Genomic DNA, 144,179 nt, shown 5'->3' on the forward strand with positions numbered 1-144,179 from the left:
CTCTACCCTTGAATATCCAAAGAGCGCATCATTTTGGTTGTGTCCCACAAAATGTTTCCTCATCATCTAGACCAAAGAAGCGTTATTTTGTACTTTTTTTAATATACTGACTTACTTAAAGTTTTACAGGCAGCCAAAATTAAAGGAAAACTTTCTTGGTAAGAGTCTAATCTGTTTTTTTGCGCAAGAATATGCAAAAGTGGCAGCAGATTGTCAGAAGCAGTTTCTGGACATGAAGCCTGCACTTCGAAATTTGAATGCCAGAAATGGTTTGTTTCATCCTTGCCTATTTAAGGTGACTTATAGAAACAAAACTATCGACTATGAGGATCCTGCTCTACTAAAACGCTTTTTGGATACCTGCAGAGAAGAAGATATGGACATTCCCCACTCTTCACTGCCTTGAATGTTGTTTGCGTTCATATCATTGTTTTCTTTTCTCTCTCCTAATTTTTAAATCTTGTTAGTCTACTTATTTGTAGTTGATGTCATTCAGCTGTTTTACAAGTTCTTTTTCCTGGGATCGGATTGTTCTGTTTTAACCTGTTGTCATTCGTTTCCTTCTAGTTGTTTATGTTTCGGATTATATGCTTATTATAATGTACTCTTTCTCTTTTCTATTCACCAGGCATGTTCCTCATGGTCCCCTGAATTTGTGACCGTTCTTCAGTCTAGTTATCACCTCCTTTCCCAATCCTCATCCTGGAGTTTTTGGAGTGACTTTGCGGTCTTCCTTATGTGGCTCCACCACCCCCTATTTTTCATTGTATGGTCGTGGTATGTCCTTTTATTTTATTTTTCTTTCTTCTAATCCTCTCTTGGTTTTTCATTCTGACTATATATGTATCTCCTAGTTCTTTTCCTACTATCATGTTCTTCCTTTCTTAATATTTTCCTATTTTCTATTTTCAGCTTTTGTCTCTGTTTCTACATTCTCCCTTTCGTCCATTTCTCTCTCATTGTTTATTTTCATGGTCTTCTTCTCTTCTCATCTGCACTCCTCTCTTGCTTCATTATGATATTGTATTCCTACTTTGTATCTCTACCCTGCATATTACTTTTCTTCTTGATTTTTTTTATTGGGTATGTATTTATGATGTATTAGGTTATGTTACTAGTTGCACTTCATACTCGGTTTTATTTAAGATTTTTGCTTCTATAAATGTCGATAAAAGTAGTATCTTGGAATGTTTAAAGGTTTGGGTTCCCCCATCAAACGGCAACAAGTTTATCACACATTGCTGGTTTAAAAGGTGATATTGTTTTACTTTAAATAAATTCATGCAAAAGACAAAGAAATGTCCAAACTTCAACGTCAATGGGTAGGTCATGTTTCCGCATCTCCAGGTTTAGGCAAACTGAATGGTGTAGCTATCCTTTGTCGCAAACATTTAGATATTCAACTTTTGCATCAAGATGCTGATTCAGAAGGCAGATGGGCTTCAGTTTCTTTACTTGTTAATACAATTCCTCTAACTATTTTTAATATATATGCACCCACCGGCCCAGGTAAACTCTTCTCCCTTTCACTTTATACAAATTGACGTTAACTACTGATGATTACTTAATATTGGGAGGAGATTGTAATATGGTTGTAGACCCTTTTTTAGATGATTTTCCAAATCTAGATTTATTCCCTCCACTACACATACTCAATTTACATCTGCTATATCTCAAAGGTCCTTAGTTGATTCTTGGAGATTATGTCACCCCACTCTCCTCCCGTCCACCACGGTCCCCCCGCCATTGTAATATGGCAGGGGGGAAATAGGTGGCGGACGGGCAAGTATCCTACAAGCGTCAAGAAACCGCGTGGTATATGAGCGCTATACAAATTCCTGTAAATTCAAATTCAAATTCTCCAAGAGTATTAATTTTTTTCACCCGTTCCTTCCTCACAATCCCGTATAGATCAAATTTTTATCTCAAAAGCTCTTACTCAACATATTACACATTCTGACATAGGATCTACAGTAAGGGGTCGATTAGGATGGCGGACGGACAAAGTCCATCAGCCATCCTGTCTGGGCCAGGGACCGTCCGTCACAAGGGAGGAGGTATCGTGCCCCGAATTGGGATGCACCTGCCAAAGTGGCGGGTGCATTCCGCATGTTTAAAATTGCGGCCGACGGTGCTGAACCGTCCGCCGCAATGTCAAAAATACTTGTTGTGCGTTTCGCAGCACAACATGACAGGCACCGCGCGGTGCCTGCCATGTTGTACTGTGAAATGCAGGGGTATACCATAGGTACCCCCCATGTGCACCCCCCACCCCCCCTTCACCCTGGGGGCCCGCAACGGGTCCCCAAAGCAAGGACTGTATGCCTTTTCGTGGCGGGAAAGGCATTTCCCTCAAACCATCCTAATATGGCTGGCTGTGTCTGATAGACACCACCATCATATTAGACCTTTTCCACCACGGTCGCAAGGCGACTGCGGCGGAAAAGAGGCGGACGGTCTTCCCGTCGACCACAGTCCCCCCGCCATTGTAATATGGCAGGGGGGAAATAGGTGGCGGACGGGCAAGGATGGTGGACGGGTCGCCACCGCCTGCATGGCGGTGGCGATCCATCCGCCATCCTAATCGGCCCCTTTGTTCAGATCATGCTCCTATAACCTTAGCTTCATACTTACTCCTTCCCATTAAACCTTCAAAGACACCTTCTTTTTGGAAAATGAATCTCCTCTTGCCTCCCCCCTCTCATTTGGGACACATTCAAAGCTGCTCCTAGAGACTTCATTATTTCATATGTAGCCCAAAAGAGGAAAGTTTCTGCCCAAGTCAGAAATTCACTTACTTCCCGTATTAAACAACAAAATAATTCTTACTATTCCACAAAAGCCCCCCTCTGACTTAACTGAACTTATTAAAGCTAAGTTCACTTTTAATAAACTTTCTACTGAATCTGCCAATTTATATTTACTTAAGTCTAGCGCTAAATATTACAGCGCGCAAAATAAAGCAGGAAATCTTCTTGCCAATTATCTCAAAATCAAAAAAGAACGCACTAAGATTGAATCTATTTCCACTTCATCTAATACTATAGTTCATAAAAATGAAGAAAATCTTTTAGAATTTTCCAATTTTTACCAACAACTGTATAGCCCTGAAGCTCCTTCCCTTGACAGTTATTTATCCTCTATTCCTTCACCCTCATCCCTTAATGTAGACTTTTCCGCTTTGGAAAGGGATATTCAGCCCACTGATATTCTTTATGCTATACAAGCTATTAAAAAAGGCAAAGCTCCCGGCCCAGATGGATTCAACATTGAATTTGATTCACATTTTGTCTCCTTTCTTCACCCCAACTACACCAAAAATGTTGACACTTTATTTCTGCTTAAAAGTCGGAAGGATCCTTTCAAGAAGCATTGATGTGCTTGCTCCCAAAAGAAAACAAAGATCACACTTTCTGCAAAAACAACAGACCTATTTCTTTAATTCATTTGGATTACAAAATCTTTGCACAAATTCTTGCACTTCTTTTAGATTCCTTTCTACCTCAACTAATTGGCAAAGAACAATGTGGTTTCACTAAAGGTCATCATTTATCGGATAATACTAGATCAATTTTTAACGTTCTAAGTAAATCAACATCTTATAAAAATCATTAGCAGCAATCTCATTAGATGCTGAAAAAGCTTTTGGTAGGGTTAGTTGGTCATTTATATTTTTCTACACTTTCTTGGTTTGGTTTCAGTCCTAAATTCATTAATTATGTCTCTTTACTTCATTCCTCTCCCATGCCCTTTATTTTAGCTAATGGCCTTGTTTATCCTTGTTTCCCTCTCCTTTGAGGAGTTCGACAAGGTTGACCTTTATCTCCCCTTTTATTTGTTCTATCCTTTGAACCTTTTTTAACAAAAATTAGATCGAATGTAAACATTACTGGTTTTTCACATGCAGCCAATCAGTTAAAAATCTCTGTATATGCAGATATTTTATTATTCATATCAAACCCACAATCCTCTTTACCAGCATTCTTATCAGAGGTTACTGGTTTTGCCCGGGTTTCAGGCTACAAACTCAATGCTGACAAATGTGAGATCCTCCCTTTGAATAAACTATGTTTTCACGTTGATTTTTTTTATCTTCTTTGCATTGGAATCCAGCAAAAATAAAATATCTTGGAATTTGGTTTACCCCCACTATTAAAGATACTGTTGCTATAAACCTGAAAGAATTACAAACCACTTTGTGTTCTTCTACTTCTCGCTGGCACACCTTATTTTTATCCTGGTGGGGTAGACTAGATTCTGTAAAAAAATATGCTTGTTCCAGTAATGTTGTTCTACCTATCAAATATACCCATTAATATTCCTAAACCTTTTTACAAAACTATATAAAGCATCCTTTCAAAATTTCTATGGCATAATAAGCCTCCTAGAATACCTCTTAGTAAACTTAAAAGCCTAAACACATAGGTGAGGTTAACTATCCGGATTTTTACTCTTATCACTCCTCATTTTGTCTTAGAAATTCCTCTTTCTTATTGTCTGATTGTGAAATAGATTCTCATCTTTTTCCATTGTGAGTAGACATTGAGAGAACCTTTTTTCATCCTTTCTCTTTCGAAGAATTCATTTCCCTTTCTCATATACCTTTGTCATTTTCTTTACCCATTCTTAAAAATGCTCGGAAACTGTTACAGCCACTTTTGTCATCTACTTTAGACGAACATGCATTATTTCTGAACTCCTCCATCTGGTACAATAAACATTTTAAACTCCATGCTAAATATATTTTTTGGAAAGACTGGCTACCATGTGGTTTCAAATGGACTTATCAACTTTTTCAAGATGGCGTTTGTGTACCTTTTTCGGTATTGCAATCTCGCTTTTCTCTTCCCTCCTCATTTCATTTACGATATCTATATTTAACAGCAGCTGCTCAATCCTCTTATAATTCTCTCTTCACTTCTTCCACTTCTACTCCTCTATCCCCTATCACTACATCATTTCTAAGTAATTCCCCTTCTTCGACTTCCCAAATATATAAAAAATTAATGGATATCCCAATTTCTCGTAATAATTCTTAGGTTGAAGGTAGCAGGAAATCTCATTTGGGTACATCTTTCTCTATCCCACTGTGGAACAAAATATGGACTACGGTGAGGAGGTCTTCTAGAGCAGCTAATACTACTCAAACTTTATTTATTATTTACAATAGATCACTCATCACCCCAGCTAAATTACATAAGATTGATCCCACCATACCTTCTTCTTGTTAGTCATATTCTGCTGTATCAGCGGATCTTAAATATATGCTTTTTGATTGTCCGAAAATTCATAGTTTTTGAGCTCAAGTAAGGCATCAGATTAACATTATCTGTCATTCCCAAATCTTTTTTTCTTTTTCACACATTTTTCTAGGTAGTGAATCTGAAGTTTGGTCTACATCTTTTCACATTATTAATCTCCTTACAGCGGGTGCCTTTCAGCAAATCACTAGATCATGGAAAGTAAGCATGGGCAAATTTTGCGAATTTGCGATCCGCTAATTTGTGGATTTGCGAATTCGCAATCCGCAAAATTCGCGAATTTGTGCGAATTTGTGGATGTTTGTTTTTTTGCGTGTTCGCAGGGTTTTTTGCGTGTTCGTGGGGCTTTTTGCGTCTTCGCGAGCTGCTTGCATAGCGAAGTTACCCATGCAGTTGTTTATGGGAGAGGAAGAGAGAGATAGATAGATAGATAGATAGATAGATAGATAGATAGATAGATAGATAGATAGATAGATAGATAGATAGATAGACAGAGGAAGAGAGGGAAAGAGAGAGGGAGAGAGAGAACGAGAGAAAGAAAGAGAGGCCAGATCTCTGAAGGGCCAGATTCCTGAGTTGCCCCTACAGAACATACAGCTTTTTATTTTTAGCAAAATGCATATGAAAATTGTGCTGTAAAGGTCTCTTTTAGTTTAGCCCCTCCTTACAACTCAAAATGGGTGTATTTGCCATCCTCTCCCTTCTTCCTGTTTTTTATATCTGTAAGTGCTTCCTGATGAGGTTTAATTCCTTGGACAGGTGCCTTGTTGCCTACTTGTAACTATTCTATGACCCTGCTTCAAGGGTCAGAGCAGGGTCAGAGAATAGTTGCAAGTAGGCAACGAGGCACCAGGAAGCAATTAGCAGCAGGTGTCCAAGTTGAAGTTAATTTGTTTCTAACCCTTTTGTAAAAGGTTACAAAGAAATTAGGTTCAACTTTTGCACCTGCTGCTGTAACCCTTGCTTGGCTGAAAATTCGTCCCCGCTGATTCGCGGATTTTACCGCGATTTCGCGAGATTCACAGATCGCGAAATCGCGGAAAATCCGCAAATTCGCCCGCGAAACGGATTTTACACCCACCCTTAATGGAAAGACACTTCAACAGTATCTTTTCAAGCATGGTAGTATGGTGTTTGTTATAACCATAGACTTGACTGTGCTTATGTACATCCAGTCTCGCTTGCTATTAAAAGAGAAACTTTGTGGATACCTGTTACTGAATTCTTAAATAAGTCTGCTAAAAAAGGGCCTGTATCTAACCCCGGCACTGAAGAGGTTCCCAAACCCCCTTGAGGATATACCTATTGTTGTTTTACCTACAAACTATCTTCTGGTTTTACATTGTTTCTAGGATTTTTTTATGCATAAGTGTTACTTTTTTCTCAAATTACGCAAAAAATGGATGTTCCCCTCCCCCTTTTCTTTTTTTCTATCTTTTTCTCTCTCTATTTTTCCAATCTCATTCTTCTCTCTTTTTTCTTCCCATTTTTTATAATGATGAATTACAAATATATGTAATTTTTTGTTTACTGTATTTCATCTTATGTTTATACCAAATAAACCTCTTTTAAACTAATGATGGTTGAGCGAACTTTGGAGACGTTGCCTTTTCCAGGTGAAGGTGGGTGAAATTATCCAACTTTCTTCCGACTTTATCCGACCTTATCCGAGCAAAGTTTAAACTTCCCAGCACACCTGCTCCATGACTCCCTGCTACTCGAAGTTCTTCAGCAGAAAACTAGGATGAAGAGGGGAGCAGGGGCCAAGGATCGTGCTCAACTAGGGCAGAAAGGCTTGGGTTCTGGCTGGGGCCGGTGCAGGCAGGGCTTCGAGCAGGGGAAATTCATGGGGAAATGGGAAGGGAGAGGAGGAAGATGAGCAGGGGATAGAGCAGGGTGCGGGGGAAGCAGGGCTTGGGCTCTCTTGCACTAGGGAGGGGGCCTGAATTATGTACTCCTGATAGGGATGATACTAGGAATGGTATGCTATTTTATGTTGTTTTGCTTTATGTTATGTTGTGTTGGCTGTGTTATGCTATGCTATGCTATGCTGTATATTGTTTTGTGTTATGCCATGCTATGTTATGTTATGTTATGCTGTTAGGAAATCTTAATTAAGGACGCCCTCACCACAGGTCTCTTGGTGCTAAGTAACTGGAGAAAAGGAGAGGGTCCTAGCGGAACAAGCACCTGCAGTGATAGCCTGTGTGAATAGCCAGGTCTTTAAATGCTTCCTGAACTGTATGAAAGTATCTTCAAATTCGAGATGAGCCGGTAGGGATGGGGGCTTCGAACAGAGAAGGGAGGTGGCAGAATATGATGAGGGCCCCCTGAGTCTCTTACATATCACAGTCATTGGCTTCGGACTGATTTGAAGTCCAACAAAGTGCCTGGAGTCCCCCGAAGGTGTGCCCCCTCCCCCTCCGCAGCAGGGCCCTGTGTTATACCCATGTATACCACTTGCTGCAAGCAGGTGCGAAATGGGTGTTCATTGGGGCCCATATCACCTCTGGAAGAGGGGGGGTTCGACCTGGTATTCCTGGGTCTGAGTGGCATGTCTCATGCTGATGGAAATTGCTCAGAATGAAGATTCCGCCCCAACAGTGTTCCTGCAACTACATTTGGGGAACTCGTAATGCTAGCTGTATCTGTAATCATACGTGCACTGTTCCATGAAGTGCAAAGTTTTGTTGCAGTAAAATATATCAAACAAATACAAGAGTGCCACTATAGGAACATATAGAAAGGATTAACTCATTTTGCTCAACATTATTTGTAATTTAGCAGCAAAGACAGTACACAGTGCTGCCTTAATAAGAAAATTGCAAACCTGCAAGGAAATATAGGTAATTTATATTTTTAAAAGTACAGCATGCTCGTGCTAAAAAATCCTTGATTCTACCTATTAACTTAAAAGATTGAGAACAGCCCTTGATGAGCACATCCGTGTAATATGCCGCTGGCGCCAGTCTGTTGAATGAAACTCTAAAGGACACTTTGATATAAATGATTAAAGTCTGCTCTGCCCCCACTCATCCTTCGACAAAATTTGCATCTCCCTCAGAATAAAATATTAGGAAGATATTTTGGTATGCCACAAGATGGCTCAGTGATTGTGTGCCTCTGAGATTTGTGAATAGCCTAAGGGTTTTATTTCAGAATTTTTATGGCTCCTCAGTATTTAATCTTTTCATCCTTCAGGGGATGATAATGTAAGAGCCATCAAGTTGGATTTTGGGTAACAGTAACATCTGTTCTTTGCAATGACAAAAAATGTGATTGCAAGTTTTAATCAAAGTGTTTGTTAAATTAAATGGAGTATCCATGGAAATATACCTGGTGTCATATTTTTGCCCTGCTCGGCAAATGTAGGCCCTTTTGTGAGATTATTCATGATGTTTGTGGCCGTGTTCAAACCTCCACAAAGCGGCTATAAAATAAAAGATGTTATATTATGTTATAAGATTTGTATTGAATGATAAGTGTAGTCAGGTTGTTTAAGAGCTTGAGTAGAGGAGGTTCAATAAGACCTGTGGACAAGGCTAAAGCAAGATGCCAGCATCAAGAATGCTTAAAAATGTAAATGACTAGCTCCTCGTAACTCCTACAGTGGTTCTTCTCCCCTTGCAAGCCATGGGAAGGTCTTTCCAAAGGGTAGGGCTCTGCACAGCTGTCCTTCAAATGCATATTTCAGTGTCTGCACAGTGGCAATTCGCCGAGGTATTTGAGTGCCATCTGTTACCTATTGTAAATCTGGTGGTTGCTTGGAACATATGGGTCGAGCTGCTTTGTTTTGAGTAAGTTGAAGCTGCTTCGTTAAGTACAGTGACAAGGCCTCTGCCATGCCCAAGTTCTAGCTGAGGCAAATCAACCACACTAATTAAGGAAGGCCTCCTTTGATTAGGAGAAAGGGCACATAAACTGAGACTGGGAAGTGTTGATATAATGCATAATCTTTACCAGACTTAGGACTGATTCATGTTTTAAATAGTTGAAAATATGGAGCAGCTGTATATTACCAACTCGGAGAGTGGAAAATGATTGAATGTGCTGCTTTTTGTGGCACATGGTGGCACCTCAGAAGTATGTACAGAGCATAACCTGACAAAACTCAATGATTTAACACAAAGCAAAATAACAACATAATAAAAACACAACAGGGCAAAACATAACAGAAGTAACAAAATGGAACACAACACTGCAAATGCGGCACAACAGAACAGTACAGTGCAATAAAGCAACACAAAAGAACAGCAGCACATAAAGCAGCACATTACCATCAAAACCCAATGCAACATAATAGGACAAAACAAAAATATACAACTATACAAGACAGCAACATGAATAACACAAAAAAGACCTTAGTGCCAGATGTAGGAAGCCTATTACCGGTCGGTAACGGCCGAAATCGGCCGTTACCGACCGGTAATAGGCTTTTCCTATGTAGGTGGTAAATTTACCGATTTGGTAAAGAACGAATCGTTATTTACCAATTCGGTATTTACCTAATCATCATTTACCGATTCGGTATTACCAGATAAGTATATGACATGTAGGAAGCACTTTAAAGAGTGCTTCTGTGCTTTAAGGATTCGTTATTTACCACCACTATTAGTTGGTGGTAAATATAGAATATCTCTGTAAATGCAAATCTGAGCATTTACACCTGTGCAATGTGACAGACATACATGCCCTTAGGGCATGTATGTGTGCCACATTTGCACACAAGCACTATTCAGGGATGCAACAGGGTGTCAAAGTGACACCCTGCCACCCTTGGCTCTTTCCCTATTTTACCAAATCGGTAATTACCGATTCGGTAATGAAATTCATTCCTATGGGCCTCCAGGCCCATAGGAATGAATGGCAAATACCAAATCGGTAATTACCGATTCGGTAAATACCGAATCTTAACAATTCGGTAATTTTTACCGAATTATTACCTACATAGGATTTACCGAATCTAAAATACCGAATCAGTAAAATTCGGTATTTTAGATTCGGTAAATCCTATTTACTTACATCTAGCCCCTAATTAGGCGAAGCAACAGAAAACGAAGAAAATTGTGCCACAAAAAGTATCACTATAACTCACTAAACCAACAGGACAACCATACAACAGGCCACAGCAACATGACAAGTACAATACAATACAATATTGTAAGAAATTGGATTATTTGTTGAAGGGGGTGAGGACCCACTTCAATTAATATTCACCATCCTTATCAGGATGAACTACAAAAGTCATTAAATAAATATGTGCTTAACTCCCTGGTCATTTGGCGCAAAAGAAGTCAGGCTTAACTTGGAGGCAATGTGTAAAGTATTTCTGTAGCACGCCAACAGTAACAAAGTGTAAACACAACACAAGAACAATCCCAAACAAATTTAGAAAAAGAGGGGTAACTGCGAATATCTGGTCACGCTGGACTGGGGTAAAGTCACATGTTCAGGATGACTGTGATGGAGTGCAGGCTGGGTATATGCAGTGACCTGGCCCATAAAAGTGATTTTAATATGCACCTCATGAAGTTCTCTTAAGAATCTGATATTAAGGTATTACAGGCTCACCAATGGAACATTGTGGTACAAGGATTCCAAATGTGGCTTATGGCAAAGTTGCATGATATCTTCATCTCATTACTCCACTCACCGAGATTCAGATTCACTTAATGGTCCTCTTCCAGCAGGAAAATCAGCTGCACCAACTCCTCACATTTTAAACATTGCCAACTCAATTCAGGACAATAGGTCAACAAACTTGTTCTTTTTCAAATTAAGCAATAGTATATGATAATTACGAGCTTTGAAAGTGATCACTTTCCACAAGATATATGCTTGGAATGGCCAAGTAAATAGGCAAGAAAGATCATTGCCTAGGAACCCAGCCAGACTCCTCAAGCATCTAAAATGGAACACAGCAAATAGCAAACTAATTATCATCTATGTGAAAATATTCATAGAGACAGGCAACTTCACAGACAATATTTGTCATCATGGACAGAAGTTGTTCCTTAGTCAGAAATGGCAAAATTCAATAGACCAGATAACAAAAGACTTTCCAGCCTTACCTAACTCAAAAGCCTAGCAGTTGTGTGATGTTCTACCTGGAAGTGAGTCCAATAGCACACTAAAATTCCAAAAAAAGGAAGATTAAACAGAGACATGAGACGCCTAAAAAACTTAGCAACAGTAGGTACAGAATAATCAAAAGTTTTTATAGCAAACAAACAATGCACACGTGCTGTAAAGACTACCAAACAAATCCATGAAACCCCAATTATGGACAAAGCTAAACGAAATTTATAGTAATAACTTAAAGACCTTTTGGGAATCCATTAGTAACCTAACATATGGGAGGCATAGGGCCTACAACCTCAATTTAAATGAACAGTCATGGATTAGACATATCACAGCCCTCTATGGAATTCACACGCTGAACCAGAATATTTTCCCAGGAAACAAAACGGAGATCTTTGACCATTTAAGCATTCAAAAAGTAAATACGAATGGCACCCCAGACCCTAATGCACTATTCCAATGAGAACCTGATATCTGACCCAAAATGTTGACACCTTTAATTATTAAATGCTTAATAACTTGCCAAATTTCAGATTCATGGAGAGGTGGCATATTGCATCCAACATACAAGAACGGTAGACAAGGGGGAACATGTGAATTATAGACTTATAGCACTACTCGATGTAGAGTGGGATTCTTTACAAGCAGACTTTTGGAGGATCTAGATAAATGGGCTGAGAGGTTGAACCTTATTCCATTGAGCCAGATAGGGTTTAAACAAGGCAACAGTATAATGTTAAACCTTTTTGCCTTGTCAATGATTACTGAAAGAAGTAAAAGGAATTAAACAACTTTGCACGTGTCTTTTATAGATCTACTGTCATCATTTGACAAAGAACCCAGGCAGAAGTAATTGTTAAAATTAGTTTTGAGGGGCCTTCCAAAAAATCTCCTGCACAGGATTAAATCGTTATACTTTAGTACCAAAGGATGGCCTATAACAGGGCTGTGTATCAGTGTCTGCACTATTCAACCTATACATGACGGATCCGCACTATGCCTTAAATAAGGTAGTCTCCACTCCCCCGGGGTTGGAAATCAAATATTAACCAAACTACAATACAGCAATGACATTGTCTTAATGAGTCACACTGTAATAGGTTACAGAGGCAAATCACTGCGTTGGGTAACTTAATTACAGAAAATAATAATCCTTTAAAAATAGTTTAAACATTGCACAAAGAAAATGGGCTGCCGGCACATAGAGGGGGAAAGGATTTTAAAGACATACAATTACCTTCGACTTACTTTAGATAGTAACTTTAATTTAAATCTCCATTTTGAACAAGTAGAAGAAAGGACAAGAGTGAGAAGCTTTATTTTTGCATTCAGTTCCCAGCTTAACAAATAAAATAACCCATCACTAGAACCCATTCTAAGTGTAATAGCAAATGTCTACCTTCGTAAATATATGGCTTTAAAATCCTGCCTGGAAGCGATGCCAAACTATTATATATGCTGCGAGGTAACTTATATAGATCATTGTTTCGCCTGCAGAAAAGACTACACAGGCCCAGATATACTTCGAATTTCGCCTACCTACGATGGAGCTCGCAATAAAAAGGAGCAAATATTACATCATCCAGAAAAATGAAATGACATGCTAAACAGTCTCTTTGGGTGGAAATACAACGTGCGAAAGCTGTAAACTATTGGGGAAATTACCTAAGATCAGCCTTGTAATCTATGCAACTTCAGGGAAGTTGAGAGGCTACAATGACCAATGCCATCTTCAAAAGAAATAGTGAATACATCTGTCAAATTGCTTTCATTCTCCCAAGATAGAATCTCCTTGTGGAAAGGAGTCATGCCTGTTCAGTGATTGAGACGTATGACACATTAACACCATAAAAACATTTAAGTGTTTATTTTTGTTTATATTTAAAGTTGGCACTGATGGCATACAGACTATGTATTTTTCCGATGAATTACTTAATACTGAAATGGAAAAATGCATTGACTACTGCAACAGTTGACTTGATGGTTACAACACTGAGACAATTTTGCAAACCCTTTTTTGTACCTGCTCCTTACTGACTTATGTGAGAAAGCATTATTTGGGATGGATGGTAGTTCACCACAGATAATAAGGGCACTATTCTTGTTGGATCCAGTAATAGGAGTCAAAAATACTTTATTCGATTAATTAAAATCATAAAAGTATACTACATACATTCACAATTGATACTTTCCAATTTACATGCAATTATTAAAAACGATAAAAAGGATAAAAACGGTTAAAACAGTTTGTGTGGGCAATACTCTGAGACGATTTAAACATTTGGCAAAATACATAATACCCAGTAAATCATTAGTTTGAATGTATAGTAATTTCATTATCTTATCACTTCTTAAAGAAAAATGAACAGCTCATGATGGTATGAATTAAATCAATCCAGTTTCTGTTAATCCAAAACACTTTCCGTCATTGTAGAATTCAATATTCTTTTCCGTTTAGCACGCATTGCCGCTACCAGAAAGCTGGCAACCCCAAACATAACAATAGGGGTCTCCATAAGTTGTAAAAACAACAGCGCGGGTTTTACTTGCTTGAATCCCTTATCCCTCAGAAGTGGTAAAATATATTTTTTCCTCCCCTCAACAAAAAAGGGGCAAAAAAATACAAAATGCATCAGATCTTGGTCATTAAAGCTGTCACAATTACATGGGGCATTATCCCTTGGCTTATTCCATTTCAGATATTCACCTAAAAGAAGATGCATCTGATTAAAACGGAATTTCGTCAATAACCAGCGGTGATATGGCCTAGTAACTACCGTTAAATATGGCTGGATTGTCATAGTAGAAATTACCGTATAATGTGCCCTTACTGTAGATTTTTCAATTTCTATGGCTTCCCGCTGCGTATTTCTAAAGCTCAAAAATTGGACTTTAATCCATTTAAGGTCATCTTTACTAAGCCTTTCCGGGTGATTGTACAGTTCTGGGCGGCCCAATAGTATGGCTAGGGATTTAATATGTTTCAGCCATTTAATATCCTTGACTCTGTCTCTCCCCATGCAGTCAGTGAGAATTTTTCGATTTAAGGACAGGCTAGGGTTCAGCCATACTTTCACCCAGAGGAGTAGTGGCGCCAAGTTAAGGGCATCCTCAATATGACCTAGCCCCAATTCCGTAAGGACAGAAAATGAGGGGGTGGACTGTGGTAGGCCCAGTAGAGAACGCATAGACCTATTCTCCTCTTTTTGGACTGGGTCTAGATCCTTATGACCCCAAATCCCGGCCCCATATCTGGCCAGGGCCAGGGTTTTAGCTCTGTACAGGGAGAGAATAGCTTCGATTGGTTTCCCTCCCAGCCTCTTAGCGAAGCTCAGTATAGCTGCAAAAGATCTTCGTATGGCCAACGCTTTGTTAGTAATCTGGGGGGTCCAGGAGCCTAAATTGTCAAAAATTACACCAAGGTATGTAAATGTTTTTACTTTAGTCAGTGTCGCACCGTTACATCTCAGGGTTTTTGTGTTGTCTTTTCCTTTCCCCATTGACATTACATGAGACTTTTCCATATTAACGACCAAATCCAAATTCTGCATAAAGGACCCGAAACTGTCAAGGAGCAACTGTAGCCCATTAGGGGTTCTAGCAATGAGAACCGTATCATCGGCATACATCAGTACGGGCAGGGGGGACCCACCCATACTAGGGATATCAGATGTAGCCGAGGATAAAACTGAGTACAGTGAGTTTATATACAGTGAAAATAACATGGGCGCTAAAATGCACCCCTGTCTTACCCCTCTGGCTGATCTAAAGCCAGCGGTGCATTTACCATCTATTGACATACGCACAGATGCGGTCAAATCACTATGCAAATAGGCTAGGAAATTTACCAAAGCAGGGTCCATACCCATCTCTAAAAGCAATGTCCACAGTTTCGACCTATTAACTAGATCGAACGCTGTGGACAAGTCCATAAACGCTAGATGGATTGACCCCCTAGCAGCAATCGTGTATTTGCAGATAGTCATATACAAATTAAGGCACTGTTCTTCAGTACCCCTCCCCACCCTGAAACCATATTGGGTATTACATAAAATTTCATTTTCTTTTTCCCACATATTAATCTTGTTTAAAATGACTTTGCCTAGAATTTTAAATGACGAGTCGAGCAGCGATATCGGCCTATAACACCTTGGGTCACCCCTTTGGCCCTTCTTAAAGATTGGTATAATAATAGAGTGTGACCAAGAGGTAGGAATGTTAGATTTATCCATACAGGCTAAGTTAAAAACATTTGCAAGGACCACGGCCCACACATGAGAATGTGTCTTGAACATATCGGCGGGGACCCCGTCCGGGCCAGGGGCCTTACCGCCAGCCGTATTTTCTATGGCGTTTTGTACTTCTTTCACCGTTATTTTTAATGGAATATCTGAATTTAACAGTTCAGTAGGAGTGAAAGGAGTTATAAGAATCTTGCTGCCATAGATGGTTTCAAAATGGTCCAGCCATTGTTTCTCGGTAATGTTAACCTCCTGTATATCATTGTCACGACCATTAAACAGAGGACAATTCACTATAGCCCAAAACTTAGCACTGTCCCTCAGTGTTAATTTATCATATAGTGATTCCCAGGCCTTTTCTTTAATTTCTCTTTTGCGTGCCTCAGTCGTTATTTTGTATACCTTCCTGAGCTTTGACACCTCTATTATGTTACGCGGTGTAGATTTCAAGGCTTCTAGTAAGTTTTTATGTGCCTTGGAACAATCGGCGTTAAACCACCCTTGTGCTTTATGTGTCTTATTATTGGAATTGCACGTAAGAGCCTGTGCAACATATGTGCAAATTACTTCAAAGGCTTTAATAACATTCCCTCCGGATGTCAATGGGTCTCTGCAGATGTTCAGGATCCAGTAATAGTTTCAGGAAGGTAAAGGTATCTATGGCACGGAGCAGACAAGCTTAACTTGAGAAAATGTGTAAAGCATCAAGTAACAAAACAGTAAAGAAGTGATCAACACAATAGGAAAAAATACACACACCAACTTCTAAGAATAGAGAATAGATTAATGAATACAATTATATCAAAATGACAAAAATCAAATTGGGGTAACGGAGATATGAAATTTTAACGTTTTTAATTGAAATAGCATCAAAAATCACAAAGCAACAACCAAGGGCAAATGATCATGCTTGAACGAGACAAAGGCAACATTTAAGACCAACCGCGAAGGAGCGTGGGTCAGATAGAATGATCTGGATGGTCTCAGTCAAAGAGTTACCTTTAGACTTGGAAACTTTTACAAGTAAAAGTTGTTGTTGACAATTTGTCGTCTGGGCAAGCTGGATCCAAAGCTTGGCTTGACATTAGTGGGTTGCTGAATCACAGGGTCCTGGTGCAGTCATCGAAGGAGGAAACACTCCAAATAGATGAAGTTCATAGTGCATGCACAGGAAGGCTGCTCAGCTTCAATCCTGGTGAAGCCCTCTGCGCTCAGATTTAAAGACCGTTCTGGAAGTCAGATTTCTTTCAGCAGAGCAAACCAGCAAGCTGAGGCCGAATGGGGATTAAATGTCAACTGTCCAGGCAGAAAGTTTGCAAAAAAAATTATATTCTTAGCTTTTGCAGTTTGAGTACACTCTAACATCAGCCAAGGTTTCCAGGACCTCAGAAACAGCTCTCGGTGGTCAAGATTCACTCCAACAAAAGCCACCAGCAGAGCCCAGGGCAGGCCCAGTTGAAAATGGTCAGCTGGGCTCTCTCATGGGAGTGGGCTTCTTGCAACATTTGTGTCCCTTTAGCTTAACAGGATGTAATCTGAATGAACCTCACAGGCCTCAACAGCAGGTGAAGTCCCTCTTCTGTGTTTCACAGGTCCAGCAGTGTTCTGAAGTTAGAGCATTCCATTAACACCAGTCTATGTTTGGTGGTGACTCCAAGTCCCTCCCTGACCAATAGGGAAAACGTTTTCAGGGGTAACCAAACCCACACTTTCAGCGGTTCCTGTGTGTCCTACTGAAAACGAACCCACAGTGCACATCTCTATACCTAAATCCAAAATAGAGGAAAAGTTCTTCTCTTGTGCAGAGCTCATGCGACCACTCTAGATGTGTGGTGAGCGAAATGAATAAACCCTCCTTTGTAGTCGCTCAAAACTAATTCTGGGGTGGCTGTTTTCCATCTGGGATTGGTACCTGGCTGACTATAAGTACAATTGAGGGGATAGGCCCGGGTCTGAGCTACATCTGCCTGTGACAAGAAGAAGAAAATTAAGTTCATGGGCACAGAACAGGACACCTTCCCACCACCAAGCCCTTTGTCTCAGCTCTGAGAGCCAATTCACACCTAAACAAAGAGCTATTCATCTCCTGAGTGACATGGGAAGCTCAGACATATGAGCTTCTGGAGGCTCCAGGAGGTTTTATGCAGGGTAAAGGTAACATTTTAAAAATACCCTTATTAAAATATATGTGTTACAAATCCAACCAATGAATGAGCTTTGTAATAAGTATTTTAAGAAGCCAGAGAATTACCTTTTTATCCTTTCCCTTGGTGAAGATAACATTATCAGTTTTATTAAAGTATCCCAATGCTATCCTATGGAACAGTTAGCCTTGCCAAAGTGAAAATAGCTTTTTAGGCATTTTCCCTGTAAGGATGTTTAACATTAAACATTTACATGTCATACATTTAAATACCATGCACAATGGGCATGAACTTGCCACCAAGAGCTAATATTTTGTTTGCCTGGTGAAAACATGAAATTGAATTGCAAATTTGTTAAGTTCAAGGCTCTTGACAACCGTATGCTAACAAAATATAATACTGTAACATAATGGGAGATAATTAATGAAATTGTTTGATGTACCACCTGAAATGATTTCTAAAAAGGTAATAAAAGTATAGCTTTCTAATTGCACAAAGAAACAGAGATTGATGCATGTATTCTGGTGATTTTTATTCTCACATTAGGATACTCATTTTTTGTAATGGTTTTAATTAACTGTGCAATAAAGTACCTAGCAATCTATATCTAAATAAATAACATAACTATTTTGAGAAGGGGAAGGTTCAGAAAAATATAATCATTATAACATTTACCTACAAATACATTTTTCCACCAAGTAAACCGCCCAGAAGATGAGTGACTTGGCGTCACTGTTGTGCTCTTTTTGAAGGTGTCTCATCATTGGATAGCTTGTGTCATGGTTGGTTATGGCCCAAATGCGTTCAAGAATCTGCTTCAGGATTTGATAGATCGTGTTTTCCTACATCATTTATGGTAGATGGTTCTTTCAGAACATACATGGCAAATGTGATCTTGCATATAATATGTTTCCCAGTTGCATATTGTATACCATTATTTCATATAGATGTATATTCATGCAGTGCTTACAGGCCTTGCACATGTGACATTTACAAAAGCCATTTTTATTTTCATCAGCCTTGTTGCTGTATTTGTTGAAATTAATTCTTAGTAAGTATCTTGGGGGCATATTAACAAGGAACAGGAAAAATTAACGCTAAGGGTGCTTAGCGTTAATTTTTTTAGCGCCCGCTATCGCTGGATAATATCACCTGGTTATCGCGTTATTAACAACGCTAACTGCCTAGGCGATAAAAAATACAGCAATAGCTGCATTTTGGGAGGATATCGCTGGTATTGTAGTGATAAAACTCCAAGGATAAGGATATCCTTGTTGATAGCCCATGGTGGACTTAACCATGCAATCCACCTCCTGTTGTATTATATGGCTAAGTCTGAAAATTAGCAGACGTAAAAAAGCAGCGTTAACCGCGGTTAGCGCTGCTTTTTTTTGTCTCTATCTGGGTTAGCGTGAAGCTTGATAATAGGAGAAATGTCGCTTAGCTATTTTGCTCTGGAACACCCACTTTGCATCTCATTAGAGATGCAAAGGAAAGCGTTATGAAAAAGGGTGCTAACTTGCGATTTTGCTGTTGTTGATAGAGCGATATTTTTATCTTTATTTTAAAGCCAAAAAAGCTGAGATAAAGCCCTTGTTAATATGCCCCCATGATAGTGATGGTGCTTTCCTAAATGTCATCAGAGGGCAATCACCTATAGCATGTTCATATGTTCCAACTTACGGTTGTTTCCTTTTCAAAAATATATTTGCATGCTTCTAAGCCTACCTCATGGTTTATACTTGTATATAGGGAGAGAGCATCTATCGTTTCCTTGTTATAATTTAGTTCCAAGGAATATATAATAGGTGACAGATGAAATCCATAGTGTATCGTAAATATGAGCTCAATCGTTTCACTTTTGATGACAAAATTATATCTTATAATTTGATTTAATTTCAGATAAAGAACTAATATTGGAGACTATCAGTCTGCCATGGGAATTCTTTGCATTTATATGCAATTTGGGCAAAAAGTAGATAGTAGGCATAATAGGATTTTCCACCATTAAAAAACAGACTTCTTTTTTCACTAAAGATGCCTATTTTTTTCAGATCGTGTGTTTTTCTTAGTTTTCTTTAACCTGTCCAATTGGGTTTTCTTTAACCTTCTTGTAGCGTGTTTTATCACTTAATTGCTTATATGCTTCATGCATGTATTGTTCTTTAGAGAGGGTATTCCCAATTTTAACAGTTGGTTTTATCATTATACTATCACCATTTTTCATTTGGTCCAATACCTTTATTTCATCCTTGCTAAAGTTATTTGGTTTCCTATTATATTCTCGATATCTTTCATCACACACTGAGAGAACAAATGCACTTTATTCCCAGGTGGAAGGGCCAGACAAAATTATGACTTTTCTCTCAGGCTACTTCATCCTGCTGTCACTTGGTCAACGTTTATTTCTTGGAGTAGTGTACATTCACTTTTGTCTATGTCTTCTTCATGTTAGTTATTCTCGATATTATCCAGAATAGTTATTAACCTAATTAGTGGCCCCACGTCTTGTGTATCAGATTACATTTTTCACTAGTCTGATTTACATTCCAAATCAATTGTTTCTCATCTTTTTTTTGCATAGTATTTTAAAAACTTATATTTACTTATCAATTTTGCTTTCAACCAAGTTAAAAAGTAGCTCAGAGCAGAAATGCAATCCTTTTGTTAGCACTTTCTTTGAGAGGTTGCCTTTTGACAGATTTATTATGGCCATTTCTGATTCCTCTTTTTGTGGTAAATTTGTTTATCATCTAAGTTATTCTCTCCATTCTACTTTTTCACTTTCTTTGCCTTGTTTTCCTTTTTGGCATTTTCCTCTGGGTTGTATTTGGCCTCCACCTTGTTTGGTTTCTTATAATAATAATAATAAAGGAGCTTGTAAAGCGCCTGGTGACGCCATCCCGGCGTGTCCCCACGCTGTGGAGAAGAGAGTCAAGGCCAGGAGAGGGAGTTAGAGGGAAAACAGATGGGTCTTCAGAAGTTTTCTGAACAAGGTCTCTGAGTCCGCTATTCTGATATTTATGGGGAGGGAGTTCCATTCCTTGGCAGCCATTACACGAAAGGAGCAGCCTCCCATTCTGGCTTTCTTGGTGCGGGGAATTTTAAGCAATCCAGTTCCCCCAGAGCGAAGAGTTCTGTTAGGCTCGTAGGGGAGAGCCAGATCAGTCATGTAGGAGGGAGCCTTGTTAGAGATGATCCTGTGACACATAAGGAGTGCCTTAAATAGGACTCTCTGTTTTATTGGGAGCCAGTGCAGAGTGGCTAGGGCAGGTTTGGAGGCTGCTCTTTTAGGGAGTCTAAGGACTAGGCGTGCTGCCGAGTTTTGGAGTACTTGGAGTCTCCTGATGTTTTTTTGTGTTGTTCCGAGCAGAAGCACATTTCCATAGTCAATCCTCGAGGTCACCAGGGCTTGGGTCATAGTGCGCCTGGCTTCAAGAGGGAGGAGGTCTAGGGTACGGTTCAAGGTCTTCATCACCCCGAAGCACTTCCCAACCACTTTGTGCACATGGCTGTCATAGGAGAGCCTGGGATCAACCCAGATCCCGAGGTTCTTAGCTGCTATACAGGGAGTGGGTAACGGTCCCAGACAAGATGGCCACCACTCCTTGGTCCAACTAGTATCTCTGCCTCCAATTACCAGAACCTCCGTTTTTGAACCGTTTAACTTCACATCATAGTACATGAGGCACATTTCTTCTAAAAAGTGAATTTATGGCCGTTCATGCTTTTTCCAGTTTATGTTTCCTCTTCATCTGAGTCAATTTCAGAACTTTTACTTATTTCATTTATCCTGCAGAAGGCTACTCTTTTGCATAACGGCTCATATCAATTTAACACATGAATTTCCTTTTCTCAATGTAACTGATTCTTCATGCTTTTTCAGATGTTCGTCATTTGATTCAATAACTTTGTTCCCTCATCGTGTTTGTTCATATGTTTTATATATTTTCTTAGTTCCAAAATTTCTTTTAACGTATTTTCCTGTTCAAGTTTGCCATATTTTCTAAATATTTACATTTTCTAAGTGGAGCCGACCATATTGACTTCTCCCCATTTTGGGGGCATTTTGGAGCTCAAATCACGATGGATTGGCATGAAAAACAATTCTCTGCTCTTTTGAGACTCAATTTACTTCAACAAGGTGTTCTTCCACACTTTTTTTACATCTTTGTTACTGCTTATGTTTAGTTTCACTTTGCTCACTCCTCTGTTTATTTATTTATAACATAATATATACCACTTTATGAGTGATACGAAATAAGTCACAGAAAGAAACAGGAGAACGGCCACATACATCAGAGAGCAAAACTATGTAAATTCCAATTTGAGGAAGCAACCTCCATACAGTAATTCAATAGGTAAAATATACATGATTCAGCAGACAAATAATAGACATGACAGAAGCTCAATAGTAAAAATAGTGTATCTAGCACAGAAATGTTATCATAAGTAAAGATTTCGCTTCTTTTTTGAAGGATGCAGTTGAAGGGATCAGTCCGATTTCCGGAGGCAAGGAGTTCCAGATTTTCAGGACAATACCCAAGAAAGCTCTGTTGCACTCTTTCTTTTTATAGATTATCTGTGGTTTTAGCAAAAGGATGCTGTTACTTCTAGAGGATCTGCATTTGCCTGAGAATTCTCATTTTGTTGCCAAGTTTCTTGGTGTGTTGTAGTATAAGGCTTTGTGAGTCATGCAAGCAATATTTGGTTGGATGAGAAACAGGACGCCAGTAATGACAAAGATGATGCCAAACACGACACAGATCTTGCCCTTATCAAGCTCTTCGTCCATGCAGTTTGTGCACTTGGCACCAATGATGCTGTGAGTAGGGCTAGTATGGTGACAAGAATGGCAATTACGGTGACAGCATGTGTCGCCTGAGGGTCCTGGAGCAAGGCCAGATAAAGTTGTAGATCTTGCACTGCATTTGGCCGGTGCTCTGCATAATGCAGTTCATCCACTGGCCCTCCCAGATGATCTGAGCTGCCACAATGCTGTTTCTGATGAAGTGTGTGACCTTCCACATGTGCAGAGTGCCGGTGACGATAGCACCGATCCAGCCAATAAGGGCCAGGGACATGCAAGGATCTGGAGCCCAGTGGAAGCCATCTTGTTTTGCAGTAAATTATGTATTGACCTGTGCCAGGTTCCACCAGGAGCCTCCTACTACAGTTCAGCCCGAGTTTGACACTCATTGATTAGTTTATGTGAATATTCAGGTCTGAAGTGCAACTGATTCTGATAGTACTAAAATAATGGATCAGTTTTATTAACTATATATACACATAGAAAGAGAAATTAATTGATTCATGCCCACAATCAAAAGATAATAAAAAGTTATGATAAAAATAGCAATTTCTGATTTGATCAAACTCAATCAATAACACACAGCAATGTACAATCAAAGAGAAGGGTGCTCCATGATGAGTGCAGAAATTGCTCATGCAGTGCATCAACAGGTGTATGATTCAAAAAGTATAAAGAAGAATTTTATATGCAAAAGTAGATAACATATTTAAGCAATAATGTAGCACTCTTTTGGCAACAAAACCTGGTCCAAAACAAAATTCATTAAAGTCTCTACATTTGGAACTTCATACTGCATACATCACATCTCGACTGGCCACCAGGATGGTCCAGAGGGCGCTAGCGAGTGGAGAGAGAGCGGAGCAGTAGCAGTAGCAGTGGCAGAGTTGTAGCAGCTGAGGCTGAGGCTAGAGCTGCGAACAAGACGCATCGCATCGCATTCGGATCACCGTCGCCATTTTAGCGGTGCCTGCCGGTCCCAAGCTGCTTGCCGCCGGTAAAGGAGCGGCCTCCTTTGGTGCGAGCGGCGCTAAGCCAGTGGCTGCGGGGGATCATCAGACAAGCTGCGGGACAAGGCGGTGAGGCGGCGAAGCGGCGAGACGAGGTGAGGCTAATAGCTCATAGCACCTGCGTTTTCAGGAAGCCCATAGCTCTGCCCCCGGCTCTGCCTCTGTGTAAGGTCATATTTTGGACATAATCCCCCCGCCTGCAAACGCCTGCAAGCAAATGAGGAAGGGGGGGTGAGGGAGCATCTGATGTATCACGGATCTCACGGATATTCGCAAGCTGACTGGGGTGCGAGTTGATTCTCACCCCACTTGTTCAAAACAATCCTCCGCTTGGCGCTTGGAGCTCGGACTTCTGGCCATTTCATTTCATGGAATCCACCAACCTATAGATCTAGATCTTTCGGACTTGATGAGTATTGCTGCCTGTGGCCAGCAAAGTGCAGCAGAGAGCTAAAAAAAAAGTGAAAATAGTAACAGAGTCAGTAGCCGAGCAAAAAGCCATCAGCAAAAACGAAAGACTCAGTAGACCAGGCTATTGATTACAGCTACAGCTGCAGCAGGCCCTCACGGGTGGGAGGTTCCCGCACTGGCTGTATTACTGCAAACATCCTAAACGCATTTTTCGTGTCAACAAGCTTTTTATGACCTTTACTTTACGCATTTTATTTACTATTATAAGCATTATTAAACCGCCCTTTTGGACAAACACGTAACCAATGGAAATATCCTCCTGACGCTACTTAACAGTCGCGGCAGACTCTTGGTAGACTATTGGCAGACTAACAGCTGACTAACTGTAGGTCAAATAGCTCATACAAGGGCTCCACCTGGCTCTACCAGATACCTGGTAAAACTGACTTCCAAAAGTGACTTTGCAAAGCCAGTAGTTACCCACCTCATACACTACACCTCGCCAGACCTCGTAAACCACATCTCGCTATCCTCCCTGACGGCAGCTATTCCTATTTAGAGGGACAGACAGGCTTGGGAGAGGGAGTGGAGATGGAGTGGGATTTGGAAGAGAAGTGGTAGAGGTGGTACAACGGGCAGAGATACCAGGACACCAGGTGGCAGGTTCCACGCAGGTTGCAAGCAGGTGTGAGCGCAGAGGTCCGCGCTGTGATAACAATGCCGCTGCAATCCAACAAGTACTCTATGAACAAGGCAACTGGGGATGCGTTCTGGGAAGGAAAGATCAACAGGTCCCCTGACAAAGATGGTGCGGAAGAACCAAGCACCTAAGGTACAAAAAAAGATAAAAACGCAGGTAAGAGTATTAAATCAGACCCTAATCTAACCAATTGCTCGGATGTTCGAAAAGTCAACTAAAATACCGCAGAAATTCGACTTCTTGGCAGACCCAACCGGGGTACTTATGTCAATGGAATCAGACACATCCAAAAACCAATTACAAACCCCAATTGAACCGTTAAACATATTTAAGGTAAAAAACAGTGATACAGTAGATCCAGCCGAGGGAAAAAATCCAATAAACGAAATTAAACAAAAGGATTTATCATGCAAAAACTTGGACCTAAGACGGGATCTAATACATCACACTCCACTGCAGCCAAAAGACGCTGAGGTAACAAATAAGGACAAAAGAGAGATTGAAGAGTCAATACAAATTACTCTTCTGCAGCAACAATCTAAAGTACTGAAAATGCCAATACCTTTAGAGATCAAAGTGGACATAACAAACAAGAGGAAATTGAAAGAAATAAGTAATAATGACATTGACACTAGGAAATCACATGTAGCAGAATCTACATCATTAAAAAAGTTTGCGAATAATACCACAAACATGGAGCGGGAAACGCCACTACCATTACCATTAGAGGTCGAAGTGGCCATAGCAAAAAAGCGGAAAATGCAAGAATCAACTAACATCAACATGGACACATCGAAATCACACGTGGCAGAATCTACTCCAATAAAAAGACTTGCGAATAATACTACAAATCTTACAGGAAAAAAACAAGTTGGTGTTATCCCAATAAATGGTGATGTGAGTCATGCAAACACAGAATATAGCTTCTTAAGGGAGATAAGTGTAGAAAGTGGAAGCCAAGGATCACAGACACCGAATGCGTATGGTATAGGTAACGGGGATCACGCAGCAAAAAAGAAAAAATTGGAAGGAGAACATCATATAGATGAAGTAGTCAACAAAAGCCAGCCTACCAAAACAGATTTGGATCAAAAAACAAAAAACATAATAAGTCAAGACCCAGGAGCTATATGGGATATATTCTACCAAACTTCTACTCTAATATTAGAAGCATTGACATATCAGTCAAATAAAATGGACACTCAAATTAAAATACTGGGAGTCATGGCTAATGCAGTCACTGGAATAGACCGAAAATTGTCAGAACTAAATCGTTTAATAACTAAAGCTCAAAATCATGCAGCAATTAACAACCTTGAATGCACTTGTGAACCAATCATAAATAAACTTTCAACTATCCCTGAAGTAGTTAACACCATACTAGAGGATGTGAAAGACCTAGTTCACAAAAAATATAACAACAAAAAAGAGGAAACAGGTCTAGCCCGCAGCCCATTTACGATCATACTAATACTCCAGTAAGAAAGCAATGGGAGCTGGTGGAAGTCAACAAATCAAATCAAACGGAAAATATAATAGGTCAGAATAGGGTAACTGATTTGTTACCATCATCATGCAAAAAGCTTACGGAAAAAAAATTATAGAAAAGGATAAGGAAAATGGTCAAGGATATAAAATTTCAAAGAGACAAAGGAAAAAAATTTGTAAAGCAAGAAATAAGGTAAGAAATCTCTAGAAATGAACCAGGAAGACTCAATACAAGAAGAAATAGATCTAGGAAAAAGCGAGGGTGAGATGATCCAGTCTGAAACGGTGGAAAAGAATGAAAAAGGAAAAACATACTAAGACATCTTTAACAAATCATCTAAAGACCAAATGGATACCAAGCCACATGTACTCAATGAAATTAAAGTAGAAGATATTATGGACCAAAAACAACTGACGCAAAGGCAAACCAGGAAATAAAAAAACAGTATCAAGCCGAGCAAAACAAAACTCAGGATTGTAAAGTAACACGCTCTCAAAAAGGAAATGGATGTATTTCCTGGTGCCACCTACGTGATATACAAAGTAACCTGAATGAAACAAAGATAGTATTTTCTGAAGTAGAGTCTATCACACTGTTAAATGGTGAAAAAAATTACTTAGATTTAAGGGTACAGAGAACAATTCGTCAAGTTAAAAACAACTCACTGAATGAACCCACAAATCCCTTGCAACAAAAAAAGTACTCATTCCCGATAGAAAAGCAGTCAGATGAGACTGCGAATAACTCAGAACCAGCAAATAAAAAGATGGGTATTGGGGACTACAAATGTAATAATGAAGAACTAACTATTACAAAGATTGGACAAGACAACTAATCATCTGTAAATACCATCAAAAAGTAACTGAAAACAAAACGGACTCATTACTTTCAAAGACGTTGTCACAAATAATATTGACACCATTGTACGACTCTAGAGGCAACAGGGACATCCTGAATAGAGGTAATATCTTACAACTAATGAAATCAATACCTTTATTAGAAAAAGTAACTACAAAAGACATTGAATCTGTGGGCTTTATACAAAATCTGGATGGTACTCAACCACTCACTGTCGTTAAATACAGCCTGTTTAGTGGATCAAATCATGCAGGAGCAAGAAGTTTTCCAAAGTTGGGGGATAAAAATGAGTCAACCTCTTCCAAAACCTTATCCGACCCCGTTTCAAAAGGAAGAATTCCCAAGAAAAGCTCCTAAAGATTCAGAGAACAATCCGGTATACTCAATACTAAAAAACCCCCAGGGTAGTACACATCAGGCTAAAGAAGAGAGCATGGAAGAAATAAAAGTTGTAGAATCTAAGCAAATAAACGAAAGTTGGATACGGAATGCACTACATGACCACTGACAGAAAAATGACCAAAACAAATTCAAGGAAAGGAGGTATCCTCGACACATAGTTTGCATATGCTCTTGGAACATAAACAGAATGGGTAAAAAAATGATTAACGCTGGAGTAGATTCCTTGTCAAATCTTTACCAAATCATGGGGCCCATTAGGATGGCGGACGGAAATGGGTACTGTCCGCCATGGTGGGGGAAATTTTACTCCCGGCTGCGCCGCGGAGATACCGCGTTTGGGATTAGGATATTCATGTGACGAAACTCCGACCGCGGCGGACGGTTCACAACCAACACCGTCCGCGGTGGACGGAACACAACCAAGTCCGTCCGCGGCGGACGGAGTTCAATGAACAACCACTGCCGCGGACGGAAATGACCGCGGAAAATAAAACATGTACCGCCATACCTGAGAATACTCCGTGGCCGCAATTAGGATAAATCCGCCCGTACCACGGAACGCACAGCCATCCACGTCCGCGGCGGAAACAATGCTACGAGAACCACAGCATCACCGCGGAAGGCCAACACGCACAACATCCCTAGCGCCGAACAAATGTCAGAAACTGCACCGCAAGTCCTAAGCAAACATACGAACATTGACAAGCCCCCCCCCCCAACACCAATCACAAGCCACCATGATACGTCCCAATCATCCAATAATGCACACACGTCAACACGCCCACCTACCACCTGACTCGCAACAACCATTGAGACACGACTACAAAATGACACCCACACACAACCACAATCCTTTGCACCACAGCATTGCTGCCAGCAAGAGGGCAAATCGAGAAACTGCTAACTCACATAAAATCACATAGAAGACACCCACCCACCACCCTACCACACCCACCACACAAACACCCACCACACAAATCCGACACATCACACACCACACACCTGCACCTCCCAACTCACTCAACTCACACACTGAGCACCACACACCATGGCACCCAAAAAAAACCCGAAATTCTCAGAGACAGAGTTGAGGGTAATGGTAGATGAAATAATCCGTGTTGAGCCCCACATCTTCGGGGCCCTCGTCCAGCAGACGACCGTGGCGCAAAAGAACCACATGTGGGACAGGATCGTCACTCGGGTGAATGCGTCGGGGACTGTGCCGAGGACGAAGCAAGACATTCAGAGGCGGTGGCATGACCTGAAGACCAGGATCAAGGGCATCCGAGCGAAAAACGTCGCTAGAGCCAATCATACTGGCGGTGGCACACCCCCGGAGCCATTACCCTACACCGATTGGGAGGAGAAGGTGCTGGGGATACTACACCGAGAGAGCCTAGACGGACTTGACGAAGGAGAAGAGACTGGTGAGTACAAACCAAGCACCACGATCAGCACGACATGGTCAGGCTCACACAACTGAGAAGAAACATCCCCTACGCCCCAAACCATGCACGTTCGACACCAACTCACTAACATGTCCATGGCTCCCAACAGGCCCCCATGTTCACGGGGAGGGTGGTGGTGGTGGTGGTGGAGGGTGGGGTGTGTGAGAGGCCCAAACTACAACTCCCAACAGGCCCCCATGTTCACGGGGAGGGTGGTGGTGGTGGTGGTGGAGGGCGGGGTGTGTGAGAGGCCCAAACTACAACTCCCAACTGGCCCCCATGTTCACGGGGAGGGTGGTGGTGGTGGTGGAGGGTGGGGTGTGTGAGAGGCCCAAACTACAACTCCCAACTGGCCCCCATGTTCACGGGGAGGGTGGTGGTGGTGGTGGAGGGTGGGGTGTGTGAGAGGCCCAAACTACAACTCCCAACTGGCCCCCATGTTCACGGGGAGGGTGGTGGTGGTGGTGGAGGGTGGGGTGTGTGAGAGGCCCAAACTACAACTCCCAACTGGCCCCCATGTTCACGGGGAGGGTGGTGGTGGTGGTGGAGGGTGGGGTGTGTGAGAGGCCCAAACTACAACTCCCAACAGGCCCCCATGTTCACGAGGAGGGTGGTGGTGGTGGTGGTGGAGGGTGGGGTGTGTGCGACAGGAAACAGAAATGGCTACAAATCCATATAACCATGTAATGTCCAAATTACTGACCAGCTCGATCTTGTCCCTCAGGTGATCGTCAACTGACTGCGGAAACCAGTACCCGGCCGCCAGCCTCGCCTCTCACATCTACAGGACTCTCTGGTGACGAGGACACAGTCAGCTCCGGGGCGGAGGATGGAGCGGGACCAAGCACGCAGCCAGGGCCATCTGGCTCACAGGGACTCCCGGGACCGACCAACGTCGCATGTGTGACTCCAGCGGCACCTGTCTCTGTGATCTGCACAGTCCCCACCACCACCAGTACCACCAGTACCACCAGTACCACCACTACCACCAGCACCAAGACTCCTGCCGCTGCCACCCAGCATAACCCACCGCGCAACGCTGGTCCAACGGCCCCACACACAAGCAGGGTGAGTGGGCCACAAACACAGGCAACGGGACAACATCCAATCAGGCGAGCCACACACCGCCGTGCAGAGGAGGAACAGCTACCCCAGCCAGTGGCACAGTCCCTACAAGCTCTTGCCAGGTGCCAGGCGTCATACGACCGGTCCCAGGCAAACGCTGATCGTGCACACCAGGACTCAGTGGACAACACCAACACCCAGCGCCAAATTGCTGGCATCCTTGGCCAGATGTTGCTGATCATGGGGCAGCAGGCAACGATGTGGAGTGAATGGGTTGGCCGGAACAACCCCCCCCCCCCTCCACCAAGTGTGGTAGCACCACCGTCACCTCCGCCTCCCCCGCCACCTCCGCCTCCCCCGCCACCTCCGCCTCCGCCGCCACCTCCGCCTCCGCCTCCACCGCCGCCACCACCACCTGAGCCCCTGGCGACGGATGTGGCCCATCAACAACCTGCCCTCCCAGCCGACTCTGTTCCAGGTCAGAGACGGAGGGGCCGTCCGAGTAAGAAAGAGGCTGAGAGCAGTGTTGGAGCGCCAGGCACACGCTCCAAGAGGGGACGACCATGACAATGTCACTGCCTGTGCCAGACATTCACCCAGCTAAGTAGCCTGTCCCACAGACAATCATTCCCACTGGTCTGCTGGACTACCCTGACACCCCCCAATGTGGCGTCAGCACGGACATTTCATCAGCCAATACCTTCAACTCCAACACCCTCCACCCCACTGACTTGTAAATATTCACCAGCACAGAAGCACAACCTGTAAATAAATAGCATTAACTCACACAATGATGTTTTGCCTCCATGTTTATTCACATGATTGCCATCAGATACAGACGTAAACAGGTACAGGGATCATAGTCGTACATGATCATGGCGCTGCGGGAGTGACCTAGAGAAAACCAGAGACAGCAAACACACGTCAGTAAAGAGATTCACACACATCACAACACAATGCACAGCTACATTACACAAACGACAACCATCACACAAGCATGGGATGAGAGCACACACATCATGGACACTTCCATGTCCAAAGACATGAAGACACACATGTGCAACCATCACAAACAACACCCAGCTGATTAACCCCATATCCACACAACACCAGCAAACATACATGAGGCATTGTCAACCGCCACTAGAGGTAGATACTCACATTCAAGGGAAGTAGCGATCTATGAGCTGGCGCCTCTGGTCCACACCTTCCTCCTCACCACTATCCTCATCAGTCGACATGGGTGGGATGGGAGGCCGAGGCACTCCTTCGTCTTCAGGGTCCAACAGCAGTTCAATGCCATTGCGTACTGCCAGGTTGTGGAGCATGCAGCAGGCTATCACGATCTTGCATACTTTTCCTGGTGTGTAAGGCAGGGCCCCTCCGGTCTTATCGAGGCACCGAAACCTAGACTTTAGCAGTCCAAAGGTACGTTCGATGACTCTCCGTGTCCTTCCATGTGCCTCATTGTACCGCATGTCACCCGCCGTCCTCGGATTACGTAGGGGACTGAGGAGCCAGGGCCGGTTTGGGTAAGCCGAGTCGCCTATGTAGGGGGATGACAGAGACAAACATCAGAAAAATATATGGTGGGTACCCCATGCAACACAGAGATCACAAGAGTACCCACTGCACACTCACCAACAAGCCACGCTTGACCGGGTCGCAGATTTGCCATGAGTCATGGGACATTGCTGCTCCGCATGATGTGGGCGTCATGTGCGGATCCAGGAAATCTGGCACACACATGGGAGATGATGTTGTTCGCCAGGCACACCACCTGCACGTTCAGCGAATGAAAGTGTTTGCGATTCCTGAACACTTGTTCGCGTGCCCGTGGTGGAATGAGAGCGATGTGTGTGCCATCAATTGAGCCCACAACGTGAGGCATGTGGCCCAGTGCATAGAAAGCAGCTTTGACAGCTGGCAACTCTTCCGGCCGTGGAAAATGTATGTACTCATCCTTGTAGTGCATCATAGCTGTTAACACATCCCGAAGAACCGTGCTGAACATGGCCTGTGACATCCCCCCGGCAACTGCAACAGTGAACTGAAAAGTGCCAGTAGCGAAGAAATGTAGTACCGCCATGACCTTTGCAGTGGGTGTAATCGACCCAGGATACGTTCTACGTGGCTGCAGATGAGGAGACAATAGTGCCACAAGCTCCAGCAACCGACGTCGATCCAGCCGGAATTTCCGAATCACCTCCTCGTCTACCATATCCTCCAGCACAGTGTATGGCCGATGCACATTTGGAGCCCTCCTGTGTGGGACAGAGATGTAACTTTGGTCAACTTACAAACGACGCATACGTGTAGAACTCCATCACATGTGTACCTTACTGACAAAACTTCAGTCTTCACCCTAATGTTTCGTAGACACATCACAGACACTCATGCTACTGCATGCACACAAACGATAAGTGTACACACGCCATGTCATCAAGCACAAATGCCACCACCAATAATGATGTGCATACGGAAATGACATGCATGGTGACACAACGTACAAAACACATACACGGAATGCATGTGTACCACCACCACTGTAGTCACCTCGACACAACAAGAAACTGACAACAGATGCATTAATTGGCCACACAGCCGTGATGTACTGTGTAGTTGTGAAGATGTAACAACGTCTGTAGGGTCACACCCGACGTCAACAAGTACAAATGCACATCTGTTGCCCATTATGTGCTGACCGATTGCCATTGTATGGACACACATGCTATATTGTATGACATATGACCTTTCCCAATCACGCTCACATCCCTCATGACACAACTGCACACAACACATCACGGTGCAGCGTCTGACAAGATCACATAATTGGCGCCGCCATGACGGTGCTCAACTTCCGCTACTTCCCAAAGGCCATATGCGGCCAGCGTCCCTCTCCCCATTGGCTGCATGTGCATGGACCGTCACGGGCAGACATCGGCGACCGCACGTGCAAGCCTCAGGCACGGATGCTTCAGTTGCAACAATGTACTATCACTGGCGCCTCCATGGCGGTGCACGTACTCAGCGGGGGAGGTGCAGGCCTATACACCCTGTAGATGTAGTCAATGGACATGCCATTTCATGACCCCCCTTACAGTCACCTTGCATCATCCACCGTACACCGGCCGGAGCGGCCGGGCCTAGGACGACCGCCGTGCCCGGCTATGATCAACCGCCGTGGCCGGCCATGATCAACCGCCGTGGCCGGCCATGATCAACCGCCGTGCCCGGCCATGATCAACCGCCGTGGCCGGCCATGATCAACCGCCGTGGCCGGCCATGATCAACCGCCGTGCCCGGCCATGATCAACCGCCGTGCCCGGCCATGAACAACCGCCGTGCCCGGCCATGATCAACCGCCGTGGCCGGCCATGATCAACCGCCGTGCCCGGCCATGATCAACCGCCGTGGCCGGCCATGATCAACCGCCGTGGCCGGCCATGAACAACCGCCGTGCCCGGCCATGGCGGTTGTGTTCATGGCCGGGCACGGCGGTCGTCCTAGGCCCGGCCCCTTCGGCCGGTGTACGGTGGATGATGCAAGGTGACTGTAAGGGGGGTCATGAAATGGCATGTCCATTGACTACATCTACAGGGTGTATAGGCCTGCACCTCCCCCGCTGAGTACGTGCACCACCATGGAGGCGCCAGTGATAGTACATTGTTGCAACTGAAGCATCCGTGCCTGAGGCTTGCACGTGCGGTCGCCGATGTCTGCCCGTGACGGTCCATGCACATGCAGCCAATGGGGAGAGGGACGCTGGCCGCATATGGCCAATCGCAAGTAGCGGAAGCTGTGCACCGCAACTATGGGCCACTCATTGGCCCATTTCACGATCACGCTTCCAGGGCTGACCAATTGCTGGCGACGTATGCCACTGACAAGTGCTGAGGGCCCTATATATGTGTGTTGGTCAAAACGACGCTTCCTACCCTGGGGACCAGTGCTGCCTGTGACCATCACCTCGACCTGCTGCTGCTGCTGAGCTGACCACCGACTGCTGCCTGTGACCATCACCTCGACCTGCTGCTGCTGCTGAGCTGACCACCGACTGCTGCTCTAGTGCCATACTCCGTGATCTTGCCATGTCGAGAGGCAATGAGATCCGGTCTCGACCCTTCACCGCCGCAGAGCTTGATGTCCTCGTGGACGGTGTACTCCGCAACTATGGACGCCTCTACGGCGCACCAGGACGGGTGGTAAGTGCAGTGTGGGACATGTTGGTGTGCATGAGGGGGCAAAATGATCTTGCCAATTTCTATCTTAGCTGTGTAGTGTGGGCTACACATATGTTCCCGATTGTGCATGGCTGCTGACAGTTACGTCTTGCCCCTATGTGTGTCACAGGCCACCTGTCCACTGACTTTAACCCTTTTGTCTTTCATCATGGTAGGTCAAGCTGCACCTTCGCAAGGACCTGTGGAGGAGCATAGCACGGGAAGTACGGGCATTGGGGGTGTGCAACAGACGACATACACACTGCCACAAACGCTGGGACGACATTTCCAGGCTGAGCAAGAATGTAGCTGAAGTAACACTGGGCCTGATTCCAAGGACGCCCCGTCTGGCCCGACGCTCCATGACCCCTCTCATGCACCGTATAATTGCAGTGACGCATCCTGAACTGGCCGAACGTCTGAGTGCCGATCAACAGCAAACTAGCGGTGAGCATACTGTCTGTGTAGGAAACTTGTGAGTGCTATGCATGTATTGGTGCCCAGACACACTATTGAGTTCTGTGTTGCGTACGTATGCCTGTGCTGCCATTTTGGTCCCATTGGGTGGTACTCATTTGACAGCCAGGTCCGCCATGTTGACACGCCACTTGCTTAGTACTTGAGTGTTAATGCACATCCCCTAGTGGTCCATGGCCCCATGCCAGGAAATGTGAGGATGACTGGTAGGGGTGGGCCATGTGCAGGATGTGGGCTCCTAAACCTTTGTCTGCTATGTAATTTGGCTATCCTGTTCCTTCTGTACGTCAGTCTGCCCATGACTCACACATCTTTTCTGTGCATTTCAGCTTTGACAGAGGACACTCTGCCACAGACGGTGGAGAGTAGCCGAGGAAATGAGTCCGGCTCAGACTTCGCACACACGCAGACTGACACGGAGGAGGCCAGCGCCGGAGAGGGGGACAGGACCGTCCCTGAGGACTCGCATGTGGAGACACCATCGTCCTCCTTGTCGGACACTCTTGGTGAGCCTGCACTGTTGTCACAGACTGGGAGTGGGCACTCATCACCTTCTGTCGGAAGACAGCACACAGGGCCCACACTTCCACCAACTGCACCATGTACTGTTCGTGGCCGGAGGAGTAGGGGGAGCAGAGTGGCGTTCGGTGCAGGCACCGCTGCCCCTGCCACGGTGAGCCAAAATGCACTGTGTGCTGAGGCAGTTGATCTGCTGCGACAGCTGTGTGTGGGGCAGACCAATATGACGAATGCTTTCCAGGACCATGATAGGAAGTTGGGGCAGGTAGTGGCATTCATGGAAGGGATGCATGGCGATCTTTCAGGTCTACACAGGACAGTGCAGTCATTGGCAAGCAGTGTGTCGTCTGCAATAGTTCAGTCGAATGAACAGGGTGCTACTTCTGTTTCCCCATCTACACCGCTGGATGTCTCAGGGGGTAGTGATTATTGTGAGCAAGACTCAAATAAAGGTTATTGCACTAGAAGCAGCGTCAGACAGCACGTCAGGGCACGCAGGGCACAGACCACATCCCCTAGATCACCTACATCTGTTCACGTAGACGACGTCAGATGCACTGGAGTACACACACAGGAGCTACACAGGCATTCAACACAAAAGGTACTCCCAAGGCATGGGATACTCACATGTCCATGGACTGTTCCTTGGACAAGGCCAGTCAGAAGACTAAGGCACCTACTAAGAGCAGGGAGACTCCCAAGAGCAGGCCCACAGCAGAGGTAAGGGACACTCCCAAGGACAGTGAGAAGACTAAGGCACCTACTAAGAGCAGGGAGACTCCCAAGAGCAGGCCCACAGCAGAGGTAAGGGACACTCCCAAGGACAGTGAGAAGACTAAGGCACCTACTAAGAGCAGGGAGACTCCCAAGAGCAGGCCCACAGCAGAGGTAAGGGACACTCCCAAGGACAGTGAGAAGACTAAGGCACCTACTAAGAGCAGGGAGACTCCCAAGAGCAGGCCCACAGCAGAGGTAAGGGACACTCCCAAGGACAGTGAGAAGACTAAGGCACCTACTAAGAGCAGGGAGACTCCCAAGAGCAGGCCCACAGTGGTCGATAGGAACACTCCCAAGGACAGTGAGAAGACTAAGGCACCTACTAAGAGCAGGGAGACTCCCAAGAGCAGGCCCACAGCGGTCGATAGGAACACTCCCAAGGACAGTGAGAAGACTAAGGCACCTACTAAGAGCAGGGAGACTCCCAAGAGCAGGCCCACAGCAGAGGTAAGGGACACTCCCAAGGGCATGGACACACACAGAGAGCAGGTGTCTACTGGAGACAGGTGCACCACAGACGACAAGTCTGCTGGCAGGAACAGGGCGGCGAGCAGGGCACAGGCTACATCCAGAGACAACACTCCACGTAAGGATAAGGCACCTCCTACGGACAAGGCATCTAGCATGGACAATGGCGCAATCAAGGACAGGCATACTTCACCCCTGGCTGCACTGAGGCTGATGTTTACTACTGGACACCAAACTAATGTCTCCGCGGCGGAGTCCCCCCATACCTCCACTCCCATCCAGGCCAGTCAGAAGCAGAGGTGGGTGTCCCCTGTTGTAGCATCCCCCATTACACATCATTCCGAGTCCAGGCGGCAGGCACAGAGCAAACGACAAGCAGGCTCCAGCACGTCCCCAGAAACCAGATCCCCGGCAGCAGTTGCTCCACCTATGCTGGGTGGTGATTCTTTGGAGTCCCCGCCACTTGGCAGTCCAGTCCTGTCCAGGGTGCACTCACACCTCCATAAGAAACGCAGACACACACCATTGACACCTGCCAACCCCGATTTGGCTCTAGATGACCTATCACCAGCTCCCAGGCCCACCCTGCCTCCTGGCCCATACAGCCCTGTGGCTCATCATTTCAGTTGTCCCAGTGGCGCTGGTGCAGTTGACTCTCATGTATCAGATGGTGGCACAGTGTCAGTTGTGCCCTCTCCTGTTGCACGTCCTGGCAGTGTATCTGGGTCTATGGCTCACGTGTCAGTTAGGAGATCTGTGGCTGTGTTGCACACTCCTGTTTCTGGTGCTGCCAGTGTGTCTGGGTCAGTGGCTCACGTGTCAGTGACTACATCTGTGGCTGTGTCTCACACTCCTGTTGCTGGTGCTGCCAGTGTGTCTGGGTCCGTGGCCCATGTGTGTGTGACTCGGGCTGTGACTGTGTCTCACACTCCTGTTGCTGGTGCTGCCAGTGTGTCTGGGTCCGTGGCCCATGTGTGTGTGACTCGGGCTGTGACTGTGTCTCACACTCCTGTTGCTGGTGCTGCCAGTGTGTCCGAGGCAGGTAGTTCACGCAGTCCCCCTGAGTCTGTGATGTGAGGTGCTGTACACTTCACTGAAATGTTACTTCACATGGTGTGTCCATTGGGAACTGCGTGGCACTCTTGTGGTTCCTGTGACGGGTTGGTAGGGACACGTAGTTGTGCAGCCTCTGATGTACCTGCTGTGTACTGCACTGTGCCCTGTTGATGCTCTGATACTGCATACTGCCCTCTCGTTACCTGCTATGATGTACCTGCTGTGTACTGCACTGTGCCCTGTTGATGCTCTGATACTGCATACTGCCCTCTCGTTACCTGCTATGATGTACCTGCTGTGTACTGCACTGTGCCCTGTTGATGCTCTGATACTGCATACTGCCCTCTCGTTACCTGCTATGATGTACCTGCTGTGTACTGCACTGTGCCCTGTTGATGCTCTGATACTGCATACTGCCCTCTCGTTACCTGCTATGATGTACCTGCTGTGTACTGCACTGTGCCCTGTTGATGCTCTGATACTGCATACTGCCCTCTCGTTACCTGCTATGATGTACCTGCTGTGTACTGCACTGTGCCCTGTTGATGCTCTGATACTGCATACTGCCCTCTCGTTACCTGCTATGATGTACCTGCTGTGTACTGCACTGTGCCCTGTTGATGCTCTGATACTGCATACTGCCCTCTCGTTACCTGCTATGATGTACCTGCTGTGTACTGCACTGTGCCCTGTTGATGCTCTGATACTGCATACTGCCCTCTCGTTACCTGCTATGATGTACCTGCTGTGTACTGCACTGTGCCCTGTTGATGCTCTGATACTGCATACTGCCCTCTCGTTACCTGCTATGATGTACCTGCTGTGTACTGCACTAAGCCCTGTTGATGCTCTGATACTGCATACTGCCCCTCTCATGTGCTGCCTCTGATGGACCTGTTCTGTGCAATGGACTGTTCATGCACTTGGCCCCTCTCATGTGCTGCCTCTGATGGACCTGTTCTGTGCAATGGACTGTTCATGCACTTGGCCCCTCTCATGTGCTGCCTCTGATGGACCTGTTCTGTGCAATGGACTGTTCATGCACTTGGCCCCTCTCATGTGCTGCCTCTGATGGACCTGTTCTGTGCAATGGACTGTTCATGCACTTGGCTCCTCTCATGTGCTGCCTCTGATGGACCTGTTCTGTGCAATGGACTGTTGATTCTCTGTGCCCCTCTCATGTGCTGCCTCTGATGGACCTGTTCTTTGCAATGGACTGTTGATGCTCTGATACTGCATACTGCCCTCTCGTTACCTGCCTCTATTGTACCTGCTCTGTACTGCACAATGCCCTGTTGATGCTCTGATACTGCATACTGCCCTCTCGTTACCTGCTATGATGTACCTGCTGTGTACTGCACTGTGCCCTGTTGATGCTCTGATACTGCATACTGCCCTCTCGTTACCTGCTATGATGTGCCTGCTCTGGTGCCCACTTTGCCCATGCTCACGCATACACTGTGATTAAACCCCTATTTTGTGAAATAAAGGTGGTCTATCAAATCTCGTGGTTTTTCGTTGTCATTCCTGCTTGCGTACTACAAATGTGTATTCGTATTTGCTTCTCATCAGTGGTTACGGTGACATGACACTCCCCCTCCCTACGTCACGTCCCTTGCTGGTATTCACCTCCAGACAGCCAATGGTTTGTGCCTTACCTGCGTCGTCCATAGTAGGCCATGACTAGGACGTGGTGGATCGCGAAGAGCATCGGGAAAGCGTGTAGCGCAGGGTCCATGGTGGTGGTCAGCTTGCGGTGGGTATCTCGGCTATGTCATCTGTGTTCGCTGTGGGGATTCCGACGTGTTCAGACAGGTTGTTTTTCCGCTGCGGTTTTATGTGTGTTTTCCGCCATCTTGATTGGGGGGACGGTCTTAGTCGTCAGTACGTACGGCGGTGCGTCCGGATCTGTTACGTCCGCCGCGTGGTCGTGTGTAGTTGGCCGGCGGAGCGTGCTTTTCCGTCGCGGACGGAAATTTGACAAGTTTTCCTATCCTGATATGGCGGACGGAGTATCCGCGGCAGGCGGACACGGAAAAGGCTTTTTCCACCTACTCACGGGCCGCGGTGGCTCTTCCGTCCGCCATCCTAATCGACCCCCATATGTTTACAAGAGACATGGGAAACGGAAGCTTTCTTTTTGCAAGGTTATAAAGGGTACTACGTACCAGCCATTAGATATTGCAAATTTGGACGCCCATGTGGGGGACTGGCAATACTCTTTGGGATCGACTTGCAAATCGACCATGAACAGCTGGTCACCAATAACGCAAATATACAAGCAGCTGAGATAACATTTGCATACGGTGAGCAAAAAAATAGGAATACGTTAATAATATTTAACATATATATTCCACCAAACCAGTCATCTCATAAGAACATAAGTGTCGAGCTAGTAACATTTCTGCTGGAACAAATAATACTTGACCCAACCGTTAATATTCTAGCTACAGGGGATTTTAATATAAACTTGCTGATTCAAATGACACGGGACGATTTTATCCACTCTCAAAATTACGAATGGTCAATCCCGGAACAAGCTGTCGACCTTAGCATAATTACCAAACAAAATCCAATTGTAAAAAATCTACTGATGGACTTGGAAGCAATGGGTCTACGAGTATTAAACGGCAGGTTCTCAACCGATCAACCCGCTGGATGGTCTTTTCATAATCATGAATCAAAATCAAGAATAGACTTTACACTATTATTAATAGATATGTTTGATAAAATAGGTTCCTATAGACTTAAAAAGGTAATTGTTAGTGACCACAGCCAGCAAATAGTGGAAATGTATTTCGAACTTCCAAAATACCAAAAGTATTTAACTACACGAGGTCAGATCAGTACGATTAACCATAGGGAACTCATTTGGAAACCGGATAAAAAATATTTTGTGGAAAAAAAGGCCCAAAAACTGGTCCAAGAATGTTTTAATGACCAGTCTATCCAATCTACACTAACACATTGGGAACAGTTCACCCAGAAGGTAGTTGAATTGGATGAAGGTACTCCAATTAGCAGGAAATCCCAACTTCGGACAAAAATAAAAAGAGATATTAGTATTAATCTCCCATACACAATTAATAAAGTAAGGCGGATTCGTAACAAACTGAGAAAACAGCTAACTAGGATGCCGGATAACGAGGAAATTAGAAATCAATTTAGAAGTGCAAATAATAATTTGGGGAAATTATTGTGGTCTGAAAAACAAAGCCCAGCAAGACTTGTGGACAAAAATCTTTCACGCAAGTAACCAACCAAATTCCAGAGAATTTTGGAAAATAATTAATGACATAAACAGACCTAATAAACACATGATAGCCTCGCCAATAATGGAAGAAGACTAGGCAAGATTCCTCAAAAAGACCTTATATGTTGAAGCAGAGTTTTGCTCTCAGGATGACATTCAGACAGAGATCACTGAAATAGAGGAAGAAATTGAGCCGGTGAAAGACTTCTCAGACAACGAGGTAGCCAATTTAATAAAGAGACAAAAGCACCGGGACCCAACGGAATTCCGTTTGCACTTTATAAAGGATACCTATTTAACAAAGGTCTTTAATGCAGTTATCCAAACAGGGCAAATACCTGAATCCTGGAGAGGATCATTAATATCTCCTGTCTACAAAAAGGGTAATTGGCAACTACCCGAGAACTATCGTTTGATCACTCTCCAAGACACAGATGCAAAGCTATTTGCGGGTCTTTTATTAATAATTCTATCAGATTGGGTCAAAGAAAGGCTAATATTAACCCCAAACCAAACAGGGTTCATTAAAGGCTTAGGAACCACAACTAACCTTTCAATATTATCAGTTTTAACAGATAAAGCACTTTTAGCTAAACAATCCCTCTATTTTTGTTTTGTTGATTTCAGATCGGCCTTCGATCTTGTAAATAGGACCCTTCTATGGAAAAAACTTGTAGATTACGGAATCCCTGGCTCACTACTGAACCTTATCAAACTACTGTATTCTGAAAACTGGGTGAAGGTGCGGATAGGAGATGGCCGATCATTATCCAATAAAATACCGGTGGCATGCGGCCTTAAGCAGGGTTGCGTGCTTGCACCATTACTATTTAACTTATTTGTAGCCGACCTCACCAAAGCACTAAACAAAGTTAACTCACACCCGCCTTGGCTAGCCGGAAAACAAATGCCGAATCTGCTATATGCAGATGACGTGGTGTTGCTGAGTTACAAAAAAGTGGGACTACAAAGACTAATCGATCGTACACTTAGATATGCAAAGGATAACCAAATGATAATAAATGAGGCAAAAACAAAAATAATGGTTGTCACAAGGAACAGAAGACAAAAAAATAAATGGATGCTGGGACAAACTCACCTTGAGCAAGTTGATAGCTATCGGTATCTTGGTGTCCTATTTAATGAGCGTGGAAGTTTTCTCCCCCAAAGGAAAGATATCACCAGGAAAGCAAATAGCTTGGTTGCAGCATTTAGAACCATAAAAAAGAATCTAACTGCACTGACATACGGTCCTTTATTAAAAATCATATCTGCTAAACTATTACCAGCTTTAACATACAGTGCCGAAGTCCTAAACGGTAAGGATGCGAAGTTAATTAACAATGCAGTGGCAAAAACCTACAAAATGCTATTCAACCTACCATGTAATGCCTCACAGGCACAAATAAGGCTCGAGTTTGGGATCAATAATCAACAATATGCCCGGCAAGGCCAAATTTTAAAAGTTTGGAACCGTGTAAAAAACAATCACGACAATCAACTGTCTCGAGCATTATGGCAAGAAGTAAGAGTCAATCAGAAACTTCAAGCATGGACATACCTAAATAAAGCAAAAGAATAATTTGGAATAACAGCAATTTGGGAAAACACAATCACCCAGGAAAGCTTTAAAAAAACAATGAATAAACTGGTTATTCATCTATCGCTCCTAAAAGACAAAGAACTATTGGTAAAAAGAAAGCACTCATGGCCAATTGTAAACGACTATAAAAGAAAGCAAGTCCAAAATTACCTTCAAACTCCCTGGTCTGCCCGAAGTAAGAGAACATTTAAAAGAGTACGCTTTGGTCTATGGCCAGGTTTGTGCCATCTCCTACCATGGAAGTCAACTGAAGGCAATATGATATGTAGGCTATGTAAAGGGGGACAAGAGGATATTTTGCACTTGGTATGTCTGTGTCCTGCAATAGAAGCAGAAAGGAAAGTAATCCTCAGGCGGTTATTTAATGCTCGAGATATAAGAACTTGTAGACAAGCAATATTGGCATATCTAAGCCCGAACGATCTACCAATGAATGCTGCTTTTGTAAAATTTTTAACTGTGATTGCGAAAGGCCTTAAGGAAAATTGTATGTAGATTTCCTCTTTTGAAAAGATTAGCATTATTATTTGTACGATGTTCTTAAACTTTTTATTGTTGAAGAAATTTTAATGTGTACTTTTTTGTAAGATTTTAATTAATCAAACAAATAAACTAAACTTGACATCCCTAGTTCCTACCAAATGTCCATAAGGATCTTGGATTCTGTCAATGTTTCGACTGCCAGGAGGTGGTGTCAGTATTGCATCAAAGAAGGGTCTTCATCAGGACTAATAAAAGGAATGCTCCAATCATCATTATGCAAACAGCAAAGATATGTGTGGATGAATGATCTCCTTTTGCCATTAAATAGCAAGAATAATTTTTTAAAAACTGATTTCATTAATATCCAGGGCAGTTCCATGGAAATGCGAAAGCTGGAGTAAGGTTGCAGAAACCGCCCGCATGAAGCCATTTTTTAATCTAGATGTGACGTTCAAGAAGAAATAACTACCTTGCATATCTCTGTGGAGCTTTCCTAGACCTTAATGACACCAGAATTTTTACGGGAAATTCTTACAAAATATAGTCATAAGTACTGTGGATGCACGAAAGTAACAGGACACTGGTCTGCCTAATGCAGGGCATAGGAACCCAAGGGGAATTAGAGTGAATGGTATCAGCGGATTACAGACTACAGTAGAAAACGTCGTGCTCCACAGCCTGAATACCGATGAGGTAAATGCTTGGGAACGTTAGAACCAGTTGGCATGTGTGGAATAACATAAATCAGTCTTTTATTAACTCCCATCCATGGTGCACGTAATAGTAAAATTCAATTTGGCTAAGTGAGTAATGTGCTCACTTTTAAAATCCCTGATAGCGCTAAAGCATGTGTTGTAAAGTGCTGCCAAATAGTAAAGCAAGCCCCCCATAGGCAAAATAGGAGTAGACTGTAACTTTACATAGAGTATTCACCAAGGTACGAGTGGTCGGCGTGCAAAATATTTCAATGGTATTTCTAAGAAATCAAACTGTGGAAAAATAGAGAAGGTAGAAGGAATAAGTCCATATTAAAGATATTGAAAAAGGGGTAAATGTAACTAGCTAGTAGCAAGTCAAGTAAATCCAAACCAGAGGACAGGTAATTTTTATGGAGTGGTATCCAGTATAGTGTGAAGCTAACCATTTGTGTACAATTCTGGGTGCCATACTGCATGTATATATATATAAACAATAGGATTCTATCCTGTGTGTCTTATTTTTACAATGTTTAAATTTCTTTTGTGATAGGTGAAAGGGGCTTGTCTCTAGAGATGTTAGAGAAGCACTATTTGTTTTTAAAAATACCCCTTATACACCCATAGTGTCATGCTTCATCATAGGGGTCTTCCCGTCCATCTACGGGGCGGGGCGTGCTACGACCTAATACTACGCGGGACCACTTGTTAGTGAAAAGACTATGTCTGTGGTGATATTAGGGAGAGTGATAGGGAAAGTGAGGATTGTGCAATTTTTTTTTTAAAAGGAATTAAAAATGTCCTGGCTATTGGAAAAAAAACATTTTATTCAGTTCCCTAGCTGGAAAGCTTTAAAAGGGGAAAATAAGTGGGGGGCAGTATTTACTCCCTACTTGGTTGACATGTTTCGAACGCAGTCCCCACTGCGTTTCTCATCAGGACGTAGATATGATCCCTACTGCACTCTACACGGTTCTAGTGGATTTATGGTATGCCTATTATCGCGCAGAAACTGACCGCAAAAATAGGCTGCCCAATATTATCCGAAAAGGGGTTAAATAGCCCCCAAAAAATTACCAAATTGGTATCTGTAAAGGAAGAAAAGGAAACAAAAAACACATAAATATACAACCTACTGGCTGTTTGCTTCATAACACATCATCATAGTCTCGATATGTTCCAATAGTATTTTTATAAAATGAAATTTTCGCATTATTTTGTGATATATTTTTCCATGATCGTAAATGCTTCCATTTCACAGAAGCACTCCCCTTCGTAAAAACAGACTGAACTACACACCCCAATCACGTTTTGCACAGGCCGACATTCATTCACACACACATTCTCAAAGTTCTGGTACATATTCCGTTTTTGTGACAGAGGTATAGAGGTATGATCAAGATGGATGCATACACGTTGTCTCTGGATGCTAGGCCACATGAGCAAGCTACGGGGAAGAAGGCTTCCTATTTGGAATCAATGTTTTTTCATCCTGCTTAAGATTGTAAATTAATAAACGATAAGGGGTGTAGCAGAAATCATGAATAAATTTGGCCCTGTAAACAGTCACAACTGCTTGTGAAAAAAGTGCTTGTGCGTCTCATTTCATCAGCGGTAACTTGAACCCAGAGATGTCAGCTCCACTTATCGGCCCTTAGTTAAAAGGATCGGGCCGTCATTGAACCTCAGCCAACAGGATAATTTTGTAGGCCAGACTGATGCCCTTCTTAGGTGGACCGTGCTGCAAATTTTCAATGAAGATATTCGGAGAGAGAAGTCAACATCATCCGCCTTCAGAACCCTGAGAAAGTACGAGATTTGTAGATAGCAGAAAAAGCCAGAACAAGGGAGAGAAAATCTCAGAGATAATATCTCAAAAGAAAGAAGGCAATCACCCTCATAAAAAGAGCCCAATGTAAAAAGATGGGATGCCCACCAACAATATATAAAGCTCTCATGTACGTGCTGGGGGAAATTAGGGTATAGCCTAAATAAGAGCATGCCTCAAATAGGGAAATCCCCAAGATTTGCATTTACCGAAAGGCCCAAATAGAATGGAAGATCCATAGCATCTTAAAATGAGTCCTCTTGAAATAGACGGTATTGATGATGCTGCTATGTGGGACGATATCTACCACAAAGGAAGATATTCCAGAAATAGACAGCCTGCCTCCCATGATTCACACCCCAACACCATGAATGCTGCTAGATAGTATGCTTGTAGATCTGGTAGCGAGAAACCTCCTTCCAGCCATTGCCACTGTAGCAATTGCATGCTTGCCCTGCGCTTTTTATACCCCTATATACATTTTTGTCAAGAGTCCTCCATCTGTGTAAAAAAATGTTAGTTAAATGATGGGGGATGCAGTGAAAAAGATATAACTAGCGGGGCTGAATAATAACTTTAATGAGACTACACCTACCTGTTACGCAGATATGTAAGTGCTTCCACTTGCTAAATATCTCTGTGGTTTTTCTAGAGAGTGAGACAAAGGTAGACTTGATTATCTCTTCCATTTTCAAAGAGATTTCAATCCCTAAATAAGTAGCCGAGCTAACACAATGCCTATCATACCAAGAATGAGCGTTATTTGCTACAACCAGAGTATTATAAAGGTTTAGCTTATATCCAGAAATAGCCCCATATTCTCTTGACATTTTTTCAATAGCAGTTAAAGAGCCCTCTGGGGCAGAAGTCAGAATAGCAAGATTGTTTGTATAAGCAAGCACTTGAAGCTCAAGTTGGTGAATCTGCAACTGACCAATGTCCATCAGGGGATGAAGGAATCAATATACTACGCTAAGAGCAGGGGTGAAATTGGACAATCCTGGTCGGTACCAGGATTAACCTTAATTAATTTAGTTGGGGTACCTAGCAGAGAACTCTAGCCATGAGATTCTGATAGAGCTCTTGTACCTGAGTGACATACCTTGATCCGAACCCTGATGTCTCCATAGGTACCCAAAGAAAAAGCCACAAAACCAAGTTGAAAGCCTTTTCAGCATCTACCATTATGACTCCAACCAGATTTCCCAGAAGAAATCCTGCCTCAAGAGTGGTGATGACAGTATTGATGTAAGCAGTAGTATCCCACCCGGGAACAAACACATGCTTGTTCTCGTGAACTAAATAGGAAATCACCGTCAAAAGCCTATAAGCCAAGACCTGGGTATAAATCTTGGAGTCAGCATTGATCAATGATATAGGTTGATATGAACCACAGACAAGGGCAGGTTTTCCTTTATTAGGGAAAATTACAATGTTGGTCTCAGTTTACAACCCAGGGACCTGCCCGAGTAGCTCAAAAGAGTTAAATAGTTCACATAAGACAGACACCAAAACATGGGATAGTCTGACATAAAGCTTGAGTGGGATTTGATCAGGCCACAGGCCTTGCCTCATGCCAGCTGGCCTATTGTGGCCACATCTTCAGAGCTAGGATTAGCCCTTCTGATCTAAGCTGTGAGATAGACAACTTCTGAGGATGATGGGCCAAAGGAACTGATCAGTTCTATCCAGGGAGGGACCACTTTCTCATTATAAAGGTACTGATAAAATCTATGAAACTCTTGATCCCTTGAATAACAGAAGTTTTGGCCCTGTTTTGGACCATAAAAAAAGTAATTATCCCATTTCTTCACCGTTTTCAAAGAAAATGTATTGTTTGGCAATGACCTTCTTGATCGTACCGTCAAGCATGCATTCCTGGAGAGAAGCTTGAACAATTACATATTGATCCATCAAAGAACCAAAAGACCCCCAGTCCAGGGCGATTGTAGTTTGTACCAGAAGAGAGTCTATGTAGATGAGAGTGGACCAGGTACTTACTTAAGCCTGGCCTATCTGTTTCCGGCAGAAGGAGGAATATTGTATAGTGTGCCCCCTCATTAATCTTTAAGAGCATCCCAGACTATAAGAATGGATACTGAACCCAGATTCTGCCCCCCAAAAAAAACCTATCCATAGAGTGAGTAAAAGCTTTATCCAAAAAGAGCTTCCAATCGAAAGTCCAAGTACAAGGCTTCTAGTTAAATAGTGAGCCCTCAACAAAGATAAAAAGACAAAGTAAGTTATGGTCCAAGATAACCCCAGGATTCAAGAGGATACTGAGATTTGACACAAGAGAATAGCTAGAAAGAAACATGTCCATCTGGGAAAGAAATTTATGCGAGGATGAAAAATAAGTAAACCCATATTCTCTTGCCCAAGAGTGCCGTCAAACATCCACCAGACCATGAAATTCCATCATTTGCAACAGGGCAGCCCTGGCAAGTTTTTTGTAACCATAAATGGAAATTGCCCCCTTACTGATATAAGAAGAATCCACTCGTGGGTTAAGGTTAAGATTGAAATCGTCACAAATTTACAAGGGTTCAGCCATTGATGAAGCTCAGACAAAAGACTATTGAAGACCACAGGATTATCGGTATTAGCATCATAACATATGCATAATGTAAAGCAAAGTTATCCCCTCCTGACAGTTGATCCATCAACCACAAGTGTCTATTTAATGATCAGCGAGAACCCTATCCCGAGCCAAGAAGGCAATCACTCTCTGGGAGGAAGTTAAACAGGCCAAGACCAAACCATGATACCCCAAGTCATCCAAGAGAGAAATCTACATATTCAAGAGATGGGTTTCCTGTAAGCCGACTAAATAAGGGTGACAATAATAAACCTCCTCCTTTATTAATTTGAGATGACTTCAGAAGATCATTATCCCGGTAATAAATGTGGATTCACTGCTCTTGATGACCCCCCGGCCTAGACCTTGACATAATCAGTCTGACATCCAGCAAATCCTACACGATAATGAATACACAAAGTCTCACTTGATCCCAACTTTTGCAGCAACAAGTGATGACAAAAGGCCTTATTTTTATTTGTTTGCTCTTTCCTCTCCTCAACTCGCTGTGCAGTGCCCAAGGGATAAACCCTGCCCCACCAAACCAAAACTCCCACCCCTACCTCACCACACCATCTTCAGCAGAACCGACCCCTCAACCAAGACCCAGAAAAAGAACCCCCCACACAAAAGAAGGCCTTCAGGTTTGCAATAGTCATGAGAACACAGCCCCCTGGAGACGCCCCCAACCGAGACTAAACATATACAGTAGAATGAGACCAAAAAACTAACTTAGAAGCCCCAAGGCAATCCAGTATAATTCAAAAGATGAGAAAATATTAGAACCAAAATGATCTGTAATGTCAGGAGAGGTAAAAGCTGGTGCAGCTGCAGAAGAAAATGAAGAAATGTAGCGCAGGAATACACACTCTCAACTGCCATCGCAGAACCAGTCTCATGACAGAAATCTGAGTGACCAAAAATTCCACTCCAGCAGCCTACATTGCGGACCTTGAGCGAGCAGCCCTGTATATCTCTTGTCAGAGCAAGAGGTTTACCACATATATTAGAATGGCCCATGGGTAGTGAGGATGAGCTCCCTCATGAGGAGGCCAAAATGGATAGCGATGGGCTCTCTGAAGCATGCTGTCCATATCCAATCCAATCCAAAAATTCTTTATTTCGGTCATTTAGACCATAAAAGATACAATACATATTCACAGTTACAATTTAACTATTATAAAAACACATTACATACAATTACTTCCCATAATAGTCCATAATCATAATAATCCAGGCATAGATGAAGATTAAAAAACAGTTTATGTCAATGTCCGTACGTTCAATGATTTTTTTCTTATCTGCCACATTACCATTAAGAATTTAGCAACTGCAAAAACTATATGGGGCAGGGTACTAGTTTTCAGTAGTCTGTACGCATACAGGTGACTCCTAAATCCCAGGTTCCTGCACAGCGGCACCAGCCAGTATTTTCTGGGTCTATAGTAAGCTGGGCAGAAAAATAAGAGATGGATATCATCTTCGTCTTGGTTATTACAGCCTGGACAGATTTTGTCATCCCCCTTAAGCCATTTACAAGTAAAGGTTTTAGTAGGCAGAGTGCCTAACTTCCATTGTATAAACAGTTTTCTTGCTAAAATGGGAAAAATAATATCCATAAAATCTTCAAATTGATAGGAATTTTTGGATTCCAGAAATCGATCAGTTAAAGTGCCGTTGTTCGATGCAGATACGAGAAGTGCTAGTCTTTTCTCCTTATAAATTTGCACCAGTCGTTTGCGGGAAACCCTTTGACAGCCTTCTTCAGGTTCCTCCCACAACTCAGACAGATTTATGCGATACAATTCTTTCTTTACAAAAGCCAGCCAGGGGTTCTGTCACGTTGGTTCAGGTTCATAACATGCATAAGGTCTTGCCTATAGTGCGCTAGATCACTGGTAGACCAGAGCCTATGCCAAAACCTTATTGGCTTTGACTCTAGCTCCTCAGCAATAGAGGGGAGACCCATGTCTAGTCTTAGGGGGAACAGCGGTGTGCCTCGAGGGAGAGCCAAAAGGCGTGAGGGAGAGCCACGCCTTTTGGCCCCAAGGTAGGGAAAGCCTCTCTGAACAGATGCACTATAGTCTAAGGGTAGGCGGAGTTGGCGGAGTGCCAGTACGTGAAATTCCATGAGTTGCCTACTAAAAACTCTGTGGAATTTCTCTCCACTCCACCATAAACTGCATGTAGGCAGTAGACCTTGAGGATTCCTGACCCCCAGACTGCCACCTGCTTGGCTCACCTGGATCTGGCATTCTCCACTGTGCCCGGGCTGTCCTCCTCCTTTCTCTTTGTCAGTGCAAACCCCCTACGCTGTCTGTCTTGGGAGGACTGCGCATGTGCGCTCGCACGCGCTTGTGCAGTCTTCCCAAGACGTAGAGCATAGTTTTGCACGGATGAGGAGACAGCCAGGAGGAGGAGGACAGCCCCGGGACGGCGGAGAACAGCAGGACCAAGTAAGCTGTGACGGACTTCCTAGGGGTGGGTGGCAGAGGCAAACTCTGCCACGCCACGGAGTCTGAGTTTTTGCCAAACCCCGCATTCCCACCGGAGCACAGGCAAAACTCTGCAAACTCCACTTGCGGAGCAGATTTCGCCACCCACCTTTACTATACTCCCTCTGGGATAATCCCCCTACACCGCATAAGGGATCCCCAAAACACTGAGGTTATTCAGGTGCCACCAGTTCTTGAGCTCTCTGACCCTTGAAGATAGCATAGTCATCTGGGATTCCTGTTGTGACCACTCTCACAGCAGTTTGAAGGCTTTCCTGCACTATTTTGTCTTTCACCTAGTTGTGAGTATCCATGTTGCTTGAAAGTTTCCTGAGGACAATTTGAGTCTTTAAAAGAGCAGTTTTAAGTGCTTGTGAATCCTTATGATACTCTTCTGTACTTTGCTGAAGAAGATTGTTGATAGCAGATAAGGAAGGGGAGTCTGATGTAGACCTGCAGGTGAAAGAGGTGGCCCCCACCATCCTCCAATATTGGGGCCTGTGCTAGGACAACGCTGCAGTCTGAGATGGGGGAATGGATTTGTTGGAGTAAGTTTAGTGCCATCAGGGTCCCAGAGCAGCTGTTCACTGTCAAATGAAGTCCTTTAACTTAAAAAACACACGTAAGTCTTGGAAAATCATATCTTCAAATTCACAGAGTTGCTGGGGGATCAAAAGGCTCAGACATAATTGCTTTTCTTCAGCTCAATATTGCAAAGATTCTTGGTTTAAAAGATGGTTTATCCCTCAATATACAACTGTATACAACAAGCTCATTAAGTCAGGTCTCAGTCCTTGGTAAATCTCCTTAATCTAAGTTATGAGGGATCATTGCTTATTTTCTGCTAACTGCCAAACAACGGAAACAAATATTATGGTCTGGTCACAAGATATTCTTCTCACAAGATGTGATAAGAACAATGGCTAGCAGACAAAAATAATTTCTGGATCTCCATCTGGCTTTAAGGTCCATAAATGCACGATTTGGGCTTGTACATCCATGACTTTTTAAGGTCACTTTCAAAGACATAACCTCAGTGTTTGACAATCTTGAAGATCTGAAGAAGTTTATTTTCCTCCATTGATGAGAAGGAATGGAAATTTGAAAGACTTAATGTATAGAGGTTTGTTCCTGTTGTCTTTGACTTATAGGCTCTCTAATATTTATACTTGTTATTTCAACACTCTGTTTTGCAGATCTTGTCTCTGTTCAGGCCATTTGGAATAAAGTGTCTTGTGTTCCTGTGTCTTCTCGGTTTCCTACATGTACACTCATCAATCTGTTGTCTTGTTCATGGTACGTGATTTCCTCATTTTCATTATGCTCTTTGTCCACATATTCTGTTAAGCATCTTCTTCAACTCCGCAGATCTCTACCTAACAACCATTGTTTATTCATTTCCTCTCTTCAAGGGGGCTGATTTGTGTCTGGCCTTTGTCTTTCTTTTGCACTACCCTCTCCAGGTTTCATTATCTTCCAATCTTATCCTCTGCTTTCTTTGGCTATAGCCTCTTCGCTTTTATCCCTTTCTATTGAATTAACATGGGGAGTTTTACTGTCTTCCCTCTTATCTTGTTTCCATTTGTCATATTCCTTTCTTTTTCTCTTTCTATCTGTTATCCTCTTGGTTCTTATTTTCTCTTTCCCTTTACTTATCTAGGTGCTGCTTATATGGTTCATACACTGTTCAACTTACTAAACTGTTCATTTTATGTATCTGAAGTAGGTAAATATATTTATTTTTATGATTATATCAATAATCTTTCTTTGGATCCATGGAATGTCAAAGGTCTTCGATATCCTAAAAAAAAGAAGAATTCTCCCTCATTTATCTAGACTAAAATGCCACATTGTTCTCTTACACGAAACTCACCTTTGAAAAAATATAGCCCACATTTTGTGTGTCCCTCCACTAAAATGATTAAGAATGGTGTTGTTATTTAGTTTCATAAATCCCTTACCTTAGATATTGAGAATGTAATCAAAGATGATGGTGGTAGATGACTTTCACCTCTCTATGCTCCAGGTGAAATGTCTGCAGACTTTTAAAACATCTATAAATAGCATGTTAGTAAAGTTTTTGTAGAATAAAATGAGAGTACTTATATCTTTATATAATATTCAACAACCTAAGATTTTCGGTGGAGTCAACTTTTCAAATTTCCATAAATATCATTCAGCAGTTTTTCTCAAACTGATTTGGACCTCGATGTCGGATGACTTTGCTCTATCACACACCATAGCGTTTAGATCAGAAGTATGTATAGTAACCCATTTTTCCATCAGAAGCATAACATTTCTTTCTCAACCCCCTAAACCATTTCCATTGCCCATCATTACATATCCCACCTCTTGAGCTACGTTTTTTCATACCATATCATTTGCACAACTTCAGACCTTTCAGAACTTCCCCATCCGGCATAATAAAAACATTTAATTAAACAATAGTATAATGTTCTGGAGGGAATGGGTACAAAAAGAACTCATTACAATAGATCAACTTTTCTCAGATGACAATTTCCTTTCATGTTCTGATCTCCAACAGAATTTCAATTTATACTCATCAAATTCTTTTAAATGTGCACAACTTAAACACATAGTGACATTATCTATTTCCTAACTACACTCTGGTTCAATCTCATCATGATTCAATATTTACTTTTACTTTCTCTTCAGAAGTCCGAGCCTCTCACATATACATATACAAACACCTGTCTGCATTTTCGGCAGACAGACCAAAAACAAAGGTTGAGATAAAATGGGAAACTGATTTTCAAAAAGACTTGCTACTTTATAAATTAACTTGATATGCTCAAAAATTCAGTCAACATCTCTCTCTGTGAGCAATACTCAAACTATGTTTATTTTTTTCAATAATAGCCTATTTCTCAATCCTACTTCACTTTTTGAGCCAAACATTTACAATAACACTAAATGCTGGTATTGTAGTAATAAGAACAGTGGTCTCTTTCATATATCTTTTGAAAGTCCCAAGGTTTCTCTATTCTGGTTGCAAATTTGGGATAAGATTACGGATATATGTTCTGTTGCATTTCTGTTTGATAAGCAATATATGTTTTTCTGAGAGTATTTTTACATGACGAGACAATGTTATGGTAGGGAAATTTGTTGATTTACTAGTTGCCATAGCATTCCAGATTATTTCTTCCAGCTGTAAAGATACTAGCAACATCACCTTTATGAGATGGTGGAATATGCTTTGCCATACTCATTGCTTAGATATAGTAAATGTACATTCCACTCAACAGTTACTCAAAAGAGATCCATCATGGTTACCATTTTCTTCTTTTTATCTAGACAATCTGTAACTTCTATTAATGTAAATATGATTTTCCAACCTCCATGATGTTACCGGTTTCATTTATGAATCTTAAACACATTATGAATCTTTTGCAATTATTCTCGATTTTCTAATTTGCAAGCTATATCCTTTTTTCTGCCCCCTTTCTCTCTCCTTTACCTGTTTGAAAATGCATAAAATGCTGCTGATCTTCTTTAAAGATTTGATTAGTGTGAGTACAAATTAGTTAGAATACAGTTGAAATTTCTTATGCTATCGTGCTTTAAATGTTTTCCAACTTCATTATATCTTCTTCCTAACGTACTCAAAACTGGATTTGTTTATATTTATTCACATTGTAATGCATTCTGTTATTTTTACAATTCAATGAAGCATTTCTAATAATAAAAACCCTAACAACCGCCCTTCAGTTGCCTATTTATCCCTCGTGTCATGTGTCAGAAATATTTCTATTTACCACAGATTGAAATAGTAAATGTTTTGACAAGGCTTAAGTCCAGAGCTGAAGAACTTTCCTACAGTTTTTAAAGGGGCAAAACAAGCTAATTGTATTTAAAATAACTTTCCTTGAACTACTCCTGAAGTATAATTTTGTGTAGTTTGATTGAACTTGCCTTTCTCCACTTCACAATAATGGAATTCATATGCATATAAGCATCTTTCCAGGCTATGGTATTTTTACTGACTGAATGAGGGAGGCGAAGAAAGTAAACTTGTACTGAGTACCGGCTGCTGCACCTGAAACCAGGAGTTTATCCCATTCCTTTGCAAGATAAGTCCCTGCTCCATGGTATGGCTGAGTATAACAAAGAGTGCCACAGGGATGCTTGGGAGAACCTACTTTAAATATGGGGTGTATATTCAACTGATGGAACATTCACTGATATCCTATAATGTTCTATAGACAGTTACTGATCATTAGCTGGTCTGTTGTGGGGACATTTTCCAGATTTCTGGGATATTCATTCAGTTGTTTCTCCAGTAGAAAGGTGACTTTGGCTATTTTCAAGTGGTCTGAGATGTTGTCATGAATGAATGAATGAATGAATGAATGAATAGTATATAGTAGCTGGTACTTATAAAGTTGCATCCTGGGTTTTTACATTATCAGAAATCTAAAGAGGTTTCTTCTTTACTCACTTGCTTTCTCTGAAAGCCTGTAATTTTGTAGATGCTCTCTGCATATGATGGCTGCAGTTTGGTACAATAGCAGCAATCTGAAGCAATTTTATTTTCTGGCATGTAATGTTATATGATTGTTAAGTGGCACAGGATGGTTGGGATCCTGAACATCAGTTCCATAATAGTGTTTGATCTTAATCTCAAGGACAAAATATTATAAGTGCAATGATATAAAAGAAAGGAATTTCGTAGTAAAGAATTTATGTTTACAATAATGTCAAAGTTTTACATAGAATGTACTAAAATATCATATTTAATATTGTTTATGTATGATCTTTATTCTGGTTTTATGATAAATTTGTAATGATAAATATTTTATATAAATGTAAGTTGGGGCCCGATTTACAGTTTGGCATAGAGGGTACCCTATAACAAACGCGATGAAGTACTGTGTCCCGCAAACCCTTGATCTTCCACCTTATTTAGAGACAGGCAGTGCTAAGGTATTCCGTCAAAGGATCTCTTATGGCTATAACAATGGAAAACATCCTCAGACAACCCAATGGAGTAGGGGCCATCAGAGGAAGGACATTACACATCACATCCTATTTAGGGTGGATATTGTAATGTCTTTTTTTCTGTCCATCACTGCCAGGAAAAAATCGGTGGTGAGGAGCAGAAAAAAACAATAAGCCACACAACCTGGGTGAAAACACTCCTTAACTGTGGTCATTAGTCTTTACCCCTACTTTGTAAATTTGTTCTGAAAATACAAAAACATCTACAAACATTTTCTGAATGGACATCAAAACTGATGGTGCCCATCCACCAAACATTTTGTGAATTGAAAGGACCCAAGATCATGGCAGTTGTTTAAGTGCACAATGACCACTGGGTTGGTGGTCATCTCTAAATTTGATAGATCGTAGTCCATCAGAATGGCAGAAGTGATGTTTTCTGCCATACTGACTGACAGTTTTTAAAAATCGGATCAGGTTCTTAATTTCTATTTCAGATTTGTTGCATTTTATTGGGTTTCTAGGTATGAAATATTGTAATGAAAATGATGTATTCATTTATATTTGATTTTGATATGTAAATTAATTATGTTAATTGTAACTATTTGAATTTTTTAATAATTCATGTATCTTTCACTGACTAACTATATTTATTCATAATGATTTTTTTAATGGGGCTAGGGGTTCTATTGGGAATAGAGTGGATAGTTCTTTAAAATAAAACATTTTAATGATTATATCAAAGTGGGTTATTGTTTGAGGGACTTGGAAGCCCCCACAGGTAAAAACCACAATCCTTGTCAGGGTGAACCACAAAAGTCACTAAATTAATATGTTTTTAAAATTCTGGTACCTTGGCACAAAAGCAGTCAGGCTGAACTCAGAGAAAATGTGTGAAGTATTTATGCAGCACACCAAAAAACTCAAAACAAGAAATATCCCCAAACAATTTGGAAAACTCAAGTAAACTTTATTAAATAAAAATATACCAGAATGACAAAATTCAGCAGAATCTGAGATATTGAATTTTAAAGCTTTATGTGAAAGTAGCACCTAAAACCACTTGCAGTCCTCTGGTCATGCTAGATGGGGGAAAGTCACACATTTAGGCTGAATACAATAGAGCACAAATAGGATACAGGGACCAGGCTAGTCCCACTGAACAATTACCTACTAAGTCTGGCATGAAGAGTTCTGTTTGCGGTGAAGGAGGCCGCGAGGAGCAGACTGAATTTTGTGTATGGCTTTCTCTGTAGAGCAAAAAGCAGAGTGAACATCATGGATGTTGTCACTGAAGCCCGAAGAACTGGTCAGGCATCAAGATCAGTCATTGCTGTAGCTTCATTTTGATGGTTGTCACGGACTGCCATTTCTGTAGAGCTAAGTACAGGTCTTGTGGTGCCATTCATCATGAGCTGTTGACGTCACTGCAAAAAGTTGCTGGTCATTGTGAGCAGCACAGTGGTGGAGCAAACTGGCAATTTCATGGTCTCAAAGAGCCCAGCCTTCAGCTTTCCATGCTTTCCTCAGGAGAAGTACACTCTGATGCTTACCAAGGGTGCAGGGCCTGGGGAGGCACCTCTTGGGGATCAGGGACTCACTCCAGCAGAGGACAGCAGGTCCAGTTGCAGGTCTAGGCAGGTATAGTTGCAGGAGGTCAGTTGCAGCCTCTGAAGCTTTTACAAAGAAATGTTTTAAACATTGTGTGAAATTGGGAAATTGGGTAATTGGTTAGTGGGGATTGAAGCCCCACTCAAGCAACAACCACAATTCTTGTGGTTGGTGACCCACAAATTGGATGAGGCAAGAAAATGCCAACTTTTTAAAAAAAGTTACAGCAAACAAATGATGGATGGAATGCTGACAATGCAAACATTCTTCCCCAGTCAAAATATCTGGGTTAAATCCATCGTTCTTTTACCCACTACCCCACCCCAGTTTGGAACCAGCCATATGCAAATCATTCTTGACCCTGTGCCCCATGGGAACAGTCCAGACCGAACTGCCAGGCCAGGTCCTCCCTGGACTGGAAACAAGCATCCTGGGAACGGTTTCAGGGTATGCCACCCTTCTTCAGCTAGGCTAGCTTGAATCCAGTGTCACAGTGAGCAAGGGACCCACGTCTGGGCATACCCATCCCACTTAGGGCGAAAAGTGTTACAGCAAACAAATGATGGACGGAATGCTGACAATGCAAACATTCTCCCCCAGTCAAAAGATCTGCGTTAAATCCATAATTCTTTTGCCCACTTCGCCACCCCAGTTTGGACCCAGCCATATGCAAATCAGTCTTGACCCTTTGCCCCATGGGAACAGTCCAGACCGAACTGCCAGGCCAGGTCCTCCTTGGACCAGAAACAAGCATCCTGGGATCGGTTTCAGGGTATGTCACCCTTCTTCACCCAGGCTTCCTCGCCCTAAGTGCACCTGGTATGCCCAGACGTGTGTCCCAGGCTCACTGTGGCACTAGAATCAAGCTATCCTGGCTGAAGAGGGGTGAAACCCCGAAACCGTTCCTAGGATGCTTGTTTCCGGTCCAGGGAGGACCTGGCTTGGCAGTCCGTTCTGGACTGTTCTTATGAGGCACAGGGTCAAGACTGATTTGCATATGGCCAGGTCTAAACTGGGGTGGCATGCTGAGCAAAAGAATGATGGATTTAACTCAGATCTATTGACTGGGGGTGAATATTTTTATTTGTTCTGCATTCCGTCTATCAATTGTGTGTCTTTAACTTTCTGAAAATGGCACTTTCAGAATTGTGACTTAAAATCAATGTTTATCATTAAACAGGACTTTAAATTGCAATTCATTTGAGTCTAAACAGCATATCTCTATCTACTCCCAATCCAAAGTTAGCACTTATTAAACGTAGCAAGGTAAACCGTGTTAGTCAATGCAAGAGATAAGCCTTACAAAATTGAAAAATTACTTTAGGGGTTTTTCACTGCTAGGCTAAGTAAAATGTAAGCACACGTATCCTGCATTTAAAACACAATGCACCCTGCCATAGGAGTGTCACTTTAGGGGTAAATTAGAAGTCATAAAAAGTAAGGCTTGGGCCTGGCAAAAGGTTTATTTTGGCAGGTCGAAATAACAATTTAAAAAAGCACTACAGGCTGCAGTGCAGGCCTGAGACATGTTTTAAAAGGGTCATTTGGCAGATGGCACAATGAATGCTGCAGGCCCACGTTAGTATTTAGTTTACAGGCCCTGGTGCATGTAGTACTATCTACTACAGACTTACAAGTGAATTAAGTGTGCCAAATGAGTAAAGATCGTTTTTACCAAATTTTGAAGGAGAGAGCACGAGCACTTTAGCACTGTTGAGCAGTGGCAAAGTGCACAGAGTACTAAAGCTGACATAAACAAATTCAGCAATAGAGGACGAGTGAAAGCAAATAGTTTGGCAAGGTTGTCAGGTCAACAAATATATTAAAATATTAGGTTTTGAATTAAGATGAAACATGTACTGAATCATTTAAAAAAATGGAGGTGCCCAATTTAAAAAAAGTCAATTTAAGTTCGAATTTGAAAATATTGATAAAATGTAAAAATATTTGTATTATTTAGTACAAATATTATTATCCATATTTAAAAAATATATTTCATATATATTTATTAGTTTGAAAAAATGATACTTTTTCGGATATTTAATCAGACATTTAGTAATATTTACTTAGTTTTAAAATGTATGTTTGTTGGATGCATAATAATAATAATGATATTAATAAAAATAATATTTAATTTGCTTGGCAGATTTTCATTATTATTTTGAAATCTCCGATGGCAGAACCAGACACTAGTGCAATTCGTCCACAGCAATGACAGCTGATTTTGTGTTCCTGGTGAGAATCTATGAAACTAACTATCTCACACAATTTTGGCTTCCTGATTTACTGGTCCATCCAAAAAACAGAATGAATCATGTTAGGTAGAATGTTTGCTAAACAGCAGCTGGATGTAATATGCAAGCAAATACCATTTGAACAGACAATGAGCAAGGTTGTGGGCCAAAACTGCCACATCACTGTGGGAATAGGGGCGTGGCTTGGATGCCGAGGAGGTAGGCAGCGTGAGCCCGGAGCTCCGCGCCCGATCCCAGATATCATCCTGATAATCCACACGAATTCCAACGAAAATTGGAAAATTCATTGGCTGAGGGTGCCACGGAAGCAACAGCGCTCTGGGTGGGCAGCCTACGGTTGCTTATCGTCCTGAAAATCGAACTTCAGCAGGTGCCTCAGGAACGATCAACTTCAATCTAAGATGGCGCCCTAAGGCCTGGACTGGTGACGCAGAGTGCGGATGTGACTTGTGGCCCGGGACTCTTGGTGTTCCAGTATCAGCGGTGATTGCTGGACCGGAGGGTCTCTCTTAACCCTGTGAGGAGGCACAGTGACCTTCTTCTCGTTTTGGTGACGGTTCGATGGTGGAACGGGAGAACAGGAAAGTTCGCCGAGGAAGACCCAAAATGGCGGCGGCTTTGTGAGGTGATTATTCCACTTCTCCGCGCGTGGACCGAGGTTTCGGGACCCCATCATCGGCGCTTGCTTCCGAGAATCGGATCGACCCGCGAGAGAGAACTGGACAGTGTTCAGTGTCCTACGTGTGTCCTGGATCCCCGGCCCCTTTTTCAGGGAACTCTCCGGAGGCGAGGTCCTGAAGGACTACGCGGAGATTGGTCGGGGCCTCTGGGGCCAGCGATTGTTGTCGCCGGGATGGGGAAACCGAAAGGAAAGGGGGATGTAGCGGCTGACCCAGAAGCGCTGGACGGAGCGGATCATGATCACCCTACTCTCCAACGCATGCAGGACCACATACTAGAGGCCATCACAACCACAAAAAACACTCTGCAGCAGGACATCGCCCAGGTAGCGACAGGCCTGGGTCTCCTGAAAGCGGAACATGATAAGCTTAAAGACAGGGTCAAGAGCGTGGAGATATCTCTACAAGAATTAACCCCGGATCATAAAATGCTAAGGGGCCAGATGGCGGATGCCCTGGACAGACTGAAAGTATTGGAGAGGAGAGCGGAGGACGCTGAAATTAGGAGTAGGTGCAATTACGTTCGTCTGGTGGGCCTTCCGGAAAAAACCGAGGGAGACAACATAGTGGGCTACCTCGACCATTGGCTATGCACTGAAGTAGCGCCTGAGGGACTCTCTCCCTTCTTTTCGCTAGAATGGGCCCACAGAGTCCCGGCCCGACCACCAGCTCCTGGCCTGCCCCCTCGCTCGGTGGTGATTAAGCTGTTTCACTACAAGGACCTGGACTGGTTACTGCAGAGAGCCAGGGAGGCAGGGCCCTTCCAAGTTGACAATAATAGGGTCACCCTGTTCCCGGATTACACTTTTGAGACCCAGAGGCTCAGGGCCAGTTTCCTGTCGCTTAAGCGCGAACTCCGTGGAGAGGGCATCAAATATTCCCTTCTCTTCCCAGCGAAGCTAAGGGTGGTGGTGGACGACAAATCGCTTTTCTTTACCACCTCGGCAGACGCTTGGGCATGGTGGGACACGTATAAGGCTGGGACAGACAGAGCCACAGCCAGGGCAGAGGAGGCTCAAATGAAACACCCGACCAGGAAATCACAACGTATTCGCAAGAATTGACGAAGAACTGGGAAACCATCAGTGTCGCAGACTGAGGAGGAGCGGAAGGCGGCTCTGCAGGCGGTGGTGGATCTCTCAGGAACGACGTGGAGCCAGTCCGGGAAGGGCACAGACTCAGAGGAGCAGGGTACGGGGTCGGAAACAGAACTCTCAGAATTTGGTGGTGCCAGGGGCCCCATTGTAACACCTCAAACATCGGGAGAGATCGTCGAGGCTTGAGACACTTGCTTTGGAGAACGACCTGATGGTCTGACACTGGGGCGCTGTGCCCGTGAGTGCAGCTTCACGTTCTTGTGGGAGTTCGAGAGTGATGGGGATTACGGGGCAGGATATGCGGGACTGATCTGGTTTGACGAACTCCTTCGGTATCGGACCGCGCCCTACTGGCCCTTAAGGTCATCGCAGTGGAGACTGCGAATTGTAGTGTTTTTCTTTGAGGGAATTACTTAGTTGCAACAGTTTGGATGGGTTCTCTTCCGATTGAGGGGGGTCCTGTCCTGGGGGGGTGGGAACCGAGAGTAGTTGGGAAAGCTCAGGTTGGGGTCGGAGGGGTGCATGGGATTCATTTGTTTGGATGGGGAGTTAAGTATTGTGTTGGCATGAGCGCATGGTTGGAGGTTGTTATTGTTATGTCTGGGGATGCAGGGGAGTATGGCTAATACGGGGGCTTTGAAATGTGTGACCTGGAATGTGCGGGGTCTACATACCATGGTGCGCAGACACAAGGTCCATGCTTATCTGACACGTAGGGGAGTTCACATAGCCTTTCTTCAAGAGACGCACCTCACGAAACAGGAAGGAGTGGCGCTGCAGAGAAGGTGGAGGGGGCAGCTGTTTAATATGACATATTCGGCCTTTGCAAGGGGCGCCTTGATTTGGATACGGGCTGGGGTTCCCTTTCAGGTAACCAAACAAGTAATAGATCCAGAGGGCAGGTTCGTGGCTGTGGAAGGGAGACTTCGGGGCCGAATGGTGTCATTATGCAGTGTGTATGCTCCGAATGTGGATTTACCCGCCTTCCTGACAGCGCTTTCGGGCAAACTGGCGAGTTACTTGGCGGGTCCAATGGTCATGGGAGGGGATTTTAACTCAGTAGTGGACACCATATTGGATAGGTCTCACCCCCCATTACACTCATCACCGGTACATAGGGTAGCGAAACGGATATTAGAGTGGCAGGAGAGTTGGGATCTGGGAGATGCCTGGAGGACACTGCACCCTATGACGAGGGACTACTCCTTTCATTCTAGCATACATGACCTACATGTTAGGCTGGATGTGTCTTTGTGCTCTTCACCCGTGCTTGCAGCGGTAGGAAGCGCGGAATACTTGGCCCGCACATTGTCTGACCATAATCCTTTGTTATTGTCCCTGAATTGGATGGTAGATGTCTCTTGTGTCCCAACTTGGCGAATACAACCTGATACCTTGGATGACTTGCTATTTAGGGAGGCCTTGGGGGAGCGAGTGACTCGTTACTTCGAGGAGAACAGTGGCACCACGTCCACCAGGGCTGTGGAGTGGGATGCGTTTAAGGTGGTGATTCAGGGACACTGTATTGGGGGCGCTGCGGGTGCTCGTAAGACATTGTTGGACGACCTCGATCGTGCGGAGAGACGGTTGAGGAAGATAGAACGAGAGTGCCCAAATCATCCCGAGCTTCAGGAGGGGGTGAGTGAAGCCAGAGAAGCGATGGCGGTGGAGCTGGAGCGATTACGTAGTTTCGATCACAAGGTCTATCTGACTAGGGCGCATGCGGAGGGCGATAAGGCGGGGACAATGTTGGCCTGGCTAGCCAATCCGCTTCGGCGGGGTACCCCAATCGTGTCCATTCAGGAGGAGGGAGGCGGGCTTTGCCACACCCAGGCCGGGATCCTGGATAGGTTCAGGGCATACTATGAGGGCCTGTATGAGAGCTGGCCGACGGGCGGGGAAGAGGAACTAGACGCCCTCCTTGGGGGGCTGCAGTTGCCGCAACTAGAACAGTCGGAGGCGGAGGAGCTGGGCTGAGCTATAACGATAGGGGAAATAGGATGCACAGTGAAACAGATGGCTAGGAATAAAACCCCGGGGCTCGACTGCCTGCCGATTGAGTTCTACAGTAAATACATGGAGTACTTAGCCCCACAACTGCAATCGGTTTACAATGAGGCGCAGTCGAGAGGGAGACTGCCGCACTCGATGTGTGAGGCCCTTATGATTCCCTTGTTGAAACCTGGTAGAGCGAGTAACCCCCTCTCCTCTTATCGCCCATTATCAATGCTCACGACAGACTACAAGATCCTGAGCAAAATCCTGGCTAATAGATTGTTGCCCCACATGACAGGCCTGATCCATAGTGATCAGTCTGGCTTCATTCCAACGCGAAACACCACCCACAACATCCGCAGGCTGACTCGGCTGCTGGGAGCTCGGTTGTCGGAGGAGTCTACTCCTTTAGTGTTCTCCATAGATATCGAGAAAGCTTTCGATAGCCTAGAGTGGGATTATTTATATGGAGTGATGAGGCGTTTTGGACTGGGGGAGGGCTACATCAGCTGGACCAAAGTCCTGTATACTGAACCCACGGCGAGGGTTCGAGTGGGCTCGCTGATCTCGAGTCCATATCCGGTACGACGCGGTACTAGACAGGGATGCTCACTTTCCCCCCTTTTGTTCGCGTTAGCGATGGAACCTTTTGCAGCGGAAGCCAGGTCTGGACGCTATTATAAGGGACTGGTCTATAGGGCCAGGCCGCACGCAAACTCGCTGTACGCGGACGACCTACTGATGTTTTTGGCCGATGCGGAGGAGGAACTGATGGGGGCGAGGCGTTTGCTGGAATTGTTCGGGCAGTTATCGGGCCTGAAGGTCAATTGGACTAAATCTTGCCTGTTTCCGTTGAGACTGGGAGGGCCGTGCCCTGTCACCACACAGGAACTTAGATGGGAGCCTCATTGCCTGCACTATTTGGGGGTTTATGTATATCATACACCTGCAGATATGCTGGATGGTAATATCACCCGTTGCATTAACGCCCTGAAGGGGAATATGGACTTCTGGGCCACCCTCCCACTCTCCTTGGCGGGTCGTATCTCCTTGCTGAAGATGGTGGCACTCCCTAGGCTATTATATTATTTTCGGACCCTACCGATATGGATACCCGGCTCAGTCTTCCGCCGTCTGAGATCACTGATTATAGCATTTATATGGGGCACGGGTCGGCGGCGAATAGCGTTGGACACCCTCTTGCGGCCCAAGGATGAGGGAGGTATGGCAGTGCCTGATTTTGAGTGCTATTATCTAGCGGCACAGCTACAAACCTTTACCCAGGAGGTCGCGAGGGTGTATCGAGGCCCGGAACAAAGCAGAGATGAGGGCACCCCGCGGCATGTGCTTGCGTATATTACTCTTCATCAGAAACTGCTGGTCAGGGACCTGACGGTGGAGGAACAGACGTTTCGGCTCTGCAGGAACCGGGCGCGCAAACGGGCTGGAATCCGTCGAATGTATGCTCCGGAGATTCCGCTGGGCATGATCACGGCCCTACCTCATGGTGGGGATTGGTCGAGACTGCTGGGATGGGAGGAAGCTGGGGTCCAGATGCTGGGCGACCTCTATGAGGACGGAGCCTTGCTTCCGTTCCAAGAGCTACAGGAGCGATTTGACTTGCCGAGAGATTATCTTCTGCATGCAGCAGTGACTGGCACCATTGCAGGAGCACTGGGGCGACGGACTGCAGGAACCCGCTACCTCTATGGCATGCCAATACACGATGATGGCGGCGGGAACCTTTAAGGCAGTGACCTATCTGTATTCCCGAATGTTGCGAGAAACCTTACAGCCGCTCACTGCCCTGAAGGCTAACTGGGAACGGGACCTCGAAATGGAGATTCCCGATACCACTTGGGGCCAACTGCTGCGGAGGGCGCGGAAGAGCACGAGGAACGCCAGATTCCAACTCATACATTTCTATATTCTTCATAGGGCATATCTTACACCAGGGAAACTGAAGCAGTACTTTGGAGTGGAACAGGCGGCCTGCCCTAGGTGCAGTACACTGGAGGCGGACTTGGGACATATGCTCTGGGACTGCCCCCAGCTGAGGGAGTATTGGCAGGAGGTTGGGAAGGCACTGAACAACGCCACAGATAGAGAGATACAATACACCAAGGCAGTGGGAGTGCTACACTGGTTTCCACACACGCCTAAAAATAAGACGACCAGCAGGTTTATAGATATGGGATTGATACTGGCGAAGAGGGAAATCACCAGGAATTGGAAGTCAAAAGTGGGGCCCACGTACAAACATTGGTACAGTGAATGTTTGAAGTGGGGGGCATGTGAAAGTACTCTGCGATATCAGATGGCTAGAAGGACTGCAGATGAGAAAGCTTTGGAGAGGGCAACAGTGTGGGAGATGGTAGTGCAGGCACTCAGGGATGGTACTGGGGAGGAGGAAAGAGAAGACACGGACTCTGATATAGCTGACCCCACTAACGCACCAGGAGCGCACCATTAGCTAATGTTTCATTCCTTCTTGCACTCACCAGACCTTACGTTTATCTAAGATTCCACTACAGCGCTGCCACGGGGGGGGGGGTGTTGGGGAGTTCGAGGGGGTTGTTGATAGGGGAGGGGGAGGGGCGAAAAACTTAAAAGCGGTCCACGTCCTCCTGTGCTTTCGAGAAATGGACATTGGAAAAGGATGCAGGAGATGGACATATTATCGCCGCAGCCCGGCTTTCTGGTTGGGGGCACGGGCAGCATGATACTGGTAGTGGTCCGAATGTGTACCATCACGCTGTATTGATTTATTATCCATTGTTGTAATGACTATGCAAACTTTTTGGTACTGCAATAAAAACGATGTTACAAAAAAAAAATCACTGTGGGAATAAAAAGGGAACATGCTACTACAGGCATAGAATATACTAAAACAATCAGGGGAAACAGGCATCAAAAGCATATACATCATAATCAGTGACACAGAAGTACTAAGTCCCTCCCTCGCCAAACATGTTACCTGTTGTTACCAAGTCAAACCTAATTTGTTCACATTGACACAATGAAACACTCCTCTAATGATAATTATGCATCAAATAAAGGTGCAGTTCCCAGGATACTAAAAGACAACTTCAGTTATGAGTGAATGAATGAATGAATGAATGAATGAATGTATGAATAAATGAATGAATGAATGAATAAAGGAACATTTTTAGAGTGCATGGTTACCCGGCAGCATCCCAGCGCTAAGAAGCCAAGTGCACTAAGAGGAGGTTAATGAAAGAGAAAGGTTTTCAGCAATTTTCTGAACTTGAGATAATCAGGTTTGGAGCGTATGTGGAGGGGAATACTGTTCCAGAGTCTAGATACATTGTATGTGAACAGTAGGCCTCCACTATGTGCACATTTATTCTTAGGGACTAGGATTAAACCTTTATTTCCAGACCTGAGGCTCTGTTGGGTACATAAGGTTGAGTCCATGGACGAATCAAAGGTGGGCCCTTTCCTGACAGTGACTTGTGGGTAATTCACAAAGCCTTAAATTGAATTCTTTCTTGGACAGGAAGCCAATGCAAGGTAGTGAAGGCGGGCCTTGCAGAAGAACATTTAGAGATGTTCAGCAGCATATGGGCCGCACAGTTCTGTACTATTTGTAGGTTTTTTATGGTATCCTGGGGGGCTCCCAGGTATATAGCATTGGCGTAATCGAGCTGTGATAGTACGAGGGCCTGCACCAAAAGTCGTCTGGCAGCAAACGGGAGCAGGTGGTGTACCTTTCCAAACATTCTTAGTAAGTCATAGCAGCTCACTGCCACTATCCGTGATTGCAATGAATCCAGACTCCTAGACTCTTTATTCATTTTTGGGGCAGGTAGGGGACCTAGGCAACTAGGCCATAGGTAATCTACATTTGGGGGAGCATATATCCCCAAAAGCAGGAGTTCAGTCTTAGATCCGTTAAGTTTCAAAAAAGAACCACGCATCCAATTAAAGAGTTTCTGAAGGCAGGTGGATAGATCCGGGTCAGGTTGGTTGGATTGCTTCAAGTAGATAATTGTGTGTCGTCGGCATATGTGACGATCAGTACTCCAAATGGATGTGCCGTTTCAGCCAACAAACTACTATAGACGTTGAACATAGTGGGGCTTAGGGAAGATCCCTGTGGACCCCTGTCCACTAGAAGTCATAGAAATACAAACTCATAAACAGTTACATACACAAAAAACACAAAAATGCTCACCCACAAGTCAAGAAAATCTTTAGTCCGTAAAAAAAACCACATCAAAGAGTACATTAAAAATTCATTTAAAATCACATACTGAAATCAACAAAATCATCATACGTAAATTGCAAATCCACAAATGCAAGTAGCATCGCACGATTATCGGACCAACAGTCTGTTATGTGCACGCATTTCAGCGATCGATACATAACCAAGTGCCTACACACATCTATTTCAACTCTGCTCAAATAAACACTTCCACAGTAAATGAAACACAATCATGCTTTGGACAAGTGTGCAGAGGTACATGCTACGTGTTGAACAAATCAGGAAAACGATCGGTTGGAGGGTCCCACATGCTTCAACACAAGGCTATGCAGAGATAAACTCCGCACAGAGTGGCAAGTGCCCACACACACTGTAGCAGGAAAAATCAGCCACAGTACAGTTCTATTGAATGCAGGAAGGCATGATCCGGACACAGAGAGTTAGAGATTTAACCCCTATTCAAATGTCCACACCAGGCAACAAAGACCTGCCCACAATCACTCCCATGAGATATCTCCCTAAAGCAGGTAGTAGGTTTGCAGAATACAAACAGAAACTCAGTTTAGGGATGTGCATACCTAATCTCAATGTGGGGCAAGGTTAAAGTATGACAGATCATGCCACATGTTTCATCTGACAATACAAGAGACAGAGACAAGAGACACAATCTAAGCAAATTGCCTCTAACACCCAAAGGGTTGATGAGATTGGTGAAACGATACCATAAAACTGTATCAAATATATTAAAGAAGATAAGATGTTTTCTAGATAGCCTACTCATTTCACACTCATGTCATGAAATGAAGAACCCACCTCATTGAAACAACAGTGAAATTACCTCATTTTATGTGAGACACCTTAACAAGTCCTGTTGTTTTAAGGCAATATGACTTGGTGTGTCTCTTATATAAATGTCAAATTGAAAACTACAGCTCCCACAGTGCAACGGTCTGCTGGCTAAAGAGTTTAGAATTGCTTAAAGTGACTCACATGGTTAGTTATAACTTGGCACTTAGGGTTATCTCGGAAGCTTGTGACTGCAGCACAGGCCAGTAATACACTAGTTGGATTTGCTCAGCTTGTATTGATTCAATTAATGGGGGAACTGAAGGCATTTTTCAAATAAACTACATGCAAGATTCCTCTGCAAGAAACAAATCACTTTCATTGTTATGTTGGGATGCAGTACATATTGTAATGTAGATTACACCTTCCATCAATCCCCTTGCCAGTTTCCCCAAATGCATTGGTCTCCTGACTAGACATCATTTTCTCTAGCACAAAGAGAATCTCTACCACTAGTGCCTTAGCCCAATGAGCAATGAGAGAAAAACACACATTTGTGGTGGCCGTCACATCTGTCCGTGCTGGCTCAGACAAGATCACAGCATGTCAGTTCAGTGTAGGTGAGGGGGCATACTTACAAGAAATTATGCATCGCTGTGTTCTATCAGCAATGCGTCAAAACAACTTGTGCCTCAGTACGTCAGAATCCTACGTAATGGATGCATCGTATTTACAATACAGCGCGCCATGTCATAAGTATCTGTGTCATGAAAAAAGACATATCTGTGTGTGCCATGTCATAAGGTAATCTGGCACTTCTGCTGGAAAAATTATACAGACTGGAACCACGGGTTGTAAAGTGACACAAATCGGCCCTATGTCACTTTTTTTTCTAGTGTGGATAGCGTAAAAAAAAAGTCCAAAAACTGATGCATCTGGGCAAAACTATAGCGCACTTCACAGAAGTCAGACATGGAGCAGAGAGCTGGCAGCAGAAGAAAGGACAACAACCCCAGCACCAGCCAGGATGTCCAGGCAGAGTCCCAGGGAAAGAGGAAGAGAAAGTCCAACTTCAGTGAGGAGGAAAATGATATCTTAATCACGGAGGTGACACAGCACCAACATCAGCTGTTTGTCACCTCAAAATTGCCACTAGGGAGGAAAGAGGCCCTTTGGCACTCCATCATGGAGAAGATCAACTGTGTGGAGCCACCAAAGGGGACTGTCACCAACTGCAAAATGCGTTAGGAAGATGATAAGCGCAAGAGGAAGAAGAAATTGGCCAATAACCCGAAGACAGCAATGCAGACTGAAGAGAGAGCCCAGCACCCAAGGAGGGTCTGGATGCCATGGAAGAGCGGGTGGCAGTTGCCATCCCAGATGAGTTGGTATCTGGAGTCCCTCAATATGACAGTGCAGCACACAAGGAACAGCCACAGATGCAAGGTAAATATTAACAAGGGACAATGTGGGCAAAAGGGTCATGTTGTGCAGTACACCTAGATGTGTCCCAGCACACCACTGTACTGTGTGCAGTGCAAATGGCAGGAAGCTGGATCAGGTTCCATTAAAAGGCTTAGAAATGTCACTTGCACCACCCAGTTAAATGCTGCACAGCTCTGTCCAGCTCCTTCCTGTTTATCCATTCCATGTGCTGCGTGCAGCACCAGTCCCAGATCCACCTATGTATAATGGCACATCTAATTGATTGCACAAATTAGGGGCTCACATACCAAAAATTGACACAAGACAGCACTACATGTCAATTTGCTGTGCTGCCCTGTGTAAAAACACAGGGCAGCGTTTGAGCTGGTGCACAAACGGTTGCCTAGCGCCAATGCAAGCACCCCTGCAAGGGTGCCTGTGTTGGAATCAAGTTGTATTTGTGCAGGAAGGGACACCTTCTGTTACAAAAACAACAATCACCCCACCCTTGGAGAGGAATAGGCTTTTGATTCATTCTTTGGTGCACACATCCTTGTAAATCAAGAAATGCATCAAAACCCTTTGGTGTTGCATGTGAAAAACTACTGCAACATCTAGGGTACGCACCTGATGCAGAGTGAGGCAATGCAGTGACTTGCACTGTCTTCCCTTACTCCATATCTCCAAGGCCATGAAAAGCCATGCTGAGTGGCTTTGTGTGGCATCGTAGATTTGGGTCTGCACACAAGACAGCACTACATGTCAATTTGCTGTGCTGCCCTGTGTAAAAACACAGGGCAGCGTTTGAGCTGGTGCACAAACGGTTGCCTAGCGCCAATGCAAGCACCCCTGCAAGGGTGCCTGTGTTGGAATCAAGTTGTATTTGTGCAGAAAGGGACACCTTCTGTTACAAAAACAACAATCACCCCACCCTTGGAGAGGAATAGGCTTTTGATTCATTCTTTGGTGCACACATCCTTGTAAATCAAGAAATGCATCAAAACCCTTTGGTGTTGCATGTGAAAAACTACTGCAACATCTAGGGTACGCACCTGATGCAGAGTGAGGCAATGCAGTGACTTGCACTGTCTTCCCTTACTCCATATCTACAAGGCCATGAAAAGCCATGCTGAGTGGCTTTGCGTGGCATCGTAGATTTGGGTCTGCACTCTGCGCTGCTGGTGCATCACGAAAAAGTGTACCATACACAGGCTGATGAGGAAAATGCAGGCCATCTTGCACCATGAGGCCACTGTGTGTTATTTGGGGTCATGCACACAAATACGCAATGCAAAGCAAACATATGGCATGGGATTTTCAGAGGAGAAGCAGCTCACCTGAGAGGGGGATGGGTGTGGGGTATGTGAAGTATCAACACATAGGAACATGCCCAGAGCCAAGTTGTTATGTTGTGTAATTATGTCATGTTGCTTTAACTATGTTCATTCCACATTCTGCTCAGAGCGTTCCTATGTGCTGTATTCTAATGTAGTCAGTTACTCCTGACTGCTAACCTGTCTGGCTGTGTACCTGCTCTGCTGTATACATTAAATCCACTTTCCACCTATTTGATGTGTGATTCATCAATCTAACAACTGGCGACGATCGGGATGATTTTCTAAAGCCTGTGAACCGCTTTCAAGGTAATTCCGACCTTTCCTATGGTCGAGACGACAAGTGGAGCAGAGACGACGTTACCATATTTCAACAACGCATGGAGGACAATTTTTGATTTTACGCACAACAAAGCCTGGTGAGCGACGCCTTATTTTTTTTTTACTAAAACAGTAATCTCTATCCTTATTTTGGATACTTTGGATGCGCTGCTACACCGCGCTCGAGCGCTTACCGTTGCTCTTCGTAACGCGCTTCTAATGCGCGTGTCCTCAAGCTTGGAGGTTCTCTCTCCGACTCGCGTTGCATCTTTGTAACGTCATACGTTCGCTGAGAACGTGACGCATCACACGGTGCGTGGCGGCCATTTTGGATTGGGCAGGCCTACTCGTCACACGAAGGAAAAAACGGAAGACGTTTTTTTTGTTTATTTACCTATTTCGACACCCACAAGTCGGATTTTCATCGCGGTCACAGGTAATCGCTGCTTTACGCCTTGAACTAAACCACTTGCTTAATTTGTGACTTTTTCAAGAATTTCTGCAATTTCTTCACTTTCTGGTGGTGAAGACTGGACAGTGTGTAGAAGGATCCTGTATTCACTGAACAATTCCACCAAACTGTACACTTTACGGATAACTTTCTTTTGCATTCTTCTCTCATATCATTTAACTCATTTTTTTTTTATTGCCTTACTTCACACCAACATGAGTCAACAAACATTTTCTCTAAGTAATCCTCAGGAATTCTGGTGTAAAGGTTCTGAACCAACGTTAAAATGGCTAGAATGGAAAGACTATTTTCTCAATTATATTGACACTGTGGATTCTGATGGAAAAATGTCTGCAGATCAAAAGAAACGTATTCTTTTACACTCTTTGGGTCCAAAAGGTCTTAAATGCTATAACCAAATGAACAAGCCTATTGTAGGGGGAGGTGATAGTAATGTTTTCACTGTGGCTCTATCCAATTTAGACAAATATTTCTCTCCGAAGGTTTGTATGGGTATTACGCGTCACAAATTTTACCAAAGGAAACAATCTAAAAATGAGTCTGTGGATGACTATGTTGGTGAGTTGAGAAAAATGGGCGATGATTGCGCCTTTGGTGGTTTACTTGAAGATTTAATTCGTGACCAGGTGGTAATGCACGCTAATAATCCTGCAATTCAGGAACGTCTTTGGATGAATGGGGATGCTTGTTTAGAAGATATCCTAGCTTTAGTTCGTAAAGCTGAGTCATCCAGTAGATGTGCGAGTGCTCTAAAATCTGAAAGTGTCAGCAAAGATGTTGTGGCTAAAGTTGATGCTAGTTCAAAAAGAAGCGGTAATTTTAAACAAAAAAGCGAAACATGGGCAAAGCCTAAGTACAGTAATGAATCTCCCAAATGTTATAGGTGTGGGAGTTTAGAACATTTGGCATTTGCAAAGTCTTGTCCTGCAAAAAAGAGTAAATGCGGTGCTTGTGGACTGTATGGTCACTACACCAAAGCATGTAGAAGGAAGACAAAGACTGTCAAATGTATTCAAGAAGACTTAGTTTCTGATGAGAACACTTCTAGTGATGAAGACCAAGCGTCTGACTGCGCTGTTGTTTTAAAAAAAAAATTACTCCTCAACATTAGGGATGGATGTTTGCTTGTCGATAACAAACCTGAATGTTGGATACATATAGGGGGTGTGCGCATCAAGGTCTATGCTGACTCTGGTTCGCCTTATACGATCATAAACGAAGATATATGGCGTAACACTTTCATTGACAGAGTTGGTCCAAAACTGTCTCCTTCGGATATTGACCCCGAAGGTTATGATGGTGGCAAGATTGATATAGTTGGTTTTCGTTGGCTGAAATTTGAGTTCAAGAACCGTAGATCTTATGGCAAGTTATATGTATCTAAAAAAGGTCCTTCTGTTTTAGGGTGGAAGGACCAAGGGGATTTACACATTATTCTTGACCCCAACTCTGTGGAAAAAGTTTTAGTTATGGATGAGGGCACCAAAACCGGTGAGGAACTGTTAAAAAGATTCCCTGCAGTCTTTTCAAAGACAATTGGCAAGTTGAAAGACTTCGAACACAAAATAATTTTGAAGGACTCTGCCACACCTAAGATCCATAAGGTTAGAAGTGTGCCAATTGCTCTAAGAAAAGACGTGGCTACGGAACTTGAGAGATTGGTTTCATCCAACATAATTGAACCGATTGAAGCGTCTGCATGGGTTTCCCCTTTGGTGGTCGTGAAACGATCCAACGGTAAATTAAGATTATGTGTGGATCTTCGCCACTTAAACGATAATATAGTGGTAGATCAATTCCCCCTGCCAAAGATCAATGAAATGTTAGCTTTGCTTGACGGGGCTAAATGGTTCACTACAATCGACTTATCGTCTGCGTACCATCAGATCCCTTTGTTTAGAGACAGCAGGAAATACACTGCTTTCATAACCCCACAGGGTTGTTACCAATTTAAAAGGATGCCTTTTGGTTTGGCTTCGGCCGCAGCTGTTTTTCAGCGTTTAATGCACAGGTTGTTTTCCACTGTTAAAAACACAAAGTTTTTTCAGGATGACATCCTCATCTTTGGAAAGGAAAGGGCAGATCATGACAATACCTTAAATGAAGTTTTGAGCATTCTCAGCGATAAAGGGTTAACTGTTGAATACACCAAATGCACCTTTGCCAGTGATCATGTAACTTACTTAGGGCATGTTATTGACTGTAATGGTATTAAACCTAAACCCAATTTAGTTGATGCTATCAGGTGTGCTCCTTCCCCCAAGGGAAAAGATGATGTCAGATCCTTTATTGGCTTAGCTGAATTTTGTTCAAAATACATTCCCAACTTTGCGACCAGAACATATAATATAAGACAGCTGTTAAAGAACAAGACAAAGTTTGCTTGGTCAGTAGAATGTGAACAAGATTTTGATGACATCAAAAGTTGCATTGCTAATATAGCTTCTTTAAAGAGTTTTAATCCTGATGCTCATTCTATTATCACCACAGATGCCAGCATCAAAGGTTTGGGTTCCGTTTTGTCCCAAGTTGGTGTGAGTGGTAAGGAGCAAATTGTTGCTTATGCTTCCAGGTCACTCTCGCCCACAGAAGAAAAATACTCAACCATTGAAAAAGAAACTTTGGCATGTGTATGGGCTGTTAATCACTTTAGAGCTTTTGTATGGGGTACTAAGTTTACTTTGCGCTGTGATCACAAGCCACTACTCAGAGTCCTGACCACTGAAGGTACTGTTAACACTTCAGCGAGAGTTGCCAGACTTGCTATTAAACTGCAAGATTTTTGTTACAATGTGGAATTCGTACCTGGCAAAGAAAATTGTATAGCCGATTTTCTTTCTAGAATGCCTAAGCAACTAGATGAATGTGAGGATGAATTGTGGAACTCCTTTCAGGTAGCCTATGTACAAGACATGGATGGTGCAGGCATTTCTAAGCAAAGGTGGGTTGAGGAATATGCGAAAGATGAAGAACTATCTTTAGTAAAATCCCATCTAGCTGGGTCCTGGCCGAGGAAAGTTGACTGTAAGCATCCTTTGAAGTCTTTTTGGGATGTTAGATTAGATTTAAGTGTTCAAGATTGCAGCATCTGGTTTGGAGAAAGAGTCATACCTCCCAAGACTTTGCGGCCCTCCATCATGGCTTTATGCCATGAGGGGCATTTTGGCATAGTCCGTTCTAAACGTACAGTTAAAGCCTCTTTTTGGTGGCCAGGTATGGATACTGAAATCGATCAATTTGTAAGGAACTGTAAGTTATGTCAAACAGCTGACAAATCTCTAGTTGTCTGTAAGCCTCCTATGGGCAACATGACTGCACCTAGTTCTCCTTGGGAACATTTAGCCATTGATATCATGGGTCCTGTTGGCAGTGAGCAAAAATACATTTTGGTCTTAATGGACTTATTTTCCAGGTGGCCTTGTGTAAAGGTTGTGAGCAAAGCTGATACTACTACAGTCTTAAAGTTTTTAGATACTTCTTTCACGTTGGAAGGTATCCCTTCAGTTTTACTCAGTGATAATGGTGTCCAATTTACCTCTAATAAAGCTAAAGAGTACTTTGACACACTGGGTATCAAGCACAAGACTACTGCTCTTTATAATCCAAACAGTAATGGCATGGTTGAGCGGTTTAACCGCGTCATCAAAAGTACAATTCAAATGTCTGGTAGGAGTAAGGACTGGGAAACTCAAGTTTTAAAGATGGTTTGGTCCTACAGAACCTCTATTTGTGAGGCTACTGGTTTTCCTCCTTTTGTACTTATGCGTGGCAGGAATCCGCGTACTAAGTTTACTCCAGGATGGTTGTTTAAGTCCAGTGTGGTCAATTGGTCTGAAGATGTTGTTAAGGAAAGGAGCCAAGCTTCACATCTTAAAAGCAAAATGTTGTATGACTCAAAGCACAAGGTGAAAGATGTTAGCTTGGTTGTTGGTCAATGGGTAAGGGTCAAGAAACCTGGTAAGCCTTCCAAGGAGGAAAGTAGTTTTTATGAACCTTTGCAAATTGTCGAAGTTTTAAACAATTCTGTTCGCCTTTCTGATGGACGTGTTTGGAACCTCAAAAGGATTGCTAAATGTCCACCTCCTCAGGTTGTCCCTCCTTGTCTAGCTTCCTCTCAAGAGTCTTCTGACTTGTTTGACCTAGAGGACTTGTTTTGTCCTAAAGCTTCCAATGCATTCCAGACGTCCAACACTTCCAGCTCTCCTGTCTCAGACATTTCTGGCCAGGTTTCATCTGATTTGGGTGCTTCTACTTCTTCTAGTTCTGCATGTGAGGTTGAGGTTCATGCTTTCAGAAACCCTAGGCGTGAGAAAAAGCCTCCCGTGTGGTTAGCAGATTACATTTCTGAGAATTTTCCTTTGTAATGTTTTTTTTTTTCTCTTTTTGTTTTGATGGGGGGTGGTGTTGGGCACAAGTTATACTTTATTTTCTTTATTGTTCAAAGGGGGATGTGTTATGTTGTGTAATTATGTCATGTTGCTTTAACTATGTTCATTCCACATTCTGCTCAGAGCGTTCCTATGTGCTGTATTCTAATGTAGTCAGTTACTCCTGACTGCTAACCTGTCTGGCTGTGTACCTGCTCTGCTGTATACATTAAATCCACTTTCCACCTATTTGATGTGTGATTCATCAATCTAACACAAGTGTACATTATCTGGCGTGATAATACATAGTACACAGTAGTCCTGGCATGTGGGGTGACACTATGCAGGTATCAGCTGCAATAGTAGCAGTCGCCAGAACTCACGTCATGTACCAAATCTGACTGTATAATTCTGAATGCAAGCGATGCAACCCAGGGTGACCATGTGTATTGAAACCAAAGATGATGTGTAGCCCAGGTTGTGCATTGTAAGTGCTGGCTGAGTAGCTTAAACTGCCACTGTGTCTGAATGGGTAGACATTGCATAGCAAGGAGGTCAAAATGGATATCTGTTAGGGAAGGCTGCATAATACACATATGTTGCTGTCTCTGACAGTGTCACACTTGTATTGCAGCTATGTAGGGATGGCAGAGAAGAGCCCATTGGAGTCCAGTAACCTATATGTGATGTGGTCCTGGGTGAAGATGTAGCATGTGCCACGGGGGATTCTAAAGGGAAGTTGTCTCACTATCCTACTTATGGCTCAGTAGGAGGATGTGAAATAGTGATCTAGCAATTGACATGGAAAAACTAGTCTGCCACCAGAAAGAGCAGGAGTCAGCAATGGTTGGAGACTAAGCTGGATATTGCCAATTATGTTGCAAACCTGGGTAGATACATTTCACCAATTCCAGAACTACCTCCATGTGGGGTACAGCTTGAACCATAGATCTCAATTACAACCAACCATGTCACTCTATTGGATATGGTCACACATTTTGAAGGTGTTGTTGGCACAGGAGAGTCGATGTATGATCTGGGTTATATCACTGGGTGGCATTAGGAGGCATGTACATGTGCAAGTGAGGGGGGCTGAGTCAAAGGATGTGTTATACTACGCAGATAACCAACTCTGGCAATTGTCAACTTTGGTTAGTGGAAGTGTTGGCAACCTACCTAGTGTGTCAGGGCCCATCCCCTCAGATTTGGTTCACAGTGCCCACTGTCCACAAAGATGAAGTCAAATATGCACTCAATCATACTCCAGAGGATCCAACCAGCAGCCAACAATCACTACCTGCCAACCCACACCCAGGTTCATACCTGGGGGTGGGTTGGCAGGTGGTGAGTGTTGACTCCTAGGACCCCCAAGTTGCATTCCAACATTGTGCGGTAGCATACCAGTGGGTGATGGTAGATATGGTGTGGGTGGGGATGGAGACCATGATGGGCATCCTAGAGGCAGTCCGTAGGTGCCTTAGTCCCAATAGGGACACCTCGACCGCTATAAGATGCACGTACTTTTGTACTTTTTGGGAAATGTTTCGTACTTTTTTGTATTTTTCATTTTTATACATATATTAAAAATCAACCCCCTCTTTAGAAACAACCCACCCATCTCTCCACCTAACAAGATTAAAGCTACAAATCGTTAAAACTAATACCAAGACACTATACTAAACTAACCTTATGCTGAATTCTAAACTAAGTTATGCCACATGTATAAAATTATCATGATAAAGCAAATGGGGAAGGGCAGGATTTCACACAGTGTCTCAAATTTGAGCAGGCCATTCGGTTCACCACCTGCTGCAAACTGTTACTGCTGCCCGTGATCATATCCAGCTGCTGCTTTTTACCTCCCAATAATCTATTTAGCTCAGCTAGCTCGTACAAGACTTGGGTATCAGTGCCAGATGGCTACCCAGGAGTTGCTGGTTGTGTGTGTGGCACAATGGGAATTTCTCCTGTAGAGCTTCCTGGAAAGGGCCCATCTCCCCACCATGGGACACATTGGCTGCCTGGCTGTGTCCTGCTTTGGAAGATCTCTGTTGGGACTGTCGGAGCGTGGGCCATTTGTTGTCAGCCTTTTCATCAACATATCGCAGACTCATCCTACAGAATGCCCACGCAACATGCCTGAGGTGGTGGTAACGTTCTTTCCGGATCCTATAAGTCTTGACCTTGTGTGGTCCCATAGTGTCTGTTGTAAAAGACAGTAATATGTATCAGACATAGCTGACACTGAACAGATTTCCTTCAACAACATCCTTTAGTAAAGAAAAACCTTGCATGTGGCCTGTTCAAGCCATCAATGACAATTAGCTTTGCAAAAATGAAAGTCTTCTGAAATGCATACTCCTACAAACAAATGAGGCAAAGGTACCCATGTTACAAGATAGCATGTATACAAAAAGGCAGCCTATGCATAAATATACCTGTATACCTAATAGTACTGAGACAGAGTAATATGTGGGATGCTGAGTACACAAGGCATGGCACATATTGTCACACAAGTTACTCCATGCGGTGGTTCAAGCAGCATGCGATAGGGTTGAAACATAGATGAGGTGTTGTTAGCTATCCAGCCTTCAAGTTGCCCCATTGAACACTTCAAGAATCCTTACACGGATCACTGACAGAATATCGACTGTCAAAATATCCACTTACCAAAATATCGAGATAAAAATATAGAATGCCAGAATATCGACTTCCTATCTACAAACAGGTAAGTACAAAAATATCTACTCCAAAATATCGATAGGAAAAAATATAGACAGTCAAAATATCGAATTTTTTAAATATCTTAAAAGTAATTTAAAAGTAAAATAATAATAAATATAATTAATTTAAACATACTTAAAATACTTAAATAAACTTAAAATTAATAAATAATGAATGTAACTTAAATTTTTTTTAATTTTAAAACATATATCTATATATATATATATATATTTATATATATATATATATATATATATATATATATATATATATATATATATATATATATATACATATTATTAAGAAAACATATACAATATATTTTCCGCAGGATAGCGAGAGGGTTACATTTACTATTCACACTCCAGAGAGTGCGACAGTAGAGAAAGCGTTGGATAGCGTGGGGTAAAAATTACTATTCCCACTCCAGAGAGCGCAACAGTAGGGAAAACGTTGGATAGCGTAAGGTTAAAAATTACTATTCCCACTCCAGTGAGCGCAAAAGTAGGGAAAGCGTTGGATAGCGTAGGGGTGAAAATTACTATTCCCACTCCAGTGAGTGCAACAGTAGGGAAAGCGTTGGACAGCGTAGGGGTAAAAATTACTAATCCAACTCCTGAGAGTGCAACAGCAGGGCAAGCGTTGGATAGTGAGAGGGTACAAATTACTATTACCACTCCAGAGAGAGCAACAGTAGGTAAAGCGTTGGATAGCGTAGGGTTAAAAAATTAATATTCCCACTCCAGAGAGTGCAACAGTAGGGAAAGCATTGGATAGCGTAGGGGTAAAAATTACTATTCCAACTCCAGAGAGTGCAACAGCAGGGCAAGCGTTGGATAGTGAGAGGGTAAAAATTACTATTACCACTCCAGAGACAGCAACAGTAGGTAAAGCGTTGGATAGCGTAGGGTTAAAAAATTAATATTCCCACTCCAGAGAGCGCAACAGTAGGGAAAGCATTGGATAGCGTAGGGGTAAAAATTACTATTCCCACTCCAGAGAGTACAACAGTAGGGAAAGCGTTGGATAGCGTAGGGGTAAGAATTACTATTCCCACTTCAGTGAGTACAACAGTAGGGAAAGCGTTGGATAGCGCAGGGGTAAGAATTACTATTCCCACTTCAGTGAGTGCAACAGTAGGGAAAGCGATGGATAGCGTAGGGGTAAAAATTACTATTCCCACTCTAGTGAGTGTAATAGTAGGGAAAGTAAATACTTCATATATAAATATAAATAACATAAATATTATTACCAATTACAAAATAAATAAAATAGTTTACAATTTTATAAAATATAATAATTAATCAATTAATATTACAAATAAAAATTAACTCCTAATAAAAATTACCTACTAATACTAATTATTTACCAATTACCAATAAATTATTTTATAATATAAAAATAAATAAAAATTAAAAACAAAAAATGTAATTACTTCCCAAGCTATTCCCCTATAAGCACACAACCCACTACAGAAAATAATGTAATAAAAGTAACATATTTATCAATTAATCAATTACAATAAATTACCAATTATACTTTAATTAATTACCAATTAATAATTATTTAACAATTAATTCTAAATGAATATCAATAAATAAAATAACATATTTAATTAATTATAATAAATTACTTCCCACCCTATTCCCCTATAAACCCACAACCGGCTATAGAAAATAAATTACTAAAATTAACATATTTATCAATGAATCAATTAAAAATAATTACCAATTATATTTTATTAATTACCAAATAATAATTAATTAACAATTAACTCTAAATAAATACCAATAAATAGAATAACACAACCCACCACAGAAAATAAATTACTAAAATTAACATATTTATCAATTATTCAATTAAAATTAATTACCAATTATATTTTAATTAATTGACCATTAATAAATAATTAACAATTAATTCTAAATAAATACCAATAAATAAAATAACATATTTAATTAATTATAATTAAATTACTTCCCACCCTATTCCCCTATAAACCCATAACCCGCTACAGAAAATAAATTACAAAAATTAACATATTTATCAATGAATCAATTAAAATTATTTACCAATTATATTTTAATTAATTGACAATTAATAATTGATTAACAATTAATTCTAAATAAATACCAATAAATAAAATAACATATTTAATTAATTATAATTAAATTACTTCCCACCCTATTCCCCTATAAACCCATAACCCGCTACAGAAAATAAATTACAAAAATTCACATATCAATCAATCAATCAATTAAAATTAATTACCAATTATATTTTAATTAATTAGCAATTAATAATTAATTAACAATTAATTCTAAATAAATACCAATAAATAAAATAACATATTTAATTAATTATAAATACATTACTTCCCACCCTATTCCCCTATAAACCCACAACCCGCTACCGAATTATATTACACAAAAATTAAAAATTAATATTAACTTACCTTAAATATGATATTTTTGTTGTCTGTATTATGTCTAGTCGATATTATGTCCATTCTATATTTTTCATTCGATATTATGTCCATTCTATACGATATTAAAATTTTCTAGTCGATATTTTGGTAGTCTATATTATGTCTAGTCAATATTATGTCTATTCTATATTTTTTACTCGATATTATATCTAGTCGATAATTAAAACTCAATATTTTGACTCTATACCTACTTACACATGGGAATACATGGAACCATACAACAAGATCCAAGTACTGCAATTCCACCACAACCATGGGGCCCTATGCATCCTCTAGTGTCTGCTCCCATACATCAGTGTGGATTGTGAGGGTGATGCACATCACGTCAACCCATTGCCATGTGATGAGTGTGTGCATGAATGCTCTTGTTCTGATATGTGAGTATCCTGTGTTGTACCTTGCATGTCTCTTCCTACAGATAATCAAGGCAGACATTTGTCATAATGACACAGGTTAGGTAACAGCACCAGTATTTTGAGTGTGCAAGGCACTGTATGTTGACAACACAGCATACACATCTATGTGTAGGTACACATTGTCCTCTCACTTAAAATATCCTTCAATTATTATGATCACGTTTGCTCAGCGGTCATTGGGCAGAGGAGGACATAAGTCATGCCTTTGACAGCTTTACCCTTTGTGGATTGGTGACATGTGGCATATCTATTTATAACGAACCATTCTGCACTGAGTTATGAATCCTCACTTCCCGTGTGGCCCTGGCTTATATTGTTATCATGCATGTCCATGTGTATGACCACTGTAGCAACGTGCAACACACAAGCAGATTGCATTTGAGCAATCCAAACGCAAGTTCACCTAGTTGTCCTATGATAAAGAATAAACACACCAAGTAATGTTGCACATTCATCCTCTGCCTCCCTTCTCATACTTCACTGACATGCAAATATCTGAGAGCTGCTCTGTTACCCATGATGCAGGATGACAGTTCACACATATCTGGATACATGTGGTCTAATGAGTGTTTCCAAAATCATCTATTCAAGGGTCACTCACACACAATCCTCACATTGCACTGCAAATATTCAGATGACACTCTCTGGTATCATTGGGATTCTAGAATGTTGCCACCTCTCCGACTGTGCATGACTCAGGTGCACCTACAACACACATAACATGTCATAAAGCTCTGTGAAAGTTTTTATAGTACAAGCTGTACAAAAGAATCTCAATTCATCTACGTAACAAAAGTCTCATCCAATCGCACATTGGACAAGGAGCATGAAGCAAAGTTCAAATGGTCTAATGATGAAAAAAGGTATGACGTGTGTCAGTGGGTGAAACCAGGGATATGACGTCTCAGCTGCACAGACTGCATACCAAGGAGCATATTTACAAAGAATTTAAATAGGGCAATGAGCCAAATCATTTTGCTGTGCTTCCATATGCCACTAGAAAGAGCAGAAATGCATTATATTTACAAGATATGGTGCATTTCTGTCCTTTTGAATTGTCATAAGGCAGCAAAGCAAAATGATTTGCAACACTGCCCTATGCCAGTTCCTAGTAAATATGCCCTTACGTGTCCTTTGCTATGCTAAACACATCATAAAGCAGCCATTTGTCTTCCTTAGCTCCACTTTCCTTGTTAATTGTCCCTACTGCACAGTCTATGAGCAATGTACATAATGGCCCTGTACAGACATAATACGGATTATTACACATCACCAATTTTACTTGCATGTCAAATCATTTGGTGCAAATCAGAATCTCTCCAACCTGGGACTTTATGCCATGTGAGCGTGCTCTCTTTTTTTGCCCTGACACTGGAATACAATTGCCCTGACACTGGAATACAATCTGCGGGCCCTTAACGGGAGAACAACTTCAGACCCCAATGGAGCTATGACATTCTACAGGCTGAATGGCCCCTCACGCATTGATTATATAATCTTAGATTTAAGATTTGGGGGAACGTAGTAGATATGGAGGTCAAACAGATGCCCGATGGTGACCACAATCCACTTTGCGCTGGCATTAGATGGGAAGCTAAACGGAAGCTCATAAATCCTCATCCTTCCTCAAAAGCAGTAGTTCCATCTAATTGCAATCGTAGGTTAAAATGGCATAAGGTGGCATGTCAGGAGGAAACACTGTCTAGTATATCTCTCCAGGTGGCATCTAAGACAGTGGAACTCTCCCTTTTTAATTCCATGCTCAACCCCATGCCTGGGTTTGATCTCAGTGAATCTTACAAGGCCTTTATAGATATCATAGGTTCCCATTTAAATATTGAGGGCATTAGAGGCAGGAAAAATCTTGCATATAAAAGTGGCAATCCCTGGTTTACCGCAGAATGCAGAGAAAGGAGAAAAGCCATCTCTATAGCTCTACGGAAAAAAGATTCTGTGGCCGTAAGGTTAGCGAGACGGGAATATAGAAAAATCACGGTATCTTCAAAACGGGCATGGGAGACGGATCACTGGCAGGACCTCAGGAAGGCGCCCATTTTAAAAGACCCAACTCTCTTCCGGGATCTAATAAATATACTAACTAGAAGGGGAACTGACTCCGTCCCAAACAATATAACCGAACAACAATGGTTTTCCCACTTTTTAAATCTTTATAGTTGTGAGGATGGTGCGGAGCAAATACCGGCCGTCCAACTAGACCCCGAGCCAGAGACCACGGATCCTGAATTAGTTGATCCCATTACACTCTCTGAGGTTCAGGCAGCCATTAATAGCATAGCCCCAGGAAAGGCTTCTGCCCCGGATGGTTTACCTGGTGATTTATTTCTCCATGACCCCATTGTTTGGGCCAACCTCATTTTACACTTGATGAATCTCCTGTTTCAGGGACATTCAGTCCCAGATACCTGGAAAGGAGCGGAAGTGGTCGTAATACACAAGAAGGGGGCGAGAGAGGATCCTGCCAACTACAGACCAATAAGCTTAATTGATGTAATCCAAAAGGTGGTTGGCAGGGTTCTGATCTCCAGAATAGTGGCTTGGCTAGAGGAGGGAGACATATTAACGCACCTACAAGCAGGATTTAGGCAGAAAATAGGCACAATGGACAAAGTCTTCAGATTTACAGCTGCATATTGGAAAACTGTGTCCATTGGCAAGGGGTTGTTGTACTTGGCCTTTATTGATCTTAAAACTGCTTTTGACCTTGTACCGCGAGCGAAACTGTGGCAGGTGCTGCATGACATGGGCCTACCGCGATATCTCCTAGAGTTATTCAAAAGATTGCACGATGGTACCTACGCGAGAATCAGATGGGGGAGTGCAGGAGAACTGACTGAGAGAATACCAGTACAGAGGGGGTCCGCCAGGGATGTGTGATGGCTCCCACCCTGTTCTCCCTCTTTATAAATGGGGTGGCAGACCATTTGAGGGAGGACCCAGTGGATGCCCCCACCCTGGCAGGTGAAAAGATACAGACTCTCCTCTTTGCAGACAACACCCTCCTAATGTCCAAAACCCCCTCTGGTCTCCAGAAACTTTTAAATAGGTTTAGTGCCATTTGTGAGGAACGTGGGCCCACAATTACCACCACCAAAACTAAACTAATGGTGCTGTCTAGCAGCAAGAAAGTTAGGAGGATTAATGTTTCCCTTAATGGAAATTTACTTGAGGAAGTGGAAGCCTTTGACTACTTGGGAGTCAGGATAAACCGTAAAACGAAGTGGGACTCCCACGTAGCTAAAATGCTTTTAAGCCTTAAAAGAGTGGCAGGAGCTATCTCTAGAGATCATTGTGCGACCGCTAGCAGACCCATGAGCCCTGCTTTAGCAGTCTACGATGGTAAGGCCCTGGCAGCTGCAACCTACGGGTCAGAACTGTGGGGCTTTGACAGAGTCCCAGACCTATTCAAAGCAGAGAATAAGTTTCTGAGAGAGCTAGTGTGTCTCCCTACTTCCACTCCCTTAAAACTATTATTCCACGACATGGGTCGCCGCTCTTTTAAAGACATTGTTGGCCTTCGGCCTTTACTTTATTGGGTACGCCTTAGAAGGACACCAGAGCTTGCCAACTATGCTGCTGTCCTTGATGATCTTATTACTTTGAACTCTCCAATGAAGATTGGCTGGCTGAAAAAATTGAGGGATCTGGCGATCAATTTAGGGCTAACTGAAGAGTGGATCTCTCAGTCACCACCCCCGAAAGAAACCATCAAGAAACTCTATTGGGAGTGGATTCAAGCAAGAGACTTGAAAAATCTAAAGGGGGGCCTTTTAACCGACCAGTTCTTGGACCATCAGCCAGAGAGGAAGCTAGAACCCTTTCTTGATTTAATTAGAAACCCGAGAGACAGAACATTGTTTCTGAAATTGAGGTATGGAACCCTACCCCCGAATGTCTTTACTAGAAGCTGGAGAGACCTCTCTCACCATCAAGCTACCTGCCTGAGGTGTGCTAATCCCACTGAGTCCCTAGCTCACTTCTTGTTTGCCTGTAGGGCGTACAGGGGGCCCAGAAGAAGATGGCTAAGACCAGTTTGTAGAGAACTGGGAACAAGGCAATATTCAGTGGCTCATCGCATTCTAACAACAGACACTACATCTATGCTGGTAATTTGCTGAGTTGCAAAATTTCTTGGGGAAAGCATGGCAAATACGAACAGAGCTTGCTCAACTGAGAATGGGGTAGGATACCAAGCGGTATAATTGTGTTATTATATCATCTAGCACTTTACTAATTAGCACTTTATAGCTCTGGACAAACTAGACTGGACTTGTTTTTATTACCGATGTGTATTTTAATTCGTTTTTAACTTGCTTCTTTGCTTTTGTATTTTGAAATTTGTTTTATCTATTTTACCTTTCGTGATGGAATTGTAAATTGTATTCACTTTTATGATACTGTGTTATCGAATAAAGTATTACAGCCAGCGTGCTCTCTTGAAATATACATGGAGGGTGAGCCACCCAGTTCGAACTCAATATTGAGCTGCCAGGTCAGGTGACAGCAGTCCATGCACATTGTCGGATGGGTCCCCAAGCACCTTTGGACCGTCTCTGCACAGCTTGGTCAGTTTGGGCTACTGCTAGGCCACTGGGAAAAATGTTCTGGCCCATGTTTGAGAATAAACAGATTTGGCCAGTAGCCTGGCTTACTAAGACCAACACATATCTGCCAGGAGAGTCATGACATCATTGACAGGTATCTGCCAAGGGAACACATGAACATGCTCATGGTATATCTGTACTTACCGGCAGCCAAGCCAACTCACAGGCCGAGATGATCAATCAGATCCTTCTCCTGGATGATGAGATCCGCCCACCGGTGCTTTAGTTGAAGGATGGTGCAGCCCACCACCCCGAAAACACGGTCAAGATGGAACTGCAAGGCCCTACCAACTGTGGCTAACATGTTTGCCAGGTAGTGTTCATCCACTAACGAGTTAAGGGATCTTCTCCTCCCTCACATACCACAAATCAATTAAATTCAATTTAATTCTTTCTTTAATCATCCTTCCAAAGCCAGGAGATAAAAGATATACATAGATATAAACACCATATAAAATCATAACAAACTCATTATCAGTTTAAAAAGAATACAACAGCTCACAAATACAGTACTTTTTCTTGAAACTAAAGTGGCAGTGCAAAAACACCTGGGTTCATAAGTAGCAGCAGATTTATCAGATATAGACTAAAGTGACAGTGCAAAACGCTTGGGTTCGTAAATAGCAGCAAATATTATCCAGTAGTGCAACAAAGAGAAACAACTGCAGCCATCAATAGCAGCAAATATCATCAGAAAATACATGAGTAACAAAATAGGGTCTAAAAACAAGTCAGTAAAACAGGTAAACATTTTAGCAGCAATACCAATGCATTCCATGCAGAAAATGATAAAATACATTTAAATTAAAACAGCTTACTACTTCTCTTTGCTAAAATGCCCTTCTAAAAGCTGCCAACAGCAAAACATTGAGATCATGCAGTTGCTGCAAAAAGTACAAAACCGCTTTGCACTTGGAGAATTTGTGTCTGCGAGAGAGAGGTATTAGGTAAATGGAAGATAACATTGACAAAAAAATACAAAATGGAAAATGGTTTGACTCAAATGTTCATCACAGGGGCAGAATAATAGATTCTGAAGAATACTGACTCAGGGGGAAGCATATCAACCAACGAAAAGATCCCAGCCTGAATCTAGATAACAGATTCCTTTCATACACATTTTTTACATATATTAGATATGGGGCATTGTAGGGAGGAACTTGTACAAGGCAATACTCCCTGACCGTGGGTTTGGCTACTTCAGACAATTCTCTGATTCTCTGTTCTTACCAGACTGTTGCTGCTGTCGCCGTTAGGCTTTCCAGACTTTCTACCCTCGCCTTTTGCTGACACCCGGCCTCCCTGTGTCCCAGGAGGGATTGACCGCCCTCCCGCAACGCTACAACTTGCAGCACCCGCTTCGCGGGCGCTGCTGCGCGGTGAGTGGCGTGGGGTCGAGGCTGGGAGAGCACTCGCGCTGTTGGGTCTGTCCCAGGAGGAGGAGCACCGAGAACATCGAGGGAGCGCGCCGCAGGGACTCAAAAGACCAGGAGTCCCTGCGCTGCACAGGTGTGCACGGGCGCGCCCCCAGGAAGACACGCCCCCTGCCTGCAAAACCTCCTTATAATCAGCAGTTTACCGCTTAGCGGGACGCCGAGCGAAGCCCGGGCAAAGGGCGGGCCCTCTGTGGCCCTCAGAGGCCAGAAGAGGCTGGGCTGAGCCACCCCCCTGAAAAATCGTTCTTTACAACTCTTGAACCAGGCTTCTAGTCGGTTATATCCGCTCTAGTAAAATCTACCATCTGTACATAGCACTACAGATTATGAGGAAGACCACCAAGAAGCCCAAGATGCCCACTTTAAGATCGAGCGCAAAAAATAAAACGGATCCTCCACCGCCATTACCAACACTGACTGCGATTGACAAAATGCTCAAACAAACAATAGGGGCAGTGTCAAATGCCATCGCAGATACTGAAAGAAGAATGTCACTTCCACCCGTGACAATTATTCAGGAAACCCAGGAATCCCTCATCAACCTGACCGAGGCTTCTCGAGATTTGGTAGAGGAATTCGACACCAGCTTGCCCCTTTCTCCCTCTTCTTTCGCTGACCTACCTTGTGCGCAGGTCTCTGCAGATATTCGCAGCGAGAGATCTGTTGTACAAACACACAACCATATTAACGCTCCCTGCAGCATTGAGAAAAATCTGCACAAGGAAGGCCCTAAACGTGGGGGGAAAAAGGGATCCTCAAAAGGATCCTCTAAAACTAGAAATCACAACCTGGTTACACCAATAAACCCACCTGCCTCGGGAATACCGTGTTGGATCACCAACATGGTGGCTGACCTTAAAACGGACCTCGAACACTCCATTACTGTGCTGCTAAAACCCCTCATAGCAAAAATAGACAGACTAACCTCAATTGTAAACAACAGAGGGAATGGCACAAAAACCCAACCAGGGCAAGAAGGCGGTTTAAGAAAACAGACCGACGTTACATCCCATAGCCAAACTAAGGACAAGGTCCCTACGATCCCTGATGCGCCCACAAAAACCCCAAACAGAGCCAGTCAAAAAAGTATTAAAGATAACCAAAAGGTTTCCTCCACACCAGACAGAGGGAAAAGCAGTAAAAAAACAACTACTGAAAACAACAAATCAAACCCAGGACCTCCCCAAACGTTGGAAGTAAACAACATCCAAACCCCCAACGTGAACCCAAAGCCTCCGCCCACTGCACCAACTAAAGAAAACAAAACATCTACTCGCTTTAGGTCAATTAACCTCCCGCCTGAAGCACTGCCCTATGTAGTGGTGTTAACAGGAGTTCCACCTCTAAGGGAAGGCCAACGGGAAACCCAAATAGAACTGAAAAATAAATGCGCACAGTGGCTACAAATACACAGACCCTTGCCCCCCAATGTTTTTGGGGAAATCTTGTCTGTAAGAAGAGGGGAGTGGATCGGCAAAGGCACCAAGACCATAGCAGGGGATATAATTACGATAAACTTTAGAGATATGGACGCAGTTAATTTTATCTGTAGTGCCCCACCTAGCTATACCCGATCACAGATCCACCCGGTACACTTGTCTTATTTCTATCCCTTTGCACCCCAAAGAATCAGGCAGAACAACAGAACCTTCCCTAAAAACTTACCATATCCTGGTACCCACTATGGTCCACCACAATGGCAAAGACCAAACTTTGCCGTGCCAAACTACGACTCCTCCCTAATGCAATATGCACACTGGAACAGATTCGGTGCGCTGGAAGAGGTCGATTGACAGGGATGGGACAATCAGTCCCCCAAGACTGAGAGGTTGAAGGTGGAAAATCTACCACTAACAGGAATGGAAAAGGGGATGGACAATGAAATAGCTGACGTGCCCGACAGAGGAGGATACACCAAAATTCCGAATACCAGCCTTGGAAGAGAAAAAGGGACAAACCCACCAAATATTCTTAGCGACACTCATTCCAACAATGCCACCCTAACAGAAACAAGCAAACAGGTTATGCCCCTACCAGATGAACCAAAAAGAACCACTAAAGAAATGACGCCAGCAAATCTACTAATAGCATCCTGGAACATTGCAGGACTAGCGGCCAAGTTCGAATCACAGGAATGGCTGAGCTACATCAAAAAATTCCAAATCATTTGCCTGCAGGAAACTTGGGCTCTTGAATTAAATGACTACAGCCTGGAAGGATACAAAAGCTTTTGTCTCCCAGCCAAAAAAGTCACTTCTGGGAGAGCAAGTGGGGGTCTGGCCATATATGTCAACCTAGACATTAAGGGCACCTGGAGTAACATCAAATGGGCATCACACAACCTACAAGTTCTAAGGTTCACCTCAGCAAGAATAACCCTCTTCCTAGTTAATTGGTACAACTCCCCAGCACTGATGGAGAGGGGAAAAGCCATTTTTGAATTAGAGGAATGCTTAAGAAACTTAAACCTTTTACACAAGACACCAAATGAACTGAGCGTAATACTAACGGGAGATTTTAACTGTCATTTATGCGACAAACTAAAACCTTTTAATAAAGACTGGTCAAGATGCACTTTAATGAAAGGCCCGCATTTTGCACATACAAAAGAGGGATGGGATTTGGAGAGATTAACGAAAAGGAACAACTTAACCCAAACGCTAGACCTTGTGGCATTGGGCGAACTAGGAGAACTGACACCAACGTACAAAGGAAGAGGGTGCCACTCCTACATTGATTTTATTCTAGTCTCGCCCATCCTAAAAAGAAACATTACCAACACTAAAATAGAGGCCAGCAGTTTTAGTGATCATAACCCGGTCTTTATTGCAATCGAAGGTTTTGATTTTAACACATGCCCAAAGAAACCTGACACCGTGGAAAAAGCTGTGGATCAGGGAAGAAGAATTAAATGGGCAAAAATTGATGGGGTCAGTTTTTATAAAAAATTACTAATAGATGCTAAAGATGCAATTGACAAATGCTTAGACCCAAGTGTATGCGGAGACCGGGTGGTCAAGGCTTTCGAAGAAATCGCACAACACGTAAATAATTCACTAACGACCACGGGATCTAATAAAATTAACTCAAATCCCCGCTGGTTCGATGCGAACTGCACCAAGGCGCTTAAAAAACTGAAGGATAGCCTCCACTGTAAACCAAGGGATAAGATCAGGGTGACAAAGAGCAGAGCGGAGTATAAAAAGGCCCTGAAAATCCGCAAGCAAAACCTACAAAACCAGGCCTGGGAGGACTTAAGGGACGCCGCCGAAAGAAAAGACATTGTTAGCTTCTGGAAAGTGATTAATTCCCCTTGCTTCCAGGACCAAGGGGCTCCAAAAATCACAAACATCATCTTACCGGAGCAATGGCAGACCCACTTCCAGAGCCTATATAACCACTCAAATCACCTAGCTCTGGAGGACACATCGAGGAAACACCAGCCGGCAAAGCTAGACTTCTCTTTGAAAGAAGTCAAAAGGGGAATAATTGGACTAAGTAAAAATAAGGCCCCGGGCCCGGACGGAATTCCACCAGACCTGTACCTGAGTCAACCTGACTTGTGGGCACCGTTACTCACCAGGGTTTTAAATGAGGCGGTGGTGGCAGGTCTACCCCAGTCCTGGTCAACGGCGACCATAGTCCCAATTTATAAGAAAGGGAACCGCGATGACCCCCAATGCTACCGACCCATATCGCTTATAGACGTGACCGCAAAAGTGCTAGGGCGAGTCATCCTACAGCGATTGCAAGATTGGGCCGAGGAACATCAAATCCTTTCAGAAATGCAATACGGCTTCAGGAAAGGCAGATCCACCACTGACCAATGTTTAAATCTTTACCTTCTGATAGCCAAATATACCATTGCTGGAAAGGGGTCCATTCACATGGGGTTTATGGACCTTTCAGCGGCTTTCGACCGTGTAAATAGGAGAAAGCTCTGGAGCATGTTAGTAGAACTAGGAGTGGACCAACCGCTAGTGGACACCTTGCAAAATCTCCACCGGAACACCACTGCAAGTGTAAGGTACAGCCAAGAGGGTAAGAAGACCGACCCCTTCACTTGCACAAGTGGAGTAAGGCAAGGTTGTATCCTTGCGCCCTTTTTGTTCTCCATTTACATTAATTCGCTGGAAAAAGACCTGCTTAATCTCAAGGTGGACTCACCCCAAATTGGTCATCGTGCGGTACCTGTGTTATTATACGCCGATGACGCGGTTCTGCTTGCTAGAACCCCCCTAGGCCTGCAAAAACTGATTGATGGGTTTGTCAGATTTATGGACAAACTAGACCTGGCAACTAATCTGGAAAAATCCTACATCATGTCCGTCGGAAAACCTACAAAAGGATCTTTTTCCTTTCACATTGGGTCGCACAAAATCGACAAAGTCCAGACCTTTTCGTATTTGGGGGTACTATTTGATCATCACCTCACTTTTAAACCCTTGGTCGAAAAACATTCTACGAAACTTGCAGCTTCAGTAGGAGCTATCATGGGATACGGGCAAAGACTGGGAAAATGGTCCCCGGAACAAATCTTGAACCTTTACAGGGCAATTTGTTGCGCGAAAGTCTCCTATGGCGCAGAAGTGTGGGGCTTCTTGGACAGTAAAGCCCAGCAGATACAGACTGAAGAAAACAAATTCATGAGGAGAATTTTGAAGGTCCCTCAGAGTGTACCGGCCCACATAATCCATGAAGAACTAGGAGAACTCTTCATAGAAGATAAAATAAAAATTAAACCCCTCCTGGCATGGGTCAAAATATGGACTAACCCAGAGGCCGCCCTCACAAGACAAATCATCGAGGACTGTCTCAAAAAAGATAAAGGTGACATCATCCCTTGGCTGAACTATGTGAAGAAATCCCTAGCCGAAATCGATTGCATAAACTTTTTCACATCCCCAGACTCCATAACACCTGAGAGTAAATCATTGGTAAAGAACCTCTTCTTGGCACAGCTCAAGCTATTAAGAGCAGAAAAAGAAAATTGTAAACCCACAAATTCCACCTATAACGAACTCACAGTAAAGCATGGAATGGAACCGTATTTAAGAGTCATGTTTAACGCCCAGGACCGCTTTGTCATGACACGGTTCAGACTAAACATGCTACATCATATTCTTGCGGTCCCGGCAGGGTTTACTCACACACTGGCGGAGAAGGGTACCTGCGGCTGCGACCACAGGTCTCCGCAGGATACCCTTCATTTCGTCCTATTGTGCCCATTTTATACTATGCCTAGACGTAAGTTCCTGGTGGGGATTTTGAAAGACATAAAACCTAAACATGCAAGAACGGCTCTGAGATTCCTACAGGAAGCAGAGGACGCATATACCCTCTTTTGCACCATAAATTTTATTCGTGTAGCGATAAGACTAAGAAATACTAGAGAAAATTGACCATTGACATTTGCCTGTTCCCATGATGAGTCAAATTGCACGAACATTTTAATCAAGGACTCCCGTATTTAGTGATTTATTTATGTGTTACACTAAAAGCTTTTTATGTGTGTATTTTATGTGTGTATTTTGTATCTGTGCTTTTATGGTGTCTTTTTAAGAACCGAATAAAGATTATAAATTGAATTGAATTGATACTTCAGACAATTCCCTGGACAGATCTTTGTGTTTTCGGAAGCTCACCAAATTCCTCTGTTGATCGCCTTTAACAATTTGATCTGGGTTCTCAAACATAGAGGATAACCTAGTTCTGTAAAACAGGTTTTAATGTATTGGAGCCAGGGGATTCAAAGGCCTCAAGTACAGTTTAGACAGTCTCTAATAATTGCCCTATTAAATTCAGCTTCTTCATTTGTCCAGATGGAACACCAGGTAGCTAAAGGTGCCACATTTATAGTATATAGGATATACTCGAGACCCAACTTCAAATGGAGGGGAAAATGCGGCGAAGAAGGGGGGCACTCCTAAGACTCTACGGCAGATTCTGTTCTCCTCCAGCTGCAAAGCATGTACTTCCCTACATCTCCATATCCCCATACCATATGTTAAATTAGTAATACATTTACACTTATAAATCCCTAAAATAGGGGCTTTGGGCTTTTTTGCCTATTGACATTGCAAGTGAATAAATGGTACCAACTGCATGTGTAAATCTTGTTATTCTATTTTTTTATGCAGGTATGCCACGAACAATCTTCATCGAAGTCCAGACCTAAATACAGAAAGGAGCTAACCCTTTCCAGTTTTTTTCCCTGTATATTCAAGCTACAGGACTCAGTATTTTTGGGGTCACAAATTAGGACAAAAGTCTTCTTATAGTTTGGCTCCAACCCAAAATCCTTCATTAAGTTAACATAGCTGGAAATTATTTTTTAGACCAATCGCAGTCCTTGCCATAAGGACTGAGTCATCCGCATAAAGGAGCACTGGCACAGCCTTATTCTCTACCTGCGGCACATCCGCCTCAGCCGTAACTAATGTTTTCTCCAAATCGTTTGTATAAAGCAGAAATAAGATTGGGGTGAGTACGCATCCTTGGCGTACCCCTCGCCTAATACTGAACTGTTATGAACATTCATCAGCATTACCATACCCCACTGAGAGATCATGGTGGGGGAGCCTCAGAAAGGAAACCAGACTTGCATCAACACCCATATTTACTAAAATGTCCCACAACCTAGAGCATGAGACATAGTCGAACGCGCTGGTTAAATCCATGAATGCTAGGTGAGTAGAGGTGCCCTTCACATATTTATGTTTGGCCAGGATAAGGTAGAGATTAAGACATTGTTCAATCGTGCCTAGACCTTTTCTAAACCCATACTGGGTTGTAGCCAGAATATGGTTTGCACTAATCCAGTCCAGGAGACGATCTAGTGCGACTCTCCTAATAACTTTAACAGAAGAGGACAAAAGAGATATTGAACAATAGCACTTGGGATCATGCACATCAGCCTTTCTAAAAACAGGCACGATCACCGAGGTACGCATGGAATTTGGGACACCCTCACTGCAAACTGAGTTGAAAACAGCGGTAAGTACCAGGACCAGAATGCAGGATCTTCCTTATATGAATGCAGGGGAATTTCATCTGGGCCTGCTGCCTTCTTACCTTTACTGTTATCAATTGCTTTCCGTACTTCTCCTACATTAAAAACAAGGTTTTAACAAGTTAAATTCAGCTGTAATGGGGCATTCTCTGCAGACCGTACAGCCTTCCAGAAGGCCTGAGGGTCTCTTGACATGCAAGCGCTCACCACTAGATCCCACTTTTCTTCCTTCAATGTTGCCTTTCTATTCTTAATGGCAAGCTTAGACAGCTTCCTACTTTCCCTTATTACTATCGGGTCTCTAGGGTTTTGTTTTAAAGCCCTACATACAGTATTATTAGCCTCTCTGCAAGCCTTGTCGAACAAGGAATGCGCCTGATTACAGGACTGAGACGTAGGTTTAGAAAGTAGATGTTTGACTTTGTCTAACAAGATTGCGAAACCTTGTAAGATGCAAGCTGGCTCAAGTGGAATGCAATTACAGCTAGACACTAGGGCAGAACTAAAGGAAATTATCTGCGACATAATACTATTCATGTTTGCTGAACGCCAGACCACCCTGCGCCCAGCATCTTTACTGGATAATGACTAAATGGATAAAGGCTTGGGCTTTGGTCTCCTGGACTGTAACACTAACTTAGCAGAGATAGGATTGTGGTCACTATAAGGCTCGATTAGGACCTCACAAGCCTTAATAAAAGGAAACATGCCCCAGGAGGCAAATACAAAATCAATAGTACTTCCTATACCTCGTCCAGTAAAAGTGGGAATATATTGATCAGTCAAATTGGGCACCATATTAACCAAACCTCTTTCTAACAAGTGGCTAAGTAGGACACCTCCCCTAGCGTTCATTACATTTTGGTTCGGCTCAGCAGCGGCTAGATCAAAAGTGGACTGGGAAAGCGATGCTGGAAGACCCAATTTCACATTAAAATCCCCTGCCACCAACAGCTTAAAAAGACAATCTACTTGATCCTCTCACTCCACGAGCTTGTCAATCAGCATAAACAGTCCTTGAAAATTGCCTTACCACGAATCAAAATGGGTAGCATAAACTATAAACTATCTAACACTATAAATACCCCCTACCCCTACAAGTATGAACCCTTAGTAAGACAAACACCTAACAATACTGTTTGACCCAGGATCCCTGGTTGGCTGAGGTGTGTACCTTCGGCCAAGTAGAGACCCGTGTTCCAACATCAGGGAAAGGAAGGTCACCTTCTTACATAGCCCTGCTCACCCCCTCAGTTGCTTGGCACGAGCAGCCAGGCTTATCTTCAAGGCAAATGTGTAAAGTATTTGCAACCATGCTTACAATACCCAATGATGACACACAAATAGACTCCATACGAGTTTTATAAAAATGAGTATAAACTTTATATAAAAAGACATACGATAAGATCACACAATATAAATCCAACATATGAATGAGGTGGTGTACTATTTCTCCTGGCCGGTTGTTAGGCCAGCCAGCCCTTGTAAGTTCTGGCGGTATTAATGAGCACTTCTAAACATTCTCCTGTACTCCTAATATCATGTCATAGAGTTCTTAATGCTAGAATCAGGCACTTTTGCAATGTAAAAATACTGTAAGACGTGCCGCAGCAATCAGACACTCTGCCACGTAAAGAATGCAATGCATAACACAGCAATCAGGCTCTTTGCAAGGTAAAATAATGCAATACATAATACAACCACCAGGTAGGTCGTTATGCAAAAATAAGGCAATGCATAATACACTAATCAGGTAGTTCGTTATGTAGAAATAATGCAATATGTCATACGACAATCAGGTAGTTCGTTATGCAGATAAAATGCCATGCGTCATACACTAATCAGGTAGTTCATTATGCAGATAAAATGCCATGCGTCATACACTAATCAGATAGTTTGTTATGCAGAAATAATGCAATGCGTAATACCCTAATAAGGTATTCCATTATGCATAAAAGATGCAATGTGTAATATGGCAGTCAGGTATTCTGTTCTGCAGAAATGGAATAATGCATAATACACTCAGGCCCGATCACCGGGCCTTAGGCATTCTCGCCGCCTCTCCTTCTGACTTACAGTCAGCCTCTCAACAGTTGCCCACCCCCATGGGTACAATGGAATAAAAAGTGCAGCTCGGTGCTTCGGCCCCTGTACTGCCACTCCCTTGGCAACACGGGCCGCAATACAAGCCGAAGCAGAGGATCGCGCTGCCAACACTAGAGAGAGGCTGAAAGAGTCTCCCTCCGCGTCCCGCCCCACCCCAGGAGTCGCCAAACTAAATCTGGGGGGCGGGAACCTACTCTACTCTCCTAGTCCAGCAGCTTGGCCTCCAATGCAGCTTTGTGAATTAGCAAGAGCGGCTTGGGCTGGCAACTGAGCTCCTCTGGGACTGACGACCCGGGACGCTTCAGCTACGAAGATCTCAGGCTGCCACAACGTACACGCACACAGCTTTGCTGAGTCTTCCTTAAGCTTTTGGTGCACGAACACTGGGCACCCCACACACAGGTCTCAGGCTGGCCGAAGATCATGTGCACAGCATCGCTGAGACTCACTTTAACTTTGGTGCACACAATAACAAGGCAAATCCTCACAAAGGTCTCACGGTGTACAACGCACATGCCCACAGCGTCGATGAGACTCACTTGGATTGGGGTGCTTACGATAACAAGGCACATCCTCATGAAGGTCTAACAGTGCCCAACGCACACGCACACAGTGTCAATGAGACTCACTTGGATTCCGGTGCACACGATAACAAGACAAATCCTCACGAAGGTCTCACGGTGCCCAACGCACACTCACACAGTGACGATGAGCCTCACTTGGATTCTGGTGCACACGATCACTGGACAATCTTCACAAAGGGGTTCAGGCTGCACAAAGCACACTCACACCGCTTCGATGATCCATGCTTGGACTCCAGGTGCCCACGATCACAGGACATGCCTTACAAGGGTCTCAGCTGCAACAGGCACACACTCACAGTGTTGCTGATACTCTCATGGAAACTTTTATGTGCCTGTGTTTCCGAACAGGGAGCCAGCTCACCTCGGGCCCTTGGGGATAAGTTACTTCAGGACACAGCACACAGCAAAGTCCTTCAAGCAGGGGGACACAGCACACAGTAAAGTCACTTTAGCTTTTCCTTAGTTAAAACAGCAAACTGCAGGCCAGCCCCAGAACGCACAGCAAGGGTCAGTCTATCCTTCAGACTCTTCTTATTTTTCTTCCTTGGCAAAGGTCCTCTTGACCATGAAGCAGCTCCAGTCTTATTCACACTTGATCAAGCCATTCTCCAAACTTCAGGGGCTTCAGCTCTCATAGTTATACCCCAGTTCTGGGTGCCTCCCTGCCAGTGACACATTTCTTCTTTTGATTAGTGGGGGTCTGGATTCTCAATCACTCAGCAGGAGATGACCCAATTGTTTTTTAGCAGCAACCCAGGCCTCTTCACCTCTAGGGGCTTTTCCTCTCCCTACACTGCAGATGCAGGTCAGTCTGTTGCTGTCTCACCTCCTCCCCTGGGTCAAGATATTCCCCAGATTCTATCACTTTCAAATCCAGACAGTCAATCCACAGCCAGGCAGAGAAACACAGAAATGTTAGAGCACAAAAACTCAGCCACTTCTAAAAGAGTGGCTTCTGAACAAACAATGCAAAAACCACCTCCATAAATAGATGTGTTCTTACATTGTGAGTTCAGGCATACTAAACTTCACCTTTCCATCTTAACCCTTTTGGAAGATAGGCTGGAAAGAAAACATAGTACACAGCCTTCCCATTCTATCCTATGGGCAAGATTGCCTTTCAACAGTGAAAAACGAAAATGGAAATTATTTCACTGTCAGGACATGGCACACACCTTAGTACAAGTCCTACCTTTCACATGCACTGCACCCTGCACAGGGGGTACCCTGGACCTACCATAGGGGTGGCTGATGTGCGTAGAAAGGGAAGGGTAAGGTATGGCAAGTGAGTGCACTTGACAGAACAACATGGCAGTTTAACAAACTGCGCGCAGGCCTTGCAATGGCGGGCCTGAATTCCCTTTTTAAGGCTACTTGTGTGGGTGGTACAACATAGGCCCACTAATAGCAGTTGTATTACCAGCCCTGGCACACATAGTGAACTTTACTAGGGTCTTTACTTAGTAAGGCAAACATACCAATCATGGGCAACTAATTACCATTACACTGTATAAAGGGAACACTTACACTTTGACACTATTTATCAGTGGCAAAGTGTCCAACACATCTAAGTTGGCAACACCATGTCAGAAGAAAAGTCTAGGGGGAAAGCAAAAAGTTTAGGTATTGTAGCCAAAAAGGGCCAAGTTCTACCAACACACTATACAAAACCCTATATAATACAATCACAGGACCATAATGACACTTAAGGGCCACAACAGGCACAGCACACAGACTAACAAGACCAAGAAACAACTACAAAATGACAAGCCATAAAAAAACACCTCCAGCACTCAGCCCAGACAAACAGACTGTAAGGGAAAGTGAAATTAACTTTACAATTTCTGGTTTGCAGCATGGCATAGCCGTTGCATCCACAAGAACACACAAGAAGAATACTTTTTTGATTTGTTAAAATCATAAAAGGGTGGAACTTACCACCATATGATACATCAGCATCTTTGAAAAACGACATAAAACAGCATAATTAAATCAGCATAGAACAACATAAAACAACACAAAACAACACTAGCCATTGTGGATGGATGTGTCACATTTTCACAAGACGCATCATTTATTCTGACACATTCAGATAACAATCAGCCATGCGTGATTTACATCTTTGATGCATTGGCATGGTTGCAGTTCTTCCGGATGACGCAATATGTGCAATCTGTCACGCATTAGGCCAATGTGTCAGTTTAAATTGACGCATTGGGCCATATGTGTGTTTTACAGTGTAGTGTATGGTGCAATGCATGTTAAACAATTCCAGGGATGAGTGTTTTGCCTGTCAATAGTTGATGAGGAGACATGCTTTATATGCTGTAATGTGTTGCGTGTGTATGTTGACAGTGCACATATATGTGACCTCTTGCAATCTTGGGGCTTATCACGCATAGTGTGCACTTCGTTTGTTTGCACAACAGCACACCTTAGACGAGGTGCGACCAAGTGGCGTTCGGAGCTCTGCACTGTGTTGCACAGTGCAGGTGGCAAACTGTCTGCAAATTCATGGAGGATTTCAGATCTTCTTGCAGGCAAGTGCAGTGAGTGACTACACCCACCTCCAAGGGGATGTCTAGGGTGGGGCCATAATACACTCTTTACCCTTCTAGAGCTCTGCCATTAGCTGACGCACTGTCATTGCACCTCCTGATATCTTTTAAGCTTTTGGGCCCACATCTTTCATACTGCATAGACATACACGCAAAGGGATTTCCTCATTTGCATGGGGCCATGCCCAGAGGCACTATAAGTGGGGCAGCACTATTGCTTTTTCGTGAGGGACCACACAAGTGTCTACAGCCTCTGCTGGCATTCCAAAGTGCTCCCGGGCAGCACATTGTGCCCCTGCTGCACACTTCAGCATAACAGCTCGTGTTGCGACTATTGGGGCACACAAAGTAGCCTTTTTTAATTGGCTAATATGTGAAGGGCCCTATTGACTAATTAATCATGTAACGCAGGGCAGGGCAGCAAGGAAAGATGTGCTGTGTTGCTTGAAAGTTAGAAGACAGAACTGGCCCAATTATATGAAAATGTGGAGAATTTCTTCTCTCTTCTTGCACTGATACACTTCAGGCAGCCTTGCACCAACACAGGCACCCTTGCACTATGGTGCCTGGGTATCGTCATTGCAAGGATAATTGTTTATGTGCAAGAAGAATACATTCCTGCACATTCACTATAAGTGCTGCAGATTGCATCACACATTGCTAGAGAAAATGACAAGTCACAAACATATTTCTCTCATCGTTACACCATCCTCCCTGATGAATGGAGAAGTCATGCAATTGATGGGGTACATACCTTGGTAATTCTGGGATTGCATCAAATCAATGGGTGGATGCATGGGAACACCCATGTACGCCCAATGGAATGGCTTCCAGGATGATAAATGCAGATTACTCCTTGCCTGGCTTTTAACTTCTCTGCTGGCATTTTCGGGCATGGGTGTGCAACAAGAGTGGTGCAAACATGACACAAACTTGTACGAAATATGACCATGAGTGAGCCGTAGTGGTCAACAATATGGGCGCTCATACACAAGAGTCATGCCCCACAGGTGAGTAATTTTTATCAAAGTTGGGGGGGGTGCAGAAATCTCACTAATGCTGATGGTGCAATGCAAAGCCCCCATGCATCCATTGGCCTGACCTCATAACTATGGAGTAAGGCAAGGCAGCGTAAAGCACTGTATTGCTATCTTCTGCATCAAGGGGGGATTTGCATGTGTCCTGCAGTAGTTGTTCACATGCAAAACTCATGGAGTTTGACACTGAGCCATGTTATCAGATTCATATAACACCTGGTGCAATACTGCATACCTTACACATCCCAGAAGAGGCATGACAAGGGGGTATTTTTAGGAAACACCTTGGCTTTTCCATTTCAATATGTCCTGCATTTATGACCATGAAAGACAAAATTCCTGAATGGATTATGTGCAGGAAGGTGCAGATAAGACTATGATGCAAATTGGTGTAAGACTGGATGATGGTGCAGGCCTTTTCTACAGCCCCCGTTTTGCATCCATAAGTTTACATGAGTCATCCTGAATATTCATGCGTTTTGGGTGACAAAACCCCCCACAAGGACCCTGCAAGGGACCCATGGCACAGAGTAATCCAAGGCAGTCTCTTGGGGTGCCTTCATGTACTCCATAGCTCTGAGGATAGGAGGAGTTGCACAGGGTGAATTTGAATGGCCTTATGGATATTGTTGAGGGGTTTGTGTCACCAGAGGTCTAAGAGTAGTGGGACATAGTGGCACCAGCCTGTGGTACATAGGTCCATATCTGTATACATAGCTATCCTAGGATGTATTGCGGTTGTAATGTACTTCATGGTTAGCTAAGCTGAGAATGCAGTTCATTATAATGTCATTGTGTTCCACAATGAGGGATGGGTGTTGCTGGGGTTTTGGCAGTTGGAGTTCACTGCTTTGCCTGGCAAGACGGCTGTTGCTTTCAATCTATTGTATTAATAAATGCTTTCTACTGGAACATGGCTCTTCGTGTACGGATGTAACCACAACATTTTTGGCGACGATTGGCCAGGCACGAGGGACAGACAAGATTGAAAGCACATTTACGAACCCACATTGGATAGAGATACTGACACGACAAGCAAGGAAACGAGTCAGGTCAGAAAAGAGGTTCGCGTGGGTGGGAAATGAAGATTAAGCTGCAGCGGAACATATTTCAGCAGGCACTTGTGTGAAGTGTTATGAAGTAACATGCTGGCATAACAGCTGTGTGGAACGGAGTCAAGCTGTGCGATAGTTGATGGGTCTACGAAGCATCAAGCTCTGAAGGAGAAAGACAATGGTTAAAGGGACAGCCTGGAGTGAGTGTACTTGATAACAGCACAAATTGTGAGGAGCGGACTGAAGAGGTGTCAGTTTCACACAAAGGCCATAGTGTGTGCAAGCGCTTACAACACGCACTCCTATCTCTGTCAGGTGAAGTGCTTTCTGCCACAGTGGCAGGAAGGCCATTTTCATGTTCGCATGCACTGTAATTGAAACATATAGAGCACAATGTACAGTGTGTGAAACACTAGGAGAGATTTAACACTCTGTGAACAGTCAATAAAGCAGATGAATGGACAATATATTTAAAATTGATCTTACCTTTTCTTGACCTGTTTGAACAGCCTTGTGAGAGCTTTTGATGTGTAGTTCACGAAGAGCCCTCAGATTTAATTGGATGTAAGGATTTCTGATTGGCTGTTGTAGGTGTGTTCATAGACGTTCATTCCCGCTTTCAATGTGAAATCTTTGACAGGACTGCCATCCTGTGGTCTTTGAAGTTATAACAGGTATGAATCTCAGCACTGCAATAGTTACTCCACCACCCTTTTTCGTAGTTCCAGGGGACCCTCCAATTGAATAGGAAGATTGGATTAACTGTTTTGAAAACTACTTATTAGCATTAGATGGAGCCAGATTTTCACCAGTCACAATGAAGCATTGCTTTTGGGGCCCCTTGGTAAAGAAGGACAACATGTATTCAAATACTTGCCTGCAATTGGAAATGCACAAGGGGGTGCAATGGAGGATATATACAAAGAAGCAGTGCTACACTTGCAAACAAGGTTCGCTAAACAAGTAATTGTGGTGATGCAACGCCACAAATTCTACACATAACCATAGCATGGCAATGAAAGTATAGATCAGTTTGTGGCATGTTTGAGGAAACTTTCTGCAAAATGTCAGTTTGGTGCAATGACTGACTAAATGATCCAAAATCAGTTGACGGTACAGTTTCATAGCAAAAGGACACAGGAGAGACTATAGGCTGCGAGTAATCCCACGCTCAAAGAGGCCATAGACAATGCAAAAGTGGTGTAGGAGTCTGAAAAGTGCATGCAGGAAATTAAAGTCAGTTGCAGCGAAAAGCTGGACAGTGAGGTTGCTGTCTTGGGAGAAGAGCTGGAAAATGACAATGTGGTTAAAGGAAGAGGTCAAATGGCTGGACGTTCAAGTAACAAAAATGGAAACCAAAAGGGATATGGTGTCTCACAAGGAAAATCTGGTGCAAGAGTATGTCACAGGTGTGGCAGTGGATATAACCAGGCTGTTTCTAAACTCTGTTTTGCAATTGGCAAGGATTGTCGCAAATGTGGAAAGAAAGGTCATCTGGCACGCATGTGCAAAACAAATGAAAAGAAGGTTGCTACAGTGGAGGAAGATCCCACAGGTTACAGAGTACTGATGGTGGATTCTGAAAGTACTGTCAGTGAGGCGGAATAGGTTGAGAGAAGGAGAAGATGCTTAAAAGCGGTATTTGATATCAACAGAAAGATGATATCTTTGATGGTGGACGCTGGTTCACTGTACATCATTGTGCCAAAATCTTTGTTAGATGCCACTTGGAGCAGTGAAATGTTGGTGGAAAAAGATGTTGTTTTGAAAGGGTATCAAGGAGCTGACTTTGGTGTTCTTGGTTACTTGACCATGCCCAACAAATTTGCAGGAAGAGTGACTACAGGAAAAATGTATGTTGCGGGAGATGGACCACCAATATTGGGCTGGACACATCAATATGGCTTGAATATAATAGTGAATTCACGTGCAGAATAGCAAGTAATGGTGGTCAGTGATATGAGTCTGAAAGGAATTTTAGACTTTCATGAGAAATGTTTGAAAACAGGTTGGGTGGAGCTGTTAACTATGAGCATGTCATCAAGCTCAGGAAGCGTTCTGTTCCAGTTAAGCATGTTGCCAGAAGGGTGTCCATGGCAGCAAGATCAAATTTGCGGAAAATACTGCAACAGCTTCTGGATGAGAAGGTTATGGAACCTGTGAAGGCAACAGAATGGTTGTCTCCTGTAGTCATAATGAAGAAGCCTGATGGTTCCCTCAGGTTTTGTGTGGACTTGCGCAGCATAAATGAAAATTTCATCATGGATAGTTTTGCCTTACCAAACATCAATGAGCTGATTCACATGTTGTCTGGTGGTGATTATTTTTCTAAAATTGATTTAAGGTGTGCATACTATCAGCTGAGGCTCTCCGAACAAACAAAACATCTCACAGCTTTTATCACAAATGAGGGCACCTATCAGTTTTGTGGACTACAGTTCGGATTATGTTCCGCTGCCAGCGTGTTACAGCGTTTGATGTCTAATATACTCTCTGGTCTAGAAAAGACAATTTTATTTCAAGATGACATACTTGTGTTTGGGGGTAATGAGAGGGAGCGCAATCAAATACAGACTGAAGTACTAACACGTATTGGTAGGGCAGGTCTTACCCTGCGGAAAGAGAAGTGTGCATTTTAGATGGAGTAAGTAGAGTATTTGGGGTAAAAGGTAACAAGGGAAGGGCGGAAACCAAAGGTAAGTCTTGTCAGTGCCATTGTTAACTCTGAAACACCACATAATAGAGACACCCTTAGATCGTTTATGGGTCTAATTGAATACTATTCGATATTTGTAAAAGATTTTGCACACAAGACAGAAACTCTGAGAGAGCTTCTCGGGAAGGGTCAGAAATTTGTATGGGGGAAGCAGCAAGAAAGTGCTTTTAGGATGGTAAAAAATGAAATTTCACATGCTGGTGTTCTCTTACCTTATCAGAGTGGTGCTAAATCTCTTCTTACTGTTGATGTAAGCACTGTTGGAATGGGTGCAGTCCTCGCACAATTACATGGAAAGGAAGGAAAGACAGTAGCTTTCGCATCTCGCTCACTGACTGTAGCAGAACAAAATTACTCTGTTATAGAGCGTGAGGCTGCTGCTTGGGCCACAAACTATTTCAGGGTGTTTTTGTGGAGCACTGCATTTACCCTGCACACTGATCACAAAATTCCTTCTGAGGGTTTTGGGACCCGGGAGTATCAAGAATTGTTCAGGACGTCTGACAGGTTTGGCAGTCAGTTTGCAAGAGTTCAATTGTAATGTACAGTATGTGCCAGGTTGGAAGGATAGTGTGGAAATTGCCTATCGTGATTGCCAGATTGTTCCGCTGATGTTTGTGAGTTTATTTCAGAGGAAGTTGTGGTAGATGTGGATGATTATTCTGTGGAATTAGGCAAGTCCATCCTCAAGAAGGATTGGGTGGAAGCTATGAGACAAGATTAAATGCTTACACAGGTGATGAAGCTAATAAGAGGAGAGGTGAGGAGAGAGAGTATTCTCATGGTGAGTGTGGGGCCTTTTCTTAAAATGGTTGACGAGTTGTCGGTCATGGATTATAATATCATCATGAGAAATTAAAAGTTTGTGCCACCATTTTCACTTTGCACATGCTTAATAAACTTAGCTCACGAGGGACACATGGGACTAACCTTGACTATCAAAAGGTTGAGAGAGAGGTATTGGTGGCCGTTTATGGTCAGACAGGTCAAAGAGTTGGTTGAGCGGTGTTTGGCATGCAAGGAGTCTGAGAAATGTTTGACAGTGGGGTTGGGTACATTGCCAGAGGAAGAGCATGCAGCTGAAGCAAAGGATATTAGGGCCAAAGTATGTCTTGATTTTATAGGATCATTCAATTTCTTACAAGAACAGGAGAAATTTGCAGGTATTTTGGTTTTGAAATGGGTGGAAGTTGTGTTTATGAAACCATTATCGTGTTAGATGAAATCTTGAGAAGGGAGGGGATTCCTCCTGTGCTTTTGAGGGATAATGGTACACAATTGACTTCTCTGCAGATAAAGGATTTTCTAGACAGCCTTGGTGTTAAACACATTTGTTCCTCTCTACACAACCCACAAGGAAATGGTTTTGTTGAACAGATAAACAGGATGGTAAAGGGTACCATGCAAATGTCATACAATTCAGGGTTGCCTGTGCAGGATGCAGTCATAGACATGATTTGGGCATACCGTACGACTCCAAATAGCAACACAGGCAGAAGCCCCTTTGAGATGATGAGGGTTAGGACAGTTGGAAGCAAACTGGTGCCTACTTGGATGTGTGTGAAAAACATAAAAGGATTGAAAGAAGGTTTGAGAATGGACAGTCCGGAGAAATGCAAAATTGAGGTGGAAGATTTGGTGAAAGTGAAGCCTCGATATGGTAGTGGATTTTCGAAAAGATTCTGGGGGTCGTTCACGGTAAAGAGAGTGGGAGGCAATTGGTTCAAGTTAGATAACGGACAGGCATGGAATCTGAGGCATGTTACTCTATACCAGAAGAAAACTCATGTTATTGAGCATGAGCTGGTAAAGCATGGTACTGGTGACACTTATTCGCCTCGGTTGTTGATGAATGACAATGAATTTTCAGAGTCACGACAGGTGGCAACTGGTCATCAATTTGGAGGTCGTGTGCAGAGTGGTGATGAACTTGAGGCAAGGAGTGGAGAGGATTCCAATTGTATGCCACAGGCTGAGAGGAAGTTAAGGGCAAGAAGGACTCCTGCCTAATTATATGAATATGTTTGAAAATAATATTATTTTGTTTCTTGCAGGTTCTCTGCTCACTTTGGTTTCTGTGAAATCTTTCTAGGTGTTGTAATCTCATCTTTCTTTGTCCGCATTTGGCATGTCATTTTTCCATTCCGTTTTAATTATTATTTGTTTCACTTGCACAACCTCTGTTACTTCATTCTTGCATTGCAATATATATTTGTAATGGGTAAGGGAGGGGGATGTGTTGTAATATACTTAATGAGCTTAGGTAGTCTCAGCTAGGCTGAGACTGCAGTTCATTATGATGTCACTGTGTTTCACGATGAGGTAATGGTGTTGCTGGGGTTTATGCAGTTGGAGTTCACTGCTGTGCCTGGCAAGACGGCTGTTGCTTTCAATCTAATGTATTAATAAATATTTCTACTGGAACATGGCTCTTCATGTATGGATGTAACCACAACATTTTTCTACTCAGGGAGTGACAGATTGACTGTCTAGATTTGCTATGGATTTGCTATGGATGTGTATTGGCATATATAACACATGTTGATATGTGTATAACCAACAGTTACCAGAGAGTGACTACCAACACCCAGCATGTAATGTTGTGGTATACAAACATCTGCTGTATGTGCTTCAGTCTGGAAGGATATGTGTGGCAGGTGCACAGTGCCAATGCACATTGTCTTTGGCTCAAAGCATTTCTCTATATGTTGGTGATCACAAGGCCAGCTAGTGTATCCAAAGCAAGTCTGATTTATTCCAAGGAGGAATATGCTTACCATTGACATGCATCACATCTTTCTAGATTGTGGGTTTTCAATCACCCACAATGGTCACCTGGGTATTTCATGACACGACCTGCCATTCTGACTTGGGATGCACCAGTGCATGATATCTTGGCTGAAAGAACCTTGCACTGTGTGTTTTGTTTATTAATTCACACTTAAACTGTTCCTGTAGAAGTGTACCTAGTATATGTATCTGAGCGCAACACACCAACATGTTAGGACACATTCCTGCTTGTTCCATCTGCATCTTTGCCTATTTGGTACAAGGTAGGCGCTCTTGCACTGGCACAGTTGAATACTTAGCATTTATATGTTAGATGTCCTAATGGATATAATGTTTGCCTGTAGAAATTGAAATAGCATATGTAGAATATAGGGGTTGGACTGTGTTCCCATGCACATACTTTGAGCCTCACTTCACAGTCCTCAGACTAAGAGTAAACTGTACTATCCTCCACAAGTATGAGGCTGTACAAATGGCTAGCTGTATGACACACACACACACACACACGCAGTCATTGCACACTATTTTTTTTAGCACACCATTTTCATTGTGGTTGGATGTCTGACAGCCATTACACTGCATTAGAGCAGATTATCATAACTAGTTCAAAGTATACCAAACTGCTATCTTTGTTTGGTGTCTTTTTTCCCAATGGACCAGCATTTGGGACAGGTTGTTGGCATGCACCAATGTTTTTCTTTACAAGATGTTGTCCTACACTGTTTGTTACATATTACTACATTCCTTTGTGCTTATTACTAGCAAGTGTTTTGATGTTTACAGCAAATATGGAGGGAGATTGCTTACACAATAATAGTGTTTATACATTATTTATCTTTTTATGACACTTTTTTCATGCAGTCCAAATATTTGTCATGCCTTGATGTGAGTCATGTATCTGCAAAGAATGCTGCAGAATTAGGTCTCTACACCATTTCCCAGCAAGTGAAGGTACATGTTGCTCTTGGTCTTCATCTTCCTCATCACCATTGTCCAGGACTTCATGGTCCTCATTTCCCTTGCTTGCTACATGGGACATTGGTCTGTACACATATGTTGTGGAAAAGGCAGCTCACTAGAATGATTTTGCGTACAAAAGGGGGAGATACAACAATCTCCCACCAGACATGTCAAGACATTGAAATTGTGTTTTCAGGAGTCTAAAAGTCCATTCCACTATGGGCCGGGTCCTTTAAAGTGCCTGGTTGTACCTTCTCTGGGCTCCATCTTGGGATAGGCTTGTGGGAATATGCCACATGGCTGCAGACCATATCCTTGGTCAGCTGAAAAAACAGGAGGGAAACAATCAGACAATGGTTATGATGGTTGATGTGCCCACATTCATGTACATTCTTTAGTGTCCTCAAGGACTCATACACTTCAAAAACAGTATTGGACATGTCCTGACATTGTTTGGCATACACACACTTTATTATTTGGTATGAATGACACTGTACTACACATAAAGGTTTAGTGGTCTGTGTGATACACTTGGCATATCTAATACTTTGGCTTACCAGTACCATGAGCGTGGTGAATCTTTGCTAGTATGTAGATTCAGTTAGTCATTGAGGAGACACTTCTCTCACACTCAAGTATATTTGTCTGCGACAACTTTTGGCATTTCTAAAGAGATTTTACCAAATTTAGGCAGGGCAGATGATTGTCTACAAAAAGGGGGAGAGCAAGGATCAGTGAGATCTGCAGGGCGAAAAATTACCACTCAAGGATGAGTGGAAGGTCCAGCCACAGAGTGTGCCCCTAGCGGTAATGGTTTATCAAAAGGAAACTGGGCTGATCCTGGAGAATCTGAGTGTAAGCGGTCACTGGGGTGTGTAGTGGAGGGCTCATTAGAGACCTACCAGTGGGTATCCAATATGTTGGATATAATGGCCTCACACACCCTTGCAGGTGTCATGCTTCATCATAGGCAATGCTCCTCATTGGGTAGGCGGTGCAATCACCAACGGGCAACACCTCAGAGAGGGGCTCTTTAGCAGAGATCTTTTATCCAACTGCCTATGGGTGAAGTGCGGGTAAGGGGCCAGGAAAGTGTAGACGGTATTGTGAGTTAAAATGAAGCAATATGTACCGGAAAACAACTTTATTCTAGTGGCCCTTTGCTTCAAATAAAACCAGGAACTAGTCTGTACTTTCTGGGACTATAGGTGTCCACGCGTAAGACAGGCCTAGAATGTGAACGGTGTGGTCGACATGTTTCTCGCTAGTAGTACAATGACATGCGATTCTTCAGGACCTAAGTAGAGTTTACACTACTGTCTACAAAAACATGATCTGAATAAATATCAGTTTGACTTGATCCATGTTATTTAGGAAAAAGATACCTGTTTGACACTATTTCATGCCTAATGGTCAGGAATTAAATGTGTCCACAGTTCCCAGCCGGTCGTCCATCAGGAAATAAGCCTCTGTATCTAAGGTTCAATCTCCTGTGGTCATTCGAGTGCGCCTACCCCTCTCCGCTGGGACCGGATGTGACAGTAGTAGTCACTGTATTTCATTGCTTCTGCCACTGAGAGATTAGTGAGTGAATGTCATTGTGGGAAATAATATTCTATACATGGCAGTGCACTATGTCCACTGTGTTGCCAGTACTCAAGTGTAGAGATATGTGGGAGTCTTGCACTGTACATTCCAATTGGTAAGCTCTCAGAACTGCACTGCCTCACTGATTAAGGACAATGTAGGACATATTTTTCACACTGATGGAGTGTCCTGGGTTTGCAGCCTGTACTGGGAGACAATGGGCAGCATTGCAACAATATAGGCACATTATATGTATGATGGATGTGTGGCTACTTGTCCTGTGAGCTGTACTTTGAGCCAGAGGGTCCACCTTGCTGCCCAGTCAGTACCCTTGGTGACCTGCTAGAGTAGGTTTGTGTGGCACAAAATGGAGCACACATTGTTTGCGAGGTGTGTATATATGATGACTTTTGTAATTTTCCATGGTACACTTGAACTGGGGAGGGCCAAAAGTATGTATAATGTTTCATTTTAAAAGGTACTGGATACATGACATGCCTCATGACCATGTGAGTTACCTGTGGGCACACACAGACAACAGAAATGGAGACTCTTCATTCAAAACAGTATTGTGAAATAACATGTTACATAGTGTTGCATTACTTTCCACCATTTGAAACACACACATGACTTCATTTACAGGCTGTTGCCACAGGCCAGCACAGGGAGTCACTTAATTGTGGTGCCCTGCGTCAAAAGGGCAGGAATGTGCCATATTCATGGCATACAGTGTATTGGTGTTCCTTCTGCATACACAAGATCACATATTGGTGACTAGCACCAAAACATGCACCCTTGCACCATGATACATGTGTGTGTGTGTATTGTGGGCTCAAATGTTTTGAAGCAGTATGGGAGCCCTTCCTACACAAAAACACAATGGATTCCTCTTCCCTCTTTGTGTTTGTGCTGCTGAATGCAGCACACACAGAAGGAGTAAATAATGAGAAGAAATTACGTTATTTCTATTTGTTACACATCTCATGGGGAGGCACACCTTTTTTACCCATTCCCTGTTTCTCAGGTCCTTGTAATTCTGAGAATGTGTCAAAACACATTGGTGTTGCATTGGGAAACCCACCATAAGACCCATTGAACACATCCTTGACATGCAGGACTTTGCATTGCCTTTTCTCAGTTCATATCTATGAGGCCCTGCAAGGGCACACAGGGTGACTATGCGTTGGCTGATAGAGATTACTGCTTAGGGCTTTGCCACTCAAGCTGCTGTTCACATTCGTTTGAGTGCAGATATGATTATTCATTTCTGTGCCACATACATTTGTGTTTTTTTATACTTTATTAAGTTTTTTCCCCCTATTACCTTGCATATTTATTGTATTTTATGTTGATATTTTATGTATAGTTCTTTTGAACTATTTTTAATTTTTGGTTTATTAAATAATTGATTTTTACTGTTTCATATTAATTCATTGTCATGTTGACAATAAAATTGTAATTTCATCTTCGAGAATGGTCCTTTGCTCTTATATCATTTCCTAAGACAAGCAACTACGATTGCCTAGGTAGATGCTTACACCTTTGAGTGCAGATATGCCACCCAGGATTTTGGCTGACACATTTGTGCTGCCCAGATGTTCTCCTCACATTGCAAGTACCGTAATTCCTGTTCCATGGGGTATCCTAAAGCCATAAATCCTACTCTAGAATGCCTTATCTGAGTGACAATCTGGATTGAAATTCAAGGATCTACTGCAGGATTTGGGGATCAAAAGGATCTGAGTATCTACAGCAGGATTTGAAGATCCCAGGATTCATGGATCAACTGCAGAATTTGAGCACCCAGCAGTTTCTAGGAGCCACACATGTGGCATGGCCAAGTGGTTGGCTCTCTTTCCTGACGATGAGAGAAAGGCTCTGTTTGGGCTCCGCTATTCAAGTGTGTTTCTCTACTTGGGCTGAGCTCTTCACCTGTGGTCCTGCCTCTCCATGTAAGAATATCTCCAAACCAAACATGGGGGACATTTTCCCAGAAGACTTCTGTTTATGGTGCTTCTCGTAGCACCTTCTGTATCGTCACCTTAAAACTTTCCAGGCATACTTGGAATTATTTGACCTCTCCCAGGGCTGTCTTTGAAGGCTTCAGGCTAGTGATAGCTAGGGAGAGTTAGATATTAGTTGCTTGGATTGCAGGACTCTAGTTTGGTCCATGTTCTATCCCCTGCACTTATGTACTATGATTCTGTAAAAACACCCTGATAGTTGTATGCTATCAACTGTATATTTGGCCTCCACCTTGTTATATGCAGATCCTGTGTAAACCTTTCCTTCCCAGCCATGTCTCACGTTGTGGAGCATTAAAAACTGTTATAGGACATTGGAATAAGAGCAATGTCATGACCATCCTTTTGGCTCTAGAAAGATACAGGTACTGTGCGATTGACATGTTAAATATCTTTTTTGTCAAAGTGCAGGCACAATGAGAGGTTGTCTTTTTCTCGAATGTATAGTAATTTTATTTGATTTTAATTGATAGTTTGTTCTGATTTGGAATTCTAGTTCTGCTTCGGTATTATTTTACCGTTCGGGGTGTGTTTTATATATGAAATGCATATATTCTGCTGTATTTTATTGATATTAAAATACTTGAAATTTGATGTTTCGATATGTTGGTGAGTTTCAATATTGTAAATAGAAAGTTGATATTTTAGTGTCTAGTATTTTGTACTTTATATTAAGTTAATTTCAATATTTAAAAACATTATTTCAGTTTTTGATTATTATGTTCGGTACTTATACATGATTCAATGGCAATATTTTGGTAGTCAATATTTTTGAGACAATATTTGTGCATGACAATTTTTTTGTGGATGATATTCTGTAGTACAAAGAACAGGAATAATAGTATAATGCAAATCTGATTTATTCAAAGTGTGTAGTTTGTGCTAGGATGTGTTGTGTGATTAGCATATGATTATCAAAGTGGCACAGTGCCACATGCACAGCTTGTGCCATATAGCACAAATATGCTTTATGCTCAGGCACAATTGTTCCAGAATTGCAGGCAGACATGTTGAGCAACACACGTGTTAGAGGCTCAGCGCTAAATAAACCCTGTTCTTCTCCATTTCCACCCCTTCTACCTTTAGAGGGATCCTTTGGGCATGTTCTGTGGTTATGTTTTATTCAGTGAAGTCATGGCTTTCACAAAGTTAAAAAGATTGTTAGACTTACATTGCTGAAGCGTTACATCTCTTGAGACATAGAGAATGAGGCTTTATGCCCCATTGTAGGAATTTGGATTGTTTTTTCAGTTGGACGCCTACCACAAGGAATAATTGCAATACTTCTCAAGGCAAATGTTCACAGTCACTAAGTTCATTTGAGCCCAACCCCCTGGTAGCCATGGCACAGAGTAGACAGGCTTAACTTCTGTCAATGTGTAAAGTATTTATGCATTACCAAAATACCAGTAAAGTCAAAACACCAAGAAAGAAAAATACCAAACTGAATTAGTAAACTGTAAAAAGCAAACGTATGCCAAAGCAACAAAAATCAAAGAAGGTAAACCAGATATATGAATTTTAAAGGTTTTAGATAAAAATATCACCACACTGCACGAAGCGCAAATGGTAGTCAATTGTTGCGGTAGAATAGGACCTAAGTGCGATTTGAGGTTGACCGTTTTGGAGGCATGGTTCAATACAACACTCAGATTGGTTCTGCTGTAGCCTGAATGTTGCACAGTTTGAAAACATTTCCAAACCCTAGCTCAAAAAGGGACAATTTAACTTTTTGAGCTGAAACTCCTTTCTGTGAGTGCTGAAACTGAAACTGTTGCCACCACTGTGAAACCGTAAGTTGAAGAGTGTTGGTCTCGCTGAGCCCCTGGGCTTTTCAAATTTTAGTCGAAAACTCTTCTAAGTCCCTATACATAAAGGCAATATTTAATCTTTTCAGAGGTGCAGAGATCTCTCTGTGAGAAAAAGGTGAAATAAAATCTGACGCCATGGAACTGCTGGTGAGGTACTTTTCACAGTGAGTGCCAGTGAAGCTTTTTAGCTCTGGAGCTCAATTTTTCAAAGTTTCAAAGCTTTCCTCTTGTGCCAAAACAACCACTGAAATACACATCTAAGGGCCCCAGGACCTCATGGGAGAGTCCTTAGGGACTCTCAGGATATAAGGCAGGGGTCAACAGCAAAGTCCAGTTCAAATCAAGTTGCCACTGGTCAGCTGGGCACTTTTGAAGCTTGTTATTTACCGATAGCTACACAGGAGGTCAGCCAGCTGACCCTGGAGTCAACTTGTTTATCCTGGGTACACAGGGAGCAGGCCCAAACTTTCAGGGTTCCTCCCAGGTCATAGAAAGCAGGTTCAGTCCTCTGGTGATATTTCACAGGTCCAGAAAGTGTTCTGAGGGGGTGCCTTTGGATGCCACATTTTTGCCTGGCAGAAGATTTTGGGTTGGGTTGATGCCTGGAACTCCCTAACTAATGCAGTGGCACAATTAGTGCTGCAGGCCCACTAGCATTTGATTTACAGGCCTCTGGAACACACAGTGCACTTTACTAGGGACTTACCAGTAAAGCAAATATGCCAATCATGGATAGACCAATCATAACCACAATTTAGACAGAGAGCCTATGCACTTTAGCACTGATCAGCAACCCAGAATCCTAAAGCCCACAAAAAAGGTCAGAAAAATAGGAGGCAAAAAGGCAAAAAAGTCTGGAGATAAACCTGCAAAACAGACCAATTGCAACAGCCAGCAAAGCTGAAAATTCAGGGGGACATCACGCAAAAGATGATCATTTCCTGCACCCATAATTCCTGCCACCCTGGCAATAGATTCTTAAATCATAGAAAAAGGCAAGAACAAGACATCACCTTTGTTCATGTCAATTTTCTGTTCACTTCACACAAAATGACTAATGACCCCGCACCTGATGCAAGGTCTTCCTCTCTAATGTTTGCAAGGAACTTCGCTGTGGTGATTAGGTGGAATAAACACCTTGCCACCCTCTTGCCCAACGTTTTCACAAATCTATTCCGTTTGGTGACCTCTGTTTGAGGGGGATGTTCTCGATCTGTGGTATCAGTCTTTGCATCATGGCAATACCAACTAGACGACAGACTACATTTCTTAGCAGGTGCATGTGGGCTCATTTAATATTTTATCTCATCCTCAACTTAGTTGAGCAGTGTTTCACTACCTTAGATTGCTGTTTATTTTTACCAAATGAAAGGAAGCTATTATTAACAATTCACAATGTAAAACAAGCTACGGCATAATCTGTGTGTCTGGCTTTTATGACCTCTCTTGGAGCTATTGGCTTTGGCAATTCTTGTATTCTCACATGATTTTCCCATCCTTTATTATTACTAACATATTAAAAAACATTCCAAAGTTGGCTGTCTGTGCCTGCTGGCTCATCGCTTTTGAATATTTGATAGTAAAAGAATGGGAAAGCCATTCTAAGATTCCTGCCATAGCGGAGCTGACTGATGATGCAGGTCACTGCAAATGGCAGTGAGCAGTTTCCTAACAGAGTATTAGGAACTACTACTACTGGCAGCAGTATGGATATCTACCCTTAGGCTGAGTGAATCTTCCAGATTCCGATTTTATTGTAGAGGTACCCAGTGTTAGAATTATTATAGTTATTTTTAAAGTCTTTATTATTCTTTTTCTTGACAGTGTAGTCCTGTCTCATTGGCCCACATTGCGGCCCTAATTACGATGCCGGGGGCATGAGCGTCTGACTGGCATCGTTGCGGTAAAGGGACTGACAGACAGGTATTTGGCAGTCACGACTGCCTAATAAGGATCCGATCACCGTGGAGGCAGTCGAAAACATGCCTTTTGGCATTGAGGCTTGTGCTGTGGCCCAGAAAAGGCCCACAGCACAAGCCCCAATACCAAAAGGCATGTTTTTTAACCCCTTCGATGCTCATGACGAGCTCAGCTCGTCATGCAGTACACTGCTCGTGTGCTCATGACGAGCTGAGCTCGTCATGAATAATGGGATTTTTGAAAGAGCAGCATCCGGGATGAATTGCTGCAGCATTCAAGGTGTTAAACATCCCTGAACCCGGTGGCAGGCACCTGGCGGTGGCAGCCATATGAGGCATGGATGTTTGTGGATGCACCTGAGAGCCTTTCAATAGTGGTCGGAGCGCCATTGAAAGGCTGTCCGAAAGGGCCATTTTAATCTCCACTGTGGTGGCTGAGCAGGCACTTCCCTCATTGTAGGGATTACATTCGACCGCAGGGGCAACAGGCTCCTTGAGCCTGTTGAACCCGCAGCATTTGGTCCCTCACCCATGCCTTTCAGAGTGACCGCATTGTAATGCAGCTGTCTGACCACTGCTTCAAATGTCGAGAAAACCGACACTGGTGTGTCGTTGGTGACGGTCCCACAGACATCCTAATGAGCCCCTATGTAGTTACTCGGTTTGTGATCTCAGGGTTGCTGCAATTTCTCATAGGTAAATCTGCCAAGATGTCAAATTATGTTTTTTTGTTGCTTTTAGCCTCTAACATTAAAAACAATCTTTTACATGCAATCCTTTCCTTATTTTATGCTTTCTTTCTGTTTATAGAGGCTATTATTTTATCATTTTCACAAGGGGATATCACCACCAGAATATCACTTTTAGCAACATTCTGGTGGCACTAGGCCCTTCTCTATATATTTACACAGCTGTGTCGAGCCACTTTTTGAGGCTTAACTGTGCCTTGTAAATAAGGCCCCTTTTCATGCATCACTGAGCAGGGAAAAGGGCCTTGCAATGGGTGTTGCTGTGGGTGTTCCAACGCACCGCTCATTGCTTTTGACACTGCCCAGATTCACAAGAAGGTGTAAAATTGAGCCAGTGCCAAAAAATAGTGCCATGCAAGAGCAGGCATTAAAATGGTAAAACAAGGAGAAATACTTTTATTTCTCCTTGCTGTTTTCTTTTTGTATGTATGCTTCATTCTGCAGCACACATAGAAAGAGCAAAATGCCATTAATGATTGTTTATCTGCAGGAAGATGTCCCTTCCTGCACATAAAGAATCATTAAATAATGACAATTTGCTACTTCTATGTGTGCTGCAGAATGCAGCATATAGAGTAGTAACAACCTTCTATTAGTGACTGTTTATGTGCAGGAAAGAATCCACATAAACAAGTATGCACATAAACAATCATTCCCTGAAATGCAGGTACCCTTGCACTATAGTGCAGGGGTGCCTGTGTTGATGCTAGGCAGCTAAATTTAGCGCTAGCTCTTGGAAATACACAGGAGTACACCATATTCTTGTGAAAATGCGTATCCCTTCGTTTTGAAAATGTCAGAGTGCAGCACGGCCAAATTTGGCTCTCCAACATTTTCTCATTAATTTGCTTTCATGTTCTTTTACACCATGGGGTGTGATATATCTTTAAACACACTCAAAAGTTCAATTCTGTTCTGCAAGAGTATTTCATCCTTTAGACTTGTCATGATTCCACTGTTCTTGTTAAGAGAACAGACTCAGGTGATATTTATATTTATTTCAATAACGCATCCCATTTTTCTTGGAAGTGTACCTCTAAAAACATTAGCATTGATTCTGCTGTGCCTTTAGAGTCATACGTTGTTACGTCAATAAATACAAATGGAGAAGAACATCCTTTGTTTAGCAATCATTTTACTTCCTTACCAATTACATAAAAATACAAATGGTGCTTTCACATCTTGTGTGTCATATCTTCTTTGGGGAGGGGAGTCTTTCCAATATCCTTTGTGCTTTTTGTAATGTTGAAAAGAAAAGTTTTGATTATGCAGATTTGTTGATGTTCCCTTTTTCCAATTTTGTTTTCGAATGTAACAATCCCTGGCAAAGCCCCTAGCCTTTCAGTTTTGGCAATTCTTATTTTTTTGTGTTAAGTCTTTTGAAAAACATTATTGTTGGGGAATCTGCTGGGTCCACACAAATCTAACAAAATGGGTGAAGGCAAACATATTTTTGGTGTGAAAAAAGCACACATTAAAATAGTAGTGCCTCTCACTAAAAAGAACAACTTTGTGTATGGATTTGCTCCTCGTGGAAAGGCAGCATGCCATAACTTACAGAGAAGTCAGCCAGTGGATGAAGTGGGGTGTCCCATTGTCCCATGTTGCATGCTGGAGTGGTTGGAAGACAAAATGTGGATGAGTTAACAACAGAATAATGGATGGAGTCTGGCTGACAACCCTTACTACTAACTGTATTATAAATATCATGTTTGTAAAATTAAAAGGTATTGGTGAGCATCAGGACAAAAGACAATCAGTCCGACATTGAATGCTGACCTCTTGTTTTTGCTACCTTTTTTTGCAATGTTTATGTAGATCTTTGTTACAAATAGAATTTATAAGATAGACATAGAAAGGCTTGCAAAGACAGATAGAGAGGATAACATTAGAGTTACCATATTGTATGTAAAAGGATATCTTGCAAATTAGAATAGGTAAACAGTTCATGCTTGGTGTCTCTGAAATTGTATAAAATATCCTCTGACAGTTGGCCTGTGTGTATTCCTCCCAGACAGCTACACACAATAGAGCGCTTAGGTGCACTTGGATGATTCACCACTGACACGATGGGAGGACGGAGCTGGGCAAAGCCCTAATTAAACCTGAATAGGCTGTGTCCTGTCTTTATACAAAGGTTTGCATACCCCCTGTAGTTACTCTGGTGCTGGGGCAGGGAAGGCAGAAAACCTGAGCACTCCAAAGGATATCCTCTAGAAGTTTCTCCCACTTCCTAGAAGGCACCAGGTATAAATATTGGACCTCAGACACAAACCCTTACAGTTCTGGACTTGTGGAAGACTCTGCCAGGAAGGGATGCAGTGCTGCTGAAAGGACTGTCGCTCTACTGGACTTATGTCCTGCTGTGCTACCCTGCTGCCCCCCTACCTTGGTGTGAAGGACTGGACCACAACCTGTACGCAGAACCACCAGAGCGATTCCAATAGCTAGTCTCTTGTAACCATCATCTCAGCTCTGCAAATGTGAGTCATATCTTTCCAAGTGGTGCCACCTCAGCCCTGGACCCTTGGAAGTGTGACTGAAGGTGCTCTGCCAGCCCATCTGTGGACCCAACAGAATCTCCACTGCTGCATGGATTTTGACAGGACTTTGCATCACCCTCTCAACAGGTAGCCTCATCAGAACCAACACTGCATGATGCATCCTGATGCACGCCCTCGCACTGCAACAACCTCATCAACAGCCACCTTGGTGATGGCGTAGGACTCTGCATTGCAAACCCTAGTGAATCTTTGGTATCGACCAGTGTGCGATGTATCTATGATGCAGGACTTTACATTGAATGCCTCCTCATCGACAATGACAGCAAGATCTGGCACCACAGCTACACAGCTTCCTGGAACCAACACTGTGCAGTGCATTTCAGACCCGAAACTCCCAGTACCTTGGCTGCGCGGTGCATTCTCGATGCAGGATCTCACAATGCTCCACAAAGCGGATTGAAAGAATTCTTGTTCAGCGAGCATACTGGGTCCTTGTAGACCGCCCGTGCTCCATCAAAGGCGGCCTTAACTTGTGACTTTGTCCCAGTCCAGCATAACCAAATAACCACAGTTGGTGCTTTTTGGCACTATTTTCACTAAAACCTTTAAAATTGCATACCCCCAGCTATACTCATTAGATTTTCTTGTGTTGTGTTTTGACTTTCTCACTGTTTACAGTGTTGCATAAATACTTAACACAATACCCCTAAGTTAAGCCTTACTGCTCTGTACCAAGCTACTAGAGGGTTGAGTGCAGGTTAATTTGGGGTGTGCATGAGTCTTCACCTGACAAGGATTATGCTTGCTGTTTGAGTGGGGTTTCACCCCTCAACAAGTAACCCAATTCCTTATAATTAGCATGACATACAAGATCATTGAATCAACCTAGAAAAACATACGATAAGGACATACAGACTAAATTTGTGTACAACTATAACTGTAGTCCCCTATAAAAATACATACCAGCAAGACATAAGGGAGGGCAATTGTCAGTGTACTTAATGGCATGTATACTAAACAGAGGATAACTTAATAGAGAACAGTTTCCAATATACACAATCTGGTTTGCTGTAAAATAACAGCAGTCAGATAAACTAAGGCCACTCCAAAAAGAGTTTACAACAATAGCAAGTAGCAAGAGACAGGAAATGATAAAGCTGCAATGTGCCCTGTGCTCATATTAAAACAACATGAATAGCTGGCACATAAATCCTGCTGTCACATCAGGCTCTAAACACAAAAGCAATACTAAAGAAATAATGAAGGGAAAACAAGAAAACACTAGCACTGAAGGGAAGGACCTTGTGTGTGGTTGTGCTCTTTGTGAAAAAGCAAAATGTAATCAGTCAAAGTGAAGTTAGCCAGTGGCTGATGTAGCCTGGCCCATTGGCCCATTTTATACTACTAAACATATTCTAACTGTGTATGAGGATTGTGTCACAAACAGCATTCTGCATTTTTGATCTGATTTGCAGCATTTATCTACTGAGATGCTGGCTGAAGGTTCGGTCTCATATCTTGTTTTATGATACGTTCGAAAGACAATTGATATGCCACTTAGAACATGCTCACTGCACATTACATGACCTGAGGCATGGTTTTGTGTACTCTCAGAAGTAAAAAAAACTGTATCTGTCTAAAATAAAAACAAATGTTCATTGAAAAAATAAATGACACGTTGGCCCAAGCAGCACTGAAAGGAACTTTATTTTACGGTACACATGTACTTTGTGCACAACCAAAGCTCCATCAATCACATTAAAGACAGACAATGGTTGAAGTGAGCTGACCCACTACCCATGTTGTATGCTGAGGTGAACAGAAGCAAAATGTGAATGACACTATAAAAAGTTAAGAGATGAACAGTGCTGTCTGAAAACCTCTCTATGTATTTATATGTATGTATTTTTTAATAACTAAAAAAAGGCTTGGCTAACTTCAGGCCCAAAAATAAAAAACACAAATAAAAGGAACATCAACCTGTGCATCACCTATTTGAGAAGAAGCAAATGGAATGGACTTGGAGTGGGTTGGGGGAGGAAATACATCCAAATAGAACATTTCAATAACTTACACTCATTTAAAAAAAAAAGGCTTGTAATTTGCTGAATCTGGAGTCTACTGAATAATCACTTTGTGAGTTCCATTTTTTATTAACTGTTTCTTCTTCTCCTCGCAGGCCTCACAGATAACTCACCATAAAAAAACACAGCAAATTAAAAAAATGTCAGAGTCTCTATTTGGGAAACGCATGGTCTACCAAATCAGAGCAGGAAAAGTTGGGCCAATGATATTCTGTATTGCATTTAAAAAGTTAGGAATGTACTTTTAAGTTTTACATGTCACGGTAGTGAAAAACTCACAATTTCTTTTTTTTAATACTGTGAGGCTTACCACTCCCATAGGATAACATTGGGTTATTATATCACATTTAATAAGTGATAACTTTTGTTTGGGAAAAGATAGAATTGTTCCAATTTGGTAACTTGAGTATTGCAATTTAAAATTCTCTTTAGTGGTAAAGTTGGAATTTAAGTCCCAATTCTGAAAATGCCACATTTAGAAAGTTAGTATGTTCTTGTCCTAACCATTTGGTGGCTGCGGCCTGCATCACATGATTAAGTTTGAGGGCAGTTTTTTTGTTTGTATTCTACTCAGACAATATCACAAAGGGGGACTAGGTGTTGGCAGGATTGGAGTGGCAGAGCCATGCACAACCCCACTTAAAGACACAGCCTCAGCCGACAAACATAGAAGTTCACACTAGCCTTCTGTGACTCCAGACATTCTGGCACCAGGACAGGGAGGCAGGACATTTCAAGGCTATCTATGAGGGAAAATTTCAAAAGTTTCTTCCACTTCAAAGCTGGCACAAGGTATAAAAAAGGACCCTCTGCCCTACTCTTATGTTCACTTCGGGATCTGAGGCGGACTCTCAGAGGAATTCCCTGCTGCTCCCAGAGGACTGCCCTGCTGTCAGAAACGTGCCCTGTGCCTTTAGATGTTTGCCCTGCTGCACAAGATGTGCTTTTCTGCTTGAATCATGGGCTATCAGAATGATTCCACGGACTAGTTTGCTGGCCTTCTGTTTGCCGAACTCATGTTCAGAGCTACAGGGACAAAAAAACACTGTGAGAGTGAATGTGATCCAGCCTGAAGGGACTCCTGATCCTCCAAGTGGTGCCCACCCAGTCCTGGGCCCTTAAAAGTGGTGCTAAGGGTACCCCACCAGCCAAAATCCAAAACTGCGGACTTCAACGTTTTCTGCTAAAACATGTTCTGAGAGACCGGGACCTACCTGCTGGCTCAAATCCCATTCAGCAGCTCCTCCCTGAAATGATATCCAGCCTTCTGGAGCCCACATCAGATAAAAAGCCTGCAGCTTCATCTTCACTTCCAAAAATGTGACAAAGACAAACGTAGAAATCTTCACCTCAACTTCATCATATGGCCCTCCTGATGAATGTTTCTCCTCCTCAGATGATGTCAGCTGCCTTGCCCTGCTGAACTTTACCTCCTCAAAAATATTTCTTCAAAATGCCTTCTAAGTCTGAAAGAAAAACGAGACCAGCTCCAATTCACTCTATGTAACAGAACTGCACTTTAGCACTTTGATATTTTAGGCGCTATTTTGCTCCGTAAAATTTAAAAACTCATGACTCTGATGTTACTGATTGGATTGTTGTCATTTTGGTGACAAATTATCCATAAAATATTACTTTATTTTTTTAAACAAGGTGGTATTTTACTTGTGTCGTGTTCTCACTTCATTTGAGTGCTGCATAAATACTTTACACATTGACTACAAGTTAAGCCTGGCTGCTTCTATGCCAAGCAACCAGTGGGATAAGCACAGGTTAATTTGGTGACTTTTTGTGGCTCATCATGACACAGCTTAAGGCTGTTGCTTGAGAAGGGCTCACACCCCCCAAACCAATAACCCAATTTCTCATGCCTTGCTTTTGCTAAGACAATACCTTTTATAATGAAAATTTGTTTACAAGCATGACAATTATTTCTACAGATAACAGAGATGTATGTATACTACTTGCACTCATTCATGTTAATCTGGCATAGTTCTTCTGAAAAGGTGCACAATTGATTTTCTATTCACCGTTTAGTCTTTTCTTTGATTTGCTTACAAAGAATCTTGTCCATATTGACTTATTGTTCCTATGCCTAGTGTTGAATGTCAGAATAAAGAAAAGGTGTATGTTTAGCCTAGTAAACCAGTATATATTCAAGAAAGATTAAAGGCCTGAATTAGATTTGATGCATGGGTTACTCTGTCACAGTGGTTGACGGATATTCCAGCAGCCGAAATATAGATCTCACGAGGCATTATGGGATTTATATTTCGTCAGACGGAATATTTGTCACTGTTGCTATCAGTAACCCATCTGTCAAATTTAAATCAGGCCCTAAGGGTCTGATTTACACTCTGGTGGACATCATAAGTACTCTACCCACCAAACCTTCAAACCTTTGGTGCACCCACCTCATTTAGAGATGGTTTGACCTTGTAAATTCCATCAATGGAGCCCTCATTGGCTTCATAGTTAGAATATTTCCTCCAACTTCACGATGCTTTAGAGGTTTTCAGAAGGACATTACTCTTTCCACCCTCTTTTTTCCTGTCTTTCACTGCCAGGACAAACTTGGAGGTGAGGGACAGGAAAAAACATTGACCCCACATTCCGGGAGAAAACTCTCAGAATGTGAGGGTCACTAGTTTCTTTGCTTTCAGGAACAAACTCCTATTTTGGGTGTTTGTTTCAGAATAACAAAAAAAAAACGCTAAAGGAGTGACTATCAAAATTAACTGCAACCATCTACCAAACCTTTGGTATGCTGAAAGGAACTACTTTGGCTGCAGTTTCTTTCAATGCACAGATATGACAGCTGGGTCAGTGGTCGATGTCATTTCTCCCGCTTCCAAAGGTAGCCTAAATGGTATTGAGTGGATCCCCTCTCTTCATTGCCTTTCAAAGTGTCAAATTGATGAAGCTCATTACCATGCCACAAATGACAATCTGTCCTTCATGTACCCACCTGTTCACTACAATCTCATGGGCATCCTATGATTTAGTGTAGTTTTTTTCTCTATACACTGCCTCATACATTGACATAAACTGTCTTACCTGCAGGAGAGCTCAATTTAAAGTTAATCACCTTCATTCCCATTGGATTCACTGTATCGCGTTATTTTTTTTTGCTGTGGTGGATTTTGGCCCTTACCACTCTAGGTGGAGTTCATCTCTGCATAGCCTTGTATTGAAGCATGTAGGAACCATCAACCCTTCATTTTCCTGATTTGCTGAACATGAACAAAGTATGATGCCATTTGGATTACTAGAGGGAACATACCTTATATAGGCACTTCATTTTGTATTGAATGTCCAAGTACATGCACAGAACAGAGTGTTGGTCCCATCACCGTGCAATACTACAGCATTTGTGGATGAGCATTTTGGTGTTTTGGGTAGATAACTGTTAATAAGTTTGTATTTCTATGACTTTAGTTGGATTATTGAAGGTGTGTTTTAGTATCCTAGGAACTGTACCTCCATTTGATAAATAATATGCATGGGTGAAGCATCTCATTGTGTTAAATATGCACACATTAGGTTTGATTTGGGCAGAAGAGGTAAGGTGTGTGGCGAGGGAGGGATTTTGCTCTTCCATGTCTCTGATAAATGATGTATGTTCTTGTGTTCCCTCTCTGCTGTTGCCCTGATTGCTTTCAATGCCTGTATTAGCACGCTTGCCTTCACATTCCCACAGTCGTGTGGCAATTCTGGCTGCACAACCTTGCACATCGGAATGTTATTTGCTTACATATTATGTCCAGCTGCTGCTAGGCAGACACACAGTTTAGTGATTCATCCTGTTTTTTGGAAGACAATTAAATTAGAAAGCCAAATTTGTGTGAGATATATATATAAATTCCTTTATTCGGTTTTTGTCAATTATAAAACCATAAAAGCAGCAATATGAAATTTACAGCATTAAAACAATTAGTACAAAAAAGATTTCTTTTTAAAGATTCCTTCGATGTCTAATGATGCATTTTAAAAAGTTCAATACATGATAGCAGGTGCGCTCAGAGTCTAACATCTGCAAAAGGGTCATGGCCGGACGGCATTGTCTAAGGCCCCAGTCTTTTAGTAATGGAAATAGCCAGGTTCTCCTGTGGGGATGGTAGTATTTACAAAACAGTATCGTATGCATACATGTTTGAACAGAAGTCTCATCACAGGGGCATACAGACAGTTTTGATTCCTAAGTGTTCATTTGCGGGAAAGCGACAAGTCTGTGAAATAGATTGAGTCTGAGTCTAGTTAAGAGCATCCTTTCATAAGAGTTAATTTCCAGTGCAAGATAAGGCTGGATTTGTAGCGATAACTGTACCATGTTCGCGTGTTGTACAGATTGTTTGTTTGAGAGCAGGGAGATTCTGAGTGACTCAAGATGACTCATTGCCTTCAGTTTCAGCTCTTTCTTGCTTATCTCGGTCAGAGATTGTGGACTGAAGTAGAATCTTTCTAAACCCATGTCCGTAAAAAATCGCTTCAAGTAGGTAAGCCAGGCTATTCTGTGCACATTATCAAGGGCCATTGAATCCTCTATAATGGCTTTGGTCAACATGTTCTTGTCAGAGAGCCATATGCGCCTCCAGAGTAGCAATGGCTGTACTTTTATTAGGTCCTCAATGTAGGGGATTCCCAGTTCCATGTGGCATGCGTATGTGGCTGAACACTTGGGGGCGGATAAGAGGAATCTGATGAATGAGTTCTCAGCTGTTTGTAGAGGTGTGGCGTCGACATGTCCCCAAACGCCGACCCCATATAGGGCAGTGGATAGGCATTTTGCGGAATAGATTTGCAACATCTCCACTGGGGATCTCCTTCCGAGTCTTTGTGAAAAACTAATCAAGGCAGTGTTGGCTCTTCTGAAAAGGTGCCTTCTCGACTCAATGGCAGCTTTCCATTTTAGTTTCTCATCGATCATTATGCCCAGGTAGGGATATTGTGGCGTTCTCTCAAGATTTTGATTGTTGAGGGTGATGTTCTTTATCCGTTTACTCCCTCCACCGGCCACCATTACAAACGTTTTTTTCACGTTTATATGTAAGTCCAGCGCGCCCATGAAATCAGCATATTTATTTAAGGATTTCTGAAGTTCTATCGGGGTGCGAGCCAGAATTACCGCATCATCCGCGTAGAGCAATGCCGGGATCATGCGTTGTTTTATTCTTGGGAGGTCCTGTGCCCCTCTCAACATCCTCTCTTCCAACCCGTTTGTATACAGGGAGAAGAGGAAAGGGGCCAGGACGCACCCCTGCCTGACTCCTCGCTCTACCTTAAATGACGGAGTTAGCTCACCCTTTGTCCCGTAGCGCACTCTCGCAGTGGCATTCGTATATAATTCCCTTAGGAAGTCCAATAGTGGGGGATCCACCCCCATGTTTTGCAGGAGAGTCCATAGCTTTGAGTGTGATACGCAGTCAAAAGCAGAGGACAAGTCCACGTACACCATGTACATTGTCCCCTGCTTTGCGTGGATGTACTTGGAGACAATTAGACTTAGGTTGAGGGCCTGTTCGACGGTTCCGAACCCTTCTCTGAAGCCAAATTGAAGGTCCGATAAGATCTTACTGTCGTCAGCCCATTGTTGCAGTTGTTCCAGGATTACTCTGCCGACTACTTTTCCTGCGGAATCTAATAGAGAGATCGGTCGGTAACATTTAACATCTTGCCGGTCCCCCTTTTTAAAGATGGGAACCATAATGGAGTTGGAGCAAGACTCCATTAAACCCAATCTCGCTGTTGCAGAACATACTCTAGTGAGTATAGGAGCCCACAGATCCGGATGCTGTTTGAAGAGATCCACAGGGACCCCGTCAGGTCCTGGAGCTTTGCCCCCTTTACTGAGATTTAGTGCTTGCATTACCTCAAGGATATCAAACTGAATGTTTATTGGAAAGTCGACAGGAGGATGAGAATGAGTTGTTTCTTTGTTGGGAGATGTTAATTTAAATATATGGGAGAAATGTTGTACCCATGTTTCCTCTTCTATCGCTACATCAATTTGAGGTCTACTGGAGTCAGAAAGAAAAGGGGTTTTCACTGTCCGCCAAAAAGACTCACTGTTTTTTGTGAGTGAGCTTTTATGTAGTTCATTCCATAAGGATTGTTTTAGCTCCTGTTTTCTTTGTTTCCTGGCGATTTTGTACTGGTGTCTTAGATGTTTGATCAGTTGTATGTCTCTTTTTGGTTGCCTTAGGGCCTCTTTTAATTTGGTTAGGGAGCTCGTACAGTCGTGATTGAACCAGCCTGGGATTGTTGGATTATTTGGGTTATTTGATTTATTTTCCCTGGTCAGCATTAGTTTGGTTTTATCCAAAATGATCTTGAAGTTTTGGAGGATGACGTTGTCATCAGATTCCAGGTCTAAGCAGTTTATTATGTTAGGGTATAGTGTCTTTATTATACTACTGCTTAGTTGGGTTGGATCCGTCTTGCCCCATTTCACTGTGAAACCATTTGGTCTGCCCACTTCTATCTGATTTTGAGAAAGAGTGTGTGCAATTAGGGTAGTATGTGATGGGTGATCTAGAAGATCCAGATCCACTCTAAGCGCAGAATGATCGCTTAAGTTGTTTGCCAATAGGGTAAAGTCCGTAGTTAGCTGTCTCAGCCCATCCGTTGTTAGGACATAATCTACAGTAGTCTCGTATCCCCGCCCTAGATATGTGGGGTAGAGAGTATTATCATCCGGATTTTGCTTGTTTGTTAGTGACAATTCCAGGTCTGTGAGGAGATTGTTCATCGCTTCCCCTTTTCCATCGTGTGAAAAATGGGCAAGGGGGTTATCGTACTCGTCCACTATCCCACAGTTAAGATTGTTCAGATGTGGGCAGGGATGGATATTAAAGTCTCCTCCCCATAGTAAGTGAACAGTTGCCTTTTTACTATATGTCTTGGTATATCTAGCGATTTTTTCCTGGATTGTCTGGAGAGTTTTGATGTAGTTTTCTTCTTCTAGGTTGTTGTAGAAGTTTACTAGGATGACAATAACATCTTTGCCAACTGAGATGGTAATAGGTTGGAAGTTTGGAGAGTTTTCAATTTTGAGGAGTTTCAGGCTAGGAATTGTGTTAGCTATGTAGGTGATCAAACCCCCCTTGGGCCTACCCGCAGTACTAGGAATGGCTGGGGAAAAAGGGTTTTATAGCCTGCGATGTGTAGCTCTTTTATGGCCCATGTTTCCTGGAGGCATATTATTTTTCCATCCTCGAGAAATTGGGCTGCTGAGCCATCATCTATTTTAGTGCGAAGTCCCGCTATGTTCCAGAAAATGACAGACAAAGACCGTTGTCTATTATCTTGTCTCGTGGACACTTTCCTTTCCGGGACACTAGGCGTAGTGTTTGGGTTGTCGTTGGTAGAATCGGGTGGTGGTCAATCGACCATCTCCAGACTACTGTATCGGTTCATAGTTGGTATACCTGACCAGTTTTCCCAGTACGGTGTTTCTCCATATCTAGGTCTAAAGGGCCGCTGAGGTGGGGCGCCCCATTGTTCCCAGTCTCTCCTTCTGTTGCGGGGACCCATTACCTGCCATGGGGCTTCCTGTTGATAGTAATTTGGGTCGGCCGACCACCATGAGGGATCTAGACCATTCTGCTGTGGGGGGATCTTGGGTCTAGCGTTAGTAAAGTCCCAGGGCTGTGGGACTGCTTTACGCCACAGGTTGTCTTGTTCGTTAAAGTGGCTATTATAATGCTTTTTAGGATGAAAGAAAGAAAGACTCTTTGTGTCAATTCCCCCACTTGGATTATGCTGTTCCCAGGAGCATATGTACTCGACAACCTTGGGATCCTCGAAGGTGATGACAATGCAGTCACCCTGTATTAGTTTTTTAGTGTGTCCCACCCAAGGGGTCCTACTAACTGTTGCAATCCTACTTGTCCAATTAGGGGGAGAAGGGTGGTTCGTGTTTAGCCAATATTGGACCTTATTCTTTAGGGACCAGTTAGGCTCAGTTATCTCCCCTGTTAATTCTGGTACACCCGCCATTACGACCACATATGGTGATGCTTCAGGTGGTAAATGCGTGTAAGTTCTACCATCGTTAACTCCTCTAGTGGTACCTTTATTAACTGTGGGGTTTGGTTTGCTCTGGGCAGGGTTAGTAGCGGTTGGTGTTTTTGGGGCTGGCATGTTTACTTTTGTTATGTTAGTAGCTGTGGCTTTTGGGAGTGAGTCACCGTTAGGAGTTGGTACTATTGTTACCGCGGGTGGTTTGCCTACTACAGAGTCTTTTGCAGCAGGTTGTGGTTTTGTTACAGGACGGGTTTGTGTAACTTTTTTACTTTGTAGAGGGGGTACAGATTGATTATTTATTCCCTTTTTTTGGGGTTCACAAGTTGGGTTGTTTTGTAGGGAATTGGTAATTTTTAGCATTTGGGTTTCTATATTTATTAATCTCATTTCAAGAGGTTGAAATAGAGTTTTTAATACTGAGGTAATTTTATTTACCAGATCAGGAGAATCTGGTTCATTGCTGTGGGAGATGATAACGGGTGAACCTATGACAGTAGTATTTATATTGTTATTGGGGGAAGAATGGTGTACTAGAACCTGATGATTAGTATGGTCCGCCGCTCTTGGTGACGAGCAAGCCAGGTTGGGGGGCGTGATTAGATCAGTTATCTCAGCTATTTCAATCCCATTAGCTAGGTCTGCTTTCCCCTTATCCTTCCTTTTCTTTACAGCCCCCTCCCTCCTCCCTCTTGCCTGTCTTACTTCTTCTGGCGTTTGATCGCGTAGAAGTTCAGGTGTTTTTTCTAAGTCTGAGTAAGTGAGAGGGATAGTTGAGAGGCTGAGAGATCTACGTTGTTCGGCAGGCTAAGCCTCTTACTACTTTGTGGTGTTCTTGCTGTGGCCAATGGTCCCATAGAGGATCGCCTCGCGATCGCGAGATCTGTGGATACTCTTCCCTCTATCAGGCTGATGCTTTGGTCGATAAAGGTGTTAGCCTTGGCCAAAAAGTCATCCATTGGGCCTAAAAGCTGTTCTCCAATGCCTCTCTTTTTTAATTTCTTTAGTTTGTTACTCCTGGTATTCATTTTTCGTGGGATAGTTAGGAGGAGATGGTCTGTTTGGGATGCAGGGGGAGGTAGTAGAAATACTCAGGGAACTCGGGCTTAGAGGGAGAGCCCGGCCCGGTCTCCCCACGGTCTCTAACGGCCTCAAACGGCCCGCTCTTTGCCCGGTCTTCGCCCCGGGCTGCGTCCCGTGCGCGTCCCGCGATGCGCGTCCCAAGGATCGCTTTTAGGGTGTGGCGGGTTGTGGGGGCGTGGCACTGTGAGGGGGCGCGGCTCTCACGGGAAGAGGACCAGCTGGAGCTGTTGTATGCTGGTCCTCGCAGTCCCGGGGCCGGCGCCTCACCCTCCTCTGCGGCCACGCGGTATTTACCGGCGTCCCAGCCGCTCCAGCAAACGCAGGGTGAAGATGGTTTAGCTACTCCTGTAGCTTAGGCGGTGAATCAGGGCTCCAACAAACAGAAAAGGCAGCAGAGTCAGTTACGAGTGGCACCCGCGAAGCGGGTGCCGTGAGATGTTAAGGGCTTGGCTGGGGGCGTGGCACTGTGAGGGGGCGCGGCTCTCACGGGAAGAGGACCAGCTGGAGCTGTTGTATGCTGGTCCTCGCAGTCCCGGGGCCGGCGCCTCACCCTCCTCTGCGGCCACGCGGTATTTACCGGCGTCCCAGCCACTCCAGCAAACGTAGGGTGAAGATGGTTTAGCTACTCCTGTAGCTTAGGCGGTGAATCAGGGCTCCAACAAACAGAAAAGGCAGCAGAGTCAGTTACGAGTGGCACCTGCCAAGCGGGTGCCGCGAGATGTTAAGGGCTTGGCTGGGGGCGTGGCACTGTGAGGGGGCGCGGCTCTCATGGGAAGAGGACCAGCTGGAGCTGTTGTATGCTGGTCCTCGCAGTCCCGGGGCCGGCGCCTCACCCTCCTCTGCGGCCACGCGGTATTTACCGGCGTCCCAGCCGCTCCAGCAAACGCAGGGTGAAGATGGTTTAGCTACTCCTGTAGCTTAGGCGGTGAATCAGGGCTCCTACAAACAGAAAAGGCAGTAGAGTCAGTTACGAGTGGCAGATAGTAATATCAGAGGTTTTCACACAGAACAAAAAATCAGCAGCCAATGTTGTCGACAAATTGGGCTGATTTATTGTTCTACCAATTGGAGATTTCATAATCATAATAATGAAAATCTGACGAGCAAAATAAATGTGCATGGGCGTTGTTCAGTACAGATTTTGCACACTTTCTCCCACAATCTTACCCTCGCAAAATATTGGTGTTTAACCCTTAAGACTGTTGTGCCTAGTCAATATTTGTTATTACTATGAGCATAGGAAACATGCCACCTTATCACTGAATGTCTAACAATTTCTTCATATGAAGGAACCAATGGTATGCCAAAGCCTTTAGACTAGGAACCAGGGGCAATATAATATAAAAAAAAACAACAGTGGTTCACTGTAGAGTCATTTGAAACTAACTATTGGTTAACTTTGTGGACGCAGACACTATTCACGAATGATACAGTAATCAAAAAATGCTTACAATTTAGACATTGAGTGACCTGACCAATACATTTCAAAAAGCAACCATAACAAATACAATTATTGTGATTTATTTAAATAGTTAACAAGTTAAATCAGAAAACATTATGTGAGAGACAGTGCTCAAAAATGTGAAAGGGTGCCAATGTGAATAACGAGGTGAAAGGTGCATCAGAATGAAAGACTCATGACTCTTGACTCCTAGAGTTATTTACAGAAAAGGGGTCAAAATGTGCAGAGACAGGGAAGGCAACTTCAAAAATCAAGAATTGGATGGGCACAGCCCCCAAACTATACTTTGAAGCTCAAGAAGGGCTTGACACAACCCCAAGCCATCCTGTTCTGGAGAGGAACATACTTCCCCACTCCCAGGGCCCTTTTGTTTACTGCCTGAAGGAAAACACATCACACGACAGGAGAGATTTTGACTGTCATAAGACCCTGGAGTTGGTTTATGCAGGAAAATGATAACTTTCTATCTAAAAGTGGCATAGAATCTTAAAATCTGACTTTTTCATTAAAGAGGATTTTTGAATAACAACTCAAATGAGTGGAAACATTATTTCTCTATCCGCTGGATATAGATAACATGGGGGTCGATTCCGATTCGGGTAAAAAATCGTCCGTACGATTTGTATCCGGAGCCCTCTCCGTACGAATCGTACCCGTCCGTCCGAATCGCGGAGTACGATCCGTATTCCGTGAATCCGTCCAAATCGTCACGATCCGTATGTATTGCAAGGCTGAAACCATGAACCGTACGACTCGTACACATACCGTACGACTCGTACACATGCCGTACGACCCGACGAGTACGATCCGGACCGGGGTATGAGGACGCGATTCGTACGGTCCACGTCAGGTAAGGGCAAGTCATACGGAAAAGCACACAAACACATACACACCGTACGGTCCATACACCCCATGATCACAGGGGGACGCACCGTACTCGGGGGGGGGGGGGGCGTTCCGTACCTGTTTCGGCGCAAACTCTGCTTTTACAGCTGTTTTCAGCTCCCGTAGCAAAAGGGTTGTACGGTGCATACCCGACACGTATTGTACTTGCTGGGTCGTAAAAACCAGCCCCGAACCATACAGATGTCGTGTACAGCGGGCTCAGAGGCAGAATCGTACGGAGATTAGAGTTGTACAGTGTCTTGTACGACTCGTACGGAGTACGGCTCCTGGTACGAATCGTACTTCGTCGTACGTATGGGGGACGTTGCAGGGTATGATTCGTACGGGAAAAACGCTCCAAACGGCTATTCAGAGCGGTTTTTCCCGAATCGGAATCGACCCCTAATGTTAGTTAGCCTTGCTATAGTGAAAAATGACGTTGGGTAGCTGTCAATGCTAGGACAAATACAAATTAAGTACATATGTCCTACTCATTAACAGTCATCCACCCTGCTCTATGAGCCTTTAGGGTCTGCCTTAGAAATGGCATTTTAATAAGGAAGATTTTTAAAAAAAATATATTGATTTTTTGGTTAAACATTCGAAATGGCTTGCCATGCATTATGAATAATAATCAGAAGGCAATATTACATAGCAAGGTAGTCAGTATAAGATACGTTTCACATTGTGCATTTGGACACTGACGTTATATATGTCTTAGTCATGCATCTGCTGAGTTCTGTACAATTTGTAATGTAGCCGTATTGTATGAAATTAACATGGTACAACATGGCTGATAGCCAACATATCCCCGCCGTCCCCCTCCCTCTTTCATGCTGATGTCACACTCAGTTATGTGCGTGTGCTTGTGGCCTGCTGTGTTGATGGGTGCTCTACGACAGGTTGTAGCCATTAACTGTACCTTTCATGCATTATAGTTCTCACTTGTTTTGCTATGCTGTGAATTGTTACTAGTTCAGGGTGTTGGTTCTATGTACTAAGTCCACTCCTTTCAAAGCTTCCAGCATGACATCCCATTCCATGGCGATCGGGTGTTTCCGGAGGCCTACAATTTCTTCCCTTCGGATCGCTGCACCCTCAGCTCCGCCCCATCGGAGCATTTCTCTATGGCTATGCCAACTATGCTCGGTGGGTGGTTTTATTGATTTCCAATGCATTATGACGGCTCTCTTTGCTAAAATTAGGGCAAGGTCTATGAATCTAATTTGTACCTTGTGTTTATTTGATCGCTTACGTAGGCCTAGGATGCATTCTTCTAATGTGTTTTCCACAGTTATTTGTGTGATTGCCGATATATGAAGCCTGACTGATTCCCAGAACCGTCTTAAGCGGGGGCATGCCCATATCATGTGTATTGAATTAGCTTTGTCCAGTTGGCATCTAGGGTAACAGTGTTGTGTGTGTGGGAACATCTGTTGCAGCCGTTTCAGTGTAAGGTATGCTCTATGGAGTATAATATTTTGTATGAATTTGAACTTTGCGTTTCTGGGTACTTGTTTAGGATATTCTAAAATTCCAGCCCATTCCTTGTCTGTGAACTCCCGTCCTATATCCTCCGCCCATGCAGCTCATAGTGTAGTGAGCTCTATTGCGGCATGCGCCCTTATTGACACATATAGCCATCTGATAAGGTGTCACCCCCTTCCCATATAGTATAGTGCCTTAACTAACTGAGGGGCCCAGTGTTTTTGATGTATTGCAATGGTGCGGTGTTAGATCATGGGTCTCTAATTGGCAGAGGTAAGTACCTTAGACCAAGTAGGGACCCTTGCTTCTAGTCAGGGTGAAGAAGTACACACAGTAGATAACCCCTGCTCACCCTCTAGGTAACTTGGCTCGAGCAGGCAGGCTTATCCCCAATGCAATGTGTATAATAAACACACTTAACACAAACAATGATCCCCAATCCACCACAAACTGAGACCACACAAGTAAGTATGTTTATAAAAATGTAACTTTATCTAGTTGCAGCAATTAAAAATCCACAATACACCATGGTTGCTTCTTTGATAAAAGGTTGCACTTAATCTTGATGGTTGCACTTGTATTTAGGAAGTTCTTATTGTAAAAGATTAGTCTCTAGTCTCTATAAATCAGTATTAAAAGTAATACTACTGACTTATCTCAAATCTGCTCCGAGTAGTTACAGCAATGCCAGCGTGTAATTAACTTAATCATCTGGCCCTTCAAACTAATAAGCCCCAGCCATGCGGGCGCCCCTCACCGATGATTGCTAGCACCTTCGCGCCGAGCAGAGCAGACTTTTACTTAGCCCCGGCCGGTCCCGGCAGCCCTCCGCCCGCTCTCAGCACTCCAGGGAGCGGTGGGGAGCTAGCTCGGCTCTCCGAGCAGGGACGACAGGCCAGGGGCAGAGATCGCTTCTGTGGCTCCCTTGGCGAGGTCGGATCACTGTTCCCCGGCTTCGGCGACAACACACGTCTTCAGCGGCGTCCTCAGAGGTCCCGGTTACGGGGACCAATCAATGCGCGGCTCGGCAGACGAGCCTCCTGGGTGACGACGCGGCTCTTCACAGTGGAGCAATCAGCAGTCCGCTCCACACGCCGAGCTTACCAGAGCCCGGCAATCACAGCGGGGCGCTTGGACGAGCCCACCGTGACATAGGCACTTCTGCGGGGGGATCAGCCAACCAGAGCGCAGCACCTCACGACCAGCCTTCGGTCAACAGACAATCAGAGCGCGGCTCCTTCGGTGCTACGAACGGACCCTCGAGGTTGATTTCAGGGCCCTGGCCCGCAGCGGTTTTTAGGCGGACAGGCGGAATCAACACGCCCCGCACTGGGGAGGCTCACAACCCTTCGGCCACCTCAAAACACGTGTCGATGAACACGTCGATCTGTAACACGGCAGGCAGCAGTCAGCGCGGCACTCTCAATCAGGTCAGAGAGCAGCCAGCGTGCTACATGGGGCACGCAGCAGATCTTAGTCGAGCAGCCCCCGATTTCCACCACACACAGCAGCGCACGATCTTTTCAGCCCACAGCAGCTTCAGGGGACACAGCAGAGCTTTGTAGTCCTTAGCAACAACCTTTCTGTTCCTGGGTTGCAAAACAGGAGGCCAGCTCTTCTCAGGCCCGTGGAGATTCAGAGACACAGCACACAGCAAAGTCTTTCTTAGGTCAAGCAGGCAGGGTCACAGCACACAGCAACGTCCCTCTTCTCCTCAGCTTCAGTTGGTCAGTAGAACAGGTCAGCCCTTAGAGCACACAGTAAGGCAATCTTCCTTCAGTTCTCCAGCGGTCCTTCTTCCAGCAGAGGTTCCTCTTGATTGTAGAATCTACTTTTCTGTTGTCAGGGGTCCTTCTCTTATACCCCAAAAAGTATTTGAAGTCTTTGTGCAAGTGGGCCCTGAGCCCGGTCTAAATCAGTTCTGGGTGTTGCTGGAGCCCTTGGGCTTCCTGGCTTCCTTCTTTCCTTCAGTATCAGGGACAGAGGTGACAGTCACCCTGCGGGAGGTGGAGCCAGCATTGTGGTCAGGCAGGCACAGCCCTATTAACTCCCAGGTGCTATCTCCTCCCACTTCCCTGGCAGCAGATGCAGCCTTTCATCCACAGGCTGACTTAGACAACCTCCTGGGGGCTCTGCAGCCCCTGTCACCCTCAAACCAGACAGTCAATACACCAGCAGGCCCAGGCACACAGAAAGGTTAGACAAGAGAACAGCTACTTTCTAAAAGTACTATTCTCAAACACAGAATTTAAAAAAACAACCTTTCCTAAAAGATGTGTTACTAAATTCTGAGTTCAGGTATATCAATCACTTATGTCCCATCTTGTTCCTATGGGAAGATAGGCTGGTATCCATTGGCACCAGCCTCCCCCATGTTAACCTATGGAGCAAGATAACCTTTTAGCAGTGAGCACACAAAATGGCTGCTGCTCACTACCAGAGCATGTTACCTGCACTAGTACATGCTCTACCTTACCCATACACTACACCCTGCCCAGGGGGGTACCTTGGGTCTTCCATAGGGGTGACTGACGTGCACAGACAGGGAAGGGTTAGGCCCAGCCAGTGGGGACACTGGCCAGGCAGACATGGCATGACTGCACACAGGCACTGCGCTGGCAGGCCTGAGACACCATTTTAGGGCTGCTTATGTGGGTGGCACAATCTGCGCTGCAGGCCCACTAGTAGCATCTGTCATCACCAGTCCTGGCACACACAGTGCACTTTACTAGGGACTTCATGGTGATACAAATATGCCAATCAGGTATACCCAATCAATATGACAGTTTGCATAGGGAGCACTTACACTCTGGCACTGATCAGCAGTGGCAGAGTGTCCAAAGCATCTAAACCAGCAAAAACGAAATCCAGCACAGCATCAAAAATACAGGAGGCAGAGGCAAAAAGATGGGGGAAACCACGCCAAGGGTGTCAGTTCTAACACGTGTCTCCTCCAGCTGAAAGTGGGGAGAACTACCCAACCTCTTGGGAGTCCTCATCGCTAAAGCGGAAGAATCTGGACAGAACATCAGCATTGGCGTGTTCTGTACCAGGGCGGTGCTCCACCGTAAAGTCCATCCCCTGTAGGGAAATGGACCACCTCAACAGTTTTGGATTCTCACCCCTCATCTGCATTAACCATCTGAGGGGCCTGTGGACGGTCTGAACACGGAAGTGAGCCCAAACAGGTAGGGCCTCAGCTTCTTCAGAGCCCAGACCACAGCAAAAGCTTCCCTTTCAATCGCACTCCATCTCTGTTACCTGGGGAGTAGCCTCCTACTAATGAAAGCCACTTGTTGGTCTCCGCCCTCATCGTTGATTTGTGAGAGTACTGCTCCCACGCCTTGCTCTGAAGCGTCCGTTTGCACAATGAACTCACTGGAAAAGTAAATTGTAAATGTAAATTGATACTTGTATAGGGCACTACCCACCCGCAAGGGTCTCAAGGCGCTTGTACGAATACCGCTGTGGAACCCATCCTGGCTTTCCCTGTGAGGTGTCCACTCCTGGGCACCCCCAAGGTGGAGGCCAGGCATCCTTAGCGTTGTGGGGGCCGTTGTGGAGATTAAGCAAGCTATTGCCCAGAGTTGCAGAGTGGGACTCCATGATTGGAATAGGCACAGAGGCGAGAATTATCAGGTCCGTGGAATTTTTGAGCCCAAGACCCACCGAGGCGGGGAATTGAACCCTGGTCCCGGGCTAGACCTCTGCATCTGGGTCTGCCGCTCTAACCATTGAGCCACACTTCTCCACTTCTGCCTTAAGCACCGGTGCTGTGCACTTGGCAGTTTTGAGGGTATCAAAAGCAGTTTGACAGGCCTTGGTCCAATTCACTTTCCTGGGCTGATTTCTAGATGTCAGTTCTGTCAAAGGGGCCACAAAGGTGCCAAAATCCTTTGACAAACTGTCTGTAGTACCCGGTGAGACCTAGAAAGGCTCTCACACCAGTCTGGGTCTTGGGGGGGGTTCCAAGCCAGAATGGTATCAATCTTTGCCTGTAGGGGCGCCACCTGGCCGCTCCCCACCTGGTGTCCCAAGTACACCACTGATCCCTGCCCTATCTGGCACTTACTGGCCTTGATAGTGAGGCCTGCCTTCTGCAGAGCCTTCAACACTTCACAGAGGTGTTGCAGGTGCTCCTCCCAAGTGGAGCTGAACACAGCAATGTCATCCAGGTCTGCTGCGCTGAATTCCTCCAGCCCTGCTAATACCTGGTTGACCAGTCTCTGGAATGTGGCAGGGGCATTTTTCAACCCAAAGGGCATGACACGAAACTGGAAGTGCCCCTCTGGCATTGAAAATGCTGACCTCTCCTTGGCCCCCTCAGTTAAGGCAATCTGCCAGTACCCTGAAGTCAAATCAAAGGTGCTCATGTACTGGGCAGCCCCCAACCGATCCACAAGCTCATCAGCTCTGGGGATGGGGTGCGCGTCAGTCTTGGTGACCGTATTGAGCCCACGGTAGTCCACGCAGAAATGGAGTTCTGGAGGGCCACCAGGCGTAGCAGCTTTCTTAGGCACTAAGACCACTGGGCTAGCCCAGGGGCTGCTGGAGGGCTCAATTACCCCTAGCGCCAACATCTTGGAAACTTCTTCCTTGATGCTAGCTCTGACCTTGTCAGCCACCCTGTAAAACTTTTGTTTCACAGGCAGACTATCTCCAGTGTCCACATCGTGGACGCACCAGTTGGTGGCACCTGGGGTCAGGGAGAACAGGGGGGCGAACTGACCCAAGACCTGGCGACAGTCCTTCTGCTGCTCTGGGGTCAGGGTGGGTGAGAGTATCACACCATCCACTGACCCGTCTTGCTCCTTGGTTGCCAGAAGGTCAGGGAGAGGATCACTATCCTCCTCCCCTCCAGCATCTGTAGCCATGAGCATAGTCACTTCAGACCTCTCAAAGTGGGGTTTGAGGCGGTTCACATGCAACACTCTCAGGGGCTGCCTTGGAGTCTTCAGGTTAACCAAGTAGGTAACCTCGCTCTTGCGCTCCACCACCTCATATGGCCCGGTCCACTTGTCACGGAGCGCACAAGGCTCCACCGGCGCCATCACCCACACTTTCTGACCAGGGTGGAACTCAACCAGAGAGGTGTTCTAGTCGTACCATCTTTTCATTTCCTCCTGGCTAGCCTCCAGGTTCTCTTGAGCGAGCATCCTGAAGTGCTTGGTCTGGTTGCCGATGGCCAGCACATAGCTGAACACATCCTGAGGGGTTTTCCCACGGGATTTCTCCCACCCCTCCTTCGCCAGAGTGAGAGGCCCTCTGACAGGGTGGCCATACAGCAACTCAAAGGGACTGAACCCTAAGGATTTCTGAGGCACCTCCCTGTAGGCAAACAACAGGCATGGTAACAAGACGTCCCACTTCCGCCTCATGAGCTCCTCTAGGCCCATAATCATGCCCTTCAGGGTGCGGTTGAATCTTTCAACCAACCCATTTCCTTGAGGATGGTAAGGAGTGGTGAACTTATATGTCACCCCACACTTCTCCCACAGAGACTTCATGTACCTAGAGATGAAGTTTGTACCCCGGTCGGAGACCACCTCTCTGGGGAACCCCACACGGGCAAAGATCCCCATTAAGGCATGGCCCACCACGTGGGCTGTGACTGTCCTGAGAGGGACTGCTTCCAGGTACCGGGTGGCATGGTCCACCAAGACCAGGATAAACCTGTTGCCTAAGGCTGTCTTGGGGTCCAGGGGCCCCACGATATCAATGCCCACGCACTCAAAAGGGGTGCTCACCACAGGAAAGGGTTGGAGGGGTGCCACGCACTTCCCTCCGCTCTTACCACTGGCCTGACAAGTTTGGCAAGACTTACAAAAGGCAGTGACGTGCTTCTTCATCTGGGGCCAGTAAAAGTGGGTGACAAGCCTATGATAGGTCTTGTCTTGCCCCAGATGTCCTGCAAGAGGCACGTCATGAGCCAGACCCAGTAGGAAGTTCCTGAATCGCTCGGGTACCACCAGCACGCGGGCTGCACCAGGCTCAGCGAACTTAGGTTCACTATAAAGTAAGTCATCCTCCCTGTAAATCAAATGTTCCTTGGACCCCAAGCCTGCTGCCTGGTCTGCAGCCTGCTGCTGCACACCAATCAGAGAAGGGCACTCCTTCTGAGCCTGGCAGAATTCCTCCCTGGAGGGACCACCATCTTGCTGCCACTGGGACAGCTCAGGCAATTCCCCCAGTTCGGCCAACTGTTCCCCTCTAGGTTCCAGGGCATCCCCCTCAGGTTATTTATTTATTTATTTATTAGTTGTTTATTAATAACATTTCTAAAGAGCGAACAAAGGCCCATAGGCGTCTCGGCGCTAAGATATCTGCAATATTTAACCAGAGAGGGGAGATGTAAGTTTACTGTTTAAAAAAACTGGTCTTGAGTTGTTTGCGAAAGGACCAGAGTGAGGGGCTTGATTTAATCGAGTGAGGGAGAGTATTCCATAACTTAGGGGCTGACACCAGGAATCTTCTATCTCCCCATGACACAGATTTGGTGCGAGGAACGACCAGATCGTTTTGACTGGAGGAGCGTAGTGTTCTGCAGGGACAGTAAGGGGTCAGATTTTGGATGAGAAAAGCTGGTCCCATGTTGTGCAAGGCTTTATACACTATACAGAGAGCTTTGAATTTTATCCTATTTCTGATGGATAACCAGTGTAACTCTCTGATAGTTTCCGAAGCAGATTGATATTTGGGGATTCTTCCCAGAAGCCTGGCAGCAGAATTTAGGATAATTAGCATTTTTTTTAAGACTCCTTCTTGTGCATTCAGAAACAGTGCGTTGCAATAATCCAAGGTGGAAAATACCAGGGAGGTTACCAAGGTTTTGCCAGCTGTATCGGGAAGGAAGGGAAGGATTTTCTTGATGAGTCTCAATTTGTGGAAGGCAGGAGACTTAATCTGGTTGGCATGTGGGAGAAAAGTAAGGTGGTCATCAAAAATGACTCCCAGATTTCTCACCTTGCGAAACAGGCACAGGGGGAGGGCCTAGTGATAAGGGCCACCAACGGGAGGACTATTCCGGGGTCAGGTGACCGAAGATGACAACTTCCGTTTTATCGGAATTTAATTTTAGGCAATTGAGAGCCATCCAGTTCCCAATTGCCAGCATGCCTAGTTTGAGATCATCAGCTATTTTATGGCCATCATTCTTGATGGCTAGGACCAACTGAGTGTCGTCTGCATAGGAGGTAAGGCTCATCCCATGTGCACGAATGATATTGGCTAGGTCCGACACATAGATGTTGAAAAGTGTCGGACTTAGGGATGAGCCTTGAGGAACTCCACATGGCAGAGACAGGGTGGCAGAGTGGAAAGACCCCATTGTAACCACCTGAGTCCTATCAGCCAGAAAGGAGGCCAATAGTTTCTTGGCATTGTGTTGGACACCCATGTTTTCGACATGGTCGATCAGAGTGGCATGATCGACCGTGTCGAAAGCCGCCGACAGATCAAGCAGTATTAGAACTGCTGTCCCCCCGGCGTCACGGATGAATCTAACGTCATCCGCGGCTTTAATCTATGCCGTCTCCGTCCCATGAAATTGTCGAAAGCCAAACTGGGATTCGTCAAGTAGACGATGATCCTCTATGAATCTATGAAGGCCGAGAGTTGTGAATTCAAAGATTTTTCGGCTATTTTTGCCAGAACTGGAAGGCTAGCGATTGGACGGTAGTTCTTAAGTTCTTCCATGTCAAGATGAGGCTTCTTTAACAATGGTTTAATTAGAGTCTTTTTCAGAATGACTCGGTAGATGCCTGTTCTGAACATGGAGTTGCAGATGGAAGTAATGGCAGGAAGAACCACTTCAATAACAGGTAGTAATACTTTTAGAGGACATGGGTCAAGTGCAGAGCGCAATCTTATAGTGGATATAATGTCCACGATCTGGGAACTGGAAACATCTGCGAACTGAGAAAGAATAGGACCAGTCCGGGAGGTGGTCGGCGGATTAGAAGGGGTTTTGGAGTTCTTGGCAAAGGCGGAGTAGATGTCGCTAACTTTACTATAAAAGAAGTTGGCCAGGGCGTCGCAGAGAGATTGGTAGGGAGGTGGAGTCAGATTGGGGGCGTAACCCGCTAGCTGCTTGGTGGTTTCATACAGTGCCTTGTTGAAATTTTTGGCTGATTCAATTCTATCACTAAAGAACTTTTTCTTAGCCTCGCTAATCATGATTTTATAACTAGCTACCGTTTCTTTATACTTAGTTTTGGCCTCTACAGAGTAGTCTTTCCGCCAGTGCCTCTCTTTGTTCCTACACAGTTGTTTCTGTGTTCTTAAGACGTCCGAATACCAGGGGGCCGACGGGGCAGATCTGTTACGAGATCGTTGTTTAACCGGGGCCAGAGAGGTGGCCGCCAAACCCACCCACTCATTAAATTTTGTAGTGGCAATGTTGGGATCGGCTGAAAGAAAGGGATTGGAATAAGTCAAAAGAGTTTCCAGACTGGCACAGTCAATAACGTTCCACGCCATAAAAGGCTGACGGGGACTAGAGGGTAGTCTAGAGGCACCAGGGTGATGAATGGTCAGTGAAGCCAGGATAACATGGTGATCTGACCATGTGAGGGGAAGGATTTGAGAAACATGAAGATCCACAGAATTAGTGAAAATGCCGTCCAGTATATGGCCTCCGTCTTGTGTGGGTGATTTGACCAACAGTGGGAGACCAAAGGTCGTCATGTCCGCTAAGAGAGCGGCAGTGTCTTTATCCTCAGTTTTATCAAAATGAAAGTTGAAATCGCCAAGGACAGTTAGAGATCTGTCAAGGGCTGACGATTCCAGGATGGACCTAAGATCCAAGATGAATCCGGTCCTTGATCCCGGTGGTCGATACAAAAGAATCCCATTAAAGTGATAGGAGGGAGTCAACTTGATGGAGAATTGTAAGGCTTCACAAGATGATAGGGAGATCATATTAGTTCTAACAGAGAATGCATCGCATAGGATGACTGCAATCCCACCGCCTTTCTTAAGCTGTCTGTCCAATCTATGGATAGAAAAACCTTTAGGAACTGCGATCACTAAATCTGGATCGGATGAACTGTCCATCCAGGTTTCGGTCATAAATAGCATATCAAGATTTTTATCCTCTATCAAATCAGCTATGTCCTGTCGGTGTTTGCCGAGCGAGCGGACATTAATAAGGGCCATAGAGTAGGACTTGTGTGATTTAACATTGGTAGTGGGAGGAGAATTCAGGTAGAGGGGTATCGAAGATTTACAGCAGGGACAGAGTTGAGCAGATTCTCCAGCAAGGAGCAATGGATCAAGTATGAGACATGACTGATGGTCAAGGAGATGCAGCTGCAGGAGCATATTAGATGTGTATGTTCCTCGGGGGGCCAGGGGAGCTGGACCAGGGGGAGAGGCCCTTGACCTGGTCCAGGCGCGGACGGGCGCAGACGGGCTTGCCTTTGTTGTTTTTATCCATGGTAGGAGTGGGTGGGAGGAGGTTCTGCTTCCTCCTGGACCGTGGGAATGGTGGGGGCTGGTTTCCCGCGCCCTCTAGCCCTTCCTCTCTTGGCAGGTCCCTGGGCCATTGTTCCAGGCTCCAGTTCTGCTAACTCACCCCTACTGGCTGCCATAGCACGTGTGGTCACACAGATCCACGCAGGCAAGCCCAACATTTCCAAATGAGTTCTGTGCTCCATATCTTTCCATGGAGAGCTCTCCAGGTCATTACCTAATACACAATCTACAGGCAAGGCATCACTTACAACAACTTCCAAAATACTGGAGACTCCTCCCCATTCAAATGGAACACGTGCCAACTTGCAGAGGCGCACTGAACTGTCAGCTGCCTCCACAGGACAGAGTACATTGGGAATGATCTGCTCTTCAGACACCCACTGACACCTGACAGATGTCACGCTGGCCCCTGTGTCTCTCAGAGCTTCTATCTTTTTTCCATTGATGGTCACCTTCTGCCCATATTTTTTAGTGTTAAGGGGCAGCAAGGTTTCCCGGGCCATCTCTTGGTCTCCTAAAGAGACAAGGGTCATCACTGCTAACCCCTCCTACCCACTGGAAATCAAATCCCCTCCCAAAGCTACACTGGCTAACCCCGGCGTTGGAGCACCAGTGGGTGCTGGAGGTTTGTTTGGACATTTGGGGGCAATGTGCCCCACCTCCCTACATGCATAG

Source organism: Lissotriton vulgaris, chromosome 1_1, assembly GCF_964263255.1.
Source record: "Lissotriton vulgaris chromosome 1_1, aLisVul1.2, whole genome shotgun sequence".
Lineage (NCBI taxonomy): Eukaryota > Metazoa > Chordata > Amphibia > Caudata > Salamandridae > Lissotriton > Lissotriton vulgaris.